Source organism: Mercenaria mercenaria, chromosome 6 (assembly GCF_021730395.1).
Source record: "Mercenaria mercenaria strain notata chromosome 6, MADL_Memer_1, whole genome shotgun sequence".
Lineage (NCBI taxonomy): Eukaryota > Metazoa > Mollusca > Bivalvia > Venerida > Veneridae > Mercenaria > Mercenaria mercenaria.
Genome location: NC_069366.1, coordinates 28325635 through 28436507, shown reverse-complemented (window position 1 = coordinate 28436507; position 110873 = coordinate 28325635). Strand labels below are relative to the sequence as shown.

The window sequence follows — 110873 nt, the reverse complement described above, 5'->3', positions numbered from 1 at the left end:
TAACCATTTTTTCTTTCAACAGTTTTTTCACAATTCTAACAATATAGGAGATAATTTGTCAATATGTTTAGTTTGAATATTGATATTCTCTTCTCTTATTTTACAAAATAACATAAAACATAAAACATAAACAAGTATTCAAGTTTCATGAGTATTGAAAAGTCAAGGCCTTGTTGAGCATCTAACATAACTAATTATAAACATCATTGCATATTTTTTCAAAGAGATATTCATGGTTAACAACGTGCGTCAAAAAATTAAAAAAAAATACTATAGCAACCTGTGTATCATAAATAATATAATGTGTTATAAATGTTTTCATTGCAGTTAAGTTTATCGTTTTTCATTTAACATATCATTGACTTACAATTTCTGCATATATTTGTATTACTATTTTCTTTTCTTTGTTTGTTTTGATTTTAACGCTGTTTTCCAACAGTATTTCAGTTATGTAACGACGGGTAGTTAACCTAACCAGTGTTCCTGGATTCTATACCAGTACAAACCTGTTCTCCAAAAGTAACTGCCAACTTCCCCAGACGAAACAGAGGTCAAGGATGAATGATTTCAGACACGATGTCTTTTATCAAATCGCCACGTGCGCCTCGTCTAGGGCTCGAACTCACGACCCCGCGATCCGTAGATCTGCGCTCTGCCTATTGAGCTAAGCGGGCGTGCTTCTATTTTATTTTAGTCATGCAGGCAGCGTAATTTAGTCTTTATTGTACTATATTTCACGTACTCAACCGGAAAAACATTGTAAAAAGTATATTAAAGAAAATTATTCTACGAGGCATTAATATTTCATAAATCTAGACACTTAATGCCAGGCCGGTGAAATACAGTCTATATTTAAATAATGTATTACTACATTAATAACACGTATTCCGGATATATGCTGTACTAGTATTTTTTCACGGGGACTGCATGCACTAAAATGTAAGTCATTTATCTAATTTTTCTATTGTTGTTTGTTAGCTATCTATACTAATAAACTTTGATAATGTGACAGTTGACCCCAATACAATCGACACTGTTTATTTTGCAATACAGGTAAATCCAACGACTGCTTTACAATAGATCTTTGACGGATTATCTTTGAACATCCCTGGACTTATTGGACTCATCTGTCACATTATCAAAGCTTATTAGTACAATATTTAACAAAAACGTATGGGGTATTATATAAATTTATCCACTGAAGCATACTAAAATATTGATAAATCAACTTAGTTTAACAGATTTGCATGAAAGTCTAGTTTCAATTTCAGTAGTATTAATTTCTTTGATCATTGAATTATCGTGTTATTCAAAAAGAGAGAAAGAATGGATGATTTTAAAGAAATAAAACGCTCAGTCATTTTTCATTCACTCATATACATAACGATGAAATGAAATAACTATTTTTATATTACCTAGTAGATCTGTCTTTAACATTTTTATTTGATTTTATAATATTTTGTTTCGTCATATCAATTGATTAAAGTAATATATAAACTAATTATTTTAAATCCTAGTTGATATTTGGGTGCCATTTTATAAATTATGAGTCATAAATGATTTATCACGTTCTTGCATATGTGCGAGCGTGCGTACGTGCGAGAGCATGTGCGTGCGTGCGCAGGGTTTGTAATAAGGTATTGCATGTTTTGCTACCTATTGCCATGTTTTTCATCGTATAGTTTTATAGTGTTTCATCATTCCGTATAAAAACGTCTCGAAATACATTCGAAATAACGGAAAAATCAACAAAAAACAATTGTCAAATACTTTTAATTCCTTAACTTTTTTCTTGTTTGAAAATATCAAAGCCAGTAATAAGTTCTTTCTTGACTACTAGTAATCATTTTCAAGAACATACTCACAGAAAGAAACTTACTGCATACGTCATGTCATCGAGATAAAAAATAACATTCAGTGGTTATACAATTTTTGATCAATGCGTGCGTGGCTAGAGATCAAATAGTAATCGTTTGAATGAATATACAAATTTTTTTTCCTCCAAGAAATAAAAGCTGGGCGCAGTAGACCATTTGTCAAACATGTGCGTTTGCTTTATACTTTCACCCTGGGAACATCAGATGCGAGATTTTGCAAATCCATGAGTGAAAATTAAATGTATGGTGTTCATGATTGAAATACTTTGAATTTATGTTTTTGACTACACTTTACTTGTTCCACATATCAGATATTTCATATAATTCACTATAAGGTATAATAAGGTTTTATAACCCAGTTTGGCATTGGGTTCAAAACACTAGGGTTTAATGTTACACTGAGACAACTTCATAGGTCATATGACGACTTTCCAGCTTTTGATTGTAAAAGAAGACCCCAGTTGCCCATTCGGGCAATATTTCATTATGGGCCAGCACCTAGGTAGAACCACCGACTTGTTGCAAGGCTTCCTTGGGACCAAAGCAGAAAGAGATAAACGTGTTCTTAAATACGGGAAAATAACTCACCATTAAGTATTGAAAGTTAGTTTTCTTTATTAACATATAAAATGTAAAACGGTACAATCAAATAGTTTGATTTAATCATATTTTATTGCTTCTGAACACATAGCACACAGCACATATATATAATAAGTAACAAAAGCAAATGGGTTGGGCTACAAGTTATCACAACATTAGAAGTCAGCCCTTCCCAAGTGCGTAACATTAATAGCAAATGAAAAATGAACGAGTGTATTAGTTAAATGTAGCATTCCTTAAAGATATTGTGATATAGAAATGATAGTAATAATAATTACAATGATAAGAAGAAGAAGAAGATGATGATGAAGGGAAATAATTATGATGATCATATCATTGATAGTAACAAAATGATAACAATAATAGTAATTATGATAATAATAACACGATGATAATTAATAAGTTTTAAAACTAGTCAAGTTATGGTTGTAATCATGATAGATACGTTAATGAAGAAAAGAAACAAATATGCTGCTCCATATCCTAAGTGTCTACCCAGTAATCACAAACTTCCTGTCCCAAAGTAACGTAAAAATGACAAGAGGACATAAGAAATACATTATGTACTGTCGAAACGTCTTGTGTGTTTGATATACATATAGTTTTGAACTTCGATGAAAAGAGTAGACTAGTATTATCTTCTATAGAAGTATTATCATTGCCGTATAATAGCTTATTGATACTTAGTGGATGAAATGATCTTGTTTTAGAAAAAAGTTATCTTCTTTGATGTGAAAAACGAGTGCGTTTAAAGAAGTAGTGTTCTGCATCTTCCGTTTCTGATCGCAGTCGCACTTTGGATTTTCTCTGATGTGATTATTAAACAAGTCGGCGTTTAGATTACTGCACTTGTTTCGTATCCTAGCGTGAAACACAGAGTATCGTCTGTCACCGATTAAGTAAAAAGTAGGGAATTGTGGAGGTTTGAAAATTTCTTTAAGTTTACTTTTGAAAGCCGAAAGAGTTGGTAGCTGACGGGTTTCAATGTTCAGATCATTCCATAACTTTATTGCAGAAGTATTAGTAGACTGAGAGTAAACTTCAATACGCCTGGCTAAAATTTCAAAATCGGCGTTGTTTCTTAAATTGTACTGGTTTAAGTCATTTCCTGTCGATGGAAATAAATCTAGTAAATATGTTGAGAGATCATCCTTTTTTCCTTTGTATACTAAAATTAATTTTTATATTTTTCTAAGGTCAGAAAGAGAAACCCAACCAATTTCGTTAAGAAGTCTTTCTATTGATACTGAACGCGTTAGTCCAGTAACAATACGCGCTGCTTCAAGTTGGATCTTTTCTAATTGATCTTTTTCGTAATTCGCACACTTATTCCAAACAACAGAGGCATATTCTAGGACTGGTCTCAAATAAGCTAAATATTTTTTATTTAAGGTGTGCCTTCTAAGTTTAAATGCCTCGAAAGATTCCCACAATCAATTAGTGCATCTTAATAAATTTAATTAGAAATATCTAAATTCTTTTATTAAGACTTACAGGAGTATTATTGTAATCCATTCATATGTCAAATCAATGACATAACACGCAATCACATTGAAGGTTAAATTGGTTTTGTTGCAATTATTATCTATTATTGCGTTTACGGCCTAAGCATGCGGCTAAAGTTTAAACGCTTTTGAATGAATAAATAAAGTATTTACGATCTTTATACTTCGTTGTATGCAAATACCATATTTGGCAAGTCAACTTTTAAAAGGGTCGTCCAAAATGCAGTCCTGAAATACAACTGAATTGTTTTCCACACCAGAAGAAGTAGGCCTATCATGACATTTTGTTATGGAAATGAAAAACTAAAGGTTCAGAAGTTAGATTCACGGGAGTTTGGTGGGAGACTATCCCAAAGAGATAAGCGATGCACGGAAAGTGTTTTGTTGAAGGACATCTAAAGAAGTATGAGTAGTATTTCAGTCTGCTTTGGATACAGATTGTCTTTCGATACAGACTGTCTTTCGCTTGGTTTTGTGCTTCAAAGGTTCAGATGTGCCATTATTCCCCAAACGGAATGGTCAATGAACGCACGTACAGGTGAGTCCTCTGGCACACTGTGCATAGACACTAAGTCTTGTAATTCTAAGAGCACTCCTAAGGAACCAGTTTCTGTACTGATCCACCACTTAGTGACCTTGACATTCAGGACACCGAAGCATGTCCTTCATGCGCTTCAGTTACCCTAAAGTTTTTACACTCATCCAGAATAACAGCCAGTATTATAAATAACTCAGTGTCGTCAGTTAATGTAACCCAATTTTCGAAGCTTTCCGTGATCAAAATAAATTATATTCAGAATATCCGTAAAATCTGGGTGGGGTCGGGGATAGCGATGACACTTCCTATGGACCAATACTAATTAGATACTTGGGCCGGTGACGGTTGGGACTGACCAGCGACAGTACCGCTCTAAGGTTTATACAAAATGTATTTTAAATACCCCGCGAGTTAAACTGTAGCCAAGCACTTTACATATATTGCCTTTAGTCCGGTCGATACGGGGATTTATCAACCTTATAGGGTATTGACTGAGGGCACACGTCGATAGATCTTCATATCGATCGAACCTAAACGGTTGAAACTGTTTTTTTTTTTTTTTAGTAAATTCAACTAATTGAGGGAAGTGCTTACAAATCAAAACATTTGCAACGGTAAATCATTTGCCTGTGTTTTGGTTTTAAGTTATATACGAAATTTTTAGGACGTCAAATTGTAGGGACGGTCATTACGCATATTTGTCAACCCAAGAGCTAATACGACTTTTACGACCAATGGAACGGTTTACCAATAGAGATTAAACATCAGTGCTAATTGATTCAGCTTAAGCAATCGTAAAAAGTGTACTTTATCAAATGACATAACCACTGCCCCTGAAGCAAAAAACAAAAAAAAAAAAACAAAAAAAAAACAACATTCTGTCATCAAAGTAGGAAGTCCTCATGTCCGTAAGTGATGCAATAAAAATAGACCATCTGTCTATTATGTTTAGAATAATATCTATATGCCTGCATTTTATGGACAACCCCTGCCTTTTCCTTTACGAGACACTTTAACCAAATAAAGTGTTTACCTTTAGAGGATTTCGTGACCTAATATGGCACGTTTATTTGTCATGCGCATACAGAATGAATTAAAAAGTAGCTCAAAATATATGCCGGTTTAGTAATTGTAATCTTACATACGAAGGTAGTAAATAAGAACAGTTTGATTGAAATTTGTCATTTTTTACTTAAATAATGAATATGGTACCATAATGAACATAAAACTAAAATATTACATGTGACTAGCTTTTCAAAAGAAGACATATATCATTCATTACATATGTATGAGCAAAGGTGGGGATCTAACTTTAATGCCAAACACGAACAATGGATAACAATTTCCGAAGAGCTAAAAGCAAGTCAAATATTGTATGTAGAAATCAAGTCTTAAAAATTCACGATTGAATATAATGCGTTTACCAGGGTTGGGGAGGGGTATTCGCCGCAAACAAAGGAATACGTTTTTGAGCGTAGACATAGATGTTGACTATAACTAATATGAAAGCCTTACAATTCCAGACTTACAATTTCTTGGAAAAACAACAACAAAAAACAAAGCAAAAAACAACAACAACAACAACAAACAAACTAACAACAAATACCCTTCCAGGCTTACATAAAACTATCTGTTTTAAAGTAAATATATATTTATGCAAGCTCCCTGGCAACCTCACTTCGTTATCTCTGTTTGATGGTATTAAACAAGTTAAGACCTGAGTTTCATTGAAAGAGGACAAAGAGGAAAGAGGACAGAACAAACAAATAAAGGAACATTGTGGGTCACTCACATGAGACGTTCAGTTGTACTGGCAAGTATACACTTGTTAACTGAACAAAAACATATTCTGATCTTTGTACAGATTCTGGTCGAAAGTGAACAATATTGCTTTTTTATATTAACAGACATGCCAAAGAAAGTTTCTGTCAACCGAATCGAACGCTTTTCGAAAGCACAGAAGGTTGATGTTTTACTTTTCTTTCGCGTTTCAATGACATTTGTGAGACTGGATATATGATCAACAGTGATGCGCATTTTGCGGAAACCATATTGCTCTTCAACAATGAGATCATTATCATCTGTCCATTTTACAATTCTTTCATTAAGAGTACTTCTATATATTTTATACATGGTAGAGGCTAATGTTATACCACGATATGACATATGATCCCTTTTGTCTTTATTGCCAGGCTTTGGTATAGGGTTTATAATACTCTTAGACAAAGTGGTAGGTACCTGTCTAGTTTCAAAACAGACAATAAATAAACTATGTAAAACAATTACAGATGCATCATTCTACAAAACTGCTGATGGAATTTGGTCTACACCAGCAACTTTATTTACTTTAGCTCCTTCAAAAGCTTTAGCAACGTCAAAAATATTAATATTTGTATCATGATTTAAAGCTATTGTGTTTGAAGGCAGTGCATCTGAACTAGGCTCAACAGCGGCAGTGTTGAGCAACTTAGGACTGTAATACTGTTGAAAAACGGCGTTAAACAAAAAAACAAAAACAAAAAACAAAAACAAACAAATACAAAAATCATGTTTCCATTTATTAATGGAACTGTTTTGAGATCCTCTGAAATGCTACCATCATCAAGCAATACTTGCATCGGAATAGATTTATTACTCTCAGACACAATTCCAACCTTACCAATATTTTTCCAGAACAGAGTTTGATCATTTTGCAAATTAAACAGCATATTACTTTGTGTCTTATACCAATATAACCTCTTGCTTCGTTGCACCTCTCTGTCAAACAATTTCCTACTAGCAACATAATCTTGCTTTAATGTGACTTTTAAGATAAATATCATTTCAAAACTCAGTCGGAATTTCAGTAGTAAAATCAAAGCACTGAAGTACTGAAGGTACGATTTTCTTGTTGGTCTGAGGGAAATTTTATATTCGATTATTGCCCTTGACTAAGTTTAAGCCCCCTGCTAATGACTCGCCGACTTCCAAAGGGCTATTAAAATGTAATATAAATCATGTATTGCCATTATCGATGTTGATGCTTGCCGTTTGATCTCAAACGTTATCAGTTCTTACCACGTGGTGGACTCTTAATTGTTTTTATTTATTTTATGTTAGATATAGAGCCTGGAGTGTACCGTTCCAGACGAGTTCATATATCCTTGAACTGAATTTATGATACACAGCAAGTTATGTTTTGATTCTCGTTGCCGGAGCACATTATAATTCGACGCCGCCGCCTCGAGTATATGGGATACACTTTTATTTTGGACCATGTAAATATGGTAATGAATAGTTTCGAAACGATAAACAGAACACAGTGAATAGTGTGTTTAAGGACCCACGATATTGCACAAGAGATTGTAGTGAATAACAAAAAATGGCATAAAGAAAACATCAAAAATGTAGGTAATGCAAATTATTATGTGATATAAAACAATGTTTTTGTCATTCCTGTCCTAATTTGTAGAGCAGAAATATTTTTTATTTAAACATTCGTCAAACTGTTGATCCGATTTATTGATAAGGGAGGTTACTCTAAGTAAAATTTTCCGAAAAAGCAATGTTTTCCAAATATCCAATGAAATTGTATGAAATGACATTACCAGATCCCGTGAAACTTTATCAGTGAATAGAAAACTGTCTATTTTTAGAATGACCTGATAACAACCAAGTTTATAGTTAAAGGATTCGGACAAACACTGAGAGAGATGTATGTTGTTTATATCAAAGAGCTATATATAAACTCAATGGATGGTGTGATGATTGTATAATGTTATACATATTTTTACTGTAAATGTCCTAGACTTTGGTTGACTGAATTACAGAAAGTATTTATTTTAACTGATGTTATTATTATTATAAGTTAACATGCAGTAAACTGTTTTCACTCGAATTAGCTCCTGTTAGTTAAATTATCATATTAATGTTGAAATTTACATTGACTGAGAGCTATGCCATTAATAATAAGAAACAATATTTCGGGAAAGTTTGAATAAAATCAATATACACATTGTTCTGTATTATGATTGGTGAAAGTAAACAAAAATTGGAAAATAAAGCGCCTTAGATTGAAACCTATATCAATCCAAAAGAAAACACAAGGATGGAAGTTACATAATGTGATCTGTCAGAATTAAACAATTTTCCTTTATTTTGAGAACCAGAGTTGGGGGATCATGCACAACTTTCTTAATTTCAGCGTTTCCTCCTTTCCAAACAAACTGCATTTATGTGAAATTTCATACACATGCACCTGCATATATGAACTTTCCACAGGTGCTGACTTTAGATGGTGAAACAATTAATTTCATTTTGCATGTAAAGGGATCACCTTCTCGAAATGTCAAGGTCATTGCAGGTAGAGGATTTGTATTGCATGGTAAAACTTCTTTATCATGTTTATTCTTGACTGTATCTAACAGTTTATATCATATATTGTGTTGCTAATGTTGATAATTTGTAACCAGTCAGTCTTATACAGTAACAATTGAGGTAATTCCTCATATTGCAGTAAATGTACTTCAGACACAACACTTGGCGGCGTCTTTGATGATTGCATCAATTAATTTTCTTGTATGAGTTTTGTACTGTTCGTTCAATTGTGAGAGTGCAGCTTTAAAAGTTTTCACCATAAACTTTGAAAGTTCTAGGGTGGGGTGGGTCCTGACCACCCCCGCTGAATCTTCTATTAAAAATATAACTAATAATGCGCATTTGTTATGAATGAAACTGTGCTCGGAACCAGTGTTTGTTTGATGAACTATTTATAGACCGAAGTCATAAGTTACAAGTGGTCGTTCCATTTAAACAACATAAACATTATCTAAGTGTTTCAATAAAAATTTAATCCGATGTGTTGTATTTGTTGTTAAATACGTCTTACAGTTTGCATGATTTATTAGCTTTATCTCTGCATATTACACAGTGTGTGTAATTATGTCATTGAGGTTTACCTTACCAAAGACGAAAAAAATCCATTAATACGGAAATTTCATTCATAGGTGGCGAATTAATTTACCTTCATTATGTAATATTTTCTAATGTTATCTGAAAGGGTAAAGAGAGCTGCATGACATAATAATTTACAGAATCACGTAGAAATTATATTTTTCTATGCATTTTGGACAGCTATACATATTTATATGCCATATACATGTTATTACTATTCTGCGGAAATGTTAGGACTATTTCAGGGGCGATTGTTTACTGTTGCTTGCAGGCATATGGTACTAAGAGAATCTGAACCGTATTGTTCACTCTGGGGCTAATCGCCCCAAATATAGTAAAATATTTTCGCAGTTCATGGTAACATAACATTACTTCATCGGTAATATATTCATTACGTCCATTTAAACTCTCACCATGACTACACGGTCCGAAAATTTTGATTACATGAGATGTATAATAAAATGTTGGACGGGGTTCTTCTCCAACTATATGGAAAAAATACAATACTTAACGTCGAATAGTGAAAAGAAAATCATATTCTTTACTTTATGCATTTTATTGTATTGGATATATCATTATATACCGACATTGAAAGTTTCAACCTATTTCTAGAAATATAGTACTTTTTATATCTCGTCTCTTTTAATGACAATAATGTTTCGCTCAATAGATTAACATTTTACATTTCTATAGTTTGTGTTTTACATTGACATGTGTCAGTTGTTCAAATAAGTCAGTAAAGTATACTGAAGTTTTCTTTTTTTTTCTTTTGTAATGACAACATTGTATCGTTCAATTGATTGATTAACTTTTTTCTTTCAACAGTTTATTCTTTTAAAAAATATCGTATGTTTTTATCTAACAACATAGGAGATAACTTGACAATATATTCACGGTTTAAACGAACGTATAACATAAACAAGTTTTCAAGTTTCATGAGAATTGAAAAGTCAAGGTCTTTATGAACATCTGACAAAAACTATAATAAAATTACCGCATATTTTACAAGATACATTTATAGTTAACTATTCGTCTTACTATATTTAACGTACTGAACTGAAAACACTGTAAAAAGTATATTAAAGAAAATTATTCTACGAGGCATTAATATTTCATAAAGCTTAATGCTAGGACGGAGAAATATAGTCAGTATTTACTACATTATACAGTATACCAAAATAATAAGGGTATGTTAATTTAATGATCCGGATATAAGTTGTAAGTGTCACGGGGCCTGCACGCACTAAAATATAAGTCATTTATCTATTATTTTATTGTTGTTTTGTAAGCTATCTATACAATGATTTGAATAAAAAAGTATTATATTATATTATATTATATATTTATACCCTGATACATACAAAAGTATTGCTTTATATAGACAAATCTATTTATTTTAACAGATTCGCATCTAAGGGAGTTTTTTTTCAATTTCAGTAGTGGTATTAATTTGTTTTGATCATTGATTTATTGTGATATACAAAAGGAGAGAATGAATGAATGATTTTAAAGAAATAAAACGCTCAGTCATCTTACATTCATTCATATACAATGAACTATTTTTTTTATATGACCTGGTAGATCAGTCTTTAACATTTTAATTTGATTTTACAATATATCTTATTTCGTCATATCAGTTGATTAAAGTAATATATAAACTAATTATTTATAAATACTAGTATTATTTGATACTGGTTAGCCATTTTATGATTTATGTGTCAGAACTGATGTAATACTTGCTGGCGAATGTGCGAGCATGCGCATATGCGTGTGAATGCGCGAGCGTGCAGGGTTTGTAATAAGGTATTGCATGTTTTACTGCCTACTGCCATGTTTTTTAGCTCTAATAGTTTTAAGTGTTTCTTCATGCCATATAAATAATTCTCGAAATACACTCAAAATAACTGAAAAATCAACAAAACACAATTGTCAAATAGTTTTAATTCCTTAACTATTTTCTTGTTTGAAAATGTCAAAGCCAGTAATAAATTCTTTCTCTTTCTTGACTACTAGTAATCATTTTCAAGATAATACTCACAGAAAGAAACTTCTTGCATATGCCCAAAACTTTCAGCATGTCATTAGATAAAAAAATATCATTTAGTGATTATACTTGATTAATAGTTTTGATCAATGCGTGTGACTAGAGATCAAATAGTAACCGCTTGAATGTACATACAAGTATTGTTTTCAAGAAATAAAAGTTGAGTGTAGTAGCCCAGCCTACTGTCAAAAATGTACGTTTACTTCATATTAGGTTTAAAATATCTTTCACCTGGGAAATCAAGTGCGATATTTGCGCGACTCGCAAATCCATGAGTGAAAATTAAATGTATGGTGTTCATGATTAAAATATTTGAACTTTCATGTAAAGAACATTTCTTTAATTTCATATTTTAGCATATCAGATATTTCGTACATACTAATATTTCAATAATTCACTAAAACACGTTGGAAGCTATTATAACCCAGTTTGGAATTGGGTTCAAAACATTAGGGTGGGTGCAACGTTACACTGACACAACTTAGGGTCATATAGGGACTTCCCAGTTTTTATTTGTGATAGAAGACCCAAGGTGCCAATCTGGGCACTGTCTTATCATGGGCGGGTACCTGTGTAGAACCACTGTCTTCCTGTAAGTTGCACGGCTTCCTTGGGATCAACGCAGAAAGAAATCACGTGTTGTTAAACACGGGAGGATGATTCACTTTAATATAAATATTGAAAATTAGTTTTCTTTATCTATATATAAAATGTAAAACAGTACACTCAATATCAGCTCAAAATAGTACATCTAAATTCAAATAATTAAAAATCTCTTTTCTAAAGGCTTACAGATGATACAACATGAATTTTGCACAGTCAGATGCATTCATATGTCAATCAACGCAAACAGATATAGATTAAAATGGATTTCATTCGATGTTTTTGCTGTAGTTTCTATAAAATGTTTTTGTTTTTTATTATTATTATTAAAATCTATTTTTGCGCTCACCGCCTAATCGGCTAAAGTTTCAATGCCTTTGAATGAATGAATGAATGAATGAATAAAGTTATAATACAATCTTTATACTTCGTTGTATACAAATACCATATTTGGTAAGTTAAGATTTTAAAAGGGTCGTTCAAAATGCAATTTCTAAAGTACAACTTATTGTTTTCTAAACCAGGCATAGGCATAGCATGGCCTTTTGTCATATATGTACAAACTTAAACGTGCAGAGGTTGTATCAAAGAGATAATTAAGTGATGTACGAAAAGTGTTTTGTTCAAACTGAAAGAACACCCGAAAGAAGTATAGAATACTATTTCTGTCTGCTTTGGATATAAAAAGACATACTGAATGTATTGTCGTTTGCATGATTCAATTTCGTCCGTAGTATAGATATTCCGCTATCCAGAAACGGAAATGATCAATGAACGCCTTAAGACAGCTCAAAAGAATGAGCAGGCACGTACAAGTGAGAGCATTGGCACACAGGTCATGGATACATATCATTCCAACAGCACTCCCGTGGAACCAGTTCCTATACTGATCCACAACTCAGTGACCCCTAACATTCCTCACAACGAAGCATATCCTTGATACGCGTCCGTTACCCTTATGTTTTTTAAACTCATTCAGCTTAAGCGCCAGTATTTTTATGACGTCAAACTGTTTGGACGGTCAGAACGCATGATTTCTCCGCCAAAGAGCCAATTTGACTTTTAAGACCAGTTGAAAGAACTTACAATAAAGATTAAATAATAATGTCAATTAACATAGCTTAAGTAATCGTTAAACCTGTACTTCACCAAATGACATAACCACGGCCCCTGAAAAATCAAACAATAAAGCTGATGTAATTCTTTTTAACAAAGGCAAAGGGTTATTCTTAGACCGTCTCTCCATTTACGTCTAGAAAAATATTGATTTGCACGAACGTTTTGAACACCCCCTGCCTCTTCCTTTACGGGACATTTTAACCAAATAAAGCATTTACCTTTAGAGGATTTCGTGACCTAATATGGCACGTTTATTTGTCATGCGCATATAGCATGACGTGAAAAACAGTTCAAAATTTATGTGGGATAGATATTGTGATCTTACAAGGTAGTAAAGTTTTGAATTTCATTACTACGTATTTATCTATTGTTCTCTTTTTTTTTAACTTTTTTATCTATTGTTCACTTAAAAAAAAATTCACGCCTTGCACTTTACAAATGAAAAAAATCTCATGATTTTAAAAAAATATTGTACGTTTTATTTCGAAAAAGTTGTTCTTATGAATTGGAAGAATAATTCCCATTCTGCAGGTCGATAAATTTATCTTGAAAAATATAGCATCGACATACTATGCGTTTTTTACAATTGCATGTTAAGGTATAATTTTTTTCACTCATTTATTATCTACTATTCCATTCACAAGCAAGGTAGGAACAACAACATCTGCGAAGTATGCTATAGTGTGAGAAATATACTTAGCTAGCTTGAATTACTTATCCAGTGCAATATTTTATGGGATGGGTATACATTTCACTGCTTATAGACTTTGCGACGGAGTATATTAGAATTTGATTTTCATGGGGATGTTACTAACAAACTTCGTAACATTCTCTGGCATAGCCATTTCTGACTTTTCTTTACCAAAATGATCAAACATTTTAGTGGAAGAGGCTTTGACTTTAATGCTTTGAGGTACGTGGCATGTTAGGGTTTGTGTGTATGTTCGGGTTTAACGTCTTTTTCAACAATTTTTCAGTCATATAAATGACGGTGTCTACTTGTAGCAGTGAGCACAATGCCCAACTTTATATTGCTGCCTCACTGGAATATCACGCCGTAGACACGTGGCATGATATCCCACCCAGTCACATTATACTGATACCGGGCTGACCAGTCCTAGCACTATCCTCTTAATGCTGACCGCCAAGCGAGGAAGCTGCTAGTACCATTTTTTTCTTTGGTATGACGCGGCCAGGGATCGAACCCACGACCTCCCGCTCTCGGAGCGGACGCTCTACCACTAGGCTACCGAGGCGGTTTATGTTAGGGTGTTTGGTAATTACAATTTCCGCTTTGATAATATGATGACGGGATACTCAGTAATCCAAATAATACCATTATCTTTGAAAACTCTGTTTCCATGACAATGAGCTCTTAAATCCCCAATTTAGGGACGGGTTAGTTTGATAATATTCACCCGTCTTGCTCTGTCATGTCCTAAAGTTTGTTGTTTTAGTACTTAGTATTCCACCGGATTTGGTTTCCTTTTTGATAATGCGATGACGGAATAGATGGGAGAGAATTAGACCTTAAATTCCCCGCATTGTATGGCCTGGTTTTAGAATACATATGCACCTTTTGCAAGACAAAGTCTCAATTGTACCATGAACCCAGACAAAGGCACAGGTTACAATGGTAGCAATACAGTGTTGAGATAAATCCTACAAAGTGCCAATAAAATATGAACATCTGCAGAATATTCAAAGTACGTTGGTATCAAGGTAGTAGACCCAATCTGACAATCGGCAATTTCCGTTTGTTTTCGTATTCTCCGTATGGGTTCTCGGCAACATCCGGTTGTTATGAAAATGATTTTCTTTCATGACAGAAGGATCCTGAAATGACATACGGAGGCTAGGTTATCGCCGATTATCAAAACAAGTCCATTACCTTAGTATTATTATAGTTAAGATCGTATTCTAATATGCTTGTTTCTGTTAAAACACGCTTACACTTTAATGACGTCACGTTAACGCGCGATGACGTCAGTGTCTTTGTTGCGACCAAGAAACAGCGCTACTATTAATACTGTTTCAGATAAAGGGCATATGCCCTCGTGAAATTATTCCAAGTACGTTCAACCGATTTTCACGTATTAATTACGTTAAAACACGGTTTTTAGCTCGACTATTCAAAGAATAGACAGAGCTATTGGACGCAACTATGCGTCGGCGTCCGCGTCCCGATTTGGTTAAGTTTTTGTATGTAAGCTGGTATCTCAGTAACCACTTGTGGGAATGGATTGAAACTTCACACACTTATTCACTGTGATAAACTGACTTACACTGCACAGGTTCCATAACTCTATTTTGCTTTTATTCCAAAATTTTGCCCCTTTTTCGACTTAGATTGAAACTTCACACACTTGTTCGCTGTGATGCTTTGACATGCAGTGCACAGGTACCATAACTGTACTTGCATTTTTACAAAATTATATCCCTTTTTTCGACTTAGCAGTTGTTTTTGTTAAGTTTTTGTATGTAACCCACAAATTGGAATGGATGAAAACTTCACACAATTGTCCATTGTCATACGCTGATATGCATTGTACAGGTTCCATAACCCCTGTTTTGCAGTTTTACAAAATTATGCCTCTTTTTGGATTTTAATATTCACACAAGGCTGTTGAATAGTCGAGCGTTGCTGGCCTCCGACAGCTCTTGCTCTCTACATTATTTCTTAACTATGACATATTTTGATTCTAGGACGAAAGTGTGTAACAGTCCGCATTTTGTTTCACAGCCATTAAATCTCGCTGTAATATTCAATAGCTTATGGATGATCATAGATATATTTTGTGAACATGTTGTGTAGAGTTTATTGAAAACTTGATAAGAATTAATTTGACATATACGCGCTCGTAAGTTAATTTAAAATCGATAATATTTGACCAGTTTTATTAAGACCATGCGAACTGCACGGTATCAAGTTTTGGAAATTCGAAGAACCCTGTACAATATTTTGACAAATACTTCCTTCTTGAACCTATTTTATTTTACACTTTTCACTGCAAAGATAGACCCTAAAATTTTCAATGATAGAAAAATATTAAGTAAAGTCTAGTAATTGATTTCTAAGTTCTTGCAATAACCAAAAATAATTTTACAAATGTGAAATTTATGATAGTTATGTTAATATTAATAACAGAAGTTTTAATAGAAGTTTCTACAAAGAATGACAACTCTTGCCTTAGTCCAGTACCTTTATCAAGCAGAGATATCTATTAGTTTACTTCCCTTGCAATTGCACAATTTAAGACACAATATTATACCGTTTTGCACAACACAAACATTTAGGATTTATTCATATGTGTTTGATTTATCCTTTAAAACCTGCTTCATATGGTTTTGTTAGCTCACTTATGGTAAAACATAAACTTTTATCAAGCCGATAATAAAATGAAATGCCATTAAGTATTTTATAGTGCAGATAATACAGTTTTGCTTGTATCAAAATGTCACAAAAGAAGCACTTTTTTTGTAATACCGGTAGGGTTAGTAAAGGTGTAATGATATTGATCTCTAATTCTTATGCAAAGAACATCTCAGTGAAATACTGGAATATATTAGTAAAATATAGATCTCATTAATATATTCATTGTTTCAAACATTGAAAACATCATTTTTATTGCGAAAGAAAATGAATAATAAATTGTCGGAAATTGTTTGCAATATTTATATATATATTAACCTACATGAGCGTAAAGTACGCCCGCCGTAATTATTAAGTGTGAAAAAAATCTGGAAACTCAAGAATTATATTGTTAAGTTTTCATCATAGACATCGTGACGTCACAGCACTGTGACGTCATGACTTTATGCAGCATGGGTAAAATGGGTAAAGTTTGGTTAAAACCCCCTGGGAATCATGAAATTAAAAGAAAATATGTTTGTTTTACATGTAAGACTGAACTATATTTTATTCTTGAACACACCATAATTTACATTTTTACTCATGTTTACATCACTCGTGAAAATATCGCATAAGATTGTTGTGTTCACTCAGTGAAATATATTTGGATCTTAAACTGAAACGAACAAATATCCTCCATATAATCCACGTGTTAAGAATTTCTAATAGATTGACATGGCTATGACATACCTTGCACGTAAACTGCATATCGCTTGTGATAAACACCTTAGCCAAGATTGTCACTGACATTAGAAATACGGAATCTGACGTTATCTGACGTCATTCTTCGTTAACACGTATTTACTGCAAGCGGTCCATAAAGAACATAATATTGCAAATCACTGTTACTGTATCCGAAAAAAGATGTTGCCAAAGGACAAATGGTTTAAGTCTGTAATTACAAAATGCAGTTCATAACATTTTGGGACACATTAACATGCTTTCGATATTTTGTTAAACTAAGCAGTATTAAATTTTCTGAAGCAAGTAGCAAAGTTAGATTAGTTAGTAAGTCTGTCAGTGTCTCAAAGAAAATCAATACATGTTGGTATCAAAGTAACATAAATCAACTATTCTCATTGATCATCAGCTCGAAGCGGGGGAGTACAGAAAACATGCAGAAAATGTGTTTGCATGGGCATAAATCTGGATTAAAATTACTTAAATGTTAGGTTTATGATAATTTGCCAGTACAGCCTGTAAGAACTGGCTGGATCTGAAATCATTAATTAGATATAAGAGGATATACACGGAGTAGTATCCATATACAACTAAGTTTTACTATGGTTATCATTAAAAATTAATATGTTTAATGTTACCTGAAGCAGAACACCGCTCCGCATGAAGAACCATTGTGCATTTATTGATTTCTCTTTCGTCTAACATTGATGCAGATGAAGTTAGATTCAGCAGGAAAATATATAAATATTTTTACACAGAAGAATTTACTTTAATCGCCTTGAAATCGATTTAATGCATGTGTTTGAAGGTGAAGTTATTTTCTAATAAGGAACACATAAATACATAGTACATCTATATTTTCAACATACAATCAAAGAACCACACAATTTATGCTATTTTAATTAAAGAGAATATATTGCATCATCTGGAAAAAGGATTGCGTGCACGTGGATGCAGCATTTACAACTAAACATATTGATCTTATTTTAGGCTAGCACGGAATCGGTTAGTTAAAAGTGTGTTCCTCCTAAAGGTTTATATCAATAGGATTATTATTTAAGCAACAATCCTTTTAGATGTCTTCGTTGGAAAAGAATGGCAATGTCAATGGCGAGGCAAAGGGCTTGTACAGTTCCAATGGCCAGCTAGACAGTACCGATGGGAAAGCAGAAATGAAGAAAAGTGTTGGCCTGTTTTCTGGGACAGCGCTTATTGTCGGAACTATGATAGGTGAGTTAGCATTTTGTTTACAAAGCTGATCGATTTTTCATCTTTCTTAATCTATGACTGACCCTATAGAGCTATTCTAAAATCTCTCATAATTCAAATTCTTAACATATGGAAACTTTTCACTTTTAGGTAACAGAAAATAATCTGCTATAATTGGCACAGTACTACATAATTTAGATTTTAAAATTTCTTTAAATATTACTCATGGCTGTTGATTTGTATTACTTAAATGCAAGTTTAACACTTTATAATGCTTAATAATATGTAAATATGCAGTTCCCGTATCAAATCGCGAATATACATGAGGATAATGATGATGAAATACAATGCTTTTAAGTTACATGGAAAATTAAAGTCTTTTCACACTTCTGCAAATACACATATTTATAAATATAGGTAGTGCACTGTTTATATCTTTTGCCCCAAATCTAGACATTTCAAGAAGAGACGTTTTAACTTGATTGAATACCAACACTAAGCTAAGGATCACTTTTATTGATCAATTCTCAATTTAATCTGGAAAATACACAATTATTATGCTTTTAAATTATATTGCATAAAATAAAACAACATAAAACATGTTAGCTGATATCTTTTTAGCCCAAAAGGAATGTTATTTTAATATAGCAAGTGAAGCTTTTCTATTCTACAAACAGCTTTACGCTTCATGCAACATATGCACTTTATTGTTAGACATTGTACACTTTACCTATAAAATGTACAAAGTTCATTCTATGTATACATGGTGCCGCATTAGTCACGTTTTTCATGCGTGCCTCAAAGCATAAGCGGAAAAGTAACTTTGATCTCAAAGATATAGATCGCATGAGACACAGCCGTTGCGCAGTAAAGTGGAAAATAATGCAAATATGGGTGATATATATGGTACTGCAAAGAGAACATAACTTTAACAATATTTTATGAGGAAGCCTGTGAGCAAAACGAGAAACATCTATCGACCAGAGTTTCAGAATTCTATATATTCAGTGACTAGAAATCAATAAACCTGCACGAAAAAATCTTAATTATATATTTCAATTAGTGTTTGCCGTGAATACCGTGAACTAAACTTTTTATTGGCGTAAAATTTGTTTTTCTGACTGATAAAATCATTTTAGCTGTTGTTCATATACTGTAATTTACTGTAGCTCTTTTATACGATGAATACCTCTTATGAACAGACTTAATCAAGCAGAGTCTGTTGTTATACTGCTTGGTCGCATTCTATGCTTCCAAAGGGTAATTTCATTATTATTTGCCACATGAACAACTGTCAGTGCCTGTACATTATGTCACTATATTGCACATTTAATAATCATGTATTAATTTTGCTTCATTCTTATTAGAGTTTTAAAAGTTAGAAAAGTCATGATGAAACCTATTCAAGTATACACAGTCATGCTTAAACACATTTCCCTGTAAATACTTCACATGCTGTATAATCTGTTTTATATGGTACTTTGGTAAATATCTCCAGTTCCCCGTCTGCAAATATCTGACATAAAACCAAATGAGATCCTAACAATTCTTTTTACGATGTAAATACCATCTATGAAATACATCCTTTGGAGGCATGGGAAGCAATTGAGCAAAACATGGCACACTCGATTTGTTTTGAGCATCGACTTAAGAACAAGAAATATAACCGAGAGACTTTTCAACCGGCATGCGGAACTAAAATGTTACCATAAAAGCTACAAGACCGTGCCAAATATTGATATATATTCAATAAAAAGAAACGACATGTGCAACACATGTAGCCAAGTAAAACAATATCAGACCCGGTTTGAATGGATTTGTTAAAGGTGATGAAATGTGCAACAACCACAAGCGCCGGAAGTATATTTCGCGTTGATTTTGTGCATTTCAGTTAGGGGTTTAACTTTTGATTCAGATACAAACTTCAGTGACTTTATAATTTATATAATAGTTATAGTTGATCTTTTTCTACCGTTAGTGTAATTTTGTAAATAATTATATATGCCTGTTGAAAGCTTTGATTCTGTTTTGTTGTAAAGTCTGAAATTCGGTGGAAATAAAAGCCTCGAAAAGTAAACAAAATGTACAATAGCCAAAAAGCAGTAAACACATTCAAAGAACGCAACCGTTTATACAGTTTTAATACTTATTTTTTTTTGTTGTTTTTACTTTTTGCATTATATATATAACTAGCCTATATAAAAACAATTTTGGTAAATAATAGTATGAAAAGTTTTCATTTGATAACTTGCTTTTACTGAACTGATTTTTTTTTTCAAGCAGATTTCTATAAAAATACGTTTTGTTTTCCTTTCTAGCCGTTGTACCTTTTATAATGCTCTTTTTCTAATAATTTCAGAAATAAAAAAAAACGGTTTCTGTAACTAACCGTCTTGTCTGCAAACAAGAAGGCGGGGCTTATCTGAATTGTTTTGATATTTTTACCAGTTAAGCTGGATTTATCTTGACATATTTGTTGTAAAGATTTTGTATGATCATCGATTATCTATACTGGCTTTTCCCACTTATTGTTTACGCTAAAATCGGGCTTATCCGACCATTACAAGTAAAGTCTTTTAGAAAAAAGTGTTTACATCCACAAAATTTAATCCATGGCAAGTGTTTTGAATGACGCAAGATAGTTTTCCCGATTATATTTTCTGTGACTTGCACATGTATTTTGTTTGTGGTTACAACACACTAAATAGCTGTTCTTTTTTAATCTATATAAAACTGACATATTTGCAATGGCCGCAGCACACATCAGGACCCGTTTAAATGTCTGTAACTTACATTTTATTGAAGAAATTGTCAGTGCTGAGATTTTAGCAAAATGGTTGCATAGAAAATAAGGAAAATAGTTTTTTAGAGCGAAAAAAATACAAAAAAAAAAAAAACAACAACTGAGGACTATTTTTATCCGCCATTATGCGACTACCATTTATTTCGCGCCATTTTCCTATTTAGTGTCTGTATGCCTATAAAGCAAAACTGTTTTATCTGACATTGTGCCAGTTTCATTTGAAATGTACAAGCAACCTAAATGCATGAAAACATACTAAGTTTTAGCTTGATATCAACAGTTTCTAAGGTTTTATTTTGCATTTTCAGTAACATAAGACAACGCGTGAGAAATTGCCAAAAATAGCTGTCGCGACATAGTTTTCAAGCAGTTTCCCTAACTGTAGCCTTGTTTTGACCTGTTTTGACATTTTCTACTCTGATCTGCTTACAAATTACACAATAAAACTATTAAATGTGTTCAATTTTACCTCTGATTGCCAGAAAATAGCAATCTTTACGTTAAAGAGTATGCAGTTTTTGAAAATAAAATACACCAAAAACAATGAAAATGCGATATTTTTGGGTTTTTAGCCTCATTTACAACAAAATAGCAATAAATTTTTCATTTTCTATCAAATTCTAATCAAAATAGTCCATTTTCATCCTCATCTGGCCAGATTTCAATTTTACCAGTGTCACCTTACAGGTTACAACGCACTAAATAGCAGTTCTTCTTTATTCTATATAAAACTGATATATTTCCAATGGCAGCAGAACACATCAGGGCCCATTTTAAATGTTTGTAATTTACAGTTTCTTGAAGAATATTGTCAGTGCTGAATAAAATTCAAAAGAAAAGTGGGGGTCATGTTTGATGCAAGAAAACTATTTTCAGTCAAACACACAAACTGCAAAGTCAGCTAAAAATGAGTCCTCAAATTGTAGTGGTGGTGTATGATCTAAGATTCCAAGAAAAATTCTGTCATGTTGTTATTTCATTATGAAAATGCTACCTACATGTCAAGCATAGATCTGTCATGTGATTTTAACAAAAAGGAAAATAGCTTTACAGAGCGATAAAACTGAGGACTATTATACCTTTATGCGACTACCAATTTTTTTTCTCGCCATTTTCCTATTTAGTGTCTGTATGCCAATAATTATTGCGATTAATCTATTTATTGACATGTAATTGTTAACGTATATCTTGAACAATATATTGGTTATTTGGCATGATTTTATCTTTTTAATGATTTTGTCTTGTATATCGAACTCCTTGCCCAGTTGACATTTGAATGCTTTGAAATAACATGATATTCTATTATTATCTCAAGCATAACTTTTACGTTTGACCTTTGTGTTTTATAGGGCACGTATTGCGTAGTCGTCCTGTGAACGTTCTTTTTGTATTTTAAAGGACAATTTAGCTGTTAAGATTTTAAAACAATATTTTTGACTGCTATACAAATCTTGCAGAGAAAATAACAATAGAGAGAGAGAGGGGACAATGAACTCAAAACAGAAGTAGGGTTTAGTTCACAGGAAATACCAGGATTTATATTACTTATTGCCATCTATGGTTTTAGAATATGATATGATATTTATACGAACATATAATGAGTATAAATGCTACATGACCGGCTTATATTATAATTATTCACATCAAGTATGCTTGGTATGCGTTTAAATTTCAATATCACATTTTAGACAGTATAATGTAAAGCTGCTACTTCATCTTCAATTTTCATGTATGATATCCATGTAAATTTAAAGTTATACTATGTCCCAGTTTCAGACAATTACTATAAAGTATTTTCGTAAACTCGTACACAATGCATTTCAATAAAACAAAATTGGTAAATACATAACTAAATACAATACAAATAATATATACTTATCACGGAGCAGACTACATGTGACTAGTACTACATGGCATTTAATTGTAAATGTAACTCTACATACACAGTTATATATAATACATAATGTAGTTTCTCGGTATCTGATGCTTGTATTAAAAGGGACTAACCCACACATTTTAAGCGAAAATATTTTCTCTCATTAATCCATAAAAAGTGAGTACTCTGCTAGTGACAAGTGACATAAGATTTTTTGCAAGATATTCTTATAAATACTAGTAACCAAAATTGTTGCACAGAAGGTAAGTAAACGTTGCAACGCTTTTGAAATAATGCAGAAAATTCACGTTTTTTTTTTGCATTTTTACCAATATCTAACTTCCATTTTCACATACTTTATCATTTTCAGTGTTATATATTCATTCTATGACAAACTTGATGGAAATGAACATGTTGAAACATTTCATGAAAACTGTGGGCGAGTAGCTTTAATCACAGTTTATATTACTTCATATATAGCATATTGAGGCTTTTCTGCATTTAATGTTTTTAGAAGTAACCACAGATATATATATATATATATAGTAGCCGCCCGCTAAGCTCAAAAGGGAGAGCGTCGGTCTACGGATCGCGGAGTCGTGAGTTTGATCCTCCGTGACGATTTGATAAAATACATTGTGTCTGAAATCATTCGTCCTCAACCTTTGATTCATATGGGGAAGTTGGCATTACTTGCGGAGAACAGGTTTGTACTAGTAAAGAATCCAGGAACACTGGTTAGGCGGACAGTTATTCTAACCCGCCGTTACATGCAATACTCTTGAAAAATGGTGTTGAACCTAAAACAAATAAAGAAACAAACAATAAATATATCATACATTTGATGAGGGTTTTTTTCTGCATTTAATGCTTGTAGTTAATGATAAAATATTTTAGTAAAACGTGAGCATACTATACCTTTAAAGTTAAGATAAACACGATATTTGATCGTATTAATTAAGTTGGCTTAAAATTTCTGTAGAAAAGTATTCTGCCAAGAACACAGGGCATCTAATATAAACCGTATAAATGTATCAGACTCATTGATAACAGATCATAAATAAATGATATTGTACATAATACCCTACCTCTTTGTATAGTATGATAGACGATGTCATGAATGGCAAAAATAGTAGCCATTTTATTCAGAGTTCAATTGCTTATATTGATATCTCATCTAAAACGGCACAGCTCGGCGAATGTGTACTACGAATATTGAATAATTGATGTTTTTATCTTCAGTTGTGTACCAGTCTCTTTTTCAATATTTCTGACACAGGATTGTTGGTCGAAATCAAAACTCCTGAAAAAAACGTTTTGAAATTTATTTATGATGTCATGTAATAAAACATTTATTGAATGGCTTACCGGTCAGTAGTAAAAAACTACAAATATATTACTTAAGAGCAACAGACGGATTATCCATATTAAGAATATCATTCACACAGCATGACGTATTGTTACATTTCTAAATAACTTCTGTATGTGCTCAGTATAAATATCTTACAAAAACAAATCAGCGATCAATGGCGCGCGTAATTTCTCGTATAATTACCAAATACCTGTCGTTAAACTACATTTTAAGGGTTACATAATAACTGAAATTTGAAATAACGATATTACATAAATCAAAAATTACATAACAGAAATGAAGCATTTTACCTGGCGTTCTTTAAAATTAGAAACTTACTATTTTGTTTATTAAGTGAAAAGCAGATCATTTACAAGCGTTACACAGATCGATTGGACGCGCTTGTTTACCGCATGAGATACGTGATTTGTACAGGGTAGGTGTCCTTTGTATTAGTTGTCTGAATTCATTTTTGTTCGAGAAACATAAAATGAATGAAATGTGTACTGTAAAAGATAATAGGTAAGGGTAGATTTCTCGGAAGCATAGAGCACTATGAAACAGCCCCAGAGCCACGCATTTGCAAAGTAGGCCCACAACAAAAAGAAGCTGTAACGGAAAATATTACAGACGGGTTGCTACAAAAATCCAATAAGTACATGTTGAAGGGGAAAGTAGAACAAGGAAGAATATACAAAGGGAATGCTACTTTCCTTAATCACAGTTACACTACAACGTAAACCACAATAGTGCAGACATTCATGTACCAAAGATAAACACACACAACCACACTCAACTAACTAACAAAGATAAACAGACAAGTAAGATACAACAACTCTGTAGGGCCGCTTTAGACCACAAACACACAAACGCACACATGTAAGCAGGAAAAAACAATCGTGTACCGCCTTAGAATTCCGGTAGCCAAAATAAAGTGGGGTTGGGGTGGGGTCACGAAAACTAACTCATAGTAAAGGGGCTGGGGATGCCAGAACAAGGGAGCACAATTAATGCGTTTATCCCAGACGTCACAACGATGGATTGAACACGCTTGATTACAGCATGCGATACGTGAGTTTTACAGGGCATGTGTACTTCGTATTAGTTGTCTGAGAGAAACATAAAATAAATAAAATGTATATTGCAATAATTCTAACAATAGCTGCAAAGAGTTACACTTTTGACCATTACCTATGAATTTATCCAAGACTAAACAGAGCTGTGTTTTTAACGTAAGCATTGTCGTTATCCCCATACTTCTAATTTATATTTGTGGAATAACTAATAGTATTTTAGAAGGGTCTGATATATTGCTTTCGGTCAATTGTAGGTTCTGGAATCTTTATTTCCCCTAAAGGCGTGTTAGAAGGGACAGGCTCGGTAGGATTTAGTCTCATTATATGGGTAGCATGCGGACTGCTATCCATGCTAGGTATGTACAGGTTTTATTTGTGTGCAATTTTATATGAGACTGTGAATTTCAGTGAAAATTAATTCACTCATTAATTACCAAACAGAAGCTGTTTTATTGATACCATGGTACATGATGCGAAAACGCAAATGTGCCCCTTTTTCAAGACTTATCATTATGAAAAGCCGTAGCTGTTGAACACTGTGATATCGTTCTTTATATCAAATATGTCTACAGACTGGAACCTCTGTGTGTTAATTTAATGATGTCTGAATTGGGTGTAAACTTTTAATTAGTTATTTAATGTGCTATTTACTGACATGTGCTTTAAAAGCAAAGAGATGCGCTTGCACTTAATATTGATAAAATCAAGACAACTAAATGGATTCAAACTTTCTTTTAATTTGTAGAATTAATATAAGACTTGAGTCTTGTGAAGAATTACCGACAATCTACTGATGTTTTGTTTCAAATGTTTATGTCTTACAGGTGCTCTCGCTTATGCCGAATTAGGGACGTGTGTTCCCAGATCTGGCGGGGAACACGCTTACCTCATGTACACGTTTGGAAGCGGCACGCGGCGCATTGGCACAGTTGTCGCATTTTTGTTTGATTGGGTACACAGTTTTGTATTTCTTCCACGTGGTGGTTGTCTGTAAGTGAAAATCAAAATAGGTAATGAAATTGCTCTAATGCCTTGGCCATACTATAAGAACAGTCAGATGACGTTTTGCATCAAAGTTGCAGGTGAATCCATGTGTAACACTTCACTCGTCAAATGTTACTCATTTTTGTACTTTCTTGTCAACGAGCAATTATCACGCTACTAGAAGAATTTATTTTGTTGGGTTTAACGTCGTACCGGCACAAATATAGGTCATATGGCGACTCTCGAGCTTTGATAGTGAAGGTAGACCCTAGGTGCCCCTCCGTGCATTATTTCATCACGAGAGGGCACCTGGGTAGAACACCAACCTTCCGTAAGCCAGCTGGATGGCTTCCTCACATGAAAACTTCATCGACCCGAGTGACCAGTAGAAGAAAATCATCTTTTAAATCTGTAACAAACTCTAGGAAGTACTGAACGCATACAGTTAAGCTATTTTGAACTTACACACTCGTTTAACAAGGCGTTAGCGCTTGAGCAAAGGTCAGTGACACTTCAACTGAATATTATTTTATGTCATTTTAGGTTGGGCTGTTCATTCTTCGACCGATTATGTTTAGTGTGATGACTTTGTCTCTGGGTACATATGTAGTGAAACCATTCTTCCCGACATGTACAGAACCTCCCATGTATATTGTTAAACTGTGCACAGTCCTCGCCATGCGTAAGTAGACCAAGTGTGTGTGCATGATTGCGGAATATTATTGCCATCATAAATCTGTTTTGAGAGACACTGAATTTTATTGCAATTTCAATATTGTCTGTATGCTGATTTTAAACATTTTTTGTTATAAAGATGCAATTATAGCATATCTTCTGCTCGAGAATGTCAATTTGCGAGATGTCTTAAACTTTGGAATCGATCTACTGAGAAAAGAACAAAGGGTGATATTCACCGTCCAAATGCGTGTTCTAATCTGAAACTATAAGCAGCGATCTTATTTCAGTTGATATAATATGTGGGACTTTTCATCTTTTAATAAGATACGTAGATTTCACTAGGCGTTGTCCGTGAAAAAATTGTCTCTACGAGATTTCAGAACGTTTGCTTTTCTGACAATCGACCCTTATTTATTATTTGAAACGACTTGCAACAATGGATAGATTGAAACAAAACACATCAGAACATCAGATATGAATCGTGGTTTAAGTAATTTTATGAATTGTCAAATGTAGTACTCTACATTAATTCATAGGTGTACACATTTTTGCAACATTATGCCTGATTTTTTATCATGACTTGTAATTTTGCAACTGGCTATTTTATTTTGTATATTTAAGGTATATAATCAGGTATTGCGGTCATATAATCATACGCTTTTGTTTATAGTGATTTTGGGTGCAATTAACGTATTCAGTGTAAAGATGGCTACATATCTCCAAAATGTTACAACTATCACCAAACTTGTGGCATTAGCTATAATTACTATCGGGGGAATCTACAAAATTTGCTCAGGTAAACTTTACACCGCTGTTGATATTTTGTTACAAAAAAAAACTCGTAGTATAAGATATTGTAGATATTGTAGGAGTATTCTAAACGCAGATGATACACTAAGATAGAAGTCTTCTCGTGAATAATAATAATAATAATAATAATAATAATAAAAATGATAATAATAATAATAATAATAATAATAATATTGCGCTCCTAAGGCAAGAACTCGTGCATATTTCTCGATACAAATCAAATAACTTATAAATATTATTTTTCTAGCTATGCATACTTACAATATAACTTGAGACGTAAATATTTTATATTGACGTTCAAATTATATCGGGTACGTAACGCCATTTGTGACGACGGTATTTTAATATATGTCGTTGCGTTTGAAATTCATTAATGTAATATAAATAATAATTAACTGTTCTCCTAAAGTAGCACAATTTCTGTGCTGCAGACCTCGTGCATATTTCTTTGAACAAAGCTAATGACTTAATTAAAAGATATCTTACTTTTATTTTATACGTCTGTTATTTTTTTCTGTTATAGGAGAGACAGAATACATAGCTTCCGGATTTGAAGATACACGAGAGGATCTATCACTCATATCAATTGCATTTTACAATGGTCTTTGGGCATACGACGGATGGTTTGTGTTTTTATCATATCAATAGCTTTGACAATGTTAGTAATTATTGATTCGAGAAATATGCATAAATTCTGCAGCGGAAATATTGCGCAACTTTAGGAGCGCGGTATTAAGTTTAATAGTACTGAATAGACTAAATAGGTGATCCAGCACCACTTCTGGGTTAGTCGCAAAGAAAATAATTCCCATTTTTCCAGTTAAATAGGCATTTTCATGTTTTATGCAAGTCAGTTTCTGTTTGTATTTCATTGTTGTCCTATACCTGACATTTTGGTAGCAATTTTAAGGAGATTGTTTGCATTTATAGAAATGTAAACAAATCTTATTACTCATGTGTTCATACCCACATTTGAGCTGCCAGATATTCTATAGTGTTGACCTGTCAGACTTAAACTCTCTCTTAGAAGATACATGACTCCTACTTTTCTTGGTGTTTTTGTCATTTTATACGTCATGTAAGAACATAAGGCTTGTATTTCCATTTTAGATCAGACGACTGTTAATTTTATATAGAACATATAGCAAATTTATTTGCTACTATATATCCCATTATTCCGCAAAAGAAGGAGTGCACATTTCTTGATCTGTTTTATTACATTTGCATTTACATTTAAAATGATAATATACTATAAATGATACAAATTTGATATAAATCTTGCGTGAAATGGAAAATATCCCCGATATGAAATTTGAACATCGATATGGAAAAAGCTGACGTTTAAATCAGTACAAAATAAAACAACAACAAAAAAATGACAATATATATATATTTAAAAGAACATAGACCGATCTACTTTATTCTCCATCTGAAATAACGTGTAACAAGTCGGACTTTAACAGTTTTTTACATCCTTTTTTTTCAATGGACTTTGCAGTTTATTAGATATGTGTTTATTGGAAATATTTCGCGACTTTCGAAGCGCAGAGTTATTCCGCAAAACTAATAATCTTTTTATTACAAACACATCTACTTTAATTAATATTAGATAAATTATATAAGTTTTGTACTTTGCCTCTGTGAAATTGAACGTATTGCTGTGAACGAACATTTTACGACAACAACACGCGTTAAAATGACTTTAATGGTGGCGTCATGCACCTATTATGAAATTGTAACGTCAATATGGAAATCCATTGACGTTTCATGTCTTATCATAAATACATGGAGATTGAAAATACATGTTGTGGTTTGTATTTCAGGAATAATCTAAACTTCATTACAGAAGAGTTGAAAGAGCCAGAAAAGTAAGTATTTCCGCTAACCCATGGAAAAAAACAGGGTATTACAGAACGTAATGGAAAATGAAATTAATTAGCAGAATAAAAATAGTGTATATGTAAATGTATAATCTATATTACATCAACATCACAGTTTTTATCTAAATCAGCTCGGTAATGTTGCGAGATAAAATCAGTAATATCTTTTTTCGTAAGAGTAATTTATGACATTTAGAAATTTATTGCTTTCTTAAAAGCCCATAATAGATCGAGTTTCGAGATACTTTGTAACAAAACATAAACATATCTAGTAAGGAAAATGATGAATTTCATTAAAGCTATACAATATTTCATTCATGTGTTACAGTATACATTTTAGTCTCATATCTAGGCCATGTTATTATTGTTCAAGTTTATGCATCAGTTATATATATTTTAATAACATTTACAATCCACTACATTCAGGTTGATACATCTTTCATTCACTATTAATTTTTTTGTGTGTATTCACACTGCCTGAATTACTAGTAAAAAGTTATAAATATTACCAGTAAAGTAAAATAGTTGTACTTTTCATTTTTCAGTTTTGTTAGTTAAATGGTAGCCAAAATAAGAAAGACATACGTCTATACCGTTTTTCTTTTCAAAAACAAATATCGAAATTATTGTTTTGCTTGCCGCTCCAATGTTTTCGGAAAGATATCTGATTAGCATTCTTTCTGATTGTTTTGGCCAGAACAAATCACAGAAAGTGGATATTTAGTATACCTGTAAAGAACCTTTAACACGACACTTTATATTTTTGCCAACATTTGAAACTTTTCTGAATATTGTAAACATTAAATTTTTAAAATGTCAAAAAAAAGTTTTGAAATTTTTAACAAGTAAATTTCATTTTTTAAACGAAAACAAATCATAAAACATAAAAAACACTACTGCTTTGTCGTGGCTTTGAATAAAATTAAGGTTTTCTTGTAGTATATATTTGAGAAACTTTTGTGCCAAATTTAAAGCTACTTGCAAACACTTTCAATTACTATTGTGAAAATCTTTATATATGTATGATAAATATATACTCACAGTGTGATGTAGACAATGTCTCTGACACTGGAAAAGGCAAAAGTAGTGAAATCTCTTAATAAATACTTGCCAACCATTAGGAAATGTTCATCGTATTTATCCTTTAAAACGTGTCCGGTTGAGTTAGCCCTTCCATCACCTTTCAAAATAGTTTAACCCTAACTAGGTAAAATTACAGAAGTGCTCGTCGGATAATTGAGTTCACATATCGTCTTAACACAAATGTTTCAGATAACCTAACTTTAAAAATGTAAGCGAGTGACTTGAAAAAAAATGCAGTTTATTTACTTATAATTAATTTGCAACTTTTTCAAAATTGGTTCAGGAATAAAAAAAATGTAATTGTTCTTTTTTTTCAATAAGACTTTTAGACTTTCAAGTGTTGACTGTGTCATTCATAAGTTATTGGCGAAAAACTGAGGATGTCTTTGGGTGAACTGCTTCTTTTTAATACCCGATAAGACTTGGAACATGTTGCCTCACCAAGAATATTCCTTCTCGTAAACCAGATCTTTACCATTTTCCCTGGCTGGTTCATCTCGGTAACCATGTGGAACATCTGATGAACAAGAACATTATTGTAATTTTATAACTATAATTAATCTCATAAGTAATATACTAGTCTTATCAAAATGAGGTATTTGTTAGCATTAAATGAATGACATCTGTTTGTAATCGCTTAGCATCTTTTTAACAACGCGCCATTTTTATTCTTATCACGCTCGCCGGAAAATAGTATGAAATTTGTTCCGCAAACATTGTTCATAACATTTTGGTACCTGTTCTGTCTTCAGGGTCACAAGATAAACTAAGTTTTGCATTAGAACATGTTTACATGTAAATAAATACTACTGGCGTCCTAGTAGTGAAATTTATGTGATTATATACTAATACCTGTTTCATGTTGTTCAGTTTTCTAAATTATTCAAAATACTTCAATTGAAGACAATTTCTCACTTTTAATATTAAACCAAATCTTTTTATCTAACATACAATCATTCATTCACTGTCATGCACGTGTTTGATTTATGTTTGTTCTCTTTATCTATTTCTAATTAACATGTATGTAAAAAAAGTCAAGACTTGTGTTGTTACTGAACCGATGTTTATTTCATTTTTACAACAATATGGTGAAATAAAATATCATTTAAACTAAACTTTATGCATATTCATGATCTTTTTCAGAAACCTGCCTCGCAGTATTTTAATTGGAATTCCTCTCACAACACTTGCATACTTGCTTGCCAATGTCGGTTACTTTGCTGTAATGTCAAAAGAAGAGATTTTACTGTCTCATGCTGTAGCCGTGGTAAGATATATCAAAGGCAATGATCTTATGGATTCAAACATGTTCATAACGACACCATCTAAGAAAAACACTTCGCATAAACATTGTGTTATTACACTAGCAATAACACTTCGCATAAACATTTTGTTTGCATAGCCGCAATGTCACTTCGCATAAAACTTGTCATTACGCTCGAAGTAAAACTTGACATAAACATTGCGTTATTGCATTATCAATAACATTTTGCTTAAAGGGAATTCCTATAGTTTTTTATGCGCATCTTTCTGCGCAGCCTACACTATCTATGGAAAATTGAAGTGAAGTCAACATTTGTTTAAACATGTGTCAGACAATCTTAAATATGAGGAATCTTGAATAAAATAACATTTTTAATAAGTTTTATCAGTAATCAAATGTTGATACTGGTTTATGTTGTATTGACATGTATCATGCCCGACATGTATCATGCAACTTGTGGCTGTGTTTTGACGCATTTTAGTACAAAGACATATTGTTCATATAATGTTAGACAATTGACTTTGTATTAATAAGACAATATCTGCTTTCAGGTCATTTAGTATTCAATTATAGAAAGGATTAAGATTTTTTAAACTTATTTTTTAACTTCTAGCAGATATAATCAATTCGGTCAGGTTCGCGCCATTTTTCGTCCGAACAGGTGCTGTATTCAAGCGGTCTTAACATACAACTTAGCCTGGTGACCCATACATTTTTGGCCATTTTTATGTTCACAATACAATTATCTATACACAAGGAAAACAGGAAAAAATTCTATGAAACAGTTTTTTTCAAAATTTAAAAAATAACATTCTTTACTATGAGCACTTTTCATTGAAAAAAGTTCACAAAAGTGAATATGAAACGAGATTTTTTTTTTCATTTATATCCATTATTGTAATGATTTAGTATTACAAATATGACTATGATATTAAATAAGTATATAATAAAATCTATGAAAAGAATCAATCTTATTGTGCAGTCTTGATGCATATTTTTGTTGGTATTTATAAAAAAAAAGCAGAAAATTATAAAAATGTTGAAAAATCGCTAGCAGTTTCAGCAACAGTGGGTGTGTTCAAAACAATTTTTCACAAAAACAAGTCTGGTGACCCATTATTTTTATTTGTTCATTGATTTCAGCACAAAATTTCCTATCAGATATGTGAATTTGAAAAAAAATCTATGAAAGGAATAAAACTATAGGAATTCTCATTAAACATAATTACATTAGTAATAACCACTTCGTTTAAACATTTGTGATATTGTAGACCGTTGTGACATTTGGCTCAGAAAAAAAAAAGAGTTATTACCTAGCATTAGTTGTCTCGAATGCTGCAGAAATGTAAATATTCTGCAAAATAATCATAGTTTGGCTGTACTGTGAAATACTTGACTATATCAGTGAAATAAATTAATATTTAACTGTCTGTTTCAGACAGTGAACATGTCAACTTTATATTTCACTAATACGGATCTACAATTGAATGTAACAGAATATGAATTATTAATAATCTGAACTTTTGTACAAAATATACTTTTATATAGACATAGATGTATATAAATACCTCCACGAACATAAAGATGTAAAATCCACTATAATTAACAATTTTTCAAAAACAGTTAAGACTTTATTAATTTATATAATTAATATTTAATAATTTTATTTTTAAGCTAAATTTAACATTTTTTTTCAACATAGATATCGTGAGGTAATGACATAGTGAAACCACGGTGCAATGCAAGTGGCACCGCATGTGTGAAATATGGATTGGTTAAAACAATTGAAAATCGTAAGATAAAAAGAAAATTTGTTTGTTTTATAGGTATGACCATAATATAGTTCACTCGTGAAAACCGTAATTTCCATTTTAACTCCTGTCTGCGCCACCCGTGAAAATATTGCATACGGTGTTCACTCGGTGAGATATATTTCGATCATACACTGAAACAAATATATTTCCTCTATAAATGCATTGATAATTATTTCCTTTTTTATTTAACACTTATTTCTAAAAAAGCAAAATGACTGCAATCATTTATTACGCAAAATAGTTCAGTGCTTAAAAGCATTTTATTCAAATTATAAATATCGTTTTTTTTTTGTTTTTTTTTCTGTTCAGACCTGGTCAACATACATGCTTGGAGTAATGTCGTGGTTAATGCCTGTCTTTGTTGTTTTATCTTGTATCGGGTCTGCCAATGGCTGCTTGTTCGCTACAGGGCGGTATGTGTTCATATATTTTCCAGTTTTCTTTTACTCCGCTTTCACTTTGTAAAGTGGCTAGGAATTGAAGTAGTTCTTATTTAGTTAAGGAAAATGTAACTGACCTAACACTTTATGGGATTTTTTTGTGTATTTAACATGTCATATTTGAAATAATTCAGCATTAAAATTTACGTCATAAACCTGAAAATTATCATGGAAATTTCTTATTTTTATTTAATATTTACGAATTTCCCACTTTATTCTAAGTCTAATATTTTGTTTATTTATGTAAACTTCTAAATGCCGCTTATTGGTGGTTTGTAGTAAGTATTTTGTAGGCCTACGTACGCAGGTTCAATAGTCCAAATTCAATAGCATCGTGTGTTTTCTTTTACTATACCGCGCTTCAGTATGCATGTGTAGCATTCTATCGAGGTCGGCATGCTCCTATTGCATGCTAGTTAAAAATGACTGCGTAAGAATTTATGCCTCGAAAAGACATTTAAAGAAGCGAAAAGGTGTAAATTCAGTGGGTTGTACGTATTTAACGAACTGTGGTTTTCTTATATATAAGTTAACACCCCTTTTTTTCTTTTGATTTTTCTATATTAGCGATAGAGTTCTTTATGGGAATATAAGTATCTGAAAGTCTGAAAAAACGTTATCAAGTAAATGGATTTTATGTGAAATAAAGAACAGCCCGATTTAGTGGTATGCAGTATATAACGTGCAAAATGTACAGTGCGCCGTTCATACGGTAAATAGCATAAGACGTAGATGCCAGTGTCTGTAAGCTAAGTGTAACTATAGTAGCTTTTAATTAATTGTTGAAATGATTTATGTCGACTTTGTTTACCTTCATAGAAAAATTCATTTTTTTTGTATCCTTGACCTTAGGATGAACCAAGGTCAAAGAGAGCATCAAACACTGTTATTGCTGCTACATGTCTTTTTTCTTGTTCTATCAAATCTCGTGAATCAACTGTTTTATATATAATATTTCATGCACAGAAAAATGTTATATTCTTTTAATTCCCATGCATCAAGCACATGATGTAAACAATCAGTATCACGTTAACCAGTATACTGCATTAATTAAGTACCGATTTAAATCTTAAAAAGATATAATAAACACATTCATATATTAACATGGAACTCATTAAAAAGCAAAGCAAAAATCTTGCACATTCATGAGAAAACATAAAATTTAAGAGGTAGATGAGATTAAAATCGTATCTAAGACAATTATGTTCACAGAAGCTTGTCAGTTAAAAGTTTAAAGCTACTAGCCCACAGATTTGGTGAAATTTTTCAACATGTTCATTTTGGGTTGGGTCAGTTACATTTTTCTTGACTGTTTGGCATAGAATGTATATGTGACACTGAAAAATGATGACGTGAGTGAAAATAAGAGTTAGCTATTGGTAAAAATACAAGAAGAATGTAAAATTTTCTGCATTATTTCAAAAGCGTTGCAACGGTTTACTAACTTCTGTACAATATCTTTGGTTATTTAAAAGGATATCTAGCAAAAGTCATATCACAATAAACTTGTACCACTAGTCACTTTTAGAGTACTCACATTTTATGGATTCTTGAGAGAAAAATATTCCCGCTAAGAATGTGTTGACGAGTCCCATTAAAATAAAGAAGTCGTACTACACTGCAAATGTATTCTTGAGAATTTTTCTTGAATTTCAGGTTATATTTTACTTGTGTATTTTCAGTGTATTTTTATTGAATTGCAGGTTATGTTTCGCAGCAGCTCGTGATAATCATTTTCCAAAAGTTTTATCATTTATTCAAGTTACAAGGTTTACTCCGATGGCTGCTATAGTTTTTACCGTAAGTAATTGCACATTTCTCAAAAGTGTTTGTATCAAGAATGAAATCTTCAACAAAATCATTTGGAAGCAAAGAACGCTCTCCGCCCACTGAAAATACTAATAATTTGGAAGTATGGAACGCAACCTAAAGAAAAAACGTAACGAATAAAAGGTTATAAAATGTCCAAAAGATTGGAAAATGTATCAGCGCCGAGCAGAAGTGCGTGGGGGCTTTTTACGGCCGTCACAAGGCACTTGAATAGGTAACATTATAAGATGTTCAATTTGTTAATACAATATTTTGTTCACTTTCAATATCTTGAACGTCGTTTCAATTTAAAAATAAATCTATGGAAAAGAGTGAGATATACGGTTGCTATAGTAACCTTGCACATCGATTGTTCTTTGGATTTTTGAATTACATATCAGTTACGTGTTACAACTCTCTCACAGACTCATATATATCATATTTATTGTATATTTCAGGTTATTGTTTCCATGATAACACTGATACCTGGTGACCTCAGCACATTGATTGATTTTTACAGTTTCTGTATATGGGTGGGGTACGGTGCGACAATGGTCGCACTTCTTGTTTTAAGATACAAAGAGCCAACACTCCATAGACCTTACAAGGTACAGTACTATTTATAGGGCAATGATATTAATATACATGTAGATTTAATTTTTAAGCTACTAGTATAATACTCCGTGTGGTAACTGTAACATCATAATTGTTTGTAACACCATTCACTACAAAATTTTATCGTATGTAACAACACGTGTAATTTTTTGTCCGGTTTAATGTCGCACCGACACAAGTATAGATCATATGGCGACATTCTAACTTTGATGGTAGAGGAAGACCCAAGGTGCCCCTCCGTGCAATATTTCATCACGTGCGTGCACTTAGGTAGAACCACCGACCTTCCATAAGCCAACTGGATGGCTTCCTCACGTGAAGTTCGGCGATATATGACCATTTTGTGTCGATTCGCCTTAAAACCCAACTCACCCGCCCCTCACATGAAGAATTCAACGCCCCAAGCGAGGCTCGAACCCGCATAGATGAGGGGCAAGAGATTCAAATTCAGCTACCTCCACTCGGCCTTGGAGACCCCTACACATATAATATATTAGATATTTTTAACAAAATCGGTTGCAGGTAAATAAATTGTTCTTTACGTAGTAAACAGAAGATGTCTATTCTTTGTATATTTCAGGTGCCAATATTTATACCTATCTTTGTGTTCATTATGTCAATATACCTCACTGTATCGCCAATAGTACAGACGGGACGGATCACGTTCTTTTATGCTGTTCTCTTCATCTTCTCAGGACTGTTTGTGTATTTTCCATTTATCTACTACAATTTGAAAGTACCTTATCTTGGTAAGTTTTCCATTTATCTACTACAATTTGAAAGTACCTTATCTTGGTAAGTTTTCCATTTATCTACTACAGTTTGAAAGTACCTTATCTTGGTACGTTTGTCATTTATCTACTACAATTTGAAAGTACTTTATCTTTGCAAGTTTGTCATTTATCTACTACAATTTCAAAGTACCTTATCTTGGTAAGTTTTCAACTTCATTTACGACAACTTAAAATACCTTACCATGGGCAGATACTCCAATTCATCTACTGAAATTTTAAGGTACCTTATCCAAGTAAGTTTTATTATATTGCAGTTTGAAAGTACATTCTTTCTTTATATGTATTGTAATTTGAAAGTACTTTAATTGGCGTACATTTACTTCCATCTGTAAACTGTAAAGGTTGGTGATATTGTTATAAGTTTGATAGTAACATTATAACAATCAAATATCGTACCTATCTATTACAAATCTACTAAAAGTTGGCAGTGGTCAGACAACACACAGTGTGTGTATTGTAAATATGAACAACTACAAGTACATACCATCTCAATGAACATACATCCATGCTCCAATTTCTTTATTATATTGTTTTGTGCATATTTAGATAAAGACAGGACACTCGCATATTTTTCATATTCAATCAACCGGCAAGGAATGAATATTAAATTGGAATAACCTGTAGCTTGACACTTTCACTGTTATTTTACTGTAATATGCTGTATTATTGTCTATATAAAACACTAAAACTATATTAAATCAAAACCAATGCAGTTATCTTGTGGTTTTCATTTTTCAGATAGAGGCTATCGATTCATACAGATTTTATTTCAATTGGTACCACCACATACATCATGAGACAATAGTGGAATGGGACATTGACAGACAGGACATAAGCAATCTAAACAGGGTCGATAAATGCATACATAATTTATTGCAACTAAATGTCCTCCAGATATAGCGGAAGCCAAAACACTTGAAGCATTGGGACTTTTGATAAAAAAATAGGACATTTTAGCAAATTGTGATGATCGCGATTATCTAATCTTGATGTCTTAATTGGAACTGTGTTATGACATGAACTGTACTTGTACTGTAAATGTAACTTTATTTTACCGTTCATGACAGTTAGTGTGATATAACATTTTATCATTATAACATTTATCTTCTGCATCTTTTATATATTACATCATGTGTAAAATTGTTTCACTTTGTTGTCCTTGCATAGCATATGTAAAAAGGAAAAAACTTCTGTTATTTCTTAATTTTTCAAAGTAATATAGTCAAATTGCTCAGAATCTTAATGCTTAGAGCAATCAAGTCAACCACTTTGCCTTGCCGTTTTCTGTGATCATCTAGACAATACACGCACGGGACATCATTTGTGTGTTATAATCTAACTAACTGTATTTTTAGAAGAGACAATTTCACCTTAATAACTTGTAATATTTAAAAAATAGTTTTGACTTCAGCTTTTGCATGAAGTTTAGGTCAAACACTATAAATCAAGATACTGCAGTCTTGATAAGCCGGTACAAGGAGCGTGATGGGATGAAGACGCTTTCATCCCATCATATTTGTGTACATCATATATGTATAATATGATATGTGTATCATGTGTATATGAAAATATTGTCCTAATGTTATGTGTTACACAATATTCCCATTTTGTTGTTAAATTCTTTTTCTAAAATATGAAGCATCCAAAAGTTACTTTGTATTTTTCTGAAGTACGGAGATATTTAGCTATTATAATAATAATAATAATAATAATGTTTCCGCCACTGTCAGAAGTTCTTTCTTTATAAAACGAAAGCTTACTGGGTGTGGGGCGTTTATATTTCAGAACAGTATGTGTCTAGATAGGCCTTTGTTGATATTATTTCTGGGCCACATTTTTCAAACATCTTTTTTGTCTATGCGTTTTAGAAAAAAAATGTAGTTTGTAAGATAATTTATTCATGTATTAATTTGAAACAATGAGTTTTGTATGTCATTTTCTTATAGTAACAGCTATTGTCTACATGTGTTGAATGATTATTGTTTATTGGCTTAACCCTTATCATGCTGGACACGATTGATTATGCCTTTGCGACCAGTGTAGATCGTGGTCAGCCGTGCAGTCTGATCAAGATCTTCACTGTCAGCCATTCAGTCAGTATATTTCTGGTAAGCACCCCTTTTAACTGTTAATGGTACTGTACATTGAAAGATGGACAAGTCCATTATAGAAATTCAGCAGGGTAAGGGTTAAAATCGAACTTATCTGTCACGTTTGTGCCTTCTTTGGTTAATGTATGCCTTTAACTTTTCTACCGGTGATAGACACAACAGGGCCATGTTTTATTTACATTTTATAGCTTTTTTTAAGCACCGGAATTTGCTCACCAATATTTAGATTTTGTACAATTTCTTTTCCTCGGTAAATTGAAGCTATGAGCCGCGCCATGAGGAAACCAACATAGTGTGTTTGCGACCAGCATGGATCCAGACCGGCCTGCGCATCCGCGTTGTCTTGTCAGAATACATGCTGGTCGCTTTCAAAGCCTATTGCTATTAGAGAAACCGTTAGCGAACAGCATGGATCCTGACCAGACTGCGTAGATGCACAGGCTGGTCTGGATCCATGCCGGTCGCAAAGCCACTATGTTGGTTTTCTCACGGCGCGGCTCAGTTGAAGATATCTTACTGTTGGATTACTCAGGCCATGCATTCCGGTCGTTTTATAAATTGTAGTTAGCAATATTTCATCAAAACCTGTTTTGTACTAATAAAATACAAAAACTTGAACTCTTTACTCGTTTTTAATAAGCTCCCATGAACAAATTTGAGCATTACTTTTGAAAAGCCTTGCATTAGCCACACCTCTGTGTTAATAAATTCCAACTCTATAATAATGATTTTGATATTCATTATGCAGAGACTTTCACAAATAAAACCATGACAATATGAGGTCTTTTTGCTGCAAAGGAGTGAAATTCAAAGGCTTTATTATCAGTTTTATTGGACAATAATGACGAAATAAAATTCATAATATCCATAAAAAATCCATATGTGTTGCATTATGACCATTAAGTTGGTTGAGAAGAATATAAAGTCAAATGTATTTTTATATTATTCATACAACTTTAAAGCGAGTCTGTATAGAGTGTGTGTTTAAGTTTAGCGTTTTTTTTTTTTTGACATTTCGTAATTGTCTAAACGACGGTGTCTGCTTGTAACAGTGTGCAGGGCAGCAGTGAGCAGAATGCCCAACTTTATAGTGCTGCCCCCGTACACACGTGAAATGGTACCCGACCCTGTCACGATATACTGACACCGAGATGACTAGTCCTAGTACTATCCTTTTGATGTTGAACACCAAGCTATTGTATTTTGTATATTATCACTTTATTTATTACATTATTTCTTGAACATCGCTATTTGTCGTTGCAAAATCGCCACATATGCTATAAATCTTTTGTACCGCATCCAAATAAGGCAAAACAAATCATGCTGAATAGCATGGCATGTGTTATAAATTCCAAAAATTGGAAAGTTATAGCAATACCTTTACTGATACAGGCTAGTTTCCTCTCAACAAAGTCAAAAGAACACCGTCACAATTATGATACAATGCTTCATCTGTCAGAAGCCAACCAAAAAATGATCACCACTATGTTTTATGTTTTTAATTTATCCGTTGTACAACATATGAACTTCTATATATTCATATTTTTGTCTTTAAGAAATAAAATGTGATTTGATAACTTTCTATCCGACCCAGACACCATAAAATTCTAGCGCCCGCCAGCTTATCTCAGTAGGTAAGAGCGTTGGTCTACGGACCGCGGGGTCGCGAGTTCGATCCTCGGGCGGGGCGTATGTTCTCCGTGACTATTTGATAAACGACACTGTGTCTGAAATCATTAGTCCTCCATGTGGGGAAGTTGGCAGTTACTTGCGGAGAACAAGTTTGTACTGGTACAGAATCCAGGAACACGGTTAGGTTAACTGCCCACCGTTACATGACTGAAATACTGTTGAAAAACGGCGTTAAACCCAAAACAAACTAACAAACAAAACTGCAATGAAAATGTATGAACCAGGTCTCATTTCCTGTATTCACAAATTACATTTGTTTTGTAACTCTAATTTTTAAGTTCCATCATTGTTGTGGTCATATATATTCAAAAGAAATTTAAGATCCATTTACATCATTCTTTTGAACTTAACAAATAATCGTGTTTCAGTTAAGGTAGTTCTGCACGTTAGAATATTTTTTCTACACAGTACAATTTGATTAAACACTGATTTTTCAAAACTTGAGAGTATACGTCGGAAAATTCAGCAAATAAAAAAATAATGTCTAGTGCTTGATGTTTTTGCGAGACTCATCTGGAGTTTTTGGGAAAATCACAATTTTGATGACATTTTCACAAATATATCTTTTCTACACTGTAGATATTACTGAAACTTCCCACAGCTGGAAATAAACATATGGATAACAATAAAGTGATATGAAATGTGTATGTCTGTTTGCTTGTTTTTGAGATATTTGCCCATGTTTAAAGTGAAACGGACACTTAAAGCTTATTTTAAGACATTATAACGTGTCAACATTTGTAATATCATATTGTATCTTTAGAAAGACAGTAACGTTATTGTTTTAATATATCTACTTACCGATTGCCATTAATTCATGGAATGGTTTTCATTTCCGTAAACTAAGTCCAGGCTATATTCTACGTTATCCGTACGCCATTTTATCGTTCTGGCGTGTTGGCGCCCTTCAAACGCACCAACACGTCAAAAACGACATTTTAGCACGCTGATACGTCAATCTGCAGATGCCCGATCACTGCTCGAAGGGCGAAGGATTTAACAAAGATCAAGCGGTTCTGCTCATGTTAACGTGCGAGAAACCATGTATTATTTGCTATTCTTGCATAAAATAATTCATATCCGTTGTCATTCCCTTATTTTCCAAAAAGATGTTTCTACAGTTTTTCTGTCTTTGAAGTTCTTTTTGCAATTTAGCAAAGAAAGTTTTCAATATGGAAGAAAAAATATTAGAATTTGAAAATGTCTTATGGTAAAAATAAGTTAAAAATGTTTTGGCCCACAATAAGTATAAACAAGAGCACCGCCTACGGGTGCCAACTCTTGTCTGTAAGTGCTTCACGGAAGGCAATATCCAAAAAAAAAGAGTTATGGTTTTTGGCCTTCTTACTCACCTATTGGCGACAATAAATATATAACGTTTTACTGTTATAGTATGAAAGAAACGAGTACCCAGTTAAAGACTAATTAAAAGGATGTGTTTTTTTAAGTTACTGGGCTATAATTCTGACAAAATTCGAGACAGAGTTATGGGTTTGGAATAATCAAATGATGATAAACAAGTGTATAAAGTTTCAAAGCTATATCTCTTAATGAGTTCATGAAAAGTTGATCTAAATAAATAAATTAATCAAGCAGTTCCAATTTCTAAAGTACATAAAGGGTCATACTTCTGACAAAAAGATATCGGGAGGCAAGGTTCTTAGATATCATACTTAACTAATAATTATACACCTTTCTGTAAAATGTCAATGATATTGAAATTATAGTATTCAAGACAAGTGGATCTGAACAAAAATGTTGACTAAGAAATTCAAATGTTCTTAGAACAAAAAGGACTATAATTCTGACAGGATATGTCAGGTTCTGGGGCTACGTACTCAACTAACGATAATAAACAAGTGTGCAAAGCTTCAAATTTTAAACTTTATAGTTTTTCATAAAAGTTGATATAAACAAAAAATCATAAACCAACGCTGACACCGGCACCGACCATCAAGTGTCAACAATGCCGAGTACATTCCTTTTAAAAATCAGAGAGCTAAAAATGTCCATTTTATTTAAGAGGTTATATTCGAAGAAACTATTTCAAGATTTTGTTTTCGAAGTAATTCTATAGATCTATGACATACCTTTTTTTAAATAATGCCGTGTACATTTAAAAAGATCAGACGAGATAAAAATGTCCATTTTATTTACGCAGGTTATATTTGAAGAATTTCTAATAGATCCGCTAGTTGACATAATTTGCCGGACATTATGTAAATTTAGTGTTTTCAGGCCTATTTTTACTAGTCCGTGTTTTGTAATACAACCATTTTCAGAATTTTATTTTACTGAGGTATATTTTGCCTGGAAGATACCTACTGAATATTATTATAGATATCCATTATTATTCTTTCAATGGAGAACTTAGAATATTACTGTAAAATATAGTTCTTCTTAAGACGGTGTTAGGTGTTCGGTGAGGTTTGAAACGTGTTGAATATTTAATTTATATATCTCATAAACAGACTCCAACAAAACTGTGTTTGCTATTATCTTGCTTGATTGTTTTCAATGATTCCAAGATTTAACTAACTAATTTGAGTTCAATATCTAAACATCTGTTGCTGATAATGAGACTCTAGTTTTTTTCTTAGCAAACCAAGCATCAAAATCAAGCGTTGTTCATGTGTGTTTGCTTCCTGTTAAATACACTACCGAGAATTCGAACTTTGATAAAAGACAAACACTTAATTTGATTGAAAAGAACACGGTAAAGTTTGAGAAGGTTTACATTTGTTGAGCAACTTATTATACCATTTACATATTGCAAGAGCAGATCAACGTAATCTAAGTATGCTTTTATACTGTCCAAGAAGAAGCCACCGCTCACGGATAAATAATATACAGCGGAAGGATACATTGTCATCTGTGACCGTTCTCTGTTCAGGGTGAAGCCACAGCACACAGTACAGTATAGGGATACATTGTTCTCTGCGATTGTTCATAGTTAAAAACGAAGCCACAGAACGCGACTGAGCAAAGTTCAGCATATGGATACCACTGTGACCGTTCACTGTTCAGGGACAAGCCACCGCCGCTCACGACTGAACTATATACAGATATATTGTTTTCTTTAACCAGGGAGAAGCCACAGCTCGCAATTGAACAATCACGGTACAATATAAGGTATGGGACGCCGGAGCTGTTTTTGTCGGGACATTTTATGTTATCATGACAAAATATCAGAATGTGGTGTTAACTTTTCAAAACAGTATCTTATTATGTTAAAATAACTATGTTATCATGTCAAAGTATGGTGTTAACTTGTCAAAAACAGCATATTATTATGTTAACTAGTCATGCCATTAGGGGTGCATTGCGCTCTGTGACCGATCGCTGTTCAGGGACAAGCCACTGTTCACGACTAAACTATTTACATCGTAGGAATATATTGTTCTCCTTGATCGTCCACTGTTCAGGGAGAAGCCATCGTTCATGAATGGAATAAGTACAGCGTATTTATGCATTAATTAATTTCATTGACCGTACATTGTTCAGATAGAATCCAACGTTCGCGGTTGAACCATGTACAGTGCAGGGATACATAGTCCTTTTTGACCGTTCAGGAAGAGGCCGCTATTCGCGTTTGAACAATGTGCAGCGTAGAAATACATTTTCCACTACGATCATTCATTTCTAATTCATGTGAACCCGATAAATGCACTTAAACATCACTACAATAAATATCTGGCTTCTATATGTAATTTCGTATTGAACGCAGTGACGGGTAGGACAAATACATTTTAATATTCTATATCTTTCATGGTTAAACGATTTTTAAAGCCTCACGGGATCGGCAAATATTGATGCAGTCATGACGATATTTAGGTGCACTAAAGGCATATTTGAAAAAGCGTTTCATACTCCGTCGCGTCTTGGAATTTCAAAATTAAACTCCTCAATTAATTGATCAGGATCTGGGATAAATATCAGTTATTCATAAAATGGGAGGTTGGTACTTTACTATTATATCTTATATTTTGCATGCAACAGTAACTTTTTATCTATGTCACCTTAATTTTGTCATTTTAGTTTGTTCATTTTTATTCAGACGTATTAGGTACATACATGACTGGATTTAGAATATATAAAATGTCTGATATCTGATAATGTCATGTCCATTTTCTGTCTCGGTACCAGAGTAAAAAAAACAACATTTGACTAGAGTTTCTTGGCAATTCAAGTTGTTGAGATGCTGTACTTTTAAACAAACATTTAATGTAAGTTAAGAGAGGTTTCATCAGGGTCACCTTAATTTAGACAGTCAATCTCTGTGAAATGGAAATCATCAAGGGAAAATCAACAATACGTAAAAGTCCAACCTGAAAAGCCACATACAAAGAACACAACCAACTATACAACTCTCAGCACGGACATGCGTACCTTTTACATGTATAAAACAATGCATGAAGTTCGAGACCTATAATTTTGCATGTATAGAGTTATTGTTTAAGACTTGACCAAAGAAAATCCTGCTATACTTCAGAAAATCAACCTAACATAGATTATGAGGTGGAAAAGACAGAGCTGAAGAAGAGTGTTGGAGTGGTATCAGGAGTAGCTTTAATTGTCGGCACCATGATAGGTATCATTTAACAAAATATTTCATATCTTAAATGGTTTTAATCTACTACCGAGTGTCATTTAACAGGATAATACATATGAAATGTAATAACTATGATCATTATTAACATAAAAGAAGGTATAACTAAATTTCATCAGTATACTTGAAAGTAATATTTAAGGGGACAATGTGCATATAAAATGTAAAACTATGCTATGAAGCAAAATGTCATTTATTTAACTTTATCGTAAATTTACTTATAGCAACATTTGTCACAGCAACACTACATGTGATATCTTGAAGAATTGATTGTTGATGGTTCAAGCTTTATTGCATTAATAGCCTGTCGCCAGCCATGTGCAACAGACTGTATACATACAACTTTCTTTGAAATGTATAATTAAATCTATGGAAGCATACAACATTATCAAGCAAAATAATAGCTAGGTCTGTTCATATAACGTTATGAAATATGCAACATCAGTGACTTCCAGACGCATCGGCTTACACAGAACTCCATTTTCAAAGATATGATCGAAAATAATTCGGGATACCCCCTTAAAAACAAAAATACTGTAAACGACAAATCCATGTGTGATATAAAGATTACAGCCGCCGCAGTCGGTTTAAAATAATGCACTTAAAGAAAATGAACTTGACAGAAAATATCTAATATTTCAAATAAGATGTGTTCATGCACAACCACTTGTGGTTAAACCCCATTACACATTTTGTTGATTGCATTTCTTTATTGCTTTCTATTCAGCTGCCGTTACGTTCCGTATTTCTGAGGCAATGATAAAATCTCATTAAAAATTTTATAGACTATATTACATAGCGGTCTATCGCTGTTATGAAAATAAGTATGGGCCGTGATGCATAATATGATAGAAAAAAAATAGTTTTATCGTACCGGGCGATACTGTTGTTATATTCACAACTGCCGTGATGTACTGACATTGACCTTAACCTTAAGCTTACTGGCGGCAATTGATTTTGCCTTTGCGACCAGTGCAGACCAAGATCAGCCTGCACGTCCGCGCAGGCTGATCATGGTCTGCACTGTTTGCTAATCAATCAGTAAATATTTAGTGAACACCCCTTTGAATAATAAGTAGTATGGCCAAAACTGAATGATGGACACGTCCATTTTAGAACTTTAGCAGGCTAAGGGTTCAAATGTATGATAAGATTAGCGTTTAGTAAAAGCTAGTTGGTGGCCTGTTTATTATGCTAACTGAGACAGTGAAGTACACATACCGGTATAACATCGACCAGTCTAGAAAAAAGATAAAAAGAAAGTACCACTTCCATTTAGGAAGAGTGTCTGTCGGTTATATATTGCAAAAGCTGGTTCTAAGCTGGTCAATGCATTTGCCTTTGCGTGCAAAGAAAGCAAGATAAAATTGTAACCACGGGATTCGAAAGCTTTGCGTTGTTTTTAAATCAAAATCCTGTCCTAATACCGATCCGTTGGGACGGGCCGGAATGAGGCGAAAATCACAATGGAAATAATGCAGTCTGTCTTCTTTCCAGGATCTGGTGTATTTATATCTCCGAAAGGCGTCTTGGAAGGCACAGGTTCCATAGGATTCAGCCTTATCATCTGGGCATTTTGTGGTTTACTTTCTACACTCGGTAATATAATCGTAGCAGGTTTAGATATATACTAATGATATTTTGTGATCCATTTCTATTCTCGGTTACTAGTATATAATCATAGCAGTTACAGATATATACTAACGAAGCATATGATAAGCTTTAAAAGGACCATGACGGCAATTGATAAATATAAAGATTTATAATTAAGGAAAAACTGTATAAATCATCTCATGGTTTGATATCTTATCAATTTGTTAAAGCAATAACAACATGCTAATTTTCTTTATATGTTTTAACTGCTGGAAAAAATTAAGAGTTAATTGACAGTTTTCCACTTAAGGTATTGGACCCCTAATACTAATGTTTAAAAAATAGCATTTGCTTGATATATTCTTGAAGTTGACCATGTTTCACACTGTGTTGCAAATTTTTAACAACTTTTACCGTGCCGTTTTTTGTAAATTTTGTATAATTTATGGTATTTTCTCACTCTAAAGAAGAGACAAATTTCAATGTGATGGCCACTATTTAAAACGTTTGCAGAGAATTCATTACGGCATTAATTTTGATAAAAGAAACAGCAAACTATTGTAAATCATTTATAAAACATAAAATAAAACTGTAAAAATTATTTTTTGTAGGGTGCCTCAAGTAAACAGATTTAATGAGACAAAATTCTAACTCCAACATTGAAAAATTAAGGTCGAATCCTGTGGGTCTGTTTTTAATTTTGCTCACTTTATTCAAAAATAACCTTGGGGCAATAATAAAACCTACCTGCATTTCTTTCAGAATATGTACTCTAAAGAATGAAGGCAAAATAGAGAACATTTACCGCACATAACTCAGTATTTTTAAAGATGTCTAACTCTACCCCTCCTGATTCAGAGGTAAATTCACATTGAACAGCAAAAATCGCTTATAAAACGAAAATTTTCCACTTTTGTACCATACATCCATAATAAGTCTTGAAAGAAGTAAAAACTTACTAGAAAAAAGGAAAATATGGAAAAACATTTTGGTCCAAGTTTGGTTTGAACCTACGCCCCCCACCCCCCCCCTGAAAATTGCAGTCAAAGAAGGTTTATGGTAGGAATTCAATACTCTTCAAAAAGGAGATACTCTATTACAGGTCCAATACCTTAAATTCGCTAAATATAAGTTAAATCGAAAGCAGTTTGAACAGAATTACGTAAAACCATCTAATATAAATGGCCGATACGCTTTTAAAGTGATTTAAATGTCGGCCAAGCTGTATCTCAATTAAAGGTATGCCTCGTAAGAACGTTAGCTGACTTGGAACAGTGTATTACTAGTCTATTTGTGCTTTTACTATACCAGGAGCTCTCGCTTATGCTGAATTAGGAACAAGCATTCCTCGTTCAGGTGGCGAACATGCGTATCTGATGTATATCTTTGGGGAAAGGTCCGGGAAAATGGGAAAGTTGCCTGCTTTTCTCTTCGATTGGGTAAATACACTTATTTAGTCGGTACATTGCATTTCGATTCCATTTAGTTCGTATGTTCGTTTTTAAATAACTGTTACAATAACTACTATAACAACACTGCAGAGTCGAAGTACTGGGAGACGTTTTAAAGCCGCCAGACGGCACATAAAGACTGCTGCTGTGATAAGTGAGAAAATATTTTAGAAGATCCACTGAAAGCATAAAAAGCACATAAAGCACAATTCTAATTAAGAATGTTCATGATGGATTTTCTTTTTTGATTCGCATTGCTGTTTTGCTGCAGTCAACATCTATTGTATTTACATCTTTTGTACATGTATTTATTCAAAGAAATTGTTATTCTTCAGATGGCGTTGTTTATTTTGAGACCTACGATGTTCACAGTAGCGATGCTATCAATGGGAACCTACACAGTGAAGCCATTTTTCCCGGGTTGTACTGACGTTCCAGATCTTCCTGTCAAACTTATCACAATAGCTGCAATGTGTTAGTATACTGTCGTCTTTATTTTAAGTGTCCGAATTCCCTATCAATTTAGTTACCAGATTAGCTTTTACTTACTTCATTGAATCTGTTGAAAATCTGCGAAATCAAGCCCTGTCCATTCTTGAACATTATACGCCCAGCTTTTCTTTGGCCTTCCCTGTTTCCTTCCCCCTTCTACTGCCCCTTGTAAGATAGTCTTTGCCAGTCCGGAACTTCTTGTGACATGGCCGTACCATTGTAGCTTCCTCCTTTTGATCATTGTCAGTAGATCAAGATGAGGCCCAATAGCTTGTGTTATTTGTGACCTGACTTCTATATTTTTAAAAACAATAACAACAACAAAAAATCATTTCTCTGTCGACCTTTTTTTTTTTTTAGATCGTTTCGAGTTAAAAGTTCATACTTACATGACCTTGTTATACTGATATTAGAAATAATTCTTTTAATATGGTAAAAAATAATTAGCTTACTGTATCAGTTTGTATTTTCTCATATAATTGGATTACAGTTCAGTCTCTCAACATTACGCAGTAGTAAGAATATCTTAATATTGCTATTTGACTTTGTATATAGTTATTTCATTCATGTATATGTCATGGTATACTTGTGTAAGTTCTGTTCTGTTCTGTTATTTACTTCAGTGCTACTAGCAGCTATCAATATATACAGTGTGAAACTGGCGACGAGATTACAGCTTATAACAACTGCCAGTAAACTACTCGCCATCACAATCATTGCTGTCGGTGGAACGTATCAACTTTGTGTTGGTATTGACTTACTTAATTTTCATAAACATAAAGCAAGAAACTTTTATATCTATTTGTGGTAATCGAATCTATAAACGTTGAAAATAATCTCATGAGACGAGTACACAAGCTCTTACAATATTAAATCTTGAAGGGTGGTACTGTTTTTCATTCCAAACAACTCTAAAGTTGTAATTAGAAGTAACATAATTAAAAATATTCGTGTTTTTTTACAAAAATTATGGCGTGTCACACTATATGACACTAACCACAGCCTCTTGTATTGTTTTCTTAAGGTTTTCATTCAAATGTCCTTTGTTTTGTTTTGCATTTCGTTTGTAATGTTTACAAGTGATACATTTCTTGTCCAGAGAAGACATTGGAAATAAGTGATATTTTCGCCGACACAAAGAAAGATGCATCTCTCATTTCGACTGCATTCTACAACAGTCTTTGGGCATACGATGGCTGGTAGGTGGCTTCATTTTGAAGTATTTTGCCGATCATACGAGAATCATACCGGATGATCCCAAAAGCGGAAACTTTGTCAGTTGATAACTTTAATAATATCACAATATACCGAAAGAAGGATTTCGTCTTTTCAGTTTTGGGATGGTGAATAAATACCCAAGTAGTCTTGTCTGACTTATCTGTCGTAGGGCTATTTGGTATAATCTTTAGAAGCCAGTTGTAACTTTCTCACAAGACAAAACCACGGTTGAGGGATGGAGTTTATATCGGTATCGAGCAAGTAATCTGAAGTCTAAAGTCACGTTGTTCAGTTGTTTGTCGACTAAATTTTGTTATCAAGCAGTTTACTGATAAAATTTTGACAACTTTGAGTAACTAAAGTTTGATCAATCTGAAGTAATTTTATTTCTTTTGTCAATATCATCTGTGAGAATAAATGTGTTATATTTCTCAGTATACTGTGTGGCAATGGCTGAAAACGTTGTAGGTTCGAACTGGTCGTATGACGAAATATTTCTTATTTACATATATGCGGAAAATGCATTGATTTTATGTTTTCAGGAATAATCTTAACTTCATTACAGAAGAAATAAAAAGCCCAGAAAAGTAAGTGTTGATATACAGTGATATATTTTAAATTTAGATATAATGGAAGTTGTTTAACAGTATTACTGAACTTTTATTAAATCATAAATTCAACCAATTTACAAGGAATGATTAAATTATTGGTATGTATGTGTAACATGTATCAAAAAGTTTTTTTTTGCAATTATAGAATATGTAAATCTTTTATTATTGAAAAGATATATGTTTGATTTTTTTTATTATATATTCCTATAAATATCATCTTTTGTTGATTATAAATGTTCTCAAGTAGAAATCCCCCAATTATATCCATATGTCTTAATCCTTACCCTGCTAAATTTTTATAATAACTTGTCCGTCTTTCAATTTGGACAGTATCATTAACTGTTAAAAGGGGTGCACACCAGAAAGTTACTGACTGAATGGCGAACAGTGAAGATCATGATCAGACTGCACTGATGTGCAGGCATATCATGATCTGCACTGGTCACAAAGGCAGAATCAGTCGTTTCAAGCACGGTAAGGGTTAACGGAATTAGGATATCTTGATTTGTTTGTTTTGGGTTTGACGCCGTTTTTCAACAGTATTTCAGTTATGTAACGGCGGGCAGTTAACCTAACCAGTGTTCCTGGATTCCGTACCAGTACAAACCTGTTCTCCGCAAGTAACTGCCGACTTCCCCACATGAATCAGAGGTGGAGGACGAATGATTTCAGACACAATGTTTTTATCAAATCGTCACGGAGAACATAAGCCTCGCCCAGGGCCTCATGACCCCGTGATCCGTATGTCTGCGCTCTACCTATTGAGCTAAGCGGGCGGGCTAGGATATCTTGAAATTGATGTTGAATATATTACTTGTACAGTATCATCATGGTTCCTTATTGAATTAAATTACCATTAAACTTCTGTATCAACAGCACATATGTTTGTCTTAAAAGGTTATTTAAACATTTTAGGTAGTTGTGTCCTGCAATGAACGTTAAATATTTCTGGAAATGGCAATGTGATTGATCAAATGTGCTTCATCTTTAGCTATACTATTAATATTAATGTATACAACATTCCTTTTTATGTTTATCTAATGTTTATCAATGACAGGGTAATATACGAATGCGATCGGCCAGTATTGCAAGAAGATATTCCGCAATCGTTTGACGACCTTCGTATATATATGACGTCTACGTCAGAACGCGCGGACGTTCAGCTTGTAATTACGGGATATCTATCATTATTGTCAACTACATGATAATTTAACCATTTTCATTAGTCACATGAAAGGCTATGTTTAAATTTCATATCTTATCATGACATGAAATTTATTCACGTTCTTCAAAATATAACTTATACATGTATAAAAGCTTAAGTAATGGGGAAAAACAATAGCTAATGAAGGACAGCAGCAAGTTATTTTCAGTAAAAAAGTTAGATAAGTGAAAAGAGTGACACTCAAAAGTATTGAGGGGGCTACAATTTCGCTTTAACCTAAGTAACAGTCATAGAACTTTTCCCTTTTAAGAACATATAACCAGAATAAGCTATTCCAAATAGTGGTTACTGAGATACAAACTTAAAGTGCAAAATAGTTTTATAAAAACCGTGCATTAGCGGTTACCTAGAAAACCATCTTATATACAATATTTTAAACAAACCCGTCTAACGACACAGACTCATAGATGCATTCAATAAATCTACCATCAGTAGAGCTAAAATGCTAAAATGTGTAATTGTTTTGTCCTCTGCTACAACACCATTGAAATAAATGCACTCATTATAAAAGAGATTGTGTCAGAGATCGGTTCCCATTGTTAATGATCAGTATAATATTCATCATGTGATTTACATACCAAACCTGTCACAGCAACAGACTCGTTTTAATGATGTTTCAGAAACTTACCAAGATGTATAATGCTTGGTATACCATTGACGACATTCGCATACCTGATTGCTAACGTAGGGTATTTTGCTGTACTAACAAAACCCGAGATCCTAGCTTCCCCTGCCGTTGCTGTTGTAAGTAAAATTGAAATGATTTAATCTGTTGTAATTCTAAACCATACTTAATGCAACATGTAAACAGAGACCAACTTGTTTCATATTCCAATATAACCCTTTGCAGTGTATTTCAACTTGCAAATAAAGTCAATAACTATTTTGGTCTCCGAGCGTGGGCTTTATATGCATATTTGATGGTTGTTGTGTTAACATTTTTGAGAATTTTGAAAATTGGGTCCATGTGCTAATATTTAGTAATACCACAGTAATGAAACCTTTTTGTTAGCACTTCGTTGGCTTGAAATTAGTATGAGAATGGACATATTGGGTACAGACATTATGGGAAAACGTTGTCATTTTCATTTAAATTCTAGTTTCAATAATTTTACCAATACGTACATTTTATGGCAATCCAGAAATTCACATGCTTGTCATTATCAGAATAAAGTAATTTTATCACGTTTGACATCGCGGGAGTTACATAAAATTAATAATACACGAGCGTAATAAAGCTTTGATGTCGAAGTCGTGTATTAAAACGGTCTTAAGTGCAATCCTATTCCATTCTAGTTTTGGACCTATGTCCTAGGACTAACTTAAGACTCTCCATGAAACGCGGACCAGGAGACGTTCATCAAATTGTATTGTTTATAATAGTGAAAAACGGTAGAATTTTTTTATGTTCCTGCAGGAAAAGCTAAAATGTGATAAAAAGAATATTACATTTGTGACTTTCCACATTGAAATCATTTAACTCGTTGAATAAAATTGATAAAATGCTTTGCAGAGCCTCGCATTTTATTATTATATTCAACTCCTTCAATAAATTCAATATGAAAAGACACATATGTAATATCCTCTATTTACATCGTCATTAGATCGTGTTTCTTCTTGTAGTTGTTACTTTTTTTTTTAAATTATAGTTTTTTGATTGAAATGTATGTTTATCTAAGTATTGTCATTGTTTTGTTTTGTCTGAGAATATGCTGTCTCTAATATATGTAAAATGTAAAAGAGAAGAACAAATATGAGCGACCCGGTTTTGACGTATTTTGCGTAAGGGATTGTATATATGATATTTTCCAGGTATTGTACAATTGTTGTGTTTACAACTATAAATTTGCTTTCCAATTCTGTCAGTTGTCATGGTTATCATGTTGATGACTTAAGGAAAATATGATGAAAATTTATTTCTGTTATTTTGTTGATTTTAGTTTCACAAAATATTTAACTAGTTAGTATTTTATTATGAATACTCGTAACTAAAACGTAAAACCAAGAGAAGAAGGGTCGCGAAAAATTACCTGTTTTAAAAAAGTGTGCTATTACCGGGATATCTAAAAGTACACTGTATATGTTTCTAATTCCCCTGTTTGCGTTTAACAAGTATCTCAAACTGTTAACAAATAAGTAATATAATTTTGCTAAAACTTTGAGAAACTTGTTAAGAAAAAGAATTTTATATATATTACGACAGAATGAGGAAAATACTTTTTGTGAGTATTAAATGTTGAAAAGAAATTCTTTTTCCATTGAAGACCTGGTCGAATTACCTGTTAGGAATGATGTCCTGGATCATGCCAATATTTGTGATACTATCTTGCTTTGGTGCAGCGAATGGTGTACTGTTTGCAACAGGCAGGTATGTTGATATGATTTAACCCTTACCCTGCTAAATTTCTATAATTAACTTCTCACAGAAATAACCATCCAAAATTTTGCAGTGTTGTGATCATCTAAAAATACTTTTATTTCATTTACCAGTCACTGATAGATAAAATTGACAAAAACAATGAACATATACCAGTATTTGAAAACTATGAAATATAACATAATGTATGTATATAACTATGTATTTTTTTCAGATTGTGTTTTGCAGCAGCAAGGGACAAAAACTTACCATCAGTACTTTCCTATATTCAAATAAAAAGACTTACACCTATGCCTTCCATAATGTTCACAGTAAGTGACTGTGTACATGTAATTCTAATATTAAATGCAAACCACACAGCTATTTTGAAAAAGAACGAACAAAAATGTTAAAGGCTTTTTGCATTTTGGGATTATGCAGTCTATTCCTTAGAATTCTGCATAAGCCGGTGTTAGGGGAAGGACAGGTGTTGCACATTTCATTACCACTGCTATTAATTTACGTGGTTGCAATATATGCTTCTTAAGATTAATTAGTGATTGTATATACCTAATGGGTAAGTTCACATCGGAGCTCAAGGGTAGAATAGAGACCGGCTCTATACTCGATAACCCACTTGAACGGTATAAGTTAGTAGACCAATCGTATCTCCCCTGTTGAAGAGCTGAAGTCTGCAAACTCCACGGCGAGGTAGGGTTTACTGGTTCCTTGCTTTTCACGAGTTAAAGCATAGCAAAAGTTCCTTCTAGGGCACATCTATATAAATATAAAATGATCATCTTGTAAAATTTTGGTTGCAATGACTGTTTTATACTGCCAAAGATAACAGGTAAGTATTTACGCTAGTTATTTAACATAAATTGTTAAATCCAACAACAAATTAAATCTGTTACCTCTTTCAGTAGAGTAAATACAGCAATAAGACATTGACCCGGTTAATCTATTATGATTCGATGTGTGAATTCGTTGCCCATAATTAGAGGGCCGCAATGGGGTTTGTTTTCACATATTAACCATGCATTTGAAGGTAACGATAATATTTGGTTGTTTACATTTAAATTTGCTGATATATGTCTATCTGGTCGACTGAATGTACATATGTTATGTTCTTCAAGAATGGAGGAAATAAAAGAATCAATTAATCATCCTCGAGTTTAGTATTGTGTAATCCATGGAGTCGCCTGAATTGAGAAAGAATAGTTTAACATCAGAGGGTATTTCTAAGGTCACGGAGTTTAATTGGCCAGCTTGTAATTACAACAGCTTTGGATATCAGTAGCTCAGTCAAGTGTGACTTGTTGAATTAAGATATTCCTTCTCAAGAGAAGGAATAATCACAGCGCTCAATGTGCAGGGAAAAAAAAGTTTTACATATTTTCAGGGCCCAATTTTTGATTGGTAGGTTACTTTACTGGTGGAAGTAAGTATCATTGATACAAAAGCTTACCCTTCTCTAGAGCTCCGATGTGAACTTGCCCATATAGATCTACTTTTAGCGCAATGTGTTGTTACATGTTACTTTCTTGATTGATAAACATGGCATTTTAAGGGATATACTACACAATTATGTTTGCATAAGATATGTATTTGAGTTTTAGCGTTAAAACCAACAAATTGAATACACACTTTACAAAACGTATTCGTTGGCACTGTCTTACATGTTTTCTGAAGTGCATTTCTCAGAATTGGCCTGCGATTAGAAAATAACATAAACTATATTAAAAGTGTAAAAGGAAAAGCAAAGTCAAATTCTTGCATAAAATGTCTATACTAAAGCTTTGTCAACCATTCGTTTCATTTTGTATACAAGTTCATAATTGTCTTCATTCTAGGTCGTTATCTCCATTTTTATTGTGCTGCCAGGGGATCTCAGTACTTTGATAGATTTCTATGGCTTCTCTGTCTGGGTATGGTACTGTATCACATTAGCAGCGTTACTAGTGCTCAGAAAAACACAACCAGGTTTACACCGGCCTTATAAGGTGCAAAGATTTATTCTATCTTATTTTTGCGTGTTGGCCGATATAAAGTAACTTGTTTAAATTCTAGCTACATCATATAGACTTTTTCCATACTTACCCTTCGAAATTAATTATATACCCAATAGATACAGCAAGTATTAAACTCAAAACTAGTGGAATTTCTATAAACATTGACCAAGGAAATGTAAGCTAAAAATTTAATACTATAAATTATACAGCTTTTATTTCAATATCCATAAAACATTAGTCGGTTCAAACTTACTCTAAAATGTCATTCTTCGTTCGAATATCTAATGTCTATATCACAGATCCCATATTTTCGTGAGTTTCAAAATTTCTGTATGCCACTTTTGGTATTGGGAGGTCATTTACATTTATAGACGTTTAAACTGGAGCCTTATTTTTCACTGAAAACAAAGCTGAAAGACCGCTAACCTTGATGCTCCATAACATTAACACATGAAAGCAAGCTCCATGGCTCTAACCCACCAAACCAACAACAGCAAGATCAGTACTGAATTGTCACAACAGGCATAGGCACTAATGCACTATACTTTACTAGTTCCCGCCAAAATCGTTGATGTTCCTTTATTCAATAAGTCTTTATTTGATTTTTTGAATCTGTTATAGTTGTACGTATGTTGCGCTTGTAACTTGTTTCAGGTTCCCATAGTCATACCAGTCATCGTTCTTATAATCGGCTTGTATCTGACGATCAGCCCAATAATACAGACTGGTAGAATAACCTTCTTCTATGCCATAATGTTCATGCTGTCTGGAGTGATAGTCTACTTCCCATTCATATACTACAACATGCATATCAACGGCAAAGGTAACTTTCCTTAACTTTTCATAAAGTGAAATTATTCCGAGAAGCTGTTTTCCGACATTCCCCTTAATTCATATAACAGAAAAGTAACTTTTGGTGTGAAATGTATGAAGTGTCAAGAAACGCAACTAATATGGTGTGCTCTAACTTAATTATAAAATATGCATGGTAAAAACTATTTAACATTTGTTTTAACTTCAATAAATCTTTTCTATAATGTTTATTAAAAGGTGCAATATTTCACTATTCTTAAATTTGTATTTCAGATAGAATATACAAAGCCTTGCAGAAGCTGCTTCAAATTGTTCCAACGTAATAGTATTGACATAGAACCTTCGTAACATAGTGACCGCATAACATCTAAATTTGTAACTATTTGTGTAAATAATCAATTATTATATTAAACTATTATTTAGTTTTGTTGCTTTGTTTTGGTTTACTTTTGTTTAAATAGCACACTCCTCCTTCCTAAAGGTTTTTTTTACCTCAGTGAATTCTGTGTTGATATCCTACTTACTTTAAATAATTTTGTTTAAATCCAAAGCTTTGATTTCACCTGAAAAAGTAAAACACATTGGGATCTCCCTTAGAAACCACAGTTGCAAACAACAAATTTCTCGTTTGGGTGTTTGTAATATTAGTGGGGAAAATAGTGCAAGATACAAAAGATGCATCAACTCTAGCAGCTTCCCTGGTTCTTTAACGTTCCAGGTGTAAAGCACACGTAAATGGAACTCTTATACCAATGTTAGTAATTTTTGGTTTGAACAGCGGGGGCTCAAACTAACAGACAGCGTTAGTACTAGACCACTTTGTTAATAAGCTTAGTATCTTTTTATAACTCTTTTCAGCATCATATAATTTAAACTTTGGTCAGTTTGATAACATATATAAATAAATCTAATTTGCAGAAATTAAATATTATCTGTGGAGATAATCATTTCATCAAAGCTCGAAGAGACAGGTTATGAAATGAGTGATGCTCATCCATTCACTCGATGTCTCCCAATAAATGATCCATCGAATATGTTAGCTAACTTCCCTAGATATTTAAAATACCATAAATCCTACCAGACAAATCTCTTTATGGGATATTTAGTATTACACGAGAATGCAATAAGTCAAAAACAGTATACATTATCAGGAAAAGAAAAACACTTCGATCTGCGTAACAAAAGAATCACGTAACACGTACCAATAAAAACACCCTTTAAGGAGTATGATAAGTTATTTTGTACATGAATCATGAAGCAGATGAGTCTTATATTGTCACTTCCTTTGGAAATATTAAACAAGCAATTGCTTGTAAGGAAATTGTTACATGTGCAATTATAACATAACACTCAATATGAAAGAATTTATAAACATTTTAGATATTTTTTCTCATAGCTTCATACCGTTCCATATGGTGCACTATCCGTTTATAACTAGCATGAATAAGTTTCAAATAACGTATAGTATTTATCAAACTCTCAAGCTTAGCGAATAATTTATGGCATCATGTTATCTTTTCTCGTTCAAAAACAATTTCAAAGGCTATCTTATGGAGATGGCTGCTTAGCTGTCGGTACATTCCGTTCTTTGTGCACAGCACAGTAAATCAGTAAACAATGAAAAATATTGCTACTTATTTCAACTACTGTTCACAATTACGAATAACAGCAAAACGTTTCACAGTCTAGCATTAAACTGCTGTTATTGTCACTTTTGGGGGTGTTTTAACAGGAGAGAAAACGTTTGTTAACAGAGAGATTCTGGCGCTCACGTGCTGTTATTATGCACATTCCGTGGCAAAGCGTAAACGTATTACGGCCCCAAAACGAATAATTAAAAAGGAAATGACATCAACGTGAAAAAAAACATAGACTTTACCGCGCATTTCATGAAAATTTAATGACGTTGAGGGACAATTTATTCATTTACCTGGGTTTTACGCATTTTATTCTAGAAAAGTGTTAGTGCATGTTCTTTTCGTGTTATAACATCTTCAAAATCCCTCGGGATTCTGCAGATATTATAACACAAAAAACATGCGTTATCCCTACAATGGTACAAAATAAAGAAATAAAAAATGTGTATCTAATAACGTTATTTATGTTAAAGCAGCAGACGCAATCGGTTGGATACACCATGAAATTTATATGATGATTGCATGTCAGACGTATATTAACGCTAGAGATTAATATACGGGTTGGTATAGCGTATACGATAATTAGTAAAAAATAACAATAGTAAAACAGCTAACTGGTATTCCAATGGGGACTGACTTCGCTCCTCTACTGCTATTATTAACGATATTTCATAAGATTCTCCACTAGGACATAGTTTGACATTATTAAATTTTTACTTTAATCTCAAGATACCTTGATGAAATTTTAAAAAAGGACAACCTATATTTTCAGAAATGTTGAACACATTTATTCTTATTTCAACTTAAAAGAGCGAATATTTCAGATTTAGAAGCGGCGTTTTTGGACATACATTAACCAGTTGTTTAGAATCAAAAGTACTTGATTAAAGAAACGATTTAAACTTTGAAATTGTCAGTTTCCCCCATCTTGACAGAGATGACCCTCGAGTAACATAATACGGAGTTTAAATATCATAATATATTCTTTTTGCAGGAGCTCATTTGAAGGTAGAGTATTTTAAGTACAGAAATTTTTATATCACAAAACATTTATTTATTTATTTATTTATTTGGGTTTTACGGCGCACCAACACAGTATAGGCTATATGGCGCCAAACAGGACTACAAATTTTGGTTTAACATCTCATTTACATCGAAATAAAACATGAGGTATGGAATCAAAATTTGCATACCTGCTGGAATCACAGAGTTACAGCAAAACCAAGTGTTAAGACCCTAATAGTCGCCTTTTACGATCATGCAAGGGTAAGGCAGTGGTTCCAATTCTTTTCATACACAGATCGTCCAAGAACAACATGGGGCATATCACAAAACAGTAGATACAATAAAGGTTACTGCCATAAACTACAGAAGGCTGTCATTACATTAAATCACAGATCTCCGACATTTTAACAATATATAAAACAAACCTTAAAACACTTTTATGTATTTTAAAATCTGGTAGAAAATTCATCGAAGGAAGATAAGTGGAAAAAATCATAAAGCACAGTGCATGTTTTGTGACTGACACCCCGCCACACCCGCTGTTTAATGGTGTGAAGACTACTCATGTGTTAGACTCCATGATACCGTTATCCTTATTTCTCCAGAAAACAGACTGGCTTAGTGGATTGTTTTTGTCTTGCAGCTTGCTTAATCGTGCTCATAAAAGTTGTGCTCCTGCTGCTCTGACATCATATAAGTTATTGAGTACATTTATATGGTCTACATGTTTTATTTTATACAGTCTGGTATTTTGTCACTCTTTTACAGCTTATCTCAGCGGGGATTTACATTATTTACCTGACTTCTTTAACTAGTTTTAAATAAGGTAAGTGTAAGGTTGACATGCCACGCGTTTAACCTCATCCCCCATATGCAATGTATATCGTCTAGTATCATATGTATATATGAGTATGCTAGTAGTGTAACTTCTAACTTCCCGTAAACTCCGCCTCTTCCCTTTTTATACTCTTCCCTCTTTACTTACCATTTCGCCTTTACCACAAGCTCACATTAAAATGAATTTGTTAAAGGGTATCTGAAGCAAAATATCTATCCACTGCAAGTTTTGGTTGTGCTTGGCCTTCCTTGCAATGTTTGGCTCTGACTGAGTTTGCTGTGCTCAGTGTTCCCAGATATTCTACACTTACCTTTTAGTGATTGATAGTATGCGGGCTACATTTTAAAAAGTATTTATCGAACCTCATTTTAAGAATTTAAAAATATCTATTTTTAGTGAGAAAAAAAATGAAGACACAAAAATGGAGATGTAATGTAATGCCCATGTCAGTCATAGACTTCATGATAGCAGATGAGTGGATGTAATATAAAAATGAAAAAAATATTGTGTTAACAAGCATTTCCTCTCGCGGACGGATGCGAGGTATCATAATTATGTATCACGTACTTCGACCGGATATCTGCAACAATAGCTATTCAGATGTTGTTATTAATTCTACTAATATTGTAATTATATATCCAGTGTTTTAACATGAGATAATTGTCCTTATGATATTCGTATAAAACTAGTAGGGTAATAATAACACCAGTAAAAATTACTTGATCTCGGCCGTTGCTTTTCATTAAATAATATTCATTTAAACAACGCTTTAATTGGTAAGTCCATATGTGTCTTAGGAAAGTAATACTGACAAAAAACCTCGGACCCCCGCTCTGCCCCCAACGCTCAATTTAACCAAAGCGGACAAAATTTCCATCCTATCTTTCTTTTTTAATTATATCCACTTTTATCTTCATTCCGTTTGAAACTGATAAGACTTTCCTTTAAAATTATGTTTTTCTTAACTTATGTTAATCTGTATTCAGTATTACAGCTTTAATTCAACAAATCAAATGGGGATTTTGTGCGCCTTGGTGATATTGAACATGGGGATATTGTCGAAATTCCCCAAGAATGGAACCTCTAAGCATTTGCCTATATATGTAATAGAGCTGAAGGGCATTGTTCAGTAATCCGCATTCCGGGGATCAAACAAATTTACGTTGCTCTTTTAACAAGGTAGATATTTCCCTAATAAGTTACTCGATTACAAATCAATGAAAATGCGGTGTATTTGATGGTTTATAATCAGACCAGTTAAGGATCATGTAAAGCCTTTGAGACCATCCATCGGGTAAATATTTATTTTGGAAAATATACCTGACAGACCCGTAATATTCATAGCATATAACATACGAAATTGTTTAGAAGAAGAAGTAGCATTTTGTCTTAAAACACATACTTCAACTGTCCACGTCCTACTTTCTAGAAAATATTTTTTCTCTAAATTTGTTTTTGTTGTGCATCTAATATACTTATCTAGGTACTCTGGAAAATAAAAACTAGCTAACTTTTATATTTTTTTAAACATTTTTTTTATTTTGACAGCTCTACTTCCACTTTCATTTTGCATTTTTTTTTAATTTCTTTTAAATGTACATGGTTTGTAATACTTTCAACTCCCGGAGTACATGGAGAAATATGTTAGATACACAATAATCATAAAAGAAATGACAAAATACTTTTGAAAAAGAAGCTTGATATCTCCTACAAAATAGAATGTGAACAGTCAAAGTACATGAAATATAGAACAAAATGTGTTGGTCAAAAGAGAATAACCTGTCTTGAAAGTTTCTTCCACTTCAATTACAAGTATGATATAGATATATTCTTTATGATAAACCAATGCATATGTGGCGTAAAGAAACTAAAACAAAAATTCACACGAGGGGAGGTTTCAAAAGGCTTTACAAGAACCTTAACTGTAAAATTAAAAATTAATCTAATGGAGTATTCCAAATAGATAAAAATTTAGTTAGCTCATCTGAGTTTCACCAATTGCATGAAGTTTTTGTAGATGGTCACACAAGAAAATATCTTTAATATTATTTTGAAATAAGGCCATTTTATCCCACAAGAAGAATTGAAAAGCTTCACCATAAATATGGGCTGGTAATGTGAGCATTGGTGGTGGTGATTGTTGGGGTGGTGAAAGGGATGAAGAATTATAACTGATACCAAGGGAGCATATAAAAAGGACAATAAACTGAAAACTACGATAAGGTTTTAAGGGCTCGGAAGAGGGGCCGCGTTGGTGGTGGTGGTAATGTGGTTGGGAAATTGAGGCTTTAGGCAGAGTGTCACACATTCAATATTTATGTGAAATTATTTTGTATTCTGGTCAGTAGTTTCAGAGGGAAGAAGATTATTTTAATATATCCATATAGTTCTAGAGAGTGGTTAAGGAGGGAATGTTCTTAGAAGAAATCGTGGACAACGGACGGACGGAAGAAAGGACGGACGACAACGACGGACATCCATCAATCCAAGAAGCTCACCATGATTTCTTCAAAGTCAGGTTTTCATATTAGAAATTATAATGATAATACTTTTCAATTTATAACTCTTACTTTTAAAACTTATAAAAAGTAGACATATGTGCTTAGAAGTTCTAAATACCCTCTGACTGAAGCAATTATAAAAAAGTTTAATCTGAGAGATGTCAACCAAACGGACTACCTCAAATGATGAGGAACAAATTTAATGATACGTTCCGAAAAGAAATGCCATCGCACGGTATGAACAAAACAAGGATAACATCTATGGAATCGTCTATGGACTGAGAAATAAGACCTTTTTGTGCAATAAATGTGAAATTATCTGTACCTAGTTATTTGATACATTTTTGGTCCTTCACCTTCGCACCTATATTACCAAATTAAACAGAATTTGAAGATACTTTTGTATCGTTCCTCGCACATATAAATCAGTTTATTTACTTTGTCATGCAACAATACTGCTGTGTTTAATTATGTGAGGATTTGAATATCAGACAGAAGGTAAACTTTTCAATATTTTAACATAAATACTGAAAAAAATGAGATATATGTTTTACCCTTTAGCGTACAAGTTTAGTATTACAGTTTAAAATAATCAGTGTGAAATAAGTTACTTAAATAATCCAAACATGTTCTGCTTGTATAACAAGTTCATATTACTTTGATGTATGACATTCAAAATTTGTATTATGTATTAAGAAAACTTTTATTTGTTTGTCTGTTTTGGGTTTAACGCCGTTTTTCAACAGTGTTTCAGTCATGTAACGGCGGGCAGTTAAACTAACCAGTGTTACTGGATTCTGTACCAGTACAAACCTGGTCTCCACAAATAACTGCCAACTTCCCCATATAAATATCAGAGGCCGAGGACGAATGATGTCAGACACAATGTCTTTTATCAAATCGTCACGGAGAACATACGCCCCGCCCGGGGATCAAGCTCGCGACCCCGCGATCCTTAGAAGAACGCTCTCCCTACTGAGCTAAACGGGCGGGCATTAAGAATACTGAAATTAAATTCTCATGCCGCGGCTGTCAGGATTTCTACCTGCGACCTAACGGATATGACAATATCACGCACGCATAACCAGTCGCATTTAACAAACCAATATCGAAAGATCTTCTTGAAAACTTGTTAAGAATATATTAAGAACTTCCGTTCAATAATTTCATTTGCAAGTATGTATTGATGCTATTAAAATACATTTTCTCAATGTGTTTAATCAAACCTGAAAATGAATCGGTCGTTCAAGTATGCATAAACTAGTCAGTCGTACATTTAGATGTTGCAAAATTTGAGGATTTTAGAACCTTTCCTGGCTGTAGTCATTAAGGGCATAAAAACGGACTTCTTGATTTTATTCTAAGTTTTAGGAAACGCGCAAACTGTAGAATAATAAACTCTTACTTGCATATAGCGCACATTCTTCTACACTAATTTAAGACTGATACTATGTTAGCAAACACATTTAAGTTTACTTAAATCATAGCTTTATAACCTATGTTTATATGAAAATAAAACTATCTGTCAAATGCACGATATACAAACACCTGTATGCAAATTTTGACACCACCGAATGTAAGATTTATCTTTAACACGGTTTTATATATCTTGGTATTCGCCGTAAAACCCAACTCATTCATTCATTATATATCTTGTAGGTAAGGTCTTGTCAATTAGGTAGATTAGTTAGACAGCCAACCGTAGCAAAACTGATATCAGGTAGTGAAGAAGAGGACCAAAAGCACTGTCAAATATATACATAGCTGTTAAATTCTTTTAAGGTCTGCTTGTCACCACCACATAGGAGGGCTATAAAATCCGTTTGTCTTTAAAAAATACGTTTAACGTTAAACAGTCTTGAATTCTATTCATCCATTTATTGGGGAAAAATAGATTTAGAAGGAGCGTCCGCCCGCCGGCCCGGTCGTAAGATGCGCACACTAATGATTTGCACACAGATTTATTTCAATTTAACATTTTAAAGATTTTGCATGTGGCTACAACCACTGGCACCAGACCAGAAAGAAAATGCCTCTATACATGTTATACCCTACCCCTAGGTATTCTGTAAGAACGATGGTCGTGAACGGAAAAGTGCACTTACCCATTTCAATCGTACATTTCTCACCTAAAACGCGCAGTTCGGTGGATGGGACCCTAGCATATTGAACAAGCGGTAATTTATCTTCCATCGTGCACCAGTCACATTGTCTCAATATTTCATATTGCAAAGATATTCCATATATTTTATGCTTTCGTCAACGTTACAGAAAAAACTTGCGTGAACTCCCATAATGAACATCCGGTCCAGAGGTCACAGCAGTGCGCACATGTTTGGCGGAAGGCAAACAAACAAAAACAGAATTCAAAATATTCACAGTTTTACAATTAAACTCGAAATGATGAATGAAATTCATCATGTTTTTGATTTTGAATTTGAAGTCATTCATTGGTATACACATATACTGTTTATTTACTTCGTATTGCACACGTATGCTGCATATACACATTTTAGCGTACACGTGTAGTTAAACGACGACTGACATACATTTTCACATTAGCCAATCAGAATGGTTTTGTAATCTAGATCACCAGGGAAGTTCAACCAAGTTTTTTTTCGGCGACGCCGTCTAAATTCGTTTTCGTTACCTATGTCACGTGACTTCAGTTTGCAAATCAAACTACTTGATAACGCATTATAGATAGTTTAACAAAATGGAAGATTTATGCAACTGTCTGCCTGATTGGACGAGAGTGTCAATTTCTTTCACTCTGTTGATTGTGCTACGCTGAGTGAAATGTAGACAAAGCGTTTATCCTAAACGACGCTGTTCACAGTTTTAAAGCTAACTTTGGCTCAGTATATTTAGCAAGAATATTGATATATCTCAAAATGATAAGTAAGTTTAATAAATATGATTAAAACCTGTTCAAATACCAACATATATCAAATTAAAGAAAAAGCTGAATACGGTCTGCGTATCACATGAATAAGGGTGTGATAAGAGTTTTTTATGTAGAGAAGTTCTTTTTAAAAGATTTTCCTTGTTACAATTGTCGTCTGTATATGAAAAGGTTTCTTGCTTTTATGACTTATTCAGATTGCATATTAAAATGAGTACTTGTTTGCTTTGATATAATTGTTATAAATTATTTAACTGATTTATTATATATGAATATTTTTCTTTAGTATGGTATGCAAATATTGAACTCAGTTGAAATCTGTTTTATTATATATATGCTATATAATGACTGAATCTCATTACACTGAAATGAAGGTACGCTGCATACAGTTTATCTATGTGATATGACTACGGTCAAACTTTGCTTATGAAACAGAAATATTGAAATAATTACAATTGTATGTTTTACTTGACCTTCACTTTTTTATAGGTGTGACGTCATTGTCCAAAGATTCATGAATAGCGAACTTCAATATGCATTTGTTAAAGCGAGATCAGTTGGCCTATTTTAGAAATAAATGAAAATAATAAATAAAAAAATCCTTTAATTGATTTTTTCTCATGTATTCTAATCAAACTTGATTTGTAGCATCTTTATTAGGCCCGCAGCCAACTTTGTTCAGCTGGGACATTTAACCTCTTTTAGGGGCTGCGAGAGCTAAAACTAGAAATGCCTTTATACAGCGTCTCATGAACAGCTTGGTGGATCTTTGTCATACTTGGTCTGGAGCATCATTATAAGGTCCTCTTCCAAATTTATTTATATAGGAACTTGGGCCCTATTAGGGACCACTATAGCTAAAAGTAGATATGCCTTTCTTCGCATTAACCACTAAAATGTAATGGATTTTTATCAAACTCGATGTGTAACAATATCGTAAGGTCTCCTGCTATTTTGTTACAAATGGGGATAGGGACCAATTTAGCTAAAAATATAAACACGTTTAATGACCTCTTCTTATGAACCGCTTCACGAATCTTCATCAAACTACTGTTGAATTATTCGTCTAAGGATAAACGAAACAAAATTGCAACCCTACGAAACCTTTGCGAAAAATTAAAAGAGAACCATTTAAATTGTTAAAGTGCGGTGTTTAGTTTTGCAATTTGAAAAATGTTAGATGAAAGATGAATGTTAGATGAAAAATTCATAAACTTCTTTCCTTATTACAATTCGCCGACCATCATTTTTAAAGATATTTCTTGTTTGTGTAACGTTGAAAAAACTATAAACTATGTTTTGTTTCTCTAACACAAGAAATAATGAAGAAATGTGACCGGTACACAATGGAACATAAATTAAGACTTGTTCAATACCCATATTACACATTTACCGAACTGCGCGTATTAGGTATGAAATGCGCGATTGAAATGGGTAAGTATATATTCCCGTTCATGACCATGGTTCTTATAGAATACCTAGGGATAGGGTATAACATGTATAGAGACATTTTTTTCTGATCTGGTGCCAGTGGCTACAACTATTTAAGAACACTGTGGGGAATATAATCTCTAAACCATATATAAGTTATATTTTGAAGAACGTGAATAAATTTCATGTCACGATATTAAAGATATGAAATTTAAACATAGCTTTTCATGTGACTAATGAAAATGGTTAAATTATCATGTAGTTGAGAATAATGATAGATATCCCGTAATAACAAACACTAAGGAAAATAATAAGTATCAGTTTCTTGAAGTATTCCAGATAATCAGAAGTTGATTGTGATTGAAATCTATGTACTTTTAGGATACATGTATGTTGGCATATGATAGGCTATATTTTAGACTTACAGCAAAAGATTCTTCAATATTATCCCATATTATTCATAAATTTATTTTGGTTTAGAGATTATTTTGATCATGTGATTCCCCGCAGTGAAGAAGTAAAGATGAATTTATTTTCAACGTAGCATGATGACGTGCCGAGCACAAGATCTGATATAATAGCTCAAGATTAGAAGTCGAATTTTCAATGGTTCTATAAGTGAACATATAATTCGTTTGCCATTTATCAAGTTCTTGTCCTTAATTAGCAACAGCTAAACATGACGTGCCCTGTCGCAATTAAAGATCAAAGACTCAGAGTATATACTTCGTGTCAAAATATCGTTTGCAATTATGTACCCCTAACATCTATAATAACATAATATTACAGGTGCAAGACACAGGTCCGAATACATAGTTTCAAGAACAGGCATTTGTTCGCTTAGAATGTTGATTGAAACACATAGATTAAAGCCCAACAGGAAAAACCATACTAAAATAAAGCAGCCACACATACTCTACTTGGTAATGAGTGAACTTGTTAGTGCGTATATGCGCATATATAGACTTTAAAGTAAAATTGAAAAAACGGACACAAACGTTCAAGAAGAAAACCGTCTGATAATCCTAAGAGGATGTTTAATCTATTTGTTGACTCAAAACTCAATTCTAAAACTAAAAACTAAAAACAATACTCCCCGCCTGGTGAATCCTTTAATCTAGCAACAGTAACCACAGAAACACATCGTAAAACATATAATTAAATACTTGCCATGAGCTAAACTGCACTTAGAGACATAAAATATGTAATCTTATCTCTTCTACAATTATCCATAAACACTGAATGATAATTACCCCCTGACTGAATTGCGCCGAAATAATAAACTTCAAAGAAAAACCTGATTATAGACCGCTTAAGTATAACAGGAATGTATTACTCGAATTTTCACGGTATAATTAATGCTCATACATGCAACCAAATAGTGGGTTCCATGTAAATTACATTCTGAGACTAGATTTTGTTTTTCAAATAATTATACAGTGGTCGTCTCCATTGTTTCATCTTATAAAACGGCAGAAGGGGAGTAGAGTTAATACACTTTTACCTCAATATTTCATATTTAGTTTCTTGAAGTAACAGCACTTCAAAACAATCAAATGGACCTGATATATAATTTATTTTTTCAAAAGAAAAAAATGTGCAGCCGAAATACTCTTTCTATAGTTATTACATAACATCTCCTGTTGATATCTGACCAAACAGACAGTCTGTCTGTCACAATAATAAATTATTTTGCAGGTCAGAATGATAGAGTCGAACGATAATGAAACGCTGACGTATACACTATAAGAAAAATGTTTGCATATTTTATTGTGTGCATTATGTATACATACATTTGATCGATTTTCATGTAATCTTTAAAGAAACCAATATTGAATATCACCATAATCTTGGCATGATAGCATATAATAGGAGTAGTACTTATTATCTGTATTTATATTTTAGTCTAGACCGTTGGCGCATGCGTAATTTCATCAAAAGGACTAGTTGTTTATAACGTTTTACGCAACGCCAATGTTTCTGCCATTGCCCCATAGAGAATATATAAACATTGTCCCTACAGACTGCCATACAGACACTCGTCCTTAATTGGGATATCCTGTGTCAGAAACAATTTATTCTCAGATTTGTTTTGCTATGAGACGTGGTTCACCTTTGATAGACAAACTCTGTTCCTTTGTTAAAATTATTTTTGTGGGCGGCGTAGCCGAAGGCGTAGCCACGCCCACAGATTTATTTTCTACAGCTAGGATAATGTAATTATTTGCATTGACTTGCGAACATACTAGTCACAATCCGTCACTCTAGTTACCTCCCCTGACGGTCCGTCCACAGTAATAATATCAAACTGAAATGAAATGAAAGTGATAATTACGTCAAGAGTTTGACTATCAGACTGAAATGAAATGAAAGTGATAGCTACGTCAAGAGTTTGACAATCAGACTGAAATGAAATGAAAGTGATAGTTACGTCAAGAGTTGGACTATAAGACTGAAATGAAATGAAAGTGATACGTCAAGAGTTCGACTACGAACATACCAACACTTCGTTTTAAAGTACATCACAGCCTAATGTATATAGATCTACTGATCGAGAAAAGAGGAATGTCATTTGACATATATGATTGTTCTCTGTCAGTAGTTTTTGAAATCAGATTGTAATTACAAAGGTGGTCAAAAGCTTACAGGTCTTTTCTCTACCACAAATTTCTTGCCTGTCAAGCAGTAAAGACAAGGTTATCTGGTTAGGAGATCACGTTACATTTTCCAAGCTACACTCACGCATATTGACGTCAATTTTGACGTCACAGTATAAAATGTCGGTTCAAATGGCATTTAAAAGTAATAGTATTGGTTTCATGATGAACAATAGTAAATAAATTTGCTATTCATGTTACAAAGATTCTAATAGGGGCCACTTAGAAAAGAACAACTTATATTTGTAAAATGACCCTTCAACAACAATAACAACAACGACAACAAAGCAACAAGAAAAGTAGGGTCATATATTTTCTTAGAGACATATATGCCGACCATGGAACTTTAAAAAAGATAGCTAGTTTTCACCACATAGGAAATGACTATGGAGTGTTACTTTTGATTTAGTCTAAGAAATAGGTCCATGCTGTGTGTAGTTTCATGCTTTTTATTTAATTCATGTGCTGCTAGTATTAGGAAAAGGTAAAGGTAGCAGTTATTGTGAATTTGCATGTTTTATTGATTTTTAACACTTTATTGATGTACATCCATTTGGCAGAGAACATTGCTATTCAACTTTCTATCATTAAATTAGGGGAATTAGTATCATGATACATAACATATGCGTATAAGCACCTTTGCAAAAAAGTTTGTTTTTACTTTTAAAAATGCAGAAAGAGGATGTCGAGGTCATGTTTAGATTAAGAATGAAATAAAAGCACCAACCGACCTACCCAAGTCATGAAGTTGATATGTTAACTACTTTGTAAAATGAGGTTTCTATCTTTTCGCTATCCTGCTCCCTAGTAGTTTGGACTATTCTGTCACGATGGGTAATATTTTCATTTTAACCTATTTTCGACGTAGTCTCTGTTAGATATTATTAATATTACACCCAGACATTTCTAGACAAATTATTCTTTTATTATACAGTTAATTGATGGCAGTCCACAAAACTTATATCAAGATATGTTGCGTTTATAAACATGTTAATTAAGTTATCAATAACAAGATAGCTTTCGACACTCACAAGCCAGTTAAAGTAATGCGAATTTCACATACAATATAGCCTTACTTCTGCATGTTTGTCACTGATATCCAATATCTATATTCTTCTTCAAATAATATATAAGTGTAAACTCATTGACCTCATCCTGTAAGTATATTGTAAAGGACGATAAACTGTCTGTTCATCCACTGAAGCATACGCCTCAGTATTTGGTAGGTTGTATGCTGCACGCACACAGAGGGGCGGTTATTAAACTGTGATATTACAAGCAGAACTATAAATTATTTAAATATTATATTTATAATCCATCAAAATCAAAATAATTATTATATTTATATATTTTTTTTCGTTCCAATCCCTTTCGTATTTGTGTAATATATGTATACTCGTAAAGTTCTGATTTTGTGTTGATTTCGAAATAAATATGTTTAAACTTAAAGGAGGTGTACTCACTCCTATGTACTAAATTTCCCCTACATTTGACATAAAGAAACTTCACATGAAACGTTGAACAAATGATCTCTAAAATGTTTCATTTCTTGAAGGTATTTCACGAAAAAAAATGCGTTCTAAACATAACCAATGCGGATATTGAAGTATATTAATCAGTTGAAATAGAATATTTACACTGAGTAGAGCATCTGTGCGTTCTCAAATTAAATCATCAACACAGGGATGAGTGTTGCTACAATATTTGGAAAATCCTTGCTCGTTACACTGGGAAAAATGATATGTTAAGGTGACACGCAATCGTCAGAGAAGAGCATAATAATTTTCAATATATTAATACGCCGTTATTGTATTCGGCTGAAAAGGTTTGGCATTGAATGATAAGTTAAACAGGTGAGGGTCGTATGCTAAATGTATATACGCAAAAGAATCAAAATTATCCATATCCTTTTATCTGTACTAAGACATTCATGGAAGCGTATTTGAAACACACTGTATGCTATATATTTCCCTTATAGTTTCTTCTTGTGGTTAGCTTTCTTTGCAATATATGACTCTGGCTATTTTTTCTGTGCTAAATACTTCCATGGGTTTGTTTTAAATTTATGTGAAGTAGGAGACAAAGTTTTAGTTTATACATGTATCAAGACTGAATCAAGACGTAATCGCCAATTGCAAGAGTTTGCGTCCAAACACAAAAGTCACTTTTTCAAGTCGTTCAACACATTGGTATACACATTTTCATCAGGCAAGGGTAGGGGTAAAAGGCGAGGAAGCAATCATTGAGTGTAATTAGAATTAGTTGTGAGGCATTGCTAGGCCTTTCTCTGCAATCCATATGACATAAAACATGAATAAACATCTTACAGTTTTCCATATTTTCTTTTTAAAAAAGATCGTTGAGCTTTTTAACCTTTAGCTTGCTGGCAGCAATTGATTCTGCCTTTGCGACCAGGGCAGTCCAAGATCAGCCTGCACATACGTTCTGCCCTTTTCGCTATTCAGTCAGTAAATTTTCAGTGAATACCCCTTTGAATAATAAGTGGTACTGCCTTAACTGAATAATGGACCAGTGCATTTTGGAAAGGGTTAATTACATTAATACCTGACATATCCCTTTAAAACTACACTTTTGTATCGTTCCTCATACATATAAAGCAGTGTGATTCACACATATAAAGTAGCGTATTTACTGTTGTATGATGCAACATTAATGCAAAGCATGTGCTTAATTATGTGTGGAGTTTAATATCAAATAGAAGGTAAACCTTTTCATATTTTCGCATGCATAATGAATATTTTGAATAATACTGGTTAGGTAATTGTAACAAATAAATACACTGTAGCTATTTTAGTATTAAGAAATTATTTAGGGTTCAATTAAATTCAACTATTGCAGCTAACGGTGTCTAAAACAACTAAAAGTACAGTACCATAACTCGACACTACCTGTATGTTTGTATGTAAGCTTATTTATAGTCGCCACCGGTAACCCACATGGGCGACTCCTCTAGAAGACTGTTTGTAAGGTTAGTGGGAGGATAGTGCAAGATACAGAAGACGCTCCAATTCCAGAAGCTTCCCTGGGTCTTTAGCGTGCGAGGTGTAAAGCACCAATAAACGAGACTCTTATCCTTATATTAGTAATTTTTATGTTGAGGAGCGGGGCTCGAACTCACGATCCCTGGTTTCGTAGTCAGACAGAGTTACCACTGGACCACTGCGTCTGCTCTAAACGACACTACCACACCCTCAAATAGGCTTTAAATCACACCATTGCATAACGAATCACTTGTAAATAAAATGGATCCGACTACGTAAGCTGTTTAAAAGCATTCATTCAAATTTATTTGCAAATTTGATAAATCTGTTAGTTGTTTACAACACATTCTTTATTTTGCTGTTAGATAAAATGGAAACATAAACACTTGCAAAAACTACATTTTCCGATTGATGCATGCTATTAAATATTAAGACTTGGATCAATTAAATTTCTTAATGGTGTAAATAACTATAAAATACATTACAAACGAGGTATATTTATATCTGTAAGTAGCAAACTCATGTTTGTACAGTCAACCAGCGAAGATTAATTACATCTAGTTAAATTACTCTACTTCAAAATAGATTTGTTTTACAACATGAAACGTAAAGATATGATTTGTGTGAAAATAAACACTAGTAAACGACTGTATACATATTAAGGAAATATTGTTGAAAACCGCAGTACACACAAACCAAGAAAAAATACAAACAAATTAAGACTATATTTGAAAGATGTATATATTGCGCAGGCAATGTATGTATCGTGCAGTCCTGTCGTTCAGATGTGAAATTTCTATTTATTTCTGTAGAAAAACTGAGATAGTGCTAAAGAAGTAAGACACAATACATTCTAATTGCTTCCTTTTATGTCCTATACCATTGATCAATACCACCGAAAGATTGCAGAAATTATCTCCACCCGTCCAGCACACATGTGTCCTGTATTGAAAGGGGTTCGAACATAAAAATAAACCCATTTTTGTTCCTTCTCAAGAGAAGGAACACTTATGGTGAACATGTCACACTTGACTGAGCATGTAGTGGATACAAGGGTATCGTCAAAGGAATCCGATTTCCCGTAGGGCGCCGTCATCTTGGACTCATGCATATTCATTACAGATAGCCTCTAGCCCAATATGTGTTTACGCATAATCAATCTTTATTCCAGTCTTTAAATAGTGCAATCCAAGTACGTAAATAACGAACAAGACACAATTATTAAGTTAAATCATGTAACTCTCGATGAATATATATAGTAAAGAATCGAGATTAATGAAATGAATATGCAACATCTAAAAATAGACACCCGCCAAAAAAAAAAATACGTAATAAAATTGTCCCTGGTCACGTGATTCCTTTAGCCTCTAACGTTTCAAATTTGCAAGTCATTTCTTTTGCGTAAACGTATACATGTACGAAATTTCTTTGTGTTAAGTGTGCGAGTACTCGCTGGTGTAGTCGCGTGATGAAAATATCCTGAAATGAAATACAGACTGCAAGACAAATGCTTCCAATAGCATAATATGTACTGCACTTGCTCATATTAAAAAAAAACAGCTTTGGGTTATGATAAAGCTTTTAATACTTAGATTAGTTCTTAAATAGATCTAATTAAGTTTGCACAAAAATGACAAAATATATTTTCCTCGTTGCACTATTAAACATTTGTAACATTATGCTAAAACAATATCCCTTAAAAAGAATATTTTATATGTGCTAGAAGGAACCTTTTGGTAAGCTAAATCTTGTATTCATTATACCTGTACAAGTCTTGAGTAGGAGCAGTAGAGGCACCGCAAAATGTGTAATATATTACGGTTTGTAAAAGTTTGTCTTCGATTAAACAGTTTTATAAGCCGTATATGTTGTAAAATCCATTGTGAAGTCAAATCACTCATACATGTAACATGATGTGCAAAGATTACCTGTGGTATCTAAGACAGCCACACCATTTGGGTTATAAATCAACGTCGTATTCATTTTTCAATTGTATGCCATTTATCATTCATTCGAATCATTGTGTGTAGACTCAGTGCTAAATTTATAAAAGGACTTAAATAAAATGATATGATTCAAGCCTCTGGGGCGACATTCGGCGTGGCGACATTCGATTGGGCGACGTTTAGCGGGGTGACATTGGTCGGGGCCATGTTTGGCGTGGCGGCGTTTGTCGGGCGCAATAATGACGTTCGGCAGGGGCGACGCTTGGCGGAGCGACACTCGACGGGACGCCATAACGACGTTTTTCCTTATGGTCAGAGACCACCAATTTAAAAAAAGTACAGATAACTTACTGGGAATAAGGTAATGTATAAATGGGAATAAGGTAATGTTTGTCCGTTCTGATTGGTCAGTCATGTAAACAAACCCAAGAAGCGATTTTTTTTTTCAAAATTGTATATTTTTACTGCATTTACAGTATTTTATTACACATTTTGATAAAATTTACTTAAATGATGTATCGCTATTCATATGTTTTTCGTCCGATATTTTGGTGACACTAAGATAGTTCTTGAAAAACATGTGACATGTGATTAGATATACATGTTTCGATTTATAGAAGGCCGTACACGCCATAATGTTGTAATGGAAGTCTATGGGAAAACAATTGGTGGTCTCTAACCTTATGTCGCGGCGACAGAACGAAATAACGAAATTGCACAAATAAGCCACACTGAGTCTTGGCTTGTTTGTATCAGGGAATATTATGATATTTTGTACTTCAGTTAAAATAAAATCCACGCAGTGTCATCTTTGAACGCTAGTGGTTTTCATGCACTCATATTTTAGTATAATATGTCATTTGGCTTTAACGATCAATTTAGTATATGAATTAGTTGGTGTTGCACCAATACGTATTGAAACTGGAAGTCTAGATATTAATGAAAGGATTTGCCCATTTTGTAAGGAAAACAATGAGGTTGAAAAACATGTCATTATGGAATGTCATTTATGTAGTGACCTGAGACAAGAATTGTTCAGAAAGCATGTTCTATAGAAGCAGAATTTAGGCATTACTCTGAAAATGAAAAGTTTTTATTCATTTTTATAAACATAACTATTTTGTTCGCTTTACAGCCAAAACCTGCTTGCTTATTTTAAGGAGAAGAAATGAATTTGTATATAAATAAAGTAGATCTATTTATAAAATGTACAAACAATATTAGCATTTTAGATCAAACATTTGTTTTAGGTGAATGTATAATGTCAGTGTTAATCACTCATATTCCATGCAATGTAATTTCCATGCAAAGTAATAAGGGTTTCTTTTTGCTTAACTTTTAAGCTCGACTATTCATAGAATAGGTAGAGCTATTGGACTCACCCATGCGTCGGCGTCGGCGTCCGCGTCCCGATTTGGTTAAGTTTTTGCATGTAAGCCAGTAACCACTTGTTGGAATGAATTGAAACTTCACACACTAATTAACTGTGATAAACCGATTTACATTGCACAGGTTCCATAACTCTATTTCTTTTTTTTAAACAAATTATGCCCCTTTTTCGACTAAGAAATTTTTGGTTAAGGTTTTAAATGTAAGCGGATTGTTACTTTGAACACATACTTGTCCACTGTGATGATCTGAAAAGCAGAACACAGGTTTCATAACTCTACTTTGCATTTTTACAATATTATGCCCCTTTTTTGACTTAGCAGCTTTTGGTTAAGTTTTTGTATATAAGCTGGTATCTCAGTAGATCTACCTACTAATGGGAATGGATTGAAACTTCACACACGTATTCACGACTTTCTGTAACCAAAGAATACTGTGACAGGATTCGTGCTCCACATCAACAGTCTCAAGATTTTCATCATCATTCCCAACTTTATCATCAGTTTCATCACACTCTGTATCACATCCAGGGAATTCTTGAAACATGGATTGTCCACTTTAAATGTTTTAACCATGTTAGAGGCATTATCCGATATGACGCATGCTATTTTATTCTCTAAATTGTAAGTTGACACAACTTCGTCAAACTCATTGCGAATATTTTCACCGGTGTTTCGGCCGATGAATCTATTACAAGCAATCATGGCAGAGTGCATTTCCCAATTGTTGATGTAATGACCAGTGATGCCAAGAAATGCCTTCATTTGGCGGTTACTCCATAGATCAATGGTGAAACAGATATAGCTTTCTGTGTGCATGTTTGTTGTTATTCTTTTTCTTATTTTTCTTTTATCAGACTATTTGTTAATTTGAAACGGCCTGGCATTGAAAACTTGGGATCCAAACACTCAACAAATGTCTGAAAAAAATGGCTTTCAACAGTAGATAGAGGTAACAGATCCCCTGCTATATATTCCACTAATTTAACTATCGCCTGCACCTGTTTAGGATGATTATCACCATATTTAGCTGTGTCAGTCGATTGAGCATATGATGTTATTATTGGTTGGGATTTCTTTGTCTTTTGGTCGTCACCTGCTTTGTTGGTACATGTCATCATATACTCCTCCCTGTGCTTGCACTGTAATATTGAAAAGCAAACATGATTGACAAACTTCATTGAAGACAAAGGTTTGTGTGTTTGTTTGTTTTGGGTGGCAGCATTCTTATGCAAAGATAACAATACAGTTAATTACCATACTTATGTGCATAATAGATATCTGTGAATACAACTGAAATGATATGCATCCATTGTTCTTATTAACACCTTTTTCTATTGTATATTGTATTGTTTTGTCACAGTGTCAGACAATGTCTAAGGGATGTTAACATAAAGTTATGACATTTCATTGATATTTGTTATTGCCAGTGCTAATATTGAATATTTCAAATCATTCAATATGTAAAATCTACTACTTACTTTCAAAGGCTTGACGAAGTTAGAAGACACCTTCAATGATCCAGATATTTCAGAAGGGCAATGCCAGCAATTTGCTTTGAACGTGCCCTCTGTGTTTTCCGGTAGTTTGAAAAATTTGTTCCATCTCATTTTCAAATTCAGAAAAAAAAAACATCCACATATCCAGAGAGACCAGCAATGACTGTTTCATACAAAAAATAAGTTACTTTACTCTTCATACTTTACTATTTATACTGAAAATTGAGCGAACTGACCATTTCTTTGTTATTGATGACAGCTCAGATCAGTGCAGGATTGCTATTATATTGCTATTATACATTCAACAGCAAAACAGGTTTATCCCATAATTGCTGTTCTGTGATATATGCTTCAGTCATGTCAATAAATATGATTGCTTAAAGGCATAACATCTAAATTATATTAAAGACAGCATGTATTAGATGCTAAGTTATAAAGGCACCATTTCATAAAAATAGTACAATTTTTTGAAAATCAAAACAACAAAAAAAAACAACAACAAAAAAAACAAACAAACAAAGTACTGGTTGAGTACTGCAGTACCAGTACCACTTTTTTGAGACAGTAATGCAGTATCAGTAACAGTAGTTGCCAAATTTTGACCAAGTAATTCAGTAGCAGTACCAGTAGTTGCTAAAATGGCTTCAGTAGTACTGCAGTTGCAGTACTACTGGTACTGCAACAAGCCTGATACTGTCTGCGGAGTTTGTGTTCAGTTCTGCTAACTGTTTACTGACAGCATTAGTAAAATGTTAGAACATGGCAAAATTGTAAGCAAAGGTGCTCTAGAAGTATTGCTAACGCTGCTAACATCAAAAAAGTACATGGTTGGAGACCTAAAAATAGCACCCTGCGCCGCCGAATTACACGTGCAAATTTTATATAATTATAAAAGTACACGAGAGGAAAGTAAATGTGGTCTTTAGAGTAATTTTTTTGAAGTTAACTTTTTAAAATATGAGAATAGCGCCCATAGATTATATCCTCACTAGGTAAAGCGAGAATATATGACGTCATGAACTAAAGTGACGTCATAAAGAGCACGTACAATACAATATGGCTGCCAATGCATACATACGGGTATTAAAACAAGCATTTATGACCAATAACGAACAAATACTTAGGAAATAATGATAAGCATTAGCTAGATAGTTAAAATACATAAGTCGATATTGATTTATAAAAGAATTTTAAGATATACATGCATAAGTGAATTTAGGTAGCCCATAAAGTAGGAACAAAAGACTAAGCATGGAAACCGGTGCATCACAATATTTCTTATTTGCCTGTTTTGTGTGGTTTTCTTTTTCAACGCGCCGCCAGGACGTTTACGTAATACTTGTAACGTACAAACAGTGCATGCGTTGCATTAAACACATAGTTTTGGTTTTCTTTGTTTAATTGAGAAATAAATCGTGGCGTGTTAGAAACAAAAAAAAATAAAGTGCGGTTAAAATACCATATTTTTTTTTATATTTATTACATGCTTCATCTCTCTACACCAAATCACATTTAGATACATTTTAGTTTTATATATTTTTTTCCGAGGTACATTATTCTATTACTTGTATTTATGAGATTTTACATAATGCACTGTACAAATGACCTTCACCTTTCAAAGGACACGGAATATAAATGATATGTTTACTTCAAAGCATATTCTTTAGGCGTAATTCATAAATATTAAACGGGCTATTCAAAATATGTAAGGAGACAGCTGTTTGAGATATGTGTGATACATAGATATGAAACTTTTACACAGCAAATTAAGATCTTGGTATCGTGTATATCACACACGATTATGACGGATACGATTCAGCCAATGTAAAAATAATCGTTAGTCGACAAAATTTAAATGTGGAAATGATTGATACCTTTCGAACAAATCGCAGGTGATAGATAGACTCAGCAGTATTCATGTTATTTTTGACAAAAAACAAATCGCCCTTTATATATTGACCAAAATAAAAAAATACGACGATATATTAACTTCGTGTTTGTGTTACGTAATTATTTTGTCGTAAAATGTGTTTTACTACAGTTAACATGTACTATCAAGAAATGGATTTTAATTACGTGTAACATCTGTTTGGAACAGGGAAGTCTACAGAGGTTTCAAAACTTATCTGTTAATCATCGTAGAATTTATCACCCTAAAGGCTGTGGACGTAAAACGACTCAAAAGATATGAGTGGAGAAAACTCCAAAGAGTTAAAAAGCGGGGATACAGAGCTAAAGAAGAATGTCGGGCTGCTATCCGCTACTGCACTGATTGTTGGAACAATGATAGGTAAGATATAGGGCTGCTATCCGCCACTGAACTGATTGTTGGAACAGCGGTAGGTAAAATGTAAGGCTGCTGTCCGCATGCTGCTCTGACTGTGTAAAATGTAGGGCTACTGTCCGCCAACTGCAGATTCTTGCAACAGTGAAAGGTAAAATATTGCGCTGCTATCTGTTACTGCAACAACTGTTAAAACATTGATAGGTAAATGTTGGACTGGTCTTCACCACAGAACTGAAGTAAAATGTTGGGCTGCTATCGGCCACTGCACGTATTGCTGAAACAGTGATAGATAAAATATTGAGCTGCTGTCAGCCATTGCACTGATTTCTGGAACTGTGAAAAGTAAAGTTTTATGCTGTTATCCACCTATACAATGATACACAAAAAGAGGAGTTTATTTGAAACATGAATGTAACGGTTTAGACAACAAATGTACTTTGGTTCCGCTTGTTTTGTCTCAATTGATGTTTGCCGTTTGAACCATATTAACTAGTACTGTTTAGCGCTGAGACTGCACTGTTGATGTGGATATAAATGTATATTCGGGACGTTTATATTCTATAGGTTATGGCCGTGCTTATTATTCCGTCAAGCATTTTCAGCAGGCATGTGTCATACAGTGTTTACATTTTTCTTGTTGTGTATAGTTTTATAATGCACACATCCACGCATATGTCCCATTGTTTAATTCAAACACACCAAAATATAGTTCATTAACAAACGTAAAATAGTGAACTGCGTTTAACTGCTTGTATTTATTGCTTTACGTGACCTCACAATGCACGTGTTCTAAAGGCAACTTCAAATTACGACAAACCTTGGGTATATGACGTTGTGACACATATGCACAACTAGATCTCCAACACACAGCATTTTCTAAGTCAATGTGTTTCATGTTTTTATATATATTTTGGAATTGTTTTCCAATTACTGTGTATTGTATATGTGTTGAAGTACACTAAATCTTAAATAAAATTCGAAAGATGTACTGATACAGTTTCAATTTCTATGCAATAGTGGTACAATAAGAGAATGATGACAAATAAGACTTATAGCTAATACGTTTGCAGATCAGTTCTCACACAAGATGAATAGCCACTGTTTACATACGGTTGTGCTTTCTGTAACAGCAATAACCATATATCCTACAACTAGTTCTAGAGCAAATATTCACTGTTCACCCTGCTGTTGCTTTACCAATTGGTATTACAATTATCAAAGTAAAATCATACATTAATGTACATTTTATAGTTAATGATGCAATATCGTAGCTGCTGTACAGAGATGATAAGTGTTTTATGAGTAAGAGAATTAACGTGAGCATTAGGAAAAGGCTAATGATTACATAAAAGTAATGAAATTCATTTCATCTCCCGCTAGTTGATTAACATGAAGTGTGCCTTTGAGCTATATTTTCTTTAATGTACAAGTAGGTTTCTGTCTGGAGTGCATATTTTCCTAGCCTAGTTTATATTCCGGTGTAATCGTAAAAACAATGCATGCTGCATTAATTATATTTGATGTAATAGCAATGTGAAGGGAAAGAAATTTCTTGTTTTAAGGATGTTTGTATAAAACAACATTTACAGTGTTTCAACATCCGTTATTGAGAATTGCAGAACAATATCAGCTATCAATGCAATTAAATTTAAAATGTCAAAGTAGTGACTGGACAAAAGCAGACCATTGTCAGTCTAAAGTATAATTAGTTTTAGAAATTCATAGTAGTAACTGGACAATAACAGATCATTGTCAGCCTGCCTTCAAAATGTTATAGTAGTAACTGGACAATAACAGGTCATTGTCAGCCTTCAAAAAGTTAAAGTAGTAAATGGATAATAGCAGGTCATTGCCAGCCTTCAAAAAGTTATAGTAGTAACTGGACAATAGAAGATTATTTTCAGCCCACAGTACAATTAAAGTTTAAAATTCACAATCGTCATCACTCTATACTTCGCATGTAAAATATGTTCAAATTCCCGTCAATATACACACAACAAGCCGTTTCTGACGTTAGAATCCATTTTATTTTATTATTACCATGGAATCCATTAAGGGGACGCATATTGCTACATTCACAATTCATACAGTAATGCGGAAGGGGTGCATATTCAAGAAATCGATGGTGGGAAAATAAAGAACATATTCCTAAACTGATATAATACTGATGGACACCTGCAATATTCAGTATTTTGTGGATAAGGATGTGGTACTATGAATGTAATAGGAAAACAGAGGTTTTTGTGAAAGTACATTCAACACAAAAAATTAAGCTTTTGTATAAGGAAAAAACAGGTTTTTTACAATAACAGTGTTCCAAATAATATTGAAGGGATGAGATTTTCTTTCTAACACACCAGGTTTGCTTAAACATGTAAAAATTTAACGCCCACGTCAGTTCATCGGGATGGACGCCATAATTTTCATTGATAAAAAATGTAAACAAAAAAATCAGAGTGGATTAGCATTGCAAGGGCATAACATGACATTCTACACAATGAATACCTTAGAACAGATATCTAAGATGCTACACAGGTCAGGCGGGTTAAATGCATAATGTCGATCACTTGAAATTCATCTTGAAAAGGTGGTTAATTTTAGTTTGTTTACATGGTTTTTAATTTTCCCACGACTTCTCGGCGATTCACTGCAAATGTATTACTGCGCCGGACGAAAGGTAACTCTAATAAACAACGGGAGACAACTTAGGTGTCAGCACGTGTACGATTTTTTAAAAAAAAATGTCGATGACCATAATTTCTTATCAAATAATGAATCCTATTCAGATGTTCGTCTTTAATATTAGAAAATTATTAATTTCTGTGGACATTTGTCAAAAAATATTACTTACAGTGGACTACTTTGCGCATCAAACTGGTTTCCGCTTCAGTTGTGAGGCACTTCCGTTATACTTTTTGACAACAATAACAAAACACAAAATGAATCAATAAAGTCACTTATAAACCGACTGCTACTTAAATCAGTGTAAGTAAAGTTGTTGTTACAACATTATACATGTTCGTTACGTTATGAGATAAAGTTTATCTTGAACTGCATAATCCATTAATTATACGTTTAGATGATATTGCATTTACAACTTATTTGACCCCGTTTTTTTACGTGAATGACAGCATTCTCGTGCAACTCGTGCAAACAGAGTTATGAAAAGTATGGTGGAGAATTCAAGGACAAATTATAAATGACATTAAAGTGAGGATAACTGTATATTCGTCCAGTTTTGATCATTGACATTCCTGCTGTGTATTAGTAACTTTTGTGAACAAGATTAGAATGTTGCTTTTGTACATATACATATTGATTGGACATCTCAGCCAAATTTCATACCTTATTTTAGGGATTTTTAAGACAATACATTTTCAAAAGTTTGTTGAATGTGTTTTGATATTTAAGTGCATTGTAGTTCATGAATACCAAGTTAAAAAATAATAATGGCAACATTTCTAGGCCTTTATTGTAAGCTACTAGACTTCTGTAACGATAAATGTTTAATGTATTAAGGGGAATATACTCTTTTAGTTTTGGAATGTGGCATTCCTTGACCACCGTATCTTTTCTTATGCACTACTTTGTAAACAAACTAAGTAATGTGTTTTAGCTCACATATGCTAAATGAAAAGCAAGACAGTGAACTTATTTCACATTCTTTCTTTAAATTAGAATCTGTAGGACATTGATAAATGTTTGGACAAAGTGAAGCACTACTATTTTCGCACCAAAAAGTCTTTAATTGTTGACTTTGAATGTACACATGAAGTCTTATGTAATTCAACAATAACTTTCTTGTTTCAGTTTTTCTCATTTTTATTTTAGTGAGCAATCCTTTGTGTACTTATAACAGTTGAAACAGCATTCATTTCATTTACCAAAACCTTGTACTTTTTTGCAGGTAAATTTTATAATACCCCATCCACTTTTTTCTAATTTCAATGTATGCGTCCCCTTAAATATTACATGTTAATGAAGTTACGTTCAGGCAGGTGATTGGGGGAATGGTGGTTGTTGTTGGTGGGGGTCGGGTCTTGAGATGTTTTGCAAATATAATTAAAGTACCGTGTGATGGCCATGAAAGGTCGCCCAAATCTTGGACGCAGTATTGCGATTATTTCTGATGCTTTAAGATCATGAAGTCCATATAGTATTCTCGTCTTAAATCGGCGCAATGGGTATAGAAGGGATAATGTACATTTAATTACATCTCATGGGTGGTGTACTCTATCAAAGCGAGAAAGTTATTATTTTACTATGTTGCGTTCTATGTTACAAAAGGATCAGCTGAAAGATTTGAGCCGAAATACTAGTACATGGTTATTCGCGACTGACTTATGTCCATAGTCAACGTGTATTAGTGTCTAACATGACGGTAATATGAACAAATAAGTAAAGCCCCACTAAATAAGCTGGGCGGTAGAACCACCAGACCTAACCACCCGGCTTCAGTATTGCTGGTAATATAAGGTCTGTTTTTGTCTTTTATACTGAAACTTTTTTGTGCTAAAGTCAGTAAGGATGATTCTTAACATTTGAATGGCTTGATTAATCTAGGACATTTATCACATTTGTTTCAATTTCATATTGAAACCATAATTTGCTAACGGTCTTATTCAATTATGTTTTAGGATCTGGAATTTTCATTTCACCGAAAGGAGTTTTAGAAGGGACTGGTTCTGTCGGGCTGAGTTTAATAACATGGGGTGCATGTGGACTGCTGTCAATGTTTGGTAATGATACATAAATTTATTATGGTCCAATTTGGATATATCAGGGTCCAATTAATGTAGCATCAGGAATATGTTGTAAGTACACATTATATTGTTCATGTATTGATGTATTTTGCATAAAATGAGATGTAATATATCATATCTGAAGGGTCTTTGGCTGTTTTTCTGTTTTGAAAGTTTGTGTGTATATATAGAGTTCTACCTGTAAATATGTTTTCAACTGACATAAAATTTAGGTCGTTCCAGCGTCTTTTATGTGGAGTAGTGCTTACTTTCATATGATGATGTATCTGATACTAATTATACTTTATGTTTTTATGGTGAGTGCTTACCTATTATCATCGCTAATATGTTGATTGTTTTAAACAGGTGCTCTCGCGTATGCGGAATTAGGTACAAGTATTCCGAAATCTGGAGGCGAACATGCCTATCTAATGTACACGTTTGCAAGTGAAAAATGCAAACTAGGAAATGTAGTTGCGTTCCTTTATGATTGGGTAAGTAGGCTGGCAGCTTTTGTGAATAAGCACTTGTTCTACAAGTTCTTGTGTTTTTTTCAAGTTGTATAAGCAGCTGTATGATAGTGGGTTAGTGTGATTTAAAGTGTTTTTACAATAAAATAAAGATATCAGCTTGGAAAAGTAGCAAGTATACATGTAGTTTCAAGAAAGAAGGTATATGCTTTCTCCATTCATTTGTTAGTATGTAATTAAAACATCAATTTGTATGGCGGGTTAGGCAAGTCTCATCTTTTAACCCTCTCGCACACTCTTACAGGTGGGGATGTTTATTCTTAGACCGACAATGTTCACGGTGATGACGCTATCTCTTGGAACTTACATGGTGAAACCATTCTATCCCACTTGCACAGATCCGCCAGTTTTACCGGTCAAATTATGTACAATAGCCGCTATGTGTAAGTCTAATCTCAGTAAATAATTGTACAAATATACCAAAACATCATCTAATCTCAGTAAATAATTATACAAATATACCAAAACATCATTTAATCTCAGTAGATTAACTATGCTAATATACCAAAACATCATCTAATCGCAGTGTAAATAATTATACAAATATTCCGAAGCATCATTTAACACAAGGTGCTGATAAAAACTATTAATTTTCAGTCACATGCTTATTTCGATTTACTTTACTGTTTCAAAGTTAAGATACTGATATATATTCTATAGAAATACTGTAAAATACTTTGTAGCACATATATGTCTTGTATGCAATTGACGAATTAAGAACATTTGGTTGCAGATAAAAGGTTATCATTTTGAATACTAAATGTGAATATATTAGCGCAAGAGAACACGTAGTACTCAGGTTTTAGTCGAATCTTTAACGATAATTGAAATTTAAGCATATGGTTAACAGTAGTACAATCAATCGAAAGTTTGCTTCCAGAACCAGATATACGACATGTTAAATGTTGGAACACAAGAACCTGAATGTTTATATAAATGTAAACATTTTCATCCATTTTTGCTTCAGTATTTCTTGCCGCCGTAAACTGCTTCAGTGTGAAATGGGCTACTTACTTGCAGAATATCACCACATGTATAAAACTTGTTGCTATAGCAATCATCACGGTTGGTGGACTCTACAAAATTTGCAAAGGTATACAACAGTTTGTGCATCAAGTAAACTTTTGTCATGATGGTAACTAGTTTGACATTTCAATTTTCAACTTGTTCCGCGTTATATCAAAATAAAAAAGCGAGAATCACTGGAAGATTAATAAAACAACTCACTTTAGAGTTCTGATGCTTTGAGATTTTCTCTGACATAGAGATGGTTGAAGAGCTCAACGAAATAAATATCGAAATGAAAATATCCATTCCATTTTATTGCCTGATGCGAAGTCAATTTCAGTCTTGTATATAAAGTGTTCAGGTAAATTCGGATTCTAAACATTAGGCCAAATGACCCATTGCCGCTTTTAGTGCCAGAGATCTAAATTGTATACGCGACCGTATCATACCAAAGACGTGAAAAATGGTCCTTGAACCTCCCTTGCTTGAACGGTTGTTTTAGGCGGTAAATAAGCCAAGGATAAGAATCTGTCACTGTATGCCATTTTGGTCGCAAAAGAACTTTGTAGTTCATGTAATTTGTTGATCAAATGCTACGATAGATAAAGCTTAACTTTACCTTTATTACTTCAGTGCTTAATAAATTAGTGACCCTAGCAGTGCACTTAATAATGTCTTTATATTTCAATACGCACTTATTTTCTACAAATATATATTTTTGATTTACTCTACTCCTGTATAAAGGTAACACGATGTATATTGCTGAGGGGTTCCAAGACACAGCTGAGGATCCATCGCTTATTGCAATAGCCTTTTATAATGGGCTTTGGGCATACGAAGGATGGCAAGTAAAACAACATAAATTAAAACATGTGGAAATGCATGTCATCTTTCTTTTGTCCAAATTGATGTTCTTAACAGTTTCAGATATTTCCATGCCGTAAAGAAAAAATGCATTGGGCATTTATGATGTAGCATTAAGGGTCTGAAGTTTGTGGTAGTTGTATGATAAAACAAAGGCTACTGTACTCCTGTAAGGTTTAAGTTTTTATTTTGTCCGTTTCTAGTTTACTATGTTAAACCAAAAAAATATCCAACTTCCTGGCAGAGTTTATTTTTAAAAATCCGCCATCAGTTAAATTCCAGTTTCGGGTTACATTAAAAATAAGTAATATTTTGTAACTCTTTACCATCTGTTTATGTTTTTTCAAGATGATTTTTTTGATATTTAAACACTGTTATTGACTTGAATAGTGAAAAAAATGAACTTTCTTTCCAGGAATAATCTTAATTTTGTGACTGAAGAACTACGCAATCCAGAAAGGTAAGACACGTTCTACAAAATTTAGTTGTATTGGACGTAACACGGTTATCAAAATGCATTAATTAGCGGATGTACCGCTATTGCTTTCAATGCTGCTGTTAGAATTTTATTCATAATTACATAGTTTATAAAGATATAATTATAGCACATCAAATCAATCAAAGATTGTTCATTAAGAGGTTAAATGATGATGAAAGATAATAATAAACACTTAGAAGTAGGAACATAAAAGGCAATTAACATTATAACCTAAGAAAGGGTCAAGTACACATACTTTATCATCATCATACTTTAATCATCATGATCATTGGTGTTACACATAGTGCACTTATATTGTTGTCACTAGTGGTTTTACATCCTTAAATGTGAGTGATGCAAGCGTATTTTCATAAGTAGATAGATACTTGACAGTTGCTTTTAAAGTTTCAAGGCGAAAATCAAAAACAATAAATAGTGAACCTCATAAATTTATTTGTACGTTACTTAAATACAGTATTTTGTGTTTTGAACTGTAAACAAATTGTAGTGACCTAAGGAATAAAGCATTAAGCTAAACTATTTCTTTTAACCTTTAGCCTGCTAAATTTCTAAAATGGACTGGTCCATCATTCAATTTGGGCAGTACCATTTATGTTTTGAATGTGCACATGTGTTCACTGAAAATTTACTGACTGAATAGCGAACAGTGTAGACCATGATCAGCCTGCACGGATGTGCAGGCTGATCTTGGTCTTCACTGGTTGTAAAGGCAGAATCACTTGCCGCCAGCAGGTTAAAGGTAAACTAATTATCTAATCGTTCTAATAATTTATTCAGAAATCTACCGCTGGCCATATACCTGGCAATCCCGCTCACGACAGTGGCATATGTTCTTACCAATGTTGGCTTTTTTGCCGTCATGTCTAAAGAGGAAATTCTTGTTTCTCATGCAGTGGCGGTTGTAAGTTAAATAACGTTAATTAATCATAAAAAACAATAACATAAACTATTACCTGAAAATAGCGTTTGTTTGAGAAATTGGTATTTAAAAGATATTGTAAATATATAATCTACTGTTAAATGTTAAGAAAATCTAAAAAAGCTACCAAATGATAAAGAAATGTTATTTAGTCTAACTGCTTCTTAGTACAAGTATTATATATATATATATTGTTGCCCTAGCTGGTAACTTTTGTTCAAATAATTGTGCCTTACTGACTGTCTCAACATGTATTTTGTTTTCAAGTACATTGGAACTTCAATTGTATCTTCAGACATGGTCCAATTACATGCTTGGTGTGATGTCATGGATAATGCCAATTTTTGTTTGCTTCTCGTGTCTAGGTTCTGCAAACGGTTGTTTATTTGCCTCTGGAAGGTAAAATATTATAGATATGGATAGTAGATGTAGGCAAATCATAGTCGTTTTGTATTTCTAGTACTGTACTTTCAAGCAACATTTTTCTGAAACTTACAAGTGAGATGGCATGTTTGGTCAATCAGTTATCCCCATTGCCGGACTATTTTTCTTTAACATTTGGAAACTTTAGATAAAGCATATACCATGTCTTTTATAATGTTTAAACTGTAAATGGTCACACGACTTTCGTTTTGTGCCATAACCTTTAAACAGTAATTTTCAATTGGATTAGTGTTTTCTTGTTTGATATTTTCAGGTTGTGTTTTGCTGCTGCCCGCGACGAACATGTTCCTAAAATTTTGTCATTTATTCAAGTAAAAAGGTTAACACCAATGCCGTCAATCATATTTACAGTAAGTGTCTTTCGTAGTAGATATCTGTATCACACGTTTGACGTCATGTAAGTGAAATAAGGTCCTTACAAAATTGTGGTAACACTGACATTGACGTCAATTTAAGTATAAGAGACGTTGGTCGAATTGACTATGTCTATGATAGATAAAGAACGAAGAAATTGTGATGTTTAAGCAACAAATAAGCCAACATTTGATAAAGAGAATTATAACATTTGCTGCCTTCCTTACTGAAATAGTATTTTATTCAAACAAATAATTCAATATGAAAAGGTACTTTTAAAATATCCTTTATTTTATTTCTTTTGACTCCTCGAACTTGATGAATCTGATCTAAATGACCTCTTTACGTTTATGAACATTGAAAAATTATAAAATTAACACGTGTATATATGCTAAACATGCAAATCCTTTTCTATGTTTTTATGTTTTAAGTGTTAAGGAAAGTAAAGTTTTGATGATGCTTAAGTATATACTTAAGAAGGCAATTGCAAACTGTTATTATATTTCAGACAATAATTGCAATAGTAACCCTTATTCCTGGAGATCTGAGCACATTGATAGATTTCTACAGCTTTTCAATATGGCTTGGATACGGAATAACAATTTTAGCTTTACTCATACTCCGGTACAAAGAGCCGGAGCTTAGAAGACCCTATAAAGTAAGCATAGTGTACAAAAGTGCAATGTGTAATGAATATATGGTATATAAGTAGATGCTATATTAAGTAATTTGACTGTATCTCTCGTTAGCTAAATATTTGTAAAAACAGTTCGTTAAGTTTGAAAACACTTACGATCGCTTTCGAGCTCATAAGCATGTAGATACATAGATTAAAGATGTTGCTACAACAGGTATAGTATCAGCGGTTAACATTACCTAATCTTAATGTTAACCCTTATCATGCTGGACACGATTTATTCTGACTTTGCGACCAGTGCAGATCACGATCAGCCTGCACATGCATGCAAGCTGATCATGATCTGCACTGTTCGCTATTCGGTCAGTATTTTTTGGTATGCACCCCTTTTAACAGTTAATGGTACTGTCCAAATTGATGGACAAGTTCATTATAGAAATTTAGCAGGGTAAGGACACAAACAGTAACCTCAAAGCTACCACAGCAAATGTTTAAAGTTGCGTTGAAAATGTAGCAACAGTTAAAAGGTACACTTGTCTTCGAGTTGTTCGCAGTATAACAATGGTAGTTAAAAGACATCTTATCAATTTCAGGTGCCACTACCTATTCCAGTCCTTGTGCTGTTAATGTCATGTTACCTGACAATATCGCCTGTTATTCAGACCGGACGTATCACATTCCTATATGCTGTGCTTTTTATAGCCTCTGGATTATTTTTTTATATTCCATTTGTCTACTGCAAATTCAAACTTCCTTATTCTAGTAAGTATAGTATATTTATTCTGAATAGTTTCGTGAATTACATGTATTTGAAGTGCATGTACATGTATATGCACAAACGCAGTTCATACCGTGAAAATATAGCTTGATCCCACATGAGACAAAATGTAAGATATCCACGAATCATCTCTATTGACAGATTATTGCATTGTTAATTTGATTTCGTTGTACCTTCTGTCTATTACTTTTTAAATAGCAAATATATATTTTTTATTTCATGATTATCTTTCGTTTATTGAAATATTAATTGTGCTTGTAATTTTCACTGTTTCAAACAATGAATGGATTATCAAAGGAGTATAAATTATATATCGATTTGTTATCAAAATGTCTTTAAGATCATTAAAACAAACGCTCATCATACTTACATGTATATGATGTCAGTAAAGCGTACAGAACTGTTAACTTTAGATTGTTTTAGACGCCAAGTTGTTTTCGTGTTACGTTGTGCATTGCGCGTGACGCGAGTAAATGGGCATACTTTGCGAGGAAATGAATAAATGGGCATACTTTGATTAAAAGCATGTAAAAGACATGAAATAAAAAAGAAAATGCGTTTGTGTTTTTTTTTAACTTGTGAACACAAGATCATACATTTGTACGCATTGCTACGCCACCCGTGTAAATATTGTACCTAATGTTCACTCTGGGAGATACTTTGATGTGCAAAAACTGTCTAAAAGGGCAGTATCTGCATACATTACCAAATGTTAACATGCCGTTCAACAATGAAGTTATAGATGTGTTGTAAATCGAAGTATTTATGTTTTATAAATCTTTAGAAATTGTGCAAAGAGTACATAGAAACATCTGGTAAACCTGAATACTTATAAACACATTGTGTTATTTCAGAGAGAATCTACACATTCCTACAGTTACTGATGCAAGCTGCTCCCACGAAACATGAATGAATATATCGACGAAATCTTTTGTATAGAAGTTTTAATGAAAACATCAGTGAATATATTTGTATATGATTTGTATATAGACATTCTGTAATGTTTTGCGATACAGTCATCAAGTGACGTCGATCAAAAGCGCCGTATGCAAAGAGGTCAATATGAATAGTCGGGAAGTGCGTATATATGGGAGGACATTTCCTTTTTCACTTTGCGTTAAAGCAAAACGGTACGCTTTCAGAAGTAAACCATTTAAGCTTTCGAAACCAAGAGGTATTCAAATGCTTTGCGAATGTAAACCTTGCGGGTCGTACTAGATGAAGCAGACGGCAGTCAGAGAACAGAAAGAAAAGACGGTGAAACATCTTAAGCTGAAACGAATGACACACAGAAAAATATAGCGCCAGTCAAAATTACTTATATTTATAATAATAATATAATAATTAAAAAAATCAGTGCAAGATCTAAACGTATGGTACATAATTTCAAATAAAGTTGGTTGCTGGAAGAGAAGAAAATAAAACTATTTTTTGCTACATTGAAGCTTAAGTAATGACAGATTTTCATATTAACTTGTGTGGTGAAAGCAACGAGTAATACATATTCAATAAATATCATTTGGCTTACAGAGTTGTATTTCTTGCTGAATATCAATGAAATCCTGAGGATTGTTTGTATCTGTATAGTTAGGATATCATTTGTTTTCCAGATACTACATAAATAGTAATGATAATAAGAAAACCTAGATGAACGCACTTCGAGAAACATTAGAAACTTCATTTGTGTCGAAGCAGCATATGTAATCCTACTTGCAAAGGCCGTACCTTAGTAGATTTGGGCGATTTACGACGAAGAATGGTTTGATCAAACTGGGGTCATCTGAAAACAAAATATTTTCAAGTGATAGTTGACTAGACAGTGGAAAACCACAGGTCGCCCAATACGACATAAACGAAATTGTTGCAGGCTCGGTTTAACTGAGCCTGTTCATGGACGGCAGTGGAAATGCAACCTACCGTCCACGCCCTCTAGCCCGGGGTTGAGCATATGACACGCCTATAAATTGACTAAAGGCATTTACATCGTAATTAATGTTTTGAAAAGTAAATTAAATGGAAGATATGACTAGAGTCGACATAACTTATCTAATATCGAACCCTTAACAATATCGAGGGCTTAGAGCGAAACTGGTCTATCTGCTTCTATTTCTATATACAGATAGACCAGTTTCGCTCTAAGCCCTCGATATGAATAACATCTGTAAGATGATCATTTGGAAGCATAGAATGCAACCATGTAAAATAACAGCAGACTCGTTTTCATTGAGTCTGTTCATGAGAGGTAGTGGAAAGTGCAAATCCCCTCACGCCCCCTAACACCGGCTTAAGCGGAGCTCTGTTACCAATGAACATTGAGTGGACTCCATGATCCCAAAGGACCATAAAATATAACAACACTGAAGTCATCCGTTTACGTATGGAATCGAGTTAGGGTAATTTGATATCGTTGCCCGTTTGCAAACCCTTATACCAGGTCGGCACGAATACGCAAATGGGTACAACAAAGATATTTCATAGTGTTGTATATTGAATAGTACTGTCTGTATATTGTGATGTACGGTCATGATTTTGTATTGTTATGTCAACCGGTTTCCAAATCACTAAAAATTTCCGGTTCTAGATCAGTATTTCCATGTAACTGAAGAAGTTTAAGATAAGGGTGGATTTCCCGAAAGCACAGAGCAACCCAAACACAGTCAGAGAGCCATGCATGGCACAGTGGGCCCGCACCAAATAGAAACTTTAGCGGAAAATATCATATGCAAAATACAAAAATGGTTTGAATTGATTTTATAGCTAGATAAAAGGTCTGGTATCTGTATAAAATTATACAACACTCTTTCTTTGTTATTTCGGAAGAATACTGTTTTCATTGATTTTAAAAATAACCACAGTTGAAAAAGAGTATCAGATTGATTTAGAAGTATCCAAACTGCTAGGCGAATTTTCGAATGCATTGTGAGAAATTAATAATTTCAATATATGTACAACAATCATTTCAATTTATAGGGCCGCAACAGCAAGGTCGTAGGGCTTAAATGTTTTGAATACAACTGTACACATATTTTGTTCGTATTGGTATGACTACACTGAAAACTTTATCCTAAGAACTCACTAGAATTTAGCAGTTACCCTTTGACTTTTAGATATTTAAAGAATCTTTAGTATTACTTTCTACAAAGTTCTCCAACCCTTATAAAAATTCCTACTCAAAAATATTTTCCGAGGCTAATTCGTTATTATAAAACAATCCTAGAGTAACTGTCCACCATAGTCTAAGTGTTAAAATCCTCTGTAATTCATGATTCGGCTTTCTCAGTTTTCCAGGGGAGGACTCCCTTAAACCCTTCTCCTACAGAAATGTTACAACACTTTCTAAGTTTTTATCATATTACAATTTTATTGAAATGCTCTCAAACACACGGACAAAATGTAAATAGCAATATATTTTTACTGTATATTGTAGGTAGAAAACGCAAAACACATGTGATACTTCAGTTTATGGCAGAGATTTCTTTCTATAAAACCCCACCAAAATAGAGGATTTAGCTCTTGAATATCACAATTTCTTTCGGTTTTGCTTGACCTTCACTTTTTTATAGGTGTGACGTCATTGTCCAAAGATTCATGAATAGCGAATATGCATTTGTTAAAGCGGGATCAGTTGGCCTATTTTAGAAATAAATAAAAATAATAAATAAAAAAATCCTTTAATTGATTTTTCTCATGTATTCTAATCAAACTTAATTTGTAGTATCTTTATTAGGTCCGCAGCAGACTTTGTTCAGCTGGGACATGTAACCCCTTTAAGGGGCTGCTAGAGCTAAAACTAGAATTATGCCTTTATACAGCGTCCCATGAACAGCTTGGTGGATCTTTGTCATACTTGGTCTGGAGCATCATTATAAGGTCATCTTCCAAATTTATTTATATAGGAACTTGGGCCATATTAGGGAGCACTACATGTATAGCTAAAAGTAGATATGCCTTTCTTCGCATTAACCACTAAAATGTAATGGATTTTTATCAAACTCGATGTGTAACAAGATCGTAAGGTCTCCTGCTATTTTGTTACAAATGGGGATAAGGACCAATTTAGTTAAAAATATAAACACGTTTAATGACCTCTTCTCATGAACCGCTTTATGAATCTTCATCAAACTACTGCTGTAATTATTCGTCTAAGGATAAACGAAACAAAATTGCAACCCTACGAAACCTTTGTGAAAAATTAAAAGAGAACCACTTAAATTGTTAAAGTGCGGTGTTTACTTTTTGCAATTTGAAAAATGTTAGACGAAAGATGAATGTTAGATGAAAAATTCATAAACTTCTTTCCTTATTACAATTCGCCGACCATCATTTTTAAAGATATTTCTTGTTACCTCTATCAATTAATTACCACATATTTGTCATACAATTGAGTTAAACGGCAACACAAGTGGCATTTATGGAATTCAGGAATCGTTCCAAAAACGACATTCAGCGGCATAATTTACGGTTATTAAGTATATCGCTTCTCGAAATGTGCACCGATACAAATTCAGATGTCAGCCAGATTAGGAATTAAAATCAACAAGAATATACATTTTGTATTTAGGAAGCATACAATGCAACCAAGCTAAATAATAACAAACTCAGTTTAACTGAGTCTGTTCATAAGAGGTACCGGAATGTGCAACAGCCCCACGCCCTGTAGTTCAAGCTTAAGCGTAATTGTATAGCAGACATTAAATTATAACTGCATTTGATTATACATCACGCTATCTGGATGATATTCTTAATATGGATAATAGCTTTTTGGTCAATAGGTGAATACTGTTTATCCTATGGAGCTTCAGTTAATCGAAAACTGATACTTCATTTTTGGATTTACATCTCTCTATTTATGACAATATTATACATAACACAATTTATGAGAAGAATGATGATTTTAATCTTAGTATTGTAAGTTTCCCCCATTTGGATGGGGTGTACCACAGGCTACATTTTATTGGGTATATATTCCTCGATGAATTCGGTTTGCCAGAGCGTGTAGTCATGTCAAGGATTTCAATGAACGTAATCAGTATATTACATGTAAACTTATTCGGCAAGACTACTGTTATTACAAATTGCGTAAATATATTGCTAAATTTTACTATCGTAATTCTGATTTGGTTTTAAAATTCAATAGTAATGTACAGACACTTCTGCGAGAAGGTATTTCAAATCCCATTTTTTATGAAGATGTGGTTTACAAAGTTCGTAAGATCTTTGGTCATGGTAATTTTCCAACTATATTTGGTAAAATTATAAAACGTTTTATTAAAAGAGGTTACGACTCAACTGTTTTGATACATACCGCATGTTTACTGTCCAAACCGTTTACAGTTGGACACTACGCTTCCCTTTTTGATTGTGTCTGGTGGAAGAGGGGGAGGACTCTATGATAAGCAGTTTTTAAATCCCGCCAGGACTGAACTGTTTTGATATCTGTCTTCTGGTATGTTTCGTAGGGCCCTTAAGGATATTTCTCTTGTTGCCCTGTCTTCTGCAAAGGCATTGAGTACATAAGTTTTTGGTTCTTAAGGATTGCTTAATATATGTTTAGACAGAAGGAGCATTTTTGTGTTTTACACGCCATGCCTTTTTTCCATTACGTGTGTTAGAGATTCACCTGGCGGGGATTATTTTTATTTATACTATCCAGTATCTTTGGAACATGGTGGGGGTAAGCGTGTGGTTGGGTGCACACCATAAACCGTTCCAAGGCGGTGCCACACTGTGTTCCTTTCTTTGTTCGTGTTTTCCTTGTGTGTTTGCTTTGTATGCGAGTGTGTGTGTTTGTAGATTGCACGTCTGTGTGCAATGGGTTTCGTTATGGGAAGGATGCATTTTTGGAACATGGTATTCTCTGTTTGATATTTACTCTAGTCAAAGGATAAGAAATTATAACAGTACTTGAGTCCAAGTATGTAGAGACTTATTACAGTCGCCACAATGCAAATTAAGACTCCTGTTGTGATATTTTATGGATTCTATAAGAAAATCCTTTGAAGGCATAGAACGTAACCAAGCAAAATAATATCAGACTGTTTTACCGAGTCCGTTTTCTAGAGGTAATGAAATGTGCAACACCCGTCACGCCTCACGCACCGGTTTAAGCGGAATTCTATTATGATAAATTTGAATGCAATCTATGATCCCAAAAGACAAGAAACTATAACAACACTGAGTCAAAGTACGGGATAACATTTTACAGCCGCTACACGGCACTTAAAGACTACTGTTGTGATAGTTAATAAAATATTTAAGGAGATCCATTGAAAGTACAGAACACAACTTAACAAAAGTTAAGCAGACTCGGTTTGAGTAAGTCTGCTTATGAGCAGTTATAAGTAACGCCCCCTAGAACCGGCTTAAGCGGAATTCTGTTACAATAAAAGGACCAGAAAATATAACCATACTGACTCCAACACGGCTACACGTTGTCGTCATGTCGACCTAGTATATTTGGCGCCACACATGCACCATGAATTAGTGCTTACCTAGTTCATGCACTTGTTTGTAGAAAAGACGTGTTTTAATCGAAATAAACTGACTAGCAGAACCATGTTTTAATATATCTAACAATACGAATCCGTTATACACCGCGTGTATAATTCACTCGATCTACACTCTCGTGAAGTTATTCCACAGGCGTGTAACTCCTTCGTGTTGTTTCGTATAATATTAAAATATGGTTCTTTCTATTATTTCTTAATCATGTGCAGCGTGTTTTTTTGTGAAAGTATAGAGTAGCAGAACCATGTTTTAATATATCTAACAATACGAATCAGTTATACACCACGAGTATAATTCACTCGATTTACATTCTCGTGAAGTTATTCCACAGGCGTGTAACTCCTTCGTATTGTTTCCTACACTATCAAAATATGGTTCTTTCTATTTTTTCTTAATCATGTGCAGCGTTTTTTGTGAAAGTATAAAGTAATTGGGCTAAATATTGTTGAATAGTGATGAGTCAAATTCAAATTTTACAAAATTTTCATTTCTTGAAACGGCAGTTATAGTACACATTGTATATGCTTTTGATAGTAAAGAAAACTAGGTAGCCTACTATTTAATTACTGAAATTAGAATCAATAATTACTGTATGTAATTTGCAGAAATGAATCTCAGCAAAAAAATTAAACTGTATTTACCAGCATAGGAAAGAACAAGCAGCCTCATTTTTTCTTCTTGGCAGCTGTTACAACTATAACAGTAAAGATATGCCAATATAGTAAAATGGAAACTCTACAGGTCGTCCAACACGACAAAAATAAAATTGTTGCAGACTCGGGTTGATTGAGCCTGCTCATGGACGGTAGTGAAAACACATGCAACCGCTCATGCTTTCTAGCCCTGGGTTGAGTAGAACTCAACATATGCATATCACAGAAACTGCCAAAAGACAAAATTTAAAAGCAGACAAAATATTCAAGGAATGAATTAACAATACCCAAAAGTATGAAAGCGAAAGAACCGGAGCCCAAACCGAAAATCTCAACAGTACCACTAACACTGCATGAACATCGCGCTGAACGATGTGAAATGTAACAGACCAGATAGACTGTACATAGAGACCTTTTGTGACAACCATACGGCACAAACAACGCCTCTGTTATTACAAAAAAATAACTCAACAAGTCCCCCAACACGACAAAAATGAAAATGTTTCAGGCACGGTTTGATTGCGCCTATTAGGGACGGTAGAGAAAAAACATGCAACCGCTCATGCCCTCTAGCACCGGGTTAAAAATTGAGCAGAACTCAAATTTGTACATGTTACAAGTACGTAAAACGAATTAGAGACTTTCGCAAATGTTTTAATACTATGTGTACATGGAATCTTTTTGTTCCTAGACCAAAATAATTGGCTTGTCCTAAACGAGAAAACGATGGACAGAACTAAACAAACTGAAATTTAGAGAAGGATACGCGGTTATGGAACTTGTTTTTCACAGAAACTGCTAAAATAAAAAATTGAAAAGCAGTCATCATATCCAAAGCCAAAAAGTTTGAAAGTCGTAACCCAGAAATTAGGCAAAGGTTGAGCTATACCATGGTGTTATACTATCATTCAGGAAACGTTTAAGGGTGGATGTCGGTCTGAGCAGCATGTCAATAAATTTTAATGACGATTTAAAAACGTTGGTGTCTAATGAATACAATTAAGCATTGCATAGGGATAACGCTGATTTGGAAGGTGAAAAAGAAATTTATGTGACATTTCTTATAATAAATCTTATCTTTTAATACCTGAAATAATCAATAATTTACTTTGGTTGTCAAATAATGTTACGTTATATATTATATACCGAATAATATGGAAAAAGTAGGGGTTGATGTACCCCACACACCACATTGGTACATATACTTACGTGGGAAATCTTAAGAACTTCTAATCCTTTAAAAAGGAACAGAACCCTCATGTTTACAATAAACAAAACAAAAAATGGTTGAATATTTAACTAAAAAATCAGATAACTTTACACTGTAATGTCAGTTGGCCAAACCTATGGTTCTTGTTTCATTTCTGTGCGATTTGCCTACTGACAGACCTATTCTTTGCTAGTGGAGTAGAAATGATGAAAGTATTGCAAAAGCTGATACCACCGCAAAATTTTCAAGGAAGCTCCCTATGGGGGACATCAAAAGGGAAGCAGATCCAGCAATATAAGTCTTTATTCAAGATGACAGCTATTTCAAATTAATCCGAAATTATTATACAAATGAGCTAATACATCCAAAGTTCTCATAATTTGATGACTTTAATCTTCTTCTATGCTAGCTTGGATCTTATTAGTAGTCAATATGTACGTAGTAATTAAATCACACAAAATTTAAGTTTGTTAAACTACCAGCAAAAAAGGTTATTTAGTTACACAGACAATTCAAATTAAGATGGCCACCATTTTCCAAATTTCCAAATAACTACCTTAAATTCGATCAAGCATGTGCATATTAAAGAGGTTTAGCTCTTCAAAAGTCAAAGCTATAACAGAAATCACCTGATATTGTTTTAAACATGTTACAAAGGATTTTACCGCTCACAAAAATGACAACCTGAAATCGGTTGCATGTTACTGCACGTACTAATACGAGTATTGATGAGCTGCTGCTGTTCAAATATTCAGTATTATAAAACAAATCAAATAAGTTTTCAAGGGATTGAAGTTTGGTTATTCAGATAAATCTAATAAAGATACTGTCCTGTCATTGTCAAACTGGCCGCCAGAAATAAGTTTGCAAACATACATGGCTCTTATATGGATAAGATCTAAGTAATCATTGCTGTAATAGAAGTCATCTGATTTTGTTAAAATAATTTCAGCTGAAAACTACGTTACCAATATGAGCTATTTCTCTTGTTTTAATCACGACGGTGTCATTTTCAAAATGCATACCGTAAAAGACGTTACAATAATATAATTTAAATGCTGCATTTATTTCGTTTAAAACTAAACATGTTACTCTCAATTTTCATTCAAAGGATTTTGAATGTAGCTACAATGTAATATTAATTTGTATCATAATGACTGCCTGATAGATGTTACATATACAGTGTATTCTAGTAAAATAATGAGAAATGGAGAATCGAACATATAATAAAATTGTCATTTTCTTTTAAAACTCGAGTGTTAAAGATCATTGTACAAACTGTTATGTTTTTTAAACATTTGAAAGGATTTATAAAGTTTATGTTCAAATGCAAATTGCATTTTTCTGTCACAATTCAGCTAAGTATTTACGACCTCTTTTTACAGGACAAAGCCCTGATTACACAAACGGAAATTAGCATAGACAGTTCTAAATCTATCAAAGCAATTTATGATACATATATATTGATGTACCTTTTGGTGGTGCTTGAGCGGTTTTATCTGTTTTGTTTGAAATAGAAATTTTCAGATATATCACAATGCCAAATCCCTTCAACATCCTTCAACAAAAACTTTCAATGGGCATGCCTCTGAAATAGTGCCAAAGTGTTATGAATACATCTATAGTCATGCATTTGCTTGACATAATGAACAGGTAGTACAGAGCTTCACGGCTATAAATTGAGCAAGTCCTGGAATCAAAAAGTCATGTATCGTATCTGTTTGTTGAGTAGTCATATGAGCAATACTAATTGGTATTGCTGTAATTTTAAAATATTTAAAGTAACGTATGTTTCAATCCATTTATGATATTACTACGGAATAAAGCACTTAACTAAAACAGTTTTTACAAATATGTCACAAAACATCAATGCACCACTGGCGTGTTCCAAACAAATGGTGCAGACGCTGTAATTATGTACAATATGCATCTATGCATGTACGATGAACTTATTCTGATACTGATACCAAAAAGTGACTTCTCGCAACCTCTCACATCAAACTTTAAAGCATATTCTGTTATATGGTGTACATAATATGTCCTCGTGTGTTGTTCGAAAACATACGTTACCGAATTTAGAAAAAGGTAGTTACTAGACTTAATGTTTTAAACAGTTTCATACCGAGGTACTCTATATGTTACAGTTGAATAAAATCATCTTTTGAATGAACTGGTTTGTTTGAATTTGTTAATAGTTTTAAAAGTAGAATATTGAATTTTAGTAAGAACTCAGAATTGACAATAATGTTACCACAACCACAATATGAACAAAGAGTCTCATCGATGTTTTCGTTACGGAAATATAATATAATTGCGTTGTTCAGTAAATTCCGTCCCATAGTTAAGTGATATTTGAAAATCACTATGGTCAATGAAACAGAACATTTGAAGAAACATGTTTTACCAAAAGTGACATTTGTTTCACTACCAATGTTGTACTGTATATGTATGATGTTCTATAAGTTCAAAATGTGCCATGTTTATTTACATCAGGAATTACATCAGCAACTTTGAATACATAATGCATATAAACCGATAATTTCAGTAATGAATACAATCTTATCTTCCATAAATATCAAAACAACGCATTGAAAATATAATAACCTCTGTCTTGAAACCATCACAGTCCATCGAAACTCAAAAACTATCCTAGCTTTAATTTTAATTAATGTTCCGTGTAATCTTGGTAACTTATGTTTCATAATGTATGTTTCATTTCATCTTTGTAATGGTGTAAAAAATAATTCAGTAGGTGCTTTGCAGTTCCAATAAGCATGGTTTATGCATTAGCCTGGAATGATAATATACGAAATATGAAACTGAATAGGTGAACTTTAAAACCTAGGTAACGTATATTTCATTTTTAAATACCCTCATGTTCTGTATTTCTTTTGAATGAAAGTTAAAATACTCAGACTGCGCACACACTATAACCAAGTGTACTGTTAATTATCAATATGCTATCTAAGTTTGAAGCAGAAGCCATACAGATTGCTAATCTATGCTATTTATGGTGATGCTGAAAGAGGCATCATTGTTTTACTATAGTTTGTCGACATCCTATAATTGAGATTAGTAACAGGGCTAAGTCCAACAAAATTATAACGGTCATGTGTGCATGTTCAGTAAACATGATTTATTCAAATTAAATGCATACAAATGCAATTGTTGGAGTGTTTCTAATGTTGCTAATTCTTCAAGGTGGAAAATTTGAGTGGCAACTGTTACGTATGTTACATTTTAAAGTATCTTTATCAACTAAAAGTCAAAATTATACACGTAAGCTTACTTTGACATCTTAAATAGGAGGAAACTATTGGTACCCCAAACCTTTCTGAATGAAACACAAATAAGCTCGATTTATTGAAAACAGCATATGATTTATATGTATTACATTTGTATGCACATTGTCTATAACCTAAACTGATTGCAAAATATTATATTTTCTCATGAAAATATATAAAATTGTGAATCTTAACACAATTATTTGATGATATCTTATTAAAAAATATAGTAATTTTGATAATTGTACGAGTTATTAAAAATGGCGAAATCCGGTCTTAAACAATCCCGGAATGAATGTATTAATGGCTGAAGTGGATGAACCTTTGCCTAATTTCTGGGTTACGAAATCGAAAAACTAGAGGACTTACAGAAACTGGCCCACAGACCTAAAGTTATGAATGCGGGAATATTGGAATCCCCTCAGCCGACACGTTCAAGCTGAAGACTTGTTTAATTAATAAAACGACTACACCAACGCACAGTAGTATGCCTAGAGTTTTCAAAATTGTGATTTGCGTAGGCATTCTCTGAAGATGGACGACTACCATGTTAAACGTTATCTATTAGGTGCCACAAGAAGAAAGACTTGCCCGGTAGTCACCCTTGACAGGTCCTTTATAGTGAAATAAACGAGGTCAAAGGTCATTCAGTGCATGCGTGTCACATAAAATACTTTGTATCTTGGTCATTTATCGGAGTAGAATAACAGCAATGGTATCAAAATGAAGCCAGGGCTTTGTACATTTATTTACAAACACTTACTCAAAAATGTTTTCATTTACATACTTATGAATATTGATGAAAACTTAAAAAATGGGTAGATAATTCGTTAAAAATGATATTTTTAAATAATACAAAGATCAACTCTTCACTATTTGTGTTTATAAATGGACAAAAATATGCAATATTACATTTGAAACATTACTTTATATAAATATATATCTGTTTGTAGCATTATTTATTGTTTGCAAGAGTAAATACCGTCAAAAGTCGGTGGGGTATATTAATCATTGAAAAAACAAATATTAAAAAAAACTGACAATATTTACATATCTCACATATACATGTAAACCATATTTTGAGATAGTAAGATGTTTTGATTTTGGAATAATGTTCTTCATAAATATTAACTAAGATTTTTTCAGCTCATTTGCATACTCATGAATATTAATTAAAATGTATAAAATATGCATTTAAAACGTTCATTTAGTACAAATATATCTTTATATTTTTAACCACTGATAAGAATCTTATCAGTTTTATAAATGTCCAAGTAAAGCTTGTAAATATTCCATGCATTAAGAATATAATTAGTATTTAACGCTTATTCAAATACTGCACAACGTGGTACACTTAGTTCAATCTTGCTCATAGTCTTTTCTCTATACACAATGCCAGAGGACAATGCTTTAAAAATGTCACAACTTTATTGTCCTCATTGCCATGTACATTTCTGCAGTTGGTATATAAATAGCCTCGCATGCACATTCAAACTTGCAAACCTGGTTGGATCAGTAGCATTTGCACATTGAACTGCCACATTTCGTCTTGCAATCCACATTAGTATAAGATATGTTACTTTGGGTATTATAGGAATACAGTTATGCATGTCACCCGTGGTATCCTTTGTATGCAAGCAAACTTAGATCCATTATTTTACGCTATCGGTGCAAAGTTCTGAAACGTAATTAGTATATGTCCAAACTGGCATATATACATAGCTATGATGGTATGTCTGTATACACAGAATACACATGTGGTCAGTCTGTATAACTCTGATACCCAAAATGGCCTGCATTTATACCTAAGGTACCGATAGGTGCCTCTTTGTATACCACGGACACTCTTAGTGTATCTGTGTGTATCGCTAACCTGACCTGTATGTATATCCATGATACCCAGAGTGACCTGTATACCTTTGATACATTGGCGGTCTTTCTGTATACCAAGAATATCCGTATTGGCATACATATATAGCCCTGAAAGCCTGCATGTATACAACGAACACCATGAGAGACATGTTTGTACACCTAAGATACCATAGTTTTCTGTATATATACCCAGAGTGGTCTTTATTTATAGCAAGTTTACATATAGCGGTACCCAGGATCCAATAGTGGCCAGTATTTATAGCCAAGAAGACCTGACAGTATACCAAGGATACCCAGATAAACCTGCCTCTACACCACGGCTACTAAACGCTAGCGCCACCACCAAATTGTGGTGATAAGGAAAAGAGCTATCAACATTTCCGTGGTGCAGCTATCGCCCGTTTCTACTTGTAAACACGTGAGTAAAATTTATATTTTATCTTATATTTTTATTGATAGAACTTTTTTTTTCGAAAATCGGAGAATGTAGTTCCGTGTAACAACACTTTTACTACAGGTTGGCTGTAATTTCATTAAGATAATATGCAAATTGTGGTGTCAGGAGCTTTTCTCCCGAATCTGACAGTGGCACATTTTCATATCGGCCAGTATTCGAACACCATTCCGATAAACAGACACACTGTAAGAACATACCTGCGCATGCAAATGGTGTAGAAATGATAAATAATTATATACGCACACACCATGAATAATAGAATTAGAGTTAGAAGAAATATACCAGGATTTTTGAAAGTGGTGGCGCTATAACTCTAGTGGTGGCGCTATACAGTAGTGGTGGCGCTGTTACGGCATTCAATAATACGAACTGCTGACGCATCCGGACCAAAACAAACACTAATATTCTCTAATTGATAATTTTCTTGCAAGGAATCATGTTATTAATGAAAGAAAAACACGATCATAGTTTATTTACCTTTATGAAACATTCTCTATCCAAGAAAAAAAAAAAGAACAAAATACTCACAGACCCTTGGGACTCTTGTAGTCAAAGTAAATATTTTCCTTTGTTTAAAGTGTTAATGTAGAATTATTTCTAACCTTTAAATATTGTACTTAATAAATACAAACGTAAGTAAATTCAGGTCAAGAAAAATAGTAGCAATACCTTTATTTCAAACAAAGGTTTGTGTCCAGGAAATAAGTTGAAGATAGTGTAGAATTTATTTTTTATATTAAGATTCTGAAAGTTACTTCCCTTTGTTTTTATACGTCGTTTGCATGTCATTGTAAACAAAAGACCTTACTTTCACAATTCTTTCTGAAAAGTGAGTACAGTACATTTTCAATTCCAATAGATTAAATATGATTAATCAATAGAGCTTAGATGTACAATCTGAATCCATATACATGTAGATTATTTTGCGATCATGTAGAGGTTACTACATGTAGTTTGTTGAGTAACGTAATTTGGATATAGTGTGGGATAGGTTGATAACATCGATTATTGTAAAAATTTCCGTGGCTTGCAGACAGACATTTTCATATATCAAAATTAAATATATAAAAACCACTAATCATATACAACAGCGCCACCACTACTGTATAGCGCCACCACTTGAGTTATAGCGCCACCACTTTCTAAAATAGTCGTGTTTTAACTTTTTACTGTGTTTTTCGTAATTCTTTGGTGTATGGGAATAAATGCAATTCATTTCTACACCATTTGCATGCGCAGGTATGGTCTTAGTGTGTCAATTCATTGGAATGGTGTTCGAATACTGGCCGATATGAAAATATGCCATTGTCAGATTCGGGAGAAAAGCTCCTGACACCACAATTTGCATATTATTTTAATGAAATTACAGCCAACCTGTAGTAAAAGTGTTATTACACGGAACTACATTCTCCGATTTTCGAAAAAGTTCTATCAATAAAAATATAAGATAAAATATAAATTTTACTCACGTGTTTACAAGTAGAAACGGGCGATAGCTGCACCACGGAAATGTCGATAGCTCTTTTCCTTATCACCACAATTTGGTGGTGGCGCTAGCGTTTAGTAGCCGTGTACACCTAGGGTACACCGGTGGCATGTATTTATACTCAGGATATTCATTGTGGTGACATTAAGTAAACGGTCAGGATGACCTGTTTGTATACCCAGGATACTCAAGGTGACCAGGCTACACAGAGTGGCATGGCTCTATACCTTGGATACATAGATATACCAATGCCATCCAAAGTGTCCTGAATGTATAGCCATGATGGCATGTCTATATACACCCAAGATACCCAGAATGGCGTGTATGTAAATCAAATATACCCTTAGTAGCCTACATATACAATTGTATAGCCAGGATGACATGCCTGTATACCCAGAATATCAGTATACCCAGAGTTGCAAGGAAACTCGGTTGGCCCTTCTGTATGTCCAGAATACCCAGAATTGCCTGTCTGTATATTCAGTATACCAATATTTGCCAGTATGTACACATGTGTAGCCAATATTACCTGTCTGTATGCACAGAATACCCAGATAGGCCTTCTGTATACCCATGATATCCACAGTGACCTGTATGTATAGCCATGTTACCCTTAGTGGACTGTATGTATAGCCAGAGTGGCTATACACGTATGCCAAAAACACGCAGAGTGAATGATTGTATAACTAAGATACCTATAGTGGAATTTACATGTACGTATACCCAGGATGACTTTCCTTTATAACTCGGATACCCATTTTATCTGTCTCTATATCCAGGCTACCTATTGTTGTCTATATCTATATACCCAGGTTTTTCCTAGATGTCTGTATGTATAGCAAGAAGGGCCAGTCTGTATACACAGGATACCCAGAGTGACATGTCTGTATACCCTCAATACCGATAGTGGCATCAATATTTAGCCCGGATGGCGTGCCTGTAAACAAATGATACCAAAAATGGCCTGACTATATATACAGTGGCCTGTATGAAAAGCCAAGTTTGCCTGCCGATATACCGAAGATATCCATAGTTGCCTTCTCTATACCTCTAGATACATTTGGTGCCCAGTCGTTATATCAAAGATAATAGGTAAAGGTAGACTTCACTGAAGCAAGTATACTATTGATACCAATTTAGGCTATCCTGTCTGTAAACCCGATATATGTTTCAAATAGTATATTGTTTAATTATCCGCCAAAATATTACAAAACCATACACAAAACCTTTTGTACATTCTCCAGTATAAAAGAAAAACTGAATATACTGACTTCTTGACGGCCATTGTGATTGTCTGAGATGGTGTCAACCAGTTTAAAAAAGTAGTAATGTTTTTTCAGTCACCAATCACAATACTATACTAAACTACATAAAACAACTATATAAACTCTATAATGTATGCAAAGAAACCTTAACATATTGACTTTTGGCAGCCATTTTGAAAAATGAGCGCCATATTGGTTATCTGAGGTTGCCTACATGGCGTATGGTCTTATTATCAATTGTATTTATCAATCTTAATACTGCAATAAATTACATTAAAACATGTAAACGCTCGTATATATGAATACTTTGAACATTTTTACCTTTGGTGGTCATCTTGGTCGCCATTTTGAAATAACGACAGCCATATTGGCTGTGTGACATAGGTTCACATATTGAAATAGCCGGCAGATATGTACTTAATACAAAGGAAATGCCTTGCTTTTGTGAAAACAAATACACAATTGTGCTTAAGATAACTGTTGGTCAGAAGTCAACCTTTCTACTTCAAGCAATATCTACACATAAAACACATATGATGGCGATATAAACAGTTTCGTTTATAAATAGATAAGTATCCCACATACCATTTGTTACCTTTCTGTTTTTCAAATCATGAAAATTATATATAAAACAATAAATATTGTACAGCTGTACAAACATGCCAATCTTTATCGTAATTTTATACGATTTTGCCGCTTTCATTAATATTAATAAATACGCAAATGAGCTAATTTGCATAAAGTGATTTTATTTCATCGTTAAAGGTCCAATACTAAGGAAAGTGAACATTTTAATTTCTTTTAAAAAGCACAGAAACTATTTCATTTTATTGGAAAATGAAAGTTGGTATGTAGAAATTCGAAATAAATCGCAGTATATGTACAATTATTTTTCTATGAAGTATGAAGAAAGTTAAAAAGACCTGGGGTCATTCTGTCGATTCATTGAAATTTCAACATAATACACATACATTTCTTTGAGTTCCAAAGACCTTCTGTAAATTTTGACCTGCCAATCTTCATTGTTTAGTGTCTTGCAGAAGTCTATGCACTAGCTATGAAAAAAATTGCCAACTCACTTTCCCTTAGTAATGGACCTTTAAATACATTGGCTTCAACTCTATACCATTTTTGCTCACTTATTTCACCAAATGGCGAAGATAAGATGCCATATAAGTAAAATTTGTAAAAAACTGCACTCAATGACCTTTGACCTAATTTCTTGACCTAAATTTAACCTTAGGATTGTGACTACCGGCATCAATGAACTACTTATATCATATACTTCACATATAACACATAAAAGTTGCATCTTCACGAAATGCCTACGTAGGTGTTATCCAGCCATATATATGAAAATAATTGGTAAACTACAGACCGATCTGGAAAAAAAAACAAGCCAGATTAAAGATTTATTATGCAATGCAATTTCATTATGACACTGTAATGAGAGAATTTTGTTTGCAAAGGCATAGTATGTATAGGATTAAGACATCATACTGGGGATACGTGACGAACAGGCACAAAAGGAATGCAACACTTTAATTCCTTAAAATCTAGCAAACTAACCCCGTCGGTAGATGCGACTGGATCTGAAAACTAATTTTATTAACCCTAAGCCTGCTGGCGGCAGATGATTCTGCCTTTGCGACCAGTGCAGACCAAGATCAGCCTGCACATCCGTGCAGTCTGATCATGGTCTGCACTGTTCGCTATTCAGTCAGTAAATTTTCAGTGAAAACCCCTTTGAGTTATAAGTGGTACTGTCCAGATTGAAAGATGGACTAGTCCATTATAGAAATATAGCAGGTTAAGGATTAATTAAGTACTGTGTCCTATCGAAGAGAGGAACTGTTTGTATTTTGTTTTCAGTGTTCGTCTCTGAAGATGTATTTGAGTGTACAGAGTACAAAGAGCTAAAAATAATACTTCTCAATTATACAGTAGATAGCTCTATATAATTCTAAACAAATCTGTTTCATTTATTTTATGCTAACTAATGAAATACTGTATTCTATCAGTTAATATTTTTATATCTCAACACTCACACTGTGAAAACATGAAATATATATTTTCACACTGTGTGAGATATAGCTCCGCCCCCACATACATTGTGTATGAATTTTAAATTAATTGCTTAAAACAGGATGAAAATTGTAGTTGCACTTTGTTCTTTATAGTATATTTCTCGATTCAATTTAGTTTACTTAATTAGAATTTCTTAACGTTATGCAGCAAAAAATAAAAAAAAAATGGAACTTTATGTTGTGTGCGTCTTTTGTTTAGTT

The 110873-nt window shown here is 33.3% G+C and overlaps 3 protein-coding genes across 8 annotated transcripts; all 3 read left to right on the top strand.

Moving 5' to 3' along the window:
* The first annotated feature begins 833 nt into the window (after nt 1–833).
* LOC123549323 (b(0,+)-type amino acid transporter 1-like) lies at nt 834–40679 on the top strand. Of its 3 annotated transcripts, none has more exons than XM_053545478.1 (14): nt 834–939; nt 18388–18541; nt 25881–25982; nt 26451–26578; nt 27154–27292; nt 27959–28084; nt 28622–28721; nt 29922–29966; nt 32205–32328; nt 34449–34552; nt 36283–36379; nt 36847–36996; nt 37584–37752; nt 38536–40679. In XM_053545478.1, the coding sequence occupies exons 2-14, from the start codon at nt 18388–18390 to the stop codon at nt 38592–38594; spliced, it is 1497 nt and encodes a 498-aa protein (XP_053401453.1). In that variant the 5' UTR covers nt 834–939; the 3' UTR covers nt 38595–40679. The 3 variants fall into 3 exon arrangements, with proteins under 3 accessions (XP_053401453.1, XP_053401454.1, XP_045193258.2); XM_053545479.1 differs by lacking the exon at nt 834–939 and adding an exon at nt 10275–10704 and having other exon boundaries at nt 18390–18541; XM_045337323.2 differs by lacking the exon at nt 834–939 and adding an exon at nt 13438–13546.
* A 4597-nt stretch (nt 40680–45276) lies between these two features.
* Nucleotides 45277–58410, top strand: LOC123550239 (b(0,+)-type amino acid transporter 1-like). The gene is made up of 14 exons (XM_045338668.2): nt 45277–45557; nt 46093–46191; nt 47707–47808; nt 49114–49241; nt 49589–49727; nt 50369–50494; nt 50845–50944; nt 51506–51550; nt 53420–53543; nt 55064–55167; nt 55391–55487; nt 57009–57158; nt 57822–57990; nt 58254–58410. The coding sequence occupies exons 1-14, from the start codon at nt 45551–45553 to the stop codon at nt 58301–58303; spliced, it is 1440 nt and encodes a 479-aa protein (XP_045194603.2). The 5' UTR covers nt 45277–45550; the 3' UTR covers nt 58304–58410.
* Nucleotides 58411–64436: 6026 nt separating this feature from the next.
* Nucleotides 64437–93382, top strand: LOC123549325 (b(0,+)-type amino acid transporter 1-like). Of its 4 annotated transcripts, none has more exons than XM_045337325.2 (14): nt 64437–64459; nt 80888–81079; nt 85714–85815; nt 86185–86312; nt 86593–86731; nt 87316–87441; nt 88101–88200; nt 88636–88680; nt 89497–89620; nt 89934–90037; nt 90336–90432; nt 90945–91094; nt 91667–91835; nt 92706–93382. In XM_045337325.2, exons 2-14 carry the CDS (start codon nt 80977–80979, stop codon nt 92762–92764), a joined length of 1446 nt encoding a protein of 481 aa, XP_045193260.1. In that variant the 5' UTR covers nt 64437–64459; nt 80888–80976; the 3' UTR covers nt 92765–93382. The 4 variants fall into 4 exon arrangements, with proteins under 4 accessions (XP_045193260.1, XP_045193259.1, XP_045193261.1 ...); XM_045337324.2 differs by lacking the exon at nt 64437–64459 and adding an exon at nt 73522–73676; XM_045337326.2 differs by lacking the exon at nt 64437–64459 and adding an exon at nt 73562–73676 and having other exon boundaries at nt 80949–81079.
* The last annotated feature ends 17491 nt before the right edge of the window (nt 93383–110873 follow it).

Coding starts and splice junctions, on each gene's coding strand:
- LOC123550239 (XM_045338668.2), top strand. Junction 51,551..53,419: donor GAAATAAAAAGCCCAGAAAA/GTAAGTGTTGAT, acceptor ATGATGTTTCAG/AAACTTACCAAGATGTATAA. Junction 57,159..57,821: donor GTTTACACCGGCCTTATAAG/GTGCAAAGATTT, acceptor AACTTGTTTCAG/GTTCCCATAGTCATACCAGT.
- LOC123549323 (XM_053545478.1), top strand. CDS start 18,388: ATGTCTTCGTTGGAAAAGAATGGCAATGTCAATGGCGAGGCAAAGGGC. Junction 18,542..25,880: donor TATTGTCGGAACTATGATAG/GTGAGTTAGCAT, acceptor GGTCAATTGTAG/GTTCTGGAATCTTTATTTCC. Junction 36,997..37,583: donor CACTCCATAGACCTTACAAG/GTACAGTACTAT, acceptor TGTATATTTCAG/GTGCCAATATTTATACCTAT.
- LOC123549325 (XM_045337325.2), top strand. CDS start 80,977: ATGAGTGGAGAAAACTCCAAAGAGTTAAAAAGCGGGGATACAGAGCTA. Junction 85,816..86,184: donor TGGACTGCTGTCAATGTTTG/GTAATGATACAT, acceptor TGTTTTAAACAG/GTGCTCTCGCGTATGCGGAA. Junction 89,621..89,933: donor TTTCTCATGCAGTGGCGGTT/GTAAGTTAAATA, acceptor TTGTATCTTCAG/ACATGGTCCAATTACATGCT.